The following is a 141,687-nucleotide window of genomic DNA, read 5'->3' as shown; positions in this document are numbered from 1 at the left end:
TTAACCTGTCTCTCCCCACTGCGGGGATAAATACGGGACAGATTCTGATATACTTGGATGATATGTTTTGCGTTGCATGTTCTTAGCCATTTGGCATTTCTGTAAGCCCGGCAGAGCGTAAATGTGCATGGGCTATCTGCTTCTGCCTGGCTCGCAAGGCGTGAAACCATGCCCTGGTGGCATCTCCTCTCCTGAGCCCACCAGCTGTTTTAGAATAGTCAGTGCCTGGTTTCCCACGGTGCGTGATGGAAATGTGTGTTTTGCAATACTTACCTCTTATGGACTATGGGGACGCAAATTGAGATGGATGATTGTTTTTGTTAAGTGGCCTTTTTTTAGGCAAAACTCGGCAGTGTAGACTGTCTATAAAGATTTCTGTGCAAAGGAAATTAATAGATCCTTCTGGCACGTGAGATGGATTTGGGCTGCCTGCACTGCAGGCAATGTAACGGTAGTCACAAATATACACGACAACTGTATTCCTAAAGAACAGAGCATTATTTTCAACATGGGGATTTTTTTTTTGTTTGCTTGATTTTTTTTTTCCAGAGTCTCTGGCATACAGGTGTCATAGTATTTTGATAGTTACCAGGAACCACTTTATTAGACAAGAATAAAAAGTGCAGAAGAGGTTAGCAAGAATTCAGCTTGACCAAAACTGGCTTTATGGTTTCTTCAGGGGGGAGGAAGATGGCAAAGCCCAAGGTTGGCCTGGTGAATGAGGGTGGATGTCTCACAACAACGTGGGAGCCTCAGGCAGGGCTTTGGCAACGCTGTAGTGCAATCTGAGCCTTGGTGTGTTGTGCTCACTCTGAGCCTTATAGCATGTCTTCTTCACAAAACAGAAAATCTTCCTGGAATGGTTGAGGTTGGAAAAGATCTCTGAAGATCATCTTGTCCAACCCCCAGCTCAAGGCAGAGTCAACTCAAGCAGGTTGCTGAGGATCTTGTCCAGTCAGATCTAGTACCTGACACTGTGCACTTGGCTTTGCTCTCGTGTGTGTTGACCGGTTGTTGATCCTGCTGATGTTGTTTTGTTGTGTTTGGTATTGCTTTCCATACAGCGTTATAATTTGTGATTTAACGTCTCATGTAAACAGGACAAAGGGTTTTTTTGAAGGCAAGAATGAGATTATACAACCTCTCAGCTTATTTTGGAGAGAGAAATTGTCTGTATGCAGGAAACACTGTCTACTGTACTAATTTATTGGTCCTTCAAGTTTCCGTGTGAGCATTTCATGTGATCTCGCTGTTGGCAGTAGTAAACCGTAAAAAACCCTAGCTGGCGTTAGAGCAGCCTTGAGGCTGCTCTAATTTTAACTTAAACTAGAAGCCACAAAATTCCATCGCCGGATGAGAACAAGGCTGGCTGTGGGACAGGGCAGGTGCTCACGTCGGTGCCGGTGCAGACGGCTGAATTCCCATTTGCAAGGGGTTGGATGGACCTAACGAAGCCGCCTCTACCCCAGCCGTCTACATGGGAGCTTTATTTACGTCCTTGCCGTGGTTGGGGGAAAGCATTCGACTGGAATCCAGTCCCGATGTTACGTGTTTGAGTGTGTTTGCGTGCAGCATTGCGTGGTGGGTGCCGAATCGCTGAGCTGTCCCCTCTCGAAAGCCAGAAATACTTCTCCTTTGCACAGGGGTGTGAAATCAGCCTGGAATGACTAATGCAAGAGGACTTTGCGTGTCCTGCACCCCCTTGAAAGGCTTTGTTCATGTTGATGGTGCTTGAATTGTAATCTTGGGCAATAATTTAAATATGAAGCAGTTCCGAAACAATATGGTTATCTATTAGTTTTTAATGATCTTGTGAAGCAGTGGATTTTGAATGCCTATCCCACCGTAAAGGTGATAATGACCTAATTATTGGGGGAAAAACAGGAAAAAATATGTCAGGAATAATAAATAGCGTGTGTACATATGCATAAAATGCTTTGTGTGAGTTTGTCCTTTTGAGATGTACGTGAGCATATTCTTTAAATTCATTTTTCTTCTATGTTTACAGTTTTGTTTTGTTTTTTGAGGCTTTAAACCAATACATCCTTGGCTGTTAATGCATGTTTGATAGCCTTCCATGGCACATTACTGCTGTTTGTCTCCTTTCAGGCTCCCACCAACTGGAACATATCCATGCATTTTTCTTAGGGATTTTTAGATGGCCACGGTGCTTATAACAGTTAATGACTATCTTTAGGCGCAGTCTCTGTTGGCTGAGTAAGGGAGGGTGTAGTTAGAGGATCATAGCGAAGCAGTTGATAAAATTCCTGGCCCCGACTCAACAGTTCCCACCTCCAGTGTTGTGGAGGTTGCTGTCAACTTGCCGAGTGCAATCGAGGTTCAGAGGAAGGAAAAAAAAAAAAAAAAAACCCTTTGCAAAGCCAAATCATTTTGATTATCAATTTGTGGTGCAGGTCCAGAGACAGGTACAGTGGCACCGCTATGGGGTGGTTAATTTTGATGTTGGAGTAGAAATGATTGTTTGACCTTTTTCACCTTTCCTTGCTGCCCAGGAAGATGGTCAGATGATTAGGTCTCGTTGTAGGGATAGAAATAACTTATTGGTAAAGATAGGCGGTGCGGGGATGGCAATGGTCTTTGCCTTGCTCCAGCCTATAGGGCAGGCTCATCCTGTATGTGCTGCTAGTATCGTGTTTTGAATATTACGTTTGCTCATTTTGTGTTTTTAATTTCAACAGTAGCGATTTTTCCCTTTGACTTGAGTTTTGTGTTTGAAAAACCCAAGGACAGGAATAGAATAGCTCCTGGATTCTAAATAGAGTGGTACTTTTCTCTCGGTTTGTTTAACCATGTTACTGATTATGCATTCCTTGCAGGATCAGCACAGAGAAAAGGACAAAAGGAATTTCATGGTGCTTAAATAAGTCTTATATAAAACAAAGTTTAAAATGAATTAGGACCTACCTTTTAAGCACTTGTCAAATGTTCCCAGTGTCAGGTTTTCTCCCCGCTTAGTGTTCATTCTCTATCAAATCTAATGTGAGGTGCAGGGTGATATTTTCCAAATCACCCAAGTCCCATTTAAAAAATAAATGCCTTGGCACCCTAAGGCTCACTGGACGCTGGGGGGCTCGGACGTGGAAATGCCTGTTGCTGTCGGAGGGGAGGACCCTTAGGGCCTGTAAAAATTTTCCTTCCTGGAGCGCCTAGCTGACCACCTTGCAGGACCAAAGCGTGGTATGAAAAGCACCAAGGGGGAGGCTCCGTCACGCGGACGAGAGCGAAGATGTAATCTTCATCTCTTCTGATGAGAACAAGTTGTTGTCTTGTTCCTCGCCTCTCTCCCCGTAACCCCGGGGGTTCGGGACTGTGCGTAGCTCTGTCTCCCCAGCACTGCTGCTTTTCGCTGCCGAGGGGGAAACTGAGGCACGCAGGGGGTCGGCGCCTCAACCGTCTCGCAAAGCAGGTCTGCAGCGGGACCTCCAGCCCTGCACCAGCCCCCTGGAACTGGCTCCTCTCAGCAGGAGAGAGGAAAGCCTTCCAGTCCGTGCTCGTATTAGCCACGTTAAATCCTTGTTGTCCAACTGCTGCCTTTTCTTTCTTTTTTTTCCCCCCCCATCTTCTATTCCTAGTTTTCGTAGGTTCATTCCTGGACATGTGGTCTGTTCCTCTTTGCTTATACCTTGAGAGAGAAATGTAGGTAGGGTTGAGACACAACCATTTGGGCTTCCAGTAGTGACAGGAGCCTTCCTGAGAGTCAGAAAGAAAGCAGCTAGGAGGGTACTTGTATGTCTGTGTGGTTTTACATATATAGATGTGTGTGTGTGTGTATTTATATATAATAGTTTGTGTAATATATACACACACATATGTGTGTGTATGTGCATATATGCACACGTGTGTGTGCATATATATATATATATGCATATACGTGTCGTTCCAAAGTCAGAGTGCTCTTGAAATGGAAATTCTCCCTGCTAGAAACGAGAGGTAGCTCCTGGTGACGAAGGAAAACACATGTTTTTTAGGGACTCTAATAGCCGCACTTCAGCATGGAGAGCGTTTCGCTTCCCAATATCCCTCGGATGACAGCTGCCGCGACGGAGCCTGGACGTGAGGAGCACGTTTCCAGGCGGCTCTGTGCCGGGCACGGCGACGCCGGAGACTCCCGGGACAATAGCAGACCGCCGAGCTGCCAGCAGGGCGTCTGCGTGGACAAGTATAATCATGCCCCGCTCAGCTTTCAAGGAAATTACAGTTCACGCGCCGACTTGCTCATAATAGTGATGCATTGTTTGGCTTAATAACTTATTGGCTCTCCAGGAACCGCCGAGCGATCACTGTCATCGTACCCTGCTAATCATCCTGCTCCCCTGTCGTCCCAAGATGAACTAAGCACCTGTCACGTCACCTACAAAACCGGCAAATTGAGTGCACTATAATTTTTTTTAAGCCAGCAGGAACAATATTGCCCACCTTTTTTGTTCTGTTCCTTTGTCATTATCTTTATTGTATGTGGTTGTGTCTGCGGTTTTTTTTTTTAATGTCAAGTAACAAGCAGAGTCTTGAAAGGACATTGTCAAATTGCTGCTTTTTTTTTTCTTTCTTTCTTTCTTTCTTTTTCCCATTTGTAGAATCTTTGTTAAATTGCTGCTCTTGGTGATGACGGCTGGGGAGTGGAAGCTGAAATCCGCTTTCTTTATGAGCATTTGTTTTCCATAAAACATTTGGGGGGGGGTGTGATTTCTCTGATGCTTTTCTATTGTACCTAGGCTCCTGCTAGTCACTAGTAAACATAGCCTGACCATGGCCCTCTGCAGTAGCGAAGAGTGATTATCCCTGTTATAGAAATGTGGGATTTAGGCATGGGAAAATCGCCTGATTTACCCATGGGCACGCAGGGAGCTGGAGGGAGGAGGAGGAGGGGGACCCGCAGGTGTCCACAGCCAAGGGTCCACAGATAGACAAATAGCTTTTACTAGATAATACAGCTAAATCTCTTCTTTAGATGTGTGGATGGAAAGTTAAAACTTCCTATCTCAAGACTAACCGTGCTGCCATAACGTATCTATAGCTGGAAGCGAGGTAGCTTGGATAAATCCAGTGCTGTAACCACAGAAGTCGGTGTGGATTGAATGACCACCTATTTACTCGGATGGATTTTTGTAGCCGGTGCTGGTCTGGGCTGCTGTGTAGATGGGAGCTGTTTCTTGCCACACCGTCACCGCAATGGTCAGCTCTCATGGGCCAAATAACACCCAGTTGCATGGAGTCCTGCAACATGGCTTCGTCCACTAATTTTAGATGGAAGATCCTTGGATGGTGCAAAATACCGAAGCTGCAGGGACACCTTCCCATGGTCAGCGGTGCATGAGTTGCCCAGGGGAGGCAGTGGACCTGCTCTGAGCCGCGCAGGCAGCCGAACCATAGTATCTCCTGGTCTCCAGGCTTGTGCAAACAGCAGGGTGAGCTATTTTTAGGAGACCAAAGGGGATATATGGGGATTTAAATGAAACCCAGAGCACCCCAGTGGTTTTTTTTTTAGTTTGGGGTGTTCGCTTTGGTTTCACCTTTCCTGTGTCTATCATGGCTTGGGAAAGATGATTGTATCTCCGAGTCGGTGACGGCTGGAGCTATAATAGGAGGGAGCCTTCTGCTGCAAGATTTATTGCCTGGCACGTCTACGTTGTCTGCTGAAGTGTCATCTTTCGTTGTGTTTTGGGGAGGAGCTGGTTGACTCTATCTTTGAATTGCATGAGAAAACATTTGGCCGTGTTTATCCTTGTTGATTAATGGATCATTCTTTTAGCTCAAATGACATAGGTCTTTGTATCTAGTGTTGAAAAATGTAGGTCTGGCTTCTGCTAATAAACAGAAGAGATCAGGTTATTGCAAAATAGTGGTCTGTGCAGAGGCTCAGCTTTGCATGCACTTCAAATGAATAAACTATTTCTGGCAACAAGAAGAGAGAAAAATGCTGAGTAGGTATGTCCTATCCCCAGGATTAAAATTCATAATAAGGAAATACTGAAGATTACAGGTGTGGCTTTTTCTTTTGCATGGGAATGCTTCCCAATTCTCCAGAGGCTTGCTGCCTTTCTTTCCAAACAACTGAACATTGTTCAGGTAGTTTCCTACTGCAAAAACCTCATGGCTTGGTGGCTCCACTTGCTCTAGGGCCAACAAATGGCATTAGGCCCCAAGTCGGAGGCTGTACCAGTTGACTGCATTGGGCTGAGTTGAAAAGCATTCCCAGGTAAAAAAGAGAAATCACCAGTTTGAATTGGAGAGCCTAAAACCTAATGTGAAATAATGCCAATGTGTACTTTAAAATAACATAACCACTGCATAACAAGTCACCTTCCTGCTTGCACTGAAATGTAGCTGACTTTATAGTTATACTTGACCAGAGCTTTTTCTTGCAAAAGGTATTTCTTCCTCTATCATGCCTGCATAAACAAGTGAGAAATTCACCTGAGAGGGAATGATTTTGCCAACTTATTCATGCAAATAAGATATCAGTAGACTTGAGGTTTCTGGGAGAATAATCCAAGGATCCCAATGCATGCTACGCCCAGCAAAAAGGTTTAATTCATGTTGTATTAAAGGTGGCTCTTGATTACTTTGAGGTGAATGATGTAGATGGTAAAGCTCCTGTACAAAGAGGGTAGGAACCCCGTTTGGATGCAGGTGAGGCAGACTGAGAGCAGTCTGTTTTACCGGGGCTCTCCCATCCCGTTGTTCTCCTGAGCAATTGGGGTTTGTGGTGCTCCCAGCTTTTTGCTCTGCAGCTCCAGCACGTTTTGAAACCATCAGGCGTTGTGGTGAGTGTGAAGGTGCTGATACTCGGTGTGAAGGTTGCCAAAGCTGTGCTCTTCGACCTCTTCCCCTTTTATCACTGCCCTTGTGCTGCAAGATTGTCTGTTCAATGGTAGTGTGCTGATGAAATAAACTCCGTGGTGGCTCTGTGCTGTAATTTCAGAGAACAGCCCTTCACCAGGCTCTTGACAGAAAGTGGTAAAAAGAAACAATTTTGTTCCCTGGGCTTGAAAATGCTGGTTAAGAGTTCAGCTGGCCCAGGACTACCTTTGACTTGGAGTCTGGCCAAACAGAGATTTTTAGCTCCTGTTTTAGACATGAGTTTGCACCTCAATAATTGTTCTCCTAGATGTTTAGTTTACAGCTGCCCTGACTGATCGGAAGCAGAAGGTGATGCCTCGCACTGAGAATAGTCCACGAGGCTGCTGGGCAATAGTTGCTGTCATGTTGGGAGAGGGAGGGTGCTGGGAAGGAATGGTGTTAGGCTTAACCAAGAGTCCAAGAAAACTTGTGTGCAAGTGTTTTGTTGAGCTTTGTTTCAAAATTTGAGGGGAACATCTCTACACATCTGTCGTTCAGGTTTAGGGAAGAAGTTTATCCATCTGCAGCTGGGTGCTGGTTGCAGTAGCGCTGACCTCCTTAGACCTCCTTTGCTTAGACCAGAAAAGACTTGAGTTTGTTAGTGCCGAAATAATTGCAGGTAAATCATGCTGCAATTATTTTTTCTCTTCACCAGATCTTCATCTTGTTTATAAATTAGGAGTTGCATTCAGTCCTTTCATCAGATACCTTGTGTGGGTCTATTACAGCTGGCGCTGAAACAGGCTGATTTCAATCAGGGTGATACTCTCATTCAAGGAAGAAGTTAATGGGAGCAAGCCTTGATATTGAATGGGTTTGGTGGACTACAAGTGAGCCCAGCCCATGTAACAGGAGAAATCTTTACTCCATTGAAAGCAGTAACCATCTTGGCATTAATGTAATGAAAAGGATGGACTTTGTCCCTATCTATTGATAGACTTGGGTGTTATTTTCTTGCTCCAGCACCTTTATGGGTTTTTGTGGTCCTGCCCGCTGTTTCACACAGCTTTAGGATAAAGCTTTATGCATCAACTAAAACTCCACAACCGTTGCAGCTTTGCTCTTTCCAACCTCAGATGAATCTGAAGCTTGTCTTACAGAAATGCAGTGAATTTTGACCCTTCTTAGGATGGGTTGGCAGTGATTGATTTGGAACCCCTGGTATGCTATTGGATTTCTGTTGTGGAGAAAGCTTGTCTGGGTTTTAACCTAAAAGATAGCCGGTGTTTTATTGTTTATTAATCTAAGCACAAAATTATTACTCTGACACTGTGTGACCTGATTCCCGTGAAAAATAACTGCCTTTCCTGAGGAGAGAGTGGCCTGGCACTGTAGCTTCCCCAGGAAACCTGTCAAAGCTGCTTCACCTTGGCCTCCCTCCTTCAGTATGTGCAACATGGCCATTAAACTAGTAGCTGACTCCAGTACTGAATTTACAGTCTAGATTTACTATGTCCCTAGGCTTGCACAACTGCCAGATTTGAAGCAACAGGTCTTTAAAGCCATTTTTAGTATTGTTACCTGTGGATTTGTATAACCAAATGGCACCTCCTGAAATGTTTGCATCTGCGGAGCAACCTTCCCGTTCTGCAAGTGACGGGCTAGGAACGTTTCCTTCATGATGCCATATAGAAAATTAATGTCATTTTCATTACATTTTTTTTCTTTCGGTTATGCTTCACCAAACCAGGAAATGTCATGTCTATGTCCAGGACTGGGATGTGCATTGTGGGAGATTGGCTTTAGTAAAAGGCATCTGATGTTCTGGTTACTTGCTGGCTTTCTCAAAACCCCATAATGTCCTCTGACTGTTTTCCTTCACGATTAACCTGTTTTTCTTGGTCTAAATTATTGATTGTTAAATAATGACATCCTTCATGAAAACAGTTTCTTCTGCATAGGAAAGATGCACCACAGCCTATTTTCTTCCATGGGCTCGTATCAGAATTTGTTCTTCTCATTTTAGATTGTGCTGGTGTCTTGATAAGAGTCCAGACTGCTTGGGGATTTAGGGATTGTATTTATTTATTTATTTTCAACAAAAGATTCAAGTCCCTCCGTTGACGGTTTGTCTTCAGCTCACCGCCTTTTGCAATCGTCTGCAAGTTCTGCACTGACAACCCATCAATCTGCCGTGTAGGACGAGCAATGAGTGACACGACTTGTTTCAACATACCATAAATGCTATACTTGCTCCCTCAAGCCCTGCAAAGTCTTGTTGTGTCACCGTGTGTGGGAGGGCGTTGTGTATATTTTCTTTGTTGGGCGTTCTCCTTTCGAATCCTTCTTCTTCTACGCCTCGGACCTTGGAGGGATTTGGTTCTTCCCAAAAAGTGCCATTTTAAAGAAGCACTGCTTAGGCTCAGCTTTGTTCCTGGAGCAGTGGGACTGGTCTGAGGCAGCTTAGTGAGCTCCTGGGTGCAGAGACCGTTCGTGCAAGAGGCTTGAATGCAGGATGGAAGATGTTGGGTTACAGACGGTGGGATAGCAGCGGGATGAATGCCGGAGCTTGGTCAGAAGTTACAGGCTTGATATGGGAATTACTAGATCATTTTTTTCAGCCTATGTTTTGCAGAAGGTCAACTGTAACTATGAAGTCTTTTTTTTTTTTTTTTGTCTCTCTTGCTAGAAATTGTCTTCTCCCTTGATCTCTTTCATTGTTCTTCCTTCTCTCTTTAGTCTGCACAAGTGGAATTCCCGCAGAATTCCCGGTGGAACGACTGATCCCGGTAACGGCAGCGCGTGACACTCGAGCAGGAGCCGAGCCACAGCTGTTTCATAGTTTCCAGCGCAGGCTTCTTGCACGGAGCTGGTGGGAGATTCCCGAGCTAAGTGTCGCAAGGGCAGCGCGTCCTCTTGCCCGATCAAAGTCCGGTGGTGTGCACAAGGGCCGAGTGCAGCAGAACACCGCGCGCGGTGGGAGAGGCCAAGCGTGGCGGTGCTGGGCCGGTGGCACTGTCCGTCCAGTGCGCACAGACCCGGGAACTCAGACTCCCAGCTCCTGTTCATAGCTCAGTAACCAGTTAATTGCAAAGCCTTTTGTAAATCGTTCAGGCCTAATCCTGCACAGGTAGAGGCCCCCAGCAGAGTCCTTCCAGTTTTTCACTGGGGACATAGGATCAGCTTCTTAAATGCCTTTTTTTCCCCTCCCTTGCCCTCAGTCTGTAAACCTGAGAACGAAAATCACCATCTTCGTGCAGAAAATGCGATAATTCGTAGATGTTTGTGAAGCAGTAGCATGGGCATCGCTGTGCGACATGTGTGTGACCTGGCATCCGTAAAGGGGACTGATTGATTGCAGTTATCAGCTGGCCCTTTGGAGCGTGCGATTGCTGGCCTGTCTCATCTGAATACAATTTTCTGTGATTATGGAGGATAATGCTGGAAATGCCTCTGCACTGGCCTTGCCGCGTGTCCAGATGGCAAGGTCAGCGTTGCGTGGACCTTGCTCAGTTGCTCTGAATGCCAGCATCCGTGCTGCTGTTTTCTTCTCTCTTCGCGTCCCTGGCTCAGCTAGAAATCACGGCGTTCTATGGCTGTCGATAAATTCAGAGAGCTGGAAGTGAATGCCTACAGTGAACTCTGCTTTCACTGGTCTTAAATTTATTTCCCACCCTTTTGCAAAAGTGAATGGGGACACTGGTTTTGTACGGTACTCTTGCTTTAAGATAATCTGAGCTGCAATCTTAAAATAAACCAAAGTGAGTTAAAAACCTGAGCTAGGAGTTAATTTCTTGCGTGTCTTGTAAGATAAAAGGGCACAACAAAAAGGGTGCAATAACATGCAAAAACCGTACCTTTAAATTTACTTGCACTATATCCTACAGCTTGTGCAGTTCTGATATCTGGCAAGTGTAGCATCTTGCTCTGCTTATTTCCTTGGTGCAGGGACAGAGGTGGATTAATCTACAGAGCAGTTGGCAAAAATTTGTTAGCGGGCTTCTTGGTGGAGTATCAGCCAGAAAAGGGGCAGGTCTGTCCTGGGGCTTATGTATATTTGACTAACAAGGCTTTAAAGTAGGCAGGCCTGGCTGGGTAAATGGTGTGGGTAAAGCGGAGTGAATGATTAGCTCGTGTGCCTCGCGGGCCGGAACGGCATCCTCCTTTCCTCTCTCCCAGCGACGGAAATTATTGTCCTGCTCTTTACGACAAGCTGCTTCTGGGGGCCAAGAGCACAAAGGACCCTGGCAGCCGGAGTCAGAAGCTCGAAGGTGGCTTTTAGTTTGCTGTGAGCTACGTGCCTATACATTTAAATCCGTACAGAAATCCGTCGGTTCCTCTCCAGCTTTATAGCTTTTGTAATTGCCCTTGGCTGCGTACGAGGCAATGGAGTAGAGCGACCGCCAGCGCTGGTGATTGCTGGTGCTCTTGGTGCATCACCGGCTGGAGCTGCTAAAGCCCCTGTAGCACCCCAGAGCTGGGACAGGCACGTCCCCAGGGACCCCCCGAACCCCCTGCACTAGCGTTGTGTCTGTCCCCCCCTAAATAATAACAAATGTCCCCCCAGATAACAACATATGTCACCCCATTGGGGACAGTCACCTTGCGGTCATGCTTTGGAGCCCTTGCGTGCGCAGCAGGCTCCTGCTCTTCAGTGAGGTCCCCCCATATCATTGCTTGGTGTTTTAATGCGTTTCTGGTGTGTTTTCTCATCCTCGAGGTCTCTTGCTTTGCTGCCTGCTCTCTCCCTGTGTCAAGCGCTAGATCCCTCCTCGAGAGAGGCGCTTGGAGCCTGGTTGCTGCTGCCGTGCCCGAGGGGACCGACAGCCCTTGGGGGCAAAGCATGGGACTTGGGACAAGTTGGCTGCCTTGTCTCAAGGGCTTGAGAGTAGATCTGAGCTTTCGGTTCTCGTCCCCCGTTGCTGTCAGAAAAACAGCCAGGAAAAACACTTTTGCCCCACCATTTTGGTACTGCACTAGAGGAGAACCTGAACATGTGCTTAATTGTAGCCCAGTGTTGACTAAGGTTTTGTGGACTTGATGCTTTTAGGATTTTGACTAGAGTTTGCCTAAAAACTAAAGGAGGCTCTTGGGCTCCTCTGTACACTTACAACTTTGTTTCCATGATTTTTACTGTGTTTTCAGCCATGAAGTAATATATAATTTTTTTTCATTTTACGTTCACTTCCTTCTGCTAACACTAGAGCATCATGAGATTTAGAACTTTGTTTTCAAGCTTGATTTGAAGGCTAATTACTTCCTCGCATCCTCTGTTTAAAAAGACATAGGACTTATCTTTTGCAAAGAGAAAACCAAGAAAAATCTTTTTAGTGCACAAAAGTTTTGAAGTCCCTAGGTGTGAGCTGACATTTCTCATAGAGCTAGCGACAAGGAAATGTTAGGATCCAAACTCCAGGCTCCATAGTTCTGTCTGTGCGAACACGGATTTCTGTTCAGTTGTTCATCCTCACTGCATCTAGTTATTTATCTTTAATTCATCTTGCAGCTGTGTGCTTCTAGTAATTAGGGGTACACTGGATATTTAGTTGTTTATAAAAAAGCCAGGATGTATCTGTCCTGTTCCAGCCCTGTGACTTGCTTTGATTATTCATAGTCCTCTAGGTAGTTAAGCTCTGTGTTTTCTACCTGCTCTCTTTCCTCATGTTCTTGCTTGTCTTAATTTGATAAGAGAGGGAGAAACTACAGCAGGAAATTTAGAAGTGTCAGTAAGTCGTTTCAGTACAAAAGCGTGTGACAGTGTTGTACAGAGATGCCAGCTGAAGGACATCCTAGTGTCTGGGCAGTTAGGCAAAAAAAAAAAAAAAGGGGGGGGTTTGTTTTTGTTTTTTTTGCTGTAGTGGTCCTCGTTGGGTGTTATTTAATATAACCAAGAGAGCATCGACCCTTGGGATCACTGATGCAATGCAAGACTGACATAGCTGACAGGAATCATTTCACTTCTGATCAAAGCAGTCGTCATTAAACTTTTATCTAAAATTTCTTGTAACGCTCCAGCCAGTTGCCATCTACATGTAATGATGGAAAGCATGTATTAGAAAATGCAGGACTCCCCAATACAGAATAAATACTGGATAGTTTGGGAACGCATCTGTGAAAGCCCTGGCTGAGTAGGAGGATGCTGCTTGCAAACGTGGGCTGTGCTGGAGGGGTGGTTGTGTCTGCAGAGGTTGGCGTGGGTGGCTCTCCATATCCCTGCTCCATCGGGATGCCTTGGGGCATGCCTGACTTCGAGCACGGGAGTCACTCCATTAAAATGTATAAGTGAGGTATGTGATTAAGTAACATGATAAATTGGGAATGCAAGTTGTCGGTAGGGAGCGGGGGGCTGTTCCCCCTCGTGCAGTGGCAGAGTCACAGGATTTGTTTGCATCCAGGTTCTGCTCAGGAGCTTTTCCAAAGCATGGACCAGAAGAGAAGTCTAGTGATTCCTTCTGCGAAGGCTTGTGGGATTAAAGGTGATTAAACCAGAAGGCTTGTTCTAAAACCAACTAAGTTTCAAAAACCGACTAAGTTCTGTAGAATATAATTAAGAATAACTTCTTGTGCATGGCTGTATCAACCATCTGCAGCATTTTATACAGGTGGATTACAATTCCTTAAATACTTTACAGAGATATTAACTTTGGGTAATTGCTTATGATATGAGACTTTTTTAGCAAGATACAGAAAGGATGTATTAAAAATAATAGCAGTTCTGTCTGTAGTAGTGACTTGTAAACTTTGTACCCAGGGAGTTTGTACAACCTAATCATGCCTGTGGCTATTTTCGTTGTAGGATTCTAGATTTTAAAAATGCAAGATAGATGGCTTTAAACATTTTCGCTTAGATCAACTATACGTAAGCAGGCAGTCCTCCAAAAACAGTGCAGTTGATTGTAGAATCTTAAGAGTTTTTATAAAAAAACAAAAAATTGAGTTATCTTTATTTATGTTCTAGTTTGAGCCTCTGTAGTTACACATGCATCACGTGTACTTTTTTATCTCCCTCCTGTTCAGACGCCTAAAATGTATATATCCTTGAGCTTCATGTGATTTATTTTTATAATCTGGAGTTTTAAGAAAAAGGCATATCACAAGATCAGCGAGAGTAAAACAAAAGTGGCAACGCTGAACTGTATTCCAAGTGGAAGCCCAAGTACAGTCATCTGTCCTTGACAAATGAAGGTTGGAAAGCGAAAGATAAGGAAACTACTTTTTTTTTTTCTTCTTTTTTTAGCATGTTTTATGTCTTAACTGTATCTTTAGCTAAAGAACAGGCTCAGATCTGACTCAGTGATTGAGAGCCTGTTTGGAGCCTGTGTAGGACTTGTCATATGACTCAGGCCGGGTTTGGGGTTTGGGGAAGGGCAGGTCTGTATGGATGTTCCCAGCACAGGGCTGCTTTGTTTGACCTCCCCTGCCAGCACCATTCTGACAAACGACAGCAGCTTTGCAAATTGTATGGTGTCGGCTGTGCTGGAGACAACATTTAAACATAGACGTGCGTGTAGGGTTTTGGATGGGAAACTGTTGTGGTTTAATGTTTAACCATCTTTTGCCATCAGGTGAACATTCAGGTTATAAAAGCCGGTTTGTCCTTCTAAGCAGGAGAAGGATGGAAGAAGTAGGAAAAAACAGCATGGTCCAACGTGGACAAGTGCTGGTGGCGTCTGTTCAAACAGGCCGAGATTTGCCAGAGGCCAAATGGAAAGACTGCACTGCAGCGGTCTTCCTGGGCTGCTGCTCCTCCACGTTGCGACGGCGGCAGCTCTTTTTTTGGTTGTTGCCGTGTGCAATACGAGGGTAGAAGATGTGCAGAAGGTTGGCCACCGGCTGGGCTCCCCGGCTCCTGCGGCCCGGGTGTGCAAGGCGCGAAGGCGCTGCTCGGGGGCAGCCAGGTATTTCGGGAGCAGCCTTCCCGCGAGCTCTCAATAGCGACAGCAGTGTTCGTAGACAGTGGGTAAGCCGCAGCACGCCTGCGCAAGGTAGGCGTGGACTAGGTGCTCCATTTCTTCAGTGACACATCCCGATAGCCAAAAAAAACAGGCCACCAGGCCCCATGAAATAGGAAGGCTGGCTTTAAAAGGTGAGCTCTACTTAAAAATACTGAGTATGCGTTTCTCTCTCTGATTAGCTCCTAGGCTTTCAGTTTTAGATTTGTCTGCAGACAAGCCTGGACCTGTTTGTTTCTCTATGTTCAGTCTTGCATAACCACCTTATTCTAGGTAGAGATTTGGGGAAAAGGTACCAGCTTCCTTAAGCAGGTTGCAAGGAATGATGGCCCAGTACCGTGCAGGAGGCTGGAAGAGGCAAGTTTGTTCCAGAGCTACGGTACCCCCACAACTTGCATCCTCTCTAGATGTATGAAGATCATTCACATGAATGTGATCCATTGCCTTTGGGAAAAAAAGTTCTCCCTTGTCTCCAGCTGTCCCCCCACACTCCAAAAAGACCTTCATGTAAACTCTGCACATGAATATGTTTCTAAATAAAACTGATAGGGAGGCTTTGGATCCCAGAGCAAGGTTGATTAATTGACTTTGAGATAGGAATAATGAACACGTGGCTCTCATGTGACTAAGGTTTAAACCAAATGCTCATGGCTGTATAAATGGTCCTGCTCAGAAGACTTAATGTGACATCTAACATGAAGAGCTTTTATTTCTTGTCTCAAGCCAAGTTTTTGCAAAGTCTGGAATTTCCTGTACAGGAGATTGCAGGCACTTGGCTTCTTGGTATGTGATCAACGTGTCAAGCAATAATTAGGCTCGTTAATGAAGCACACCTATTGGAAACTCTTCCTGGAAGAACGGTGCCAGACCCTGGTCAATGAGCAGAAGGAACTAAAGAAAGGAAACACAGGAGAAAGGCGACTTCTTTTTTTTGCCTTTGGATTAGCCATCCTTGCAGCTTCGGAGCCCACGCCGCTGAAGGGTGATACCGGTTCCTGCTGTACTGCCGGGTGCTTGAACGAATAAACGGCTGCACACCTTTGGAAGATGAAAGATCAACACTGCTCTCAGCACAGCAACTGCCATGAAATCCCGGTTTGTAAGAGCTCCCAAGCCTTGCAGATGAATTTCCAGGGCGGTGGAGAGGGCTAAGGGGCGCCTGGCATCTGCAGCTGCCGAGGGCAGGGCTGGCACCGGGCTCCCAGCCAGCCGCCAGGCAGATGCATGTGTGATACGCTTTTTTCGGGGGCCTTCCGAGCTGCTGGTGGGACCTTCTCCCTTCTGCAATAGTTGCTTTCTCCTTCGTGTCCTTGATCTGCACATGTCCTTCCTCCAGGAAGTTTCGTACTGCGGTCGCAAGCGGCTTGTCCTGCCTCGGCGTGGGGAGAGCCACAATTCGCGTCGCTGTAGCAGAGCGGCCGGTCTCTTCGCCGCGCGTTCCTCCTCGGAGAGAGCCGGCGGCTGTGCTGCAAGGACTACGCAGCCTGCGTCAGCTCCGCGTTTGGGGGGGAGCGAAGAATGAGCAAGAAGGGGGGAAAAATGGAACCGAAGAGCTGCAGAAGTCAGGGCGGCACTGGGACAAAACAGGCGGTGTTACCTCACTTAAAACCGGGGAGGCGCGAGCGTGGGCCGCCGTTGTGTGTCAGTAGTGTTTGAGCATTCATGAGGCTCTACTTCGCCGTCAAGGATTGCTTGAACGGACCTGCCGTGGCCCACGAAAGCGCAGAGCGCCTCGCGGTGTGAAGGCTGCTGTGATGGATGGCCACGCGGCCAGGCCAGCAGGATGGCTGGCTGATGAGGGCACCTTGTTTTGCACTTGTTTTCCTTGTGACCGTCATTTGTTTTAAAGTCACGGTCAAGCCGTCTGGCAGCTTCTGCGTCACGTCCCAGAGTGGTTGGCAGGGCGTTTGCTGAAGGTGGGCTTGGAGCGGTGCTGGCACACTGGTCCTCTCCCTGGTCTGTCTGGGGCTTGCGTGGTTCCCGTGCCGGGCTGGAAGCTCCAACCCAGTACAAGTGTGGGTCCCACCTTCTCCTTGTAAAGAGGCCTAACTGGAGCGTAATTCTGGTATCGGAACGGCTGCCTGCGCAAATCCACACCCTGTAGGCAAGATTTAAATTGCATTTGTGTTTCTAATGTGTTCTTTGGGAGCATATAACCCAAATCTCTCTCCTCTCATATCCTGCACTACCCAAACTTGCTGTTGGCCTGTCCGATGAGGCGGCTTTGGGGTGATGCCAGAGACCAAAAGTCTTTTTTTCTTTAATGTCAGACATTTAAAAAATTGTATATTTACACAGAGTAGTTTCCCTGTCTCAGAGATGGACTGCTTGGTACATGCCCTCTTAGCAGTCGAGCCCTGTACGATGAAACACTGGCCCGTAACTCAGCTGTTTACTGAATTGTTACAGTGGTGAATCAGCTTTCTATTTTGATGAGTGTCTCGCTGGCTTGTAAGATATCTTCTTTCCAGACACTTGCACTTTTGCATTTTTTGGTGTACCGCCCTCAAGCATGCTGAGGAGCTTTGCGGACCCGCATCAGGAGGGAAGTGGTCCTGGCCCTACAGAGCATGGAGATCGCCGGGACGTGTCTTAGCGTGCGGTTTGCAGGAGGAGATGCCTGTAGTTTGGAAAGGCATTTTCCCAGAAAGTCATGTTGAATGTGTTGGGAATATTTTTGTGACGTGGGCAGATCTTGAGGAAATACTGTTATTCCTCAGACCTGTTCTGAGTTTGCACTTGTTAGCTTCCATAAACAGGCCAGCTCAAACAGAGGAATAAAAACAGCGCTGCCCTTTAACTTGCTGACTTGAGCTAGGAAAAGGAGTTTAAAGAGCCTTTTCATGGGCAGTAATTCTGCTGTGCGTTCGGGGCTGCCCCTGCTTCTTCACAGCGCAAGTCTGCAGTTAAGGGACTGCAGATATAAATGCTCAATGGTGGTGAAATACAGCAAAACTGCAGGAAATATGAGCTTAAACAGAGCTTAACTTGCGTTTTATTCTTGCTGCTAAAGCTGTACGGACGGTTTCCTACCAAAGTGCTTCCCCAGGAGCGTTGCACAGGTGGATGCTTCAGGCAAATCCCATCAGTTTTCTGTGTTTCCAGGATCGTAGCAGTCTGAGCATTTGCAGCTTTCGGCAAACAGTCTCACGGCTCGAGGTGACCCCCTGCCTGGGACGAGAAGCGAGGTTAGCTCAGGAGCGCCCGTCCCCATCCTCCAGCCCCGCCGTAATTGCTTCGCATTTCCAGCGTAATCCTCTCCTCCGTCCTCCCAGTTACCGCCGCGATGCTGTGCAATGAGTTCATCGGGGCTGAGAAACGGGCTGTGTAGCTTGTTGGGCCTCAAGCAACGCCATCTCCATGGGCTCTGTTGCCACATGTGGTCCTTGGTGAACAGGAGGGCTCAATGCCCGGTGGGGCTGTTGTGTGTCACCTCCCGCAAGGTTGTGTTTGGGGACGGGGCAGATAAACCTGACCACTTCTCCTCTCCAAAATGCTCTTCGGGCAAGGATTTGCCTCTCTGCCGTGGTCCCGTTGGAAGGGCTTCAAAGGGCCTTGGGGGCCTGGTGTCAGCATGAGCCCTTACTCAGGGGGAGGTCTATGCTCAGCAGGTCTGCGGTCCATCAGCCCATCCGCCAAAACTAGAGAACCAGGGGAAAATCTCTCACTACTCGGTAGAGCTAATCAATTAATTAGCAGGGGACGAAGTGCACCAGTCAATCTGTTATGCCAGATGGATGCTTCAGTGTTAATTCATGTTCTCCAAATAACTGGACGTAAATACGCTCAGCACTGCGGCTTGATCCCGCTTTTGTTGCGCTCGGCAGTGAAAATTCTGTTGGCTTTAGTTAATCCAGTGCATAGTTCTTCAGGAAAAATGTGTTTTGGCATACAGCAGTAGCATTAAAAATGAAATGAATAAAAGCTGTCCAGAGCAATGGACTTTACCTTCCTAACAGGCGTATGTTAGTGCAAAAACTGAAGTTTTGCTATTATCTCCCTAGAGCATTCCTACTATCGGAGTGCCAAGGAATGAGTAATTTGTTTTTTTGCTTTTTGGATTCTTAAAAATAACTTTTGAAGTATTTAAGTAAGGAAGACTGAACTAAAGCATAGTGCTAGGAAGGTGAAGATGTACATTGCTTTCTATTTCAGGGCATCAGGAATAAGATTGAAAGAAAAAAGCAATTAAGTTGAAAAAGTCATGGTGGCAGCTTATTCTACCACACTTTTTTTTCTTTAATGGAGGCTAGCTGGAGACTTCTTCCCATATTTTTCTTCCATTCTTTCTAATTTTCCCCTCCAGCTTTTCATAGCCAAAGTTGGCACGCCCGGCAGATTGACTTCTTCTGAACTGCCAGTTGCCAAACCACAGAAATCACCGACAATCTGTAGTTAGATTTCGTTCGAAAACTGCAGCCTGTTACTGCTCGCTGGAGGGGAAATGTGGACTGCCGCCTTTCTGTGACATTGGGGCAGATTGCGAGTTAGACTTCAGAGGAGCTCAGTGTCATGCCAGGAGTTGATCCACACTTTGGCATGGATCCACATGAGTGGCAATGGGTTTGTTCTGTTCTGTTCTTGCAGGGAGCCAGGTATCTATTTAGGGTGTTATTTGTAAAGCTGGAAAAAAGACAGGCCCGGGAAGAGGGAAGAAACCTGAATTTTTCTGGGTTTGCATTTTCACTGAAATTGAAAATATTGATGATGTATCTTGAGTTTTGAACTCTAAAAAACCTGCCTACTTTCTATGTGAACCTTTACCTGTGCCCAGGTGCTTTTTGATTATTTGCAAGATACACTGTGCAATTACAAAGCTGATTCAAATCACTTTTCTTCTTGCTCCATTAGCATGCTTTAAAAATAAAACACTGTTTAGTATGCACACAGTGGTCCCACAGACTTCGGTTCTGTTCCCAGTGTTTAACCAAAACATTGAATTACTTTTACCTTTGTGATACTGTTAGGTTTATTTTTAATTAAGTGAAGTGTTTTAACATGCTCTAATTTGTTTTTCAGCAAATGCATCTAACACTTGATAGAGAGGGGCTGGTTCTGGGAACACGACGTGCTCTATCTTGCCTCGTAGCTCCGAGTTGGGTAAATACTCCCAGAGGAGCTGGAAAGAGAGGTTATTGATGGATTAGCTCCTGCATAGCCATGTGCAGACCCCCAAATACCTGTGTGTAATAGGGGGAAGAGACAACGTGTGCAGGTTAAATGCTCTGGTGTAGAGTCGTGTTGGAGGAGCAGCTTATCCCCTCGGTAAGCAGTGCAGAACGAGGCTGGATCTTAGCAAGCCGTTAGCTCATTTGTGCTCCCATATGTACTCTCAACCTAGTTTTAAGGTTATATCCAAGCCTGAGTATATATTTCCCTGAAAAAACATGCCATAAATAATAAACTGTTTCTTCAGCAAAGCAGTTCTGAGCTTTTTAAAACAAGGCCACCAAGGCACGCATGGGGTCAGTCCCCTGCCAAGCAGCCAATGCCCGGCTATTCCTGCCAGCCGGGACCTAAGGACAACCCTAATGCCCTGGAGGGACTGGTGGTCCCACATAGGGATGTCACACTTGAGAAATGAGGCTTAGACCTTCCATCACTGATGATTTTATGAAAAGGGTACGTGACCTCATAGCATAGGGGAAATCGTGAGTTTTCTTAGCAAAACCTGGCATTAGGGGGCTTTAAGTGGGTCTCTACACATGGTCTTGGCCTGAGTATAGTGTCGCTTAATCCAGAGGAGGTTTGAAGGTGCTGGAAGAAGAAGCTGCACAAGAATAGACAGAAGTGTGGCAAAATCTGGGAAACTAAGAGCGAATGTGTTAACCTCATCTGTGCTGTTGCAGTGTGATTCCCTCCCCTGTAGAGTGAAAGAATCAGATTTACAGAGAGCACCTAGGTCTTGGGCAGAGCTGGACCGTGGCAAGATGTTTCAGCACCTTTTGGTGCTGAGACCTTTCCTTGTTCTCCATGCCTCCTTCCAGAAAACAGAGTTGGGCTTAAGTTAAATCCTACCCCCACATCCCATGCTTTTTCTTCTGTCCTTGTTTCTGTCAGCTTCTGGTCCGTAAGTAAGTAAGGTCAGGGCTAAGGTATGTGCCTGCTGTGGTGGGACCCTGTGCTTTTGCTACAGTCCAAGTGAGGTTTGTGAAAATGCGAAAATCTGTCTTCATTTGTCTGTTCTATAATTGTCTAGAATTTTAGATATTTCTAGTCTATTGTCTAGTCTACAAGTAACATTTCAGTGGAGGAGGAAAGGGGATATAGGATGTGTCCAAGAATAAGATTTTGCCAAGTTGGTTTGTTCCCACTTTGGGTGCGAGTAGGAAACTTACGCTTATTTACTTAGGCTGTATTCAGGCGCCCCTGAATATGACTTTTTTTCCCTCTGTGCTAGCCAAAGGCATTTGAGCAGAATATGCAACCAGGTGGCATCTTAATTTTATGTTTGTAGCTTCCAAAAATTCAAAGGGACTGAAGAATATTTGTGTTTGCTGGGGTTTTTGTGGAGGGGAGGGTGAAAGGTAGATGAGAAGTGTTGACCTTGCAAATAATACTTAGAGAGGCAGGGTTAGAATTCGTGTTTATAGCTACCCAATGCCAACTTGCTCAATAAAACCCCTGTTAGGTTTCCAAGAGTATCAGGAAACCCAAGGCAGTGTTGGGAGAGGGAAGGAAAATCAGCTGCTTTTTATAGATCGGGTTGCAAGAAAACTTGAGTTACTGTGCAGTCGTATTTATTACCATCGCAGAGGGGGTGTTAAGTGCAAGCAGACAGATGCATTGCAAGTGATAGCTGGAGCTCTCTTCTAGCATGGGGACTAAGTGAATGAGTGGCACCTAGGTCATTTTAAGAAATGATGACTTCCCTTTGCTATGGGGTTACGTTCTCTGTCTTCCTGCCCAAGCCATCTATGGCAGCAACCACTCACTTGGTGCAAAAAGCTTCAAAACAGCACGTAGCTGTCTGATCTTCTGCAACGCAAAACCTGTGGGCTGTTCAGAAGGAACCGTTTGGCTGTGTCCGTAGGAGCACAGGATGGTTTATGGTGTCTGCCTCAGGGTATATTAGAGTGTAACTTTTGGAGCTACACCAATAAATGCAAGTGCCGTAGTTCAGCCCTAATCACTGTACTGTGGCAACGCGGCTTAAATGTATAACAACACATCTATGGGGGGGAGCCTGGAATTACACAGTTTATGCACTTCACAGGTGGGAAAAATTGCTCTCCTCGTGTGTCTCCTCTATGGCTCAGCTGGGATTTATTGTCATAACTAAATAATTTTGTACTAGCAAGTAGCCATTTTCTCCCACTGTAACTTTTAAATACTTATTTGGAGGTGGAAAGGCACCTCCGAGATCTCTGTGGCTGTGTCTTTCCTGCTTTTCCTCTCAGCATGGTGGGCCGAGTCCCCACGGCATAGCCAGGAGTGCCAATGTCCCCTCGCTGGGGGCCGTGGGCATGGTGGCCCCATCCACCAGCTGCTCTCCACGACCTGCGCCCTGGCGGAAAGTGCAGAACTTCTGGTTTCCTCTGAATGGGAACCTTATGTCCTGCTATCCCCCCTCTTATTCCTTCATTTCTGCTTCCAAAATAGCAGAATTAATGAGAACAAATCTGCAAGGGATCGGAGGGGTCTCCTCTGCAGCCTCCCTGCAGGGGAGCATGAGGAGAGTGTCCGGACTGAGCAGAGGTCTGCTCAGCGCCCGCAGAAGCTGGGCTCTGTCTTTGGGGTATCAAACAGGGACTCAAAAGTGCTCCTGTAGGCCCTGAAGGGAGGACTTAGGGTAGTCTTTGGGCTGCACTGTGTCGCTCAGTTTCAGGTTCTGCTGTTCAAGCTGCTTCACAGGTTTCAAGAGCGACAGCGCAGATCTGGGGAGCAAAACCTCCCTGGAAGCCAAGCCTGGGCATTTCCAGCCTTCATTTTTCTGTCTCCCTTCCCTGTCTGCAGAGCGGGATGGCTGTCCGTTCTTCTCCACGCTTTCCTGCCTTGCCTGTCTGTCTATACATATAGTTAGCGGTCGCATTTTTGTGCGTGGACCACGTAAGACGCATCTCCTAACCTTCCGGACTGTCGTCCTTCAGCCTGAGGGACATGGCCAGCAAGCCAAGAACAATGTCGACATCAGGGCTTGGTTCTCGCAGTGCTGCTGTTGTCACCCGGTCCGTTATATTTGTTTGTGTGTTTTCTCCTCCTTGCTAATTATGCTGATATTTACTACTCAACAGCTGTAGTCTGGGAAGGAGAGTGGTGAGCGGCAGGCTCCGCAGCTGACAAGTGCCTTGTGCCTTGGCTGCTTGTCAGCAAAGGGCCACAGCTGACTCCTTTTCCTCTGGAGATGGGCACAAATCCCAGGGATGACCAGCCACCCCCTTTGCCACGAGCTGTGTGGCCCATCCCGAGGAGTGGGACCTGCCATAATGTAAAACTCCCCACAAATGACCCCGTGGGTAGTTTCTGTGTAGATGAACTTGTCCCAGCTCCTGGCCCTGTATCGCCTCCTGTGTATCAGTCTGAGGTTCATTGGTTTTTCCACAGGTGTTTCTGAGGATTTCTGTACCTGCTGGTTTCACAGCAGCTTTTCTGCCACATTCTCAGTCTGGAAGACCATCAGGCATCTGTCCTGGAAATGCTTCTGCTTTGGAGTCCTGTATTCTCCACTCCTTTGAGCCCAGCTTCCAGTGTGATGCTGGCACTAGAAGGGGCCAGGGCTGAGTGACTGAACGGTGTTTTTTGGAGTTAAACCGTAAAACTCAGAGTTTTATAATGATTTGCCACTTTTCTGATTCTGCAGTAAAGCTTGTTTTATCTTTTAAAACACATCCATGCTCTCATGGCTCTGTTTCAGGGGTCACTGTCCTAATTCAGGAGCTCTTTAAGTTTTCTTGGTGGCTGTTCCCAGGTTCCATTTCCAATACCGGGAGCATGGAGGCGTAGCAGGAGAACCGCACTCCGTACGGACAGATATGGAAGAGAAAAGGGTGGGGTGTCCAAGCAGAGCAAGGGAACACCGTCAAGATTGACGTTAAACTTGGCTCTGACCTAGGCTCTGACGGTCTCGCCCATGCTTCCATGTGTGAGATGGAAGTAATGAAGTTAAGGGCAATTTACACCTGTTTGCTTCAGGGAGATGCAACGATCTGTTTGTAAAGTACGTTTGCAGATGATGCATGTCCTGAATTGGCGAGTACCAGGCAGTAGTGGGAACTGGTCTGTCGAAAAGCCAGTGAGCGATGCTGGAGGTTGCAGAGGCTTGAGGTGTTGGCCTCGGAGCCCCGTTGTCCCCTGGCGGCATCGGACGGTTGTTGTCCCCTGCTCTGGTGACTGCAGGCCACTCGCCAGCGCAGAGCTGTGTCCCGAGATCTCTGGGCTGGCATACAGTAATCGTTTGTTTTTAAATTTCTTCTCTTTCTTTAAACAGGGCTTCAAATGCTGCAGTTTTGCCACAGGGGTATAATTACGTAAACCATAGAAATGTACTTCAGTGACCAGTCAAATGACTTTGTTTTTGCCAGGAGTTTAAGCTTGCCGTTTATTAAGCTGTTGAAAGAATATAATTGAAATTCATTGGGGAGTTTAATTTTATCAAGCCTGCTATAACTGTGTGCTTTTGCTGTGTATCCGCGTGTGTTTGGGTTACCTATAAATGACTTGTTTGCTTTCATAAAGGAATTTGCACAGAGGGGCAGCTGTGTGAGGAGCAACCTCCAGTCCCAAACTGCACTCTTCAGAGTGCACAAGTGTTGGCATAAACAAGTGCAGAAGTGGCGTCTAAAAAATAGGTGATGGAAGAGTTTTCTATTTTTATTAACTTTGCTGTAATCCTTTGCCTTATTCTATTTCTGACCATGAAGACAGATGCTGGAGGTCCAGCATAATCAAGCTTTTCAAGGCAGCTCAAAGGATGTTACTGTAGCGCTGGCTAGTGCTGGGGGATGTTGCTGCCTTCAGATGTTGCTTGGCCTCCATTTAGGGCTCTCTCGCCTTCATTTTGCACATTTCCCAAACTGGGAGCTTGCCTGCTGGCCATGTAGATGGTCAGCTTGATCCATGGTCTGGTGCATGGGGTTGTTGAGCAAAAAAACAGTGCTTGGGCAATGCAGGGAGACCTCTGCAAACACTGCTTGGTCCCCTGTTGTAACCTCCTTTCCCACATGGTCCCTCATGCTTGTCCGTGGCTGCCACGTGACCCTGCACCTTGTGTCCCCCCCGTCAGGTGGCCTCTGCATTTGCCTCCTCTTCCTATGCGTAAGTTGTGAGGTCCAATGATGTTTTCTGGCACTCTGATATAGGAAGGGAGGAGGTGTGGGACTTACGTTTCTTTGGATGTAGCAGGCCTCCTCCGCTGGGATTTCTATAACAAGCAAATCTGGGGAGGAGTTAAGGCATCGCTTCACTGATCTCAAGACATGAATTAGCCGGAACCTTCTCCACCAGCTCCTGCTCTGCAGAAAACCCTGTCTTGACGTTAACGCCCGAGTGGAAATCTGCTGCCCATCATCTCGGGACTGTCCTGGCCCTTAGGTGTTGTGGCTGTGCTGCCGGCCAGGAAATCGGTGTGCTCATCATGCATGCTGACTTGTCTTCTGGCTGCTCAAAATGTGACCACCACTATCCCCATGGAAATGCAGGAACTTTTTTTCCACACGTGATACTGTCTGGCCCGGATTTTGATGCTTTGGCAGTGATATTCCTTAAACCTGTGACTTTGGCTGTGAAGGGTGAGCGAGTGGGCAAGTGCCTAGTTAAGGAGACCTGGGCAGCAGCTCTTGCTTTAGGTTCCTTCTCTAATAGGCTTCAGACACCAAGTTCTCTGTGAGGCTTCAATTTTCCGCTTTCGCTTGCAGGTGGGGAGGCAGTGGGAAGAGCACCATGAACAGGCTCAGTTCCGCTCCTTGGTGCCAGTAGTGGGCTGGGGGGGGGGGCTGTATTGTCATGCTGTGTTTTTGCTTTACTTGGACTTTGGGGCAATTATAAAGACTTTTCTTTGATCTGACTGGATTGTTTCTTGCTGCTCCCCTGGTTTGCCTGGCACCCTTGCAATTTGTCATGTTCTAAAACAAGCTGATAGGGGCTGTTAAAATGGTCTGAGCCCAGCAGTACAGACGTGCTTCTCTGGAGTGCAGTCGTCTTCCCTTCCTTCTCTTTTAATCAACCTTCACAGCCTCCTAATTGCTTTCTAGCAATTGTGCTCCAGTCTGCTGCATCCATCCTGAAAGGGCTCAGCCTACTCAGTTTGCACCGGAGCTGCTGGGCTTTTTGGCAAAGTGTCGTAATGCCAGTCTTTCTCAAATGGGTTTTTGGAGGTAGATGTGAAAGCGTAGCTCACAGAGCAAAGAGATGTCCGAAGACCTATGGTGGCAGCCTAGGCAACTTCAGATTCTCTATTTTGATCTGCAAAAATGTGGAAAATACCGTTCCCACACCTCAGTCTTCTAAGGGTGAATATCTCAAAGACGGTTTAGTAAGTGAAATGTTACAGTACCGATGACCATTTCAATACATTGTACTCCAGACTTTGGGTTGCTGCTGTAATGTGAACAGGCTCCCCAGATTTTTGTTGCGTCAGGGGATCCAAACGCAGCATGTGAACTGTCCCCGCAGCCCCATGTGGGGCAAGTGAGCCTTGGGTGAGTCTTCAGGAGCTCCTTTTTATTTGAGGGTACTGCTGTAAGCACTTAGCAAAGCTGTCCTCAGCATCTCTGTAGAGCAGAGAGGAAATCGGGGAGGTTATGCTATACCTAGAAATTTGCTGCTTAATCAGTAGGTATGGCTCGATTTCCACATCGGAGGTGTTAAAAGAGCAGATTGAAGTAGGAGGTAATAGGAAGGAATAGGAGGCAATGGGGAGGGTGGGGTCCTTGTTAAGCAGCTTTTTTCTCCATAGAATAACAGCATCAGTTATAGGAAAAATAGTGCCGTGTTTAGAGCAGTCCTACATCTAAATCATGCTTATAAGGGGCCTCGGAATAGCAGGAGCATGAACAGAGTTATGAATTTGAAAATCAGTCTGTTCTGCGCTGCGTGCATGGTTATTTGGGGACGTGGCCAAGCAAGAGGATCCCCAGCTCCTGATGGCTGTTCTTGCCATGGGCAGGTGCCGTTTTGCCTTCACGTGCTGGAATGCTTAAAACCAGGATCAAAATTTCCACATGGAAGTGTTTAAATTGCAGGAGTTTGCCCCGAAATGCTGAGCATGCCCTTCCCCATGGAGGTGTTGAGCAATTGCGCTTCCAGTTGCCGGCAATGGGAATTACTGGTAGCTCAGCACGTCTGGAGAGCCAAAGTGCTCCAGGTGCCTGCCCTGGGCAGCCAAGTTGGGACTGCTGGCCTGAGTTTGCTAAGCAGAGAAACACGAATAAATAGCAAGAAATGAAGCAGGGCAGAGAAAGAGAAAAAGGTTCATGGTAGTCTGTTGATAAGCAAAATTTTGTGGGAGATTGACTCATTCTCTCTAACTGCTTTTAGGAGAGTAGACAGTAGATGTGAACTCCAGTGATGATAAACCAGTGATGGTGATTTGGTGCTCAGGAGTTAGGAGCGGGGCTGCCTCGTAGCCGGTATTGCATCGATCTCATTCGATCGGCTTGTTCCAGCCCGGTGAATCGCCAGCTTTTACTTCCGACTTTCCCCCACCCTTCCGATGGCCTAGTCTTCCTCTCATTTAAACTAGTGGCAAAATCCTTGTTCTCTCTGTGCACGATAAAGTTCCTGCAAATGTCTCTTTTCCTGCTGTTGTGTTTTCCCATCAGGACCCTTCTGCCCAAGCTTGCAGAAGGGGACGGGGAGACCCCAACCTTTTGGTCTCCTGGGTGGTGGGACCATTTTAATCCAATGTCCCTGTTGAATCCATTTGGAGAGCAAGTCAGAGGAGAAACTCCTGTCGAGTTTTTCTTATCTAATAGCAGGGGGGAGCTCTAAGAGAGAAAACGTATAGGTGAGCACTTGATAATATAATAAGCTTTGTGCTGAAGCAGCAGTATCCTCAGAGATGCCCCAGTATATGCCTTGCTCTTAATTATTTTCCTCCTCCTCTGTAAGAGGTAAAGAGCAGGCACAGTGGGAAGTCAAGACGTTGCAGCTTAGCGGGGAGGCTGGGCCTGGTGCTACACTGAAGTGCAAGAGCATGTTGTTATTTCTATGCAAAAATATGCAGTGGTTATATTTTAAAGCCCTAACTGAATGTACCTGGAAATCCTTATTCTGTCTATCCCCTCTCCACACACCTCATGTTTATTTTTTGCCAGCTGCTCTTCTTTACGTGCACAACTGCTTAATTCTCTCTGCAGACTTTTCTCAGCACACACAGCTGCACATTGGTCTGGACAGCGGACTTTGTACCTGGGGAGATGTTTTGGCTCTCACAGATCTGTTGCTTCCATCAATATGTTCTCCCTCTTCAAATGATCTCCAGATCACTTAAAAGGAAGAGACATCTTAAAGCACTCTTCCAAATCTCAGCTGCTCAATAAACATTTGCCCAAGGAATTATTCACCGAAAGAAAACAAGGGCTCATTTGGTAGATGATGAACGTGGTGCTATGTCTGTGGCAGTGGTCACGGGTAGTCAGGCCCTGGAAACGCGTTAGTCGTTCTGCGGGGGCTTGTTAGTGTTTGCTGGTTTTCCCCCTTCTCGTTTTTAGGTGTGAGATGAGAATTAGGGCTGTTCAGCTGCAGACTTTATTGCCGTTGAATGTAAACGAGAAGCAATTTCTGTTGGAAGGAAAGTGAACGTTTCAGGGATACTGATGATGCTCTGCCACTGGAATCGGCATCTGGCTCTGGTTCGTGGGTTTGGATGCTCCCTGGATATTGGTCCAGTTATATGCATGCGTTTCGGAGGGCTGATTTCCTAATTTCTACCTGGGAATCTGGGATGAATGCAAATGTCAACCTGCAGCATTCACGATGCATCAGATCTCCACAGACGAATGCAATTTGGCATCCAGTTTTTGAATTGTGGGTTAATGCTTCAAGACCTTTCTCCACACCTGTGAGGGCTAGATTAGCTACTTCATCATTAAAAAGGGCCTTTTCTTTTTTTTCTTTTATTGGCATGTGATTTCATGAAGACTTCAGCAGTTTCAGTTTCCGGTTATATCAGCAGCAAGGCAGTCATGAGATTTGACAACCAAAAAACCATGCAAATTGGGCAGCTTGGAGCAGCAACAAATGACTGCAGTTGGGTGGAAACGTTACAGAGGGCATTGCTTTCTCTGGCTGAGACTTCCTCGCCTTTATGTCGGCGTGTGAGCGATTCCCGAGGTGTTGGTACAAGAGGGAGTCTGGACACACGGGGACAGTGCCAGATTAACCAGATTTCTTTGTATATGCTTCTGGTTTAATAATACACCAAAGCTTCGCTTCTTCCACCTACCTTACCTCCACGAAAGCATCTGACACCTTAAAACAAAAAGAGTTTAACTCGGTGACGCCGAGGGACAGTACTCAGCCCAAACTGTGGGCTTCTGACCTGTGTCCCTCCTCTTCTTTCTTTTCCTAGCTGCAAAAGCAGCTGCTGCTATTTAAGTGGGTAATAATATCGGAAGCATGCCTGGAAACATCTGATAAGTTGCTTCGCTCTTTTAATAAGAGGGCAAGGCAGAGAGAAACGGAGCTTGGTGTAAGGTTTATTAAATGGCAGAGCACGTTTAATCTTCCCACCCCGCACGCTCGAGCCCAAATTCAGCATTTGTCATCAGCAGTGTCCCCAGCAGCCGTACGAAAAACTGATTCGTCTCCGCCACGGCGGGGTGTTTTTCCCTCTCTCTGATGGCCCCAATGGGTCGTTTGTTCTTTCTCCTTGGGCAGCCGAGTAACGTGTGCGCGCAAGCCCACCGCCCGCCGCCTCCAAAATTCACGGAGGCTCGGCTGGTTGCACAGCTGCCCGCCTTGGCGGTGCGGTGGCACGCTGTCGCCGCTAATGTTCGTTCGCACACGGCGGCAGCTGCTGGCGTTTCAAAATGAGGTATTCTGCAGTTCCTCGTAAAATGACGGGCGAACGGGGAGACGCCGCATCTCGAGGGACAGGCAGGGGAGCGCTCGGAGCACGTGCGGAGGCACGAACGCTTCTCCCCATCTCTCCGCCCCGCGCCTTGGCAGCTCGGCGCACTTCATTTTGGTGAGTTTTAAGGATGATTGCAGACTTCAGGAGGAGCGAGGTGAAGTCCCGAATGGGTGGATTGTCATGAACCCCTGCCACAGTAGTAGTAATAGCAGAAGGCACGATGTGTCACCTCCGATTGCCTACGTTTTCCGCTTTCTGGCTTTTCGCCACGTTTTTAATGTTTTTCCACATCTACTGAACCATCGTATGAAAAATAAAATAAATCAGCTCCCTGATGCTGGGTCAAAAGATGTTCCCTGTGAATCACTAGCAAGCTCCGAGGAGGCTTGAGAGGTTGGTGTGCTCCCCCCCACCTCCGATTTACATGGGAATAAATGCGGGGAAGAGGAGGTTTGGCAGCCAGCCCACAACACAGCCGCGCACTGCCCTTCAGAGCCCTGCGTCCCGGTGCTGCCGCTTCCTTAGGTTTGTCCCCCGTTCCTGGCAGGCAGGGATTAAGGCATCCGGGCTGGTCCTGGCGGCGTGACCACCGCGCGTGCTCACCTACGCGGTGGTCCTCGCGCGGCCGTTTCAGCCTCCGCTCTAGCTTTCTCAGACGTGTTCCTTTTATCTCGGCAGAAATTGAAGTTAGCAATTTGCCTGCTGCGGTGCTCGAGTGAAAAAGCCTTTTCAATCCGCGGCGTAAAGGAAGCCGGGAGGAATGCGGGAGCGAGCGCTGCATTCTTATTTTGCAGGACCTTTTCCTAAAGCGGAGCAGCTGGCCCTTTCCCAAGGGAACTGGGCTGCCCTCAGCCTTCTGCTCTTGAGAACAAGAGCCCCCCCCCCCCCACACACACACACTACAGCATCTTAAAAAGAAGTAGTATCTTTTGAGGGCTTTCTTTTCTTCACTAAAACTGCAGGACCTTGTTCCCGAGGAGATGGCACCTGTGTATGCAGTTGCTTTCCCACACTTGGGATGTTGCGCTTCAGTCCGAGGTTTTGGATTTGCTGTCAAACTTTTGCGGTTTTTGTTGTAGCGACGGTCAGGAGGGTCTCTGCCTTTGGTCCTCAAAATCCAGCTTTGAGGGGAGGACGTTTATTTATGAAACCATTTGGCAGTTTTGTTTCTGGGGTACGTAGCTTGGAACATAAAGCCCATCTAAGTAAAACCGAAATAAATTTGCTTGGTTGCATCAAGTAACAGAAGTAGATGCTGGCCTGTGTTGACACAGCGGATTAGTCCTGCAGCTCCTCGGTGAGATAAGGGGCGAAGCGTGCGCCTTGCCACGTAAAAACATCTTCCGTTGGTCCTTTGAGCTTCCTCATCTTTACTGTGTTGGTTTTCCATGCAAACGGCTCTACCTGCCATAGCAAGGCATCTCTGTGCACAGCGCCGATTGCAATATCCGCCCAAAATCCAGCCCAGTAACAGGATAACCTAGCAGGCTGGATCTGGCGGATCCCCCACGATCAATCACACTAGCAATTCTTATTGCCCCTGGTTCACGATACTGCCCGGGAACAGTGCAGAGGACAGCATGCTTTCTGTGGGACCTGGATCATCTGGATTTTATTAAAGGTCTGATTTAGATACAAAGGATGTTAAAGAGGTTAGTAAAAACAGAGGGAGACTGTAAGTCACTTCTGTATGCATTAGTGTGACTGGTATGTTTAGGCATAGGGATGCAGCTGTGGGTTTATATAGGAGGATATGAAGGGTGTTTATCTAGGAGAAGCAATTTCTTTTCTTGGGAAAACAAGTGAAATTTCTGCTCCCTCTCTTACCTGAAATAATTCACCGCTACGGAGTGGAATTTCGCATGGTGAACATGGGTGCCGAGAGAAAACTAGCAATACTAGAGTCAGTCATGCTTTAAATAAAAGACAAAAATATAACTGTCAGTCACCTCCATAGCTTATATTTAGCATGTCCATTTAAAGATCTGCAGCTTGGGCATATCCGAAACCGATGCAGAGCAGCAAATAAGAAACCGTAGCACAATCGAGCGCAGGATGACATCCTGTTCCATGTGTAGCGTGAACGCTTTTGGCACCGTGAGCTCGGTTTGATCTCGCTTGTTGTGTCTTCTGCCTCCTACCAGCCTGGGAGAGAGCTGGAGCTGTGCCGTACCCAGATTAGCACAACATGAAAGATCTCCAATTGACTGAGGGTTTATCGAACTTCTTTAACTTTTGTGGCAGCAAGGAGTGCTTAGATGGGATTCCCCCAGCCTACGGCCAGTGCTTGGCGGTTCACCATGTCTCAGTGTCTGACACAGTCTCTAGTGAAGTCCGTTCTCTTCTTACTGGGAAAGAGATCTAGTGGTACAGCGTCAAGTTGGGTGGGAAAAGGAAGATACCCACACTCACGGGGTGAGAACTAGGCACCATGTATGCAAAACGATTTAGTTCACTTTGAGGTTATTCATATGGATTTTTCAAAGGTATCGCATGGCCTGACTCCTCCTCCACATCTCTTAAAAGGGTGGACACTCTGGAAGCTTCACAGCCTGTGCCTTTTAGCAACCTTGCCTACCTTTGAAAGTCTAGCCACTCGAGTTTAATTTGGAAGTTGACTGGCAAGCAACTGTGGCATAGTGCTTGCCATCGGTGGAGGCAGAAGCAGCTCTAGGTTGGTTTTCCCCCTTATATCCGTGGCTAACACACACCTTCCCCCAGTCTCGTTTCTGGGAGGTTCTCATCAAGCTGTGTGTGCTCGATGGCTTATAACTAATACGCAATGATGAAACCTGAAATTAAGTCAACCTTGTCAGAGTAAACAGATGGCCATTTCCAAGGAGAAGATACTAAGCACTCTGCGCAGGTTTTGCAGCGTGGTTAAAATCCAGGTAGCGGAAACAGCCATAAGTGAAGGCTGCATTATATTGGATTCCTGAGTCATCAGCTATTGATGCAGAAGATGCTGCTACCTACGCTTTTGTGGTGATGCTGCTAAGTAGCATTTCCAGCCCTCTGGGCAATGACATCAAAGGATAGTGAAGATAAAAACAGACCACTGTTGACTTTGAGAGAGCTGTTATATTTATACAGGCATATGTTGATGTAACTAAAAAAAATTTAGACAGCTTTAATGAAAGTTTGCCAGTCCTCAACCTTCAAAAATTGGTACTCAGGTGTTTCCTTTCTACCCCAAAATCACAGAAGTGGCTTTGCGTGCCAGTAGAAGAGAGCTCTTCTGAAATGAAGGCCCTGCCAGGAGGGGAAGTGGGACCTGCTGGGACCTGGCAGGGCAGGAGGGTTGGCTGAGCCCCTTCCTTTGCCCATCACAGCAGCCTCCCGGTGCGAGCACTGCCCGCTCCACCCTGGGGACAGACGCTGTCTCACACATGGACATCTGGGCACCAAGTCCATGTTGGCATAGCCTGCTGCCTTTGGGCCCAGTCTGGTTCTCCGCTAGCCCAGGCTGGCGGCTTTGGTGTGTTTGCATTGCCCGTTGGGGCGCTGGAACAGCTACTGGCTGTGGCTCACCAGCATGGTAGCTAATGGGCTCTTCCCTCCGCTGGAGACACCCGCCGCTGGGTTTTCCAGCCCCTTCAGGCAGCTGTAGTAAAGAAACACCCTAGGCTTTACACAGGGTTTCTGAAACACCTGGGACTCTTCCCTGTGCAGCACACCCAGGCTGCAGATGGGCTGAAAGAGCAGAGCTGGTTTCCTCTCGCTTTGTCTTCTAGCAGGATTCCCCGGAGTCGAACACAACGTGAGCCCTGAGCAAAACTTCCCGTGGTTAGGACATGCCCCTTATGGATCCTAATAAGGTTTGTGCTTGCATTACGGCCTGTTGCTCAGCAGTACTGCAGACGGGTTTTCCTCTGCCGTCTCGAACCCATTTGAATGAACCTCATATGAATTTAGTACATTTGAAATCTCCAGCTCTGTCACATTTAATTGAATAGGTCCAAAGCTTGCAGGGAAGGGACAGATAGACATAGCGTTATTGCATCAACCACCTTTCTCTGTAAAACTAGGCCCAAATCAGTGCTCCTTTCCCAAATCTGTGGGGCCCTGTGTACCTCCATGTGCCACCTGCGCTGTCTTTCTGCTGCTGTGCAAATTGGAGAGTGTGAAAATAAGGAGGGCTTCTCACCTTAGTAAAATTTTAGTTCCTCCAGTGAGTTGCCACTTCTCTTCCACTCCAGCAGCATCGGTGATTCATGACTTGGCCGCGTCTACCTGCACGGTAGCTCCCTGGCTTGCGGCCGGTTCATCACTATCGGTGGCTGCCATGCAACTGGAGTACTGTCTAGGTGGGTGACCCTGGCTAGCTCTTCATCTGCCAGTGCAGGCAGAACTTCTCCAGATGCCTCCTGGACATCTCAGCCCTGCGTTGAGGTTAAACAGTGCGAATGTGGTTATAAGGAAGGCAACGATTCTCAAAACTTTGGCATTTCTGTGCCAGACCTGCACATGACAGCTATGCCTGTGTGTGTGTGTATATATTCATATATAAATGTGCATGTATATATATGTGTGCGTATATATATATAAAAAAAATAAACACACACACACCTGCTAGCCTTCTCACTGCTCCACTGTGGACCAAATTCTTGATCCCTCACTTACAGTGAATGGCACCTAAATCCACAGGTGAAGTTGTTGCTTAGAGTGCGATATGCTGCTTGGACTCTTCGGTGCGATAGGAATTGAGGACTTTGTTTGTCAGTAGTATCATGTTGTGGTTCATGGAAGCAATCCTTAGCAAAGGAGCGAAAGAGAAAATGGCAAAGAACTCACTGGCCAGTAGATGAATGGTAACTTCTCTCTGTTGGATTTATTCAGTTCTTTGACGTATAAATACATTTTTGATGGCCAGAGAAATCAGTCATTCTACATTAGGAAACTTGATTGATGTTTTCAGCAGGCCTTTATGAAGGTCTGTGTAAGTGGATCTTGAAATAACCTACAGGGAAAAATACAATGTGGTCTAGTTCATTTAATACACGAGTATTCAATTTGTTAGCCTTGCTTTTGTTGATACTTAAGAAAATTTTCATCATACAGATTTATGAAAAATAACTTAACCTCATCCCTCCAAAACTCCCCTTGTGTGACATTCATCACCCCCAAACTAATATGTCTTGAGCCATGTCTGCATTTTAATCACCGTATCTTTTCAAGTTGATCTCTCCCTTACTGTGACAAGATCAGAGGGGTTTAATTATGGGACAGGATCCTGCTCTCGTTCAGTGCTGTGGCTTATGGATAGTGCTTCTCCCAAGGATGATGCATCTGAAGTGCAGGGCTGCTCCTCTTCCTCAGTGGTCTCCGTACAGTCTGCGCAGCTTTTGGTCCCTGCGGTGGCGGTGATGGGGCAGGGCTGAATCGCTGCTCAGCTGATCTCAAGCAGTGGGTAGAAGTTTCATCACGGTGGGGACAGAATAGACCAGCACTGTGTATTGAGATGTTCTGGATCGAGTCTGATAGCAAATGCCCTGGATTTGGACTAAGATGGACAGACTGGAGTCTGAGGACTTACGTGACGTGTAGGTGCATTAATGCATTACTGTGAACTGGAATAACAAAGAGGAATCTGGGGCTGGAAACTGGGCACGCTGTCATAGCTGTGGAGAAGGTTGTTTTGCTCGTAGCCTTCCAGTGGGATTTGAATGTTGGCACTGTGCGCAGAAAAGCTTGTGCAATAACCAGTGGGCTTCCTAGCACCTTCTCTGTTGTTCGCCCTCTTGATTTATAACAGCTCCGGAGACCAGAGGTTCCTTTATGAGTGTTTTCTGTTCCGTGAGCAGCTTCCACCCCCTCGCTCTTTGTCTGATCAAAAAAACCACGTTGTTTACTTACTGACATAGGTCAGCGATGGCAGAAAAAAACGGTGACTAAGCCAATTAATTGCTGCCAGAACAAAGCCTGCGGACCATGTCCCCAAGCGCGGGCTTTACAGTAAAACCTTTGGGCTCAGCAGAAGTGTAGAAGCCCGTACTGAAACGGGGATGTCCCTTTCCCGGACTGCCCTGCGCTCTGCTCTCCCCCAGCAGTGAAGTCCCCGTTCCAGACAGTTTTCGTATAAAAGCCGTGGTGCAACGGGCAGCCCAGGTTTGCAGGAGCCTCCAAGCAACAGAGCCGCATTCCTCGAGGCCAGATTCGGCCAGGGACCCCTGCACTGCATCACACCTAGCTAAGTGTCGCTCCCAAGTCACGCTTAAAAAAATCTAATTGATGCACATCCTCTATACAGGACTGAATTTTATTCTCTGGGTGGTTAGTTGCTTTTCCAGCTTTTATGCCGCTCCTGGGGCCGCTCTGTGAGCGGAGCTGTTGGGGTGCCGGTGGCTCGGTGTCCCGCGGGACCGTGCTGTTTCCTGACCTCCTCGCGCAGGAACAGCAATACCTGCTGCTCGTGTCCCTGGTTCGTTCTTCTGTGGAAAAACCAAAGTCTTGGCTCGAAAACAGAGTCCTGTATATTGCCAAGGGCTGCGCTCCCTGTATCCTCAGCATAGGTTAAGAGCGTTCCTTAACTGGGACAAGCTGTTTATCCTGCTAGTGGCCTTGCTGGAAGAGCACTAAATGTTCAGACCTGTCTGGGCTGTGTGAGGCTGGAGAGAATTACTGCTTTTGTGCTTTGTCCTGCAGAGCCCAGATGCAATAAAAGCAGATATCGATACCGACTTTCTTTAGAAAGTGCTTTGGGGTCTACTTGTGAAAAGCAGCAAATAGGAGCCAGGTGGAATTGCTCCTTTCTAAGAGGCTTTTCTTTTGTTCCTGGAAGATGGTAATTTAGCGATTCCTTATCAGGTCCTCTGGCGCGCTAGCAATAATCGCTAGTTTTTATTCCACTTGTGATTGTCTTAGTTCAGTATTGTATTTGGTTTTGTATCTTCTTGGAGGATGTTTTACTGTTTTCTGTGACCTAAATGCATTTTTAACAGAGGGCTTTCTGATGGTGCTAATCACAGATATTTGCTGGCTCTGGAGAAGGGAGAATTGTGTTATGTGGGTCAGGCTATGAGCTCTCATTGATATGTTTGCACCTTGTTTTATACTACCCTAAGTTCAGGATTGCATCTCACCCTAAGGTGTGTGGTGGGTTTTTTTTGTTTCTTTGCTTGGTGGGGTTTGGGGGGTTTTGTTTTTGTTTTTTTGGGGTCATTTACCTTAATTTTGGTTCCTTAGCAGAACAGGCTTTTCATTAGGCTTCTCAGGATGCCTAAAGCAAGATTTAGCACCCAGATGAACCAATAAGCCCCTGTCTCAGGATCATGCTTGGAAGCATTATGAAACACAATTGGCAAAAAGCATTTGCGCAGATGATGAGCGAGAATCCTCATCTGTATCCTTAAAGTGGGTTTTAAATCCTGACTTGGGTGGAAACGGATGGTTAATATACCTCAAATGCAACCCTCAGTTGACAGGACTGTGCAGATCTCAAGTTGTGAGATCTGTGGATTCGTCTGCTCTACACAGATTTGTTATCCTGGCATCTTATATTGCTGAAATATTTAACACTTTGCAGTTGCCTGAACGCGCTGTGGCTTGTTTGCTTTCAGAGTTAGGGGTTGTTAGGGTGTGAGCAGAGGGGCAGAGCAGTTAACCGTCCCGCTCTGGGCACTTGCACCGGTCACAGTCTCCCTTCGTGTCCTAGGTGCCTCCTTGCAGGCATCTGGAGGTGTCCCACCTTCCCTTTTTGAGTCATCTGATGGTTTAAACTTTTTGATGAAAGGTAAAAGCAACATCTGACCTTGTTTCTTCTGCTGTATCTACTTGATGACTTATGGTTGGAAGGAAGGAAGAAGTCAGGAGTATTCCCAGGTAGCTGCCAGGGATGGAGGAGATATTGCTCCTGCCCTGTCTTACCCTAGTTCGGTTTTGGTGGGCCTCAACGCAAACACATAGAAGAAGATCCCAGACTATTGCTCACTAATTTCTCATACTTCGGAGGTGTCTTGTAATGATCCTTGTATTGTTCTGAGCGTATTTATTCTTCTCCAGACTCTTAAAAGAGGGAGATTGTTTTTTTTTCCCCAGCTAGTCTGAGTGATTTCGCAATTTTCATTTTTTGTAAATCTTTGACAGCTGTTATTTTGTTGCTTTAATTTTTTAATCTATTTTAATACTTATCCTGTGCAGTACTTGGTGAGGACAGGACGCGGCTGATTACAGCCTGTTGAGTTTTCATAAGGCCCAGCCGTTTTGCAGTCTTTGGTCGGCTGTTCCCAGAGAACATGTTTATGGGCTCTGCCAGTTACTAAAGCAACTCCTCTTTCCTTTGCTCTTCCTCCCCTTCTCGGTGGGGAAGCAGGGCATGAACAATGCAGAAAAACGTCAGCTGAAACGGTGATTTGCATTTCATGCGAAGTGCTATTTAAAATGTTTCTGCACTCGATTCATCTATGTTTTAAAGCAAAGAGGATAGGGCAAAGGATAATCTGTTAGTTAAAGCATTAAGACCTGCCTGGGGCACAGCATTTCCTTTCGCTTCCAAAAGGCCTATCCAGGCTGAGACAGTTGGAAATGGAAAGCTGTTGTCTGTGCCCTCGGGCTGTTACTTAGAACTACCTTAACTTCTTCCTTAGGCTGCTTGTGGAAAGTTTTTCCCAGCACATTAAATGCCTCGTATTTGTTCCCATGGACTTCAAATGCCTATTTAAAACACACGCAGACTACTGCTGTTTAAATGCTTTTCAATCTGGCTAAGATAACAGCTAACATTGCTTGATGGTAGCTGAAATCTCTGAACTATTACTAAAATGCCAACTTTTTTCCTCTTGTCCTATCCCCCTTCCCCAGCACACATCCTTTTGTTTAAAAAAAGAAAATCTACAAAATTAGTAACTATGAGAGCTATGCAAGAAGAGGATATTTCTTAATAACAGACCTTACCTATTTTTTGGCCCCAGCTGCCCTTCTACCCATCCTGAAATGTATGAGCTTGGAAGTCTGGCTTTGCAATTCAGGATTTGAAATATGGATTTACATGGTTGTATCCATGGCACTGGGCCCTGATTTACATTAGGCAGAAACTCACTGCCGAAGAGTTTGACTAACTTGTTCTAGCGCTGCTAGTTCTCACCTCCCCACCCTGGGAAAGGGCTGACGGATTCCCCCAAGGTGGCATCTTGACAGGAAGAATCCCACTGGGATAGGGCCCAAATCCTGGACGGGTACGATAATAGGGGCAGGGCTTTGCTCTGTGCCCCCTTCTCCTTGGCGTAGCTCACCTGCACGCCAGTTACCTGAATGGCTGTAGATGTCCAACAAAATGAGCAGAGGTTGACAGAATTGCATGAGTGCTTCCTAAAGCAAAAAAAATAAGGACTGAGATGTGCAAATTCTCATTTCACACTTACTGTCATCTTTCTGTCTGGCTCATCCTTGCTTTGAACCATGCTAGCCCATGGAATACAAGAATCATTGCAGAACAAAGCCATCTCACCCGGCATCTTGTCTCCCATGGCGCTGATGGTGGATGCTCAGGGAAGTGAAACAGGGCCTCCATATGTACCCTGGTGCATCCTCCCGGCTCCTGGAAGCCAGAAGTGTAAGAGATTTCCTAAATGGAAGATTTCATCTGGTCCACTATGTTCACCAATGAACATTGAATCCTTGAATCCATCTCTTCCCTTTGTATTTTGGCTTCTGCGTTTTTGTCTGGCCATCCTTCTCGCACACACAATCACGTGTGGTTTTATATGGAGAACTGTGCTGTCGGGTCACTTCATTGCGTGCCCCCCTTAACACATCGTGAGACAGTGAATAACTCCTTAATCATCTTCTCCATAATAGACTTCTCCCATAATCTTGTACTGAGCCACCACTTCTTGAAGCTGGACAGTCCTGGGTCCACACCTTGGACCCACCTTGCTCCCCTTCTCTGTGTTTCTTCCTGTTCAATCCCAGCCTGTTTGGTAGCTGAGTGATGGTCAGAACTTGGTGAGATATTTGACGGCTGGGTGTAAGTTCAGTTTGCGCAGTGGGGTGACGAGGTGTTATGCCTGTTCTCGCCTCCCTGCCTGGTTGCTCCTGACGCCCTCTCGGCCTCTTTGGCAGCCCCTGACCGTTTCAGAGAACGGCCCACGATGACGCCAGAGCATCTTTCCTGTGTGGTAATGGCCCTTTTAAAGCCTGTCATTATTCATTCAGAATTAAGATAATTTCTCCCCCCAGTATGCATAATTTGCATTTATTGACTTTGAATTTCACCTGCCGCTTTACTACTCAATCACCAGGCATCATAAGATCTGGAGGTGGAAATGGAGCTTGCGGATCCTTGGCTGCACGCGGGTGGGCTGAAGAGCCTCACAGAACAGTTTTCCTGTGGCACGTTTTCATGTCAGTTGGGTTAATGCGCCCTAGAAACGTCTGAGCCCCGTTGCGCTGGGTGCTGTACGGAGGGTAAGAGAGAGAGTACTGGTGCGAAAATTTGAAAATATCAAAAGCCAAATGATACGAAGACCCTACAGGTACAGAAAGGTGGATTTCCCCAGAAATTGCGCTGCCTGCTAAAGTAGCTGGTGAACGTATCCAAAGGCCCCGAGTGCAGGGAGAGAATGAGCAATTCCGTGAATTTCCAGGGTGCCGAATCTGCTCCGATTTGTGTTTTGAGCTCAGTTTGAAACGCCTCGGGCTGCGGGGATCGGACACGGGCAGCAGGGAGGCCAAGCCTGCTGGAGTGCCTGTAACGTCCCTTCGGGAGCGACCCGTGCAAACGGCTCCGGGATTGTGGAAAATTAGCCAGAACCCCATTTCTGTCCGTTCCCCCCCCCTCCAGTGACCCACTCTGCAATGTCCGTGGGCTCCTCTTCCCCAGCAGCTCTGGCTTTTGCTTGGGGCGTTGGTCTGACGGCTGGATTTAAGTGGCGATATTCAACGACCACTTCAATCCGCGTCCGGGCTGGGCTCGCTCGTTGAATAATTTCTCGTGTTTGTTTTGGTGCTGGTAGGCTCTGAAAGAAATCTGATGCTACTTTCACCATTGGCTCTTCCTTCCCGGCCTGAAGAGACTGATTTAGAGGAAAAACATTTTGGAAGAGCATTTTTAAAAATAATGCTGGCTGACATTTGCAAGGCTGAAACGCTGCGGGTTGTCAGTATTGGCTTATTTCAAAAAAATAAAATTCTTGAAACGTGTTTTGCCCCTTTGCTTGTGTTTATAGGAATTGTCACGCGAAGACCAGAGTGAATCGGTACAAGAGCAGCTTCCTTTGGCTTCGTTTGCCGGGTGGCCTGTCCAGGCCCTCCGAGTGCTGCGGGTTTAGCAAAAACCCGAACTTCAGGTCATGGAAAGGTGGCTGCACACCACTATCTCGGACATGATGCCTCCCCTTTGGAGGAACGTGACCGTGTGTGTTGTAGCGCTCCTGGAGAAACGAAACCTGCCTCTGTGCTCAGGGGAAAGTTAACAGACCTGAATATATATATAAAGATATATTTTTTTCATTCAGGCTCGACAATGGCTCTTAAATTGTTAATGTACGCTAAATTTAGGTTCGACTCGCAGACCGCGCTCCCCCTTGGATGGAGCTAACGCGGGCTTTTGGCCGGGCTCGCGAATGGGAGCTGGTTGAGACTGATGAGGACTGAAATGTGCTTCTCCCGCCGCTGCGCCTGGGCGGCGGGTGGCTTTGCCTCTCCTCCTCCCCCTCAATCCCCCTGCCACACATGTTCTCAATTACTGCCTGCGCTGAAGCTGCAAACATTGCTTGTGCATCTAGCTTTCTATATTGAGCCCTGGAAATATATTTTAGTAATTTGTGGGAGAACTATTATGTCCCATGCTGGGAAAATTGTGTTTATGGTTCCTGCAGGGAAACAAGTTCATCAATTCCAGTCCACAGCAGTTTTGCTGTTTCTTCCTCCTTCCTTTGTATCTTGGAGCAATATCGCAAGAACCTCTCGCCCCTGTTGGGTTGAGCCTGCGTTTCTCCCGTCTTTGAAATAAGAAGCACATGCTCCGCAGTCTGTGTTTTTCAGTGTTGCCTGCACAATAATCGTGGGTTTGGGCTGAACGCAATAACAGCTCCTGTGTACCCCAAGTATTTGGGTTTGGATGTGCAGTAGCGCTCCGCTTATGAAAACTCAATTGCCTTTAATTGCTGGTAGGATTGCAAGGTCAAAATCCTGCAGCAGAGGGTATTAAAGGAGTAATAGAAGAGAGAATCAAACTTGCCAGGGCTGATGTACGTTGCCTGATTTGGAAAGGAAGAGGAAAGTGGGCTTACTTTTCTTTTCTCAGCATTTGCCTTGTCCTTAAAGGATAATCCTTCTGGATCTAGCCAGGAAGATGTATTCAGATGCCTTTGTACATTAAATCATGCATTGTTTTCAACTGTAAACCTTAGGTCCCACATCCACATCTGCAACATGTTTTTCAGTTCGGTTTCTGATTTGTAGAAGATAATTTTGTGGTTAAGGAAGATTCTGTCTTACTCCACCTCTCTTTTTCTTGTGCTGCAAGTAAGCTCAGCTCTGACGGTGAAGGCTCAATTGGGGATACTGTGGCTGGTATAAAGTTTTTAAAGCATAGTTACCTTCTGCTTAAATAAATGATGGATTATTTCAAGTGGAAAGAATTGCCAGTGCATCTCTTGCGTGGATAAGTTGGCTCTCAACAGACGGACTAAGAATTTTGGCTGGCTGGGAGAGCGAAGTGAGAAGAGGAAAAGGTGTGTCTGGATCAATTGGTTAATTGTTAGATAAAAATGAATCCTTTTCCAGTGCACGCAAACGAGGTTTCCTTTTCAGCTTCCCCTTCAGAGAGTTCATTACAGTATTCTTTCCCAAAGCAAAGAGATTTTGCCGTTTCGATGTAAACATTTGCTGACCCTCTATGGAGATTTGAAAAATGACTTCCCAGTCGTTAACAGCAATAAGGCTGTAAACAATATTGTTAAAGACCCTTTGGGGAGAATATTAAGCCAAAAGGAACAAATTAAAGGACTTGAATAAAAAGGTGATGTGCAATTTTAGTCATCCTTGGAGAAGGAAATGAGCAAAGGCAGCACTGAACGTTAGACAGTAGTTTTAGCTTTGCAAATAATTTTATGATTTTTGCAAGTTCTGGGATTCAAACATTCTGCTGTTGCTCTGTTGCTTTGTTTTGGATATGCTGGTTTAAAAAGTGAAGCTGGAGGAATAGCGGCAATAAAACATGAGCAGAGGGATGCCCAAGCTGCTTATTTAGTCCCCATTAACACAATAAATGAGAATACGACGAGGTTTGGTTTGGTTTTATATCCCCCTATTTTTCAGCAGGGATGGTTTTAGACCTGGTTTACAAATGGAAACTGAGCCATAAGCAGGCCTGCAGGAACAGTGCAGAGCTAGGTGTTAGATTGAGGGCTCTGGGGCTAATAACATAACTTTGGCTGTTGTGGGGTTTTGTTTTGTTTTTTATTGGACGAGTTTCTTGCCTCATTTTCCCATTTGTAAATCCAAAGACGTTGCGATCAAAATTAGTGGGCTGAACTGATTCCTGGTGTAATTCATGGTTTTGCCTAGAGGGAAGAGAGCTTCCCCTGCTCCCGTGGAGGCTTAGGGCAGCTGCAATGCCCACAGTCTCTCCTGAGATCTTCCTAGCCTGTGGTCTTCTGCAAGTTTATTACAGTGCTCTCGCGTAGGAGGCTACAAGGTGAGTGTTTCCGGGAGCATTAGGGGCTGAAGGTCTGGTTTCATCAGTGCCCGCAGGGTTTGGGGCTGGGTTCTGTAACCCAGAGGGTGCATTTCTGTCCTGCCTTCTCCGCGGAAAGTGCTGGTCCCACCTCACCTGGCCGGAGGGTGAAAGTGCAGTCTGCTCTGGGAACTTTCACTTCTAAGCCAGGATCTGGTTGTGTATTCGCAGCCTGCTCCGTGATTGTCCTCACGGATATTGGTGGCAATGACTGGAGGAGTGTGTTATCTAAGGCTACTTTATCTTCTGACCGTTTCTGTTACTGCTCTCACATCTTGCAGGTCTGAGGGTGGTGACACCTTTCTTAATGCTGCTGGTGTCTTAGTCCCTTCTCGCAGGTTTTCCTAATAAGTTTCTTTGGAGGGGAACGGGGCAAGGAGGATATGTTTGCATATAGGTATTAACAGAGGAGAATGTGCACAGAGGCCCTCTGGGCAGTTTTCTGTTATGCTTAAAGCTCTCTGGGCTGCTGCTGAGAGGTGTCGTCCTTGTTCCTCCTGCGCGTTCCCACCCTCTCCCATCCACTGGAGCTAGCGGTCGCATGTGCGTGCGGCACAGCTTGCCTCCACTCCTCGAATTAGCAGAAAATTTCTGTGGCATGGCAGAGAGGAGTGTTCTGGCGGATCACCAAGCTAATCCAACTATCCGCGATGGAAAAGAAGTTGGGGGCTGCGCAGCCGGGGGCACGGGATCCCACCTGGCCGCGGCGATGGCTGCAGCAGAGGAGCCTGGGGCAGACGGCACCGTGGTGGACACGGCGCTTGGCGAGGCCACGGCCCGGCTCCACGCAAGGCTCCTGGCATTGCAAACGTGGGCAATGCAACACCGCTCTGCAGTGGGCAGAGATGTTGGGCTGGCACCTTCACCCGTGCCGAGGCTCACCTTCTGCCTTAGCATCATTTGTAGTTCATTTTGTCTAGTGCCAGGCCTCCGGGTGTTGCGTTTTGATACAGAAGAGGTGGTGAGTAATTTTTAGCAGTCTCCAGGCTTTGTGGGCATGCCGGTCTCCCTGGTAGCCCTCAGCAGCCCAGCACCGCCTGCGGCAGGAGCTACACAACCCCGCGCGGTGCCCACGGTGAAAAGCTCGGCACAGACGGAGCGAGGGGGCCGTAATTGGAGTTTTGTGTGATACAGAGGTCTGCTACTGCTGCTCTTCCAGATAATAGTGTTAAAGGCAGATTTCTATAAAAGAAAAATAATCCTCTGCTTTTGCCCTTTGCCCGTTTTGTATTGAATGAAGCTGCTGTTGGGGCAGATGAAAGTCAGAAGAGTTGGGAAGTGAGTTGGAGCAAACTAACTGTGTGATGTTCAGTGAATTGCACAGACAAAAAAAAAAAAAAAAAAAACCGCATTGCTATGGCTTCTTTTTAAGTCAATCAGAAAACCGTGTTAATAATTCCTTGGGCTTTTTCGGTTAGATTTCTGTGAACGTTACAAGCTTTTTTTTTTCCTTCTGAATTCAAATTCGCAATAAATTGGCTTTCCCTGAAAGCTGACTTTTCTAGTTGACTTTCTGTGACATGATGCAGGCCAGTCAATGGTGATGACTGGGGGAAGAAGATTTATTCTTCTGTGTTTTGAGTGTTAAAATCTGTTTTCTTTGTACAGTTTGTCTTTTGGGGAATATAACTATAGAGTCTTTAGTGACCCAAAACCGACTCTGGGGCAAGCCGCTTCCGTTCCTGGGGCCTGCAGCTGGGTTTTGCTTCTATGTCCCAATAACTAGAAAGAGGTGAACTCATGAAGATGGGATGCACTAAGCTGTTTTGTCTTAAATTCACTTCATTTTCCCTTATATTGCACAAAGAACTCCTGAAGTCCCAAAGAGAGCTGTGGACAAGCCAAGGAAGGCTCCTTCTGGTGAAAGCTGAGTGATACCAACCATGGCTTGTGTTGGGGGGGAAAAAGCAGATCTGAGAGCGCAGATCCTGAGATCCAGGACTAGGAGAGCCACCAGCAAAAGATCTGTTTAATTCAGGTGTTTCAAAACAAAAAGTGCGACAGTGATACCCTAACTGCGCTTCCAAATCCCAACCAAAAGCCTGGCACGATGTTTCCCAGGTGAAAGCATGCGTCCTCCTAACGTGACCTAGTCCTGCGCGCGCCAAGGAAGGCCGTGTGCTTCCGTGGACACTTGTTTTAAAAGGACAGAGGCTGTGGGCATTTGGGCCTTGCAATGGAAACCGCGCTTGTTGATGCGCTTCCTCGCTTTTGGTGGTGAGCGGAGCTTGCAGTTGCCAAATGCATATTACGAGAAAAATCAGAAATCAGTTGGAGTAAGCAAGAGCACTTACTGCTCTCTGTCTCCCTGCAAGCAGTCACGCTGACGTTTCCCATCCGGATTTATCGAATATCTCGCAGGTGGTATTTAGCAAGAGCCCTCACAGTCTGTGAGGGCAGCAGAAGATGCATGCCCCCGTGGTTCTCCACCGTCCCCAGCGGTTCGAGCACAGAGAGGCAGCTGCTTTCGAACAGCCCGAGGAGGCAGCTACTCCCATCAGCTGCCTAAACTTTTGCCCCTAATGAATCTAGAAAGTTCAAATAGTAGCTGGGAAGGTGAAGCCTAACCAAATGCCTCTCTGCTCTCCCGTTTCTCTCCCCTCCAGCCCTCGGTCTCAAGTTACTGCAGTCCCTGTTCGCGTAAAAGTGAGTTTTCCTGGAGGGGGGAAAAGCCAGCACCGTGTGCGTGGCAGGTGACTGCACAAGAGGGACCTGGGTCAGCTGGGCAATTGCTGAACCTGCTCCAAGAGCAGAACTGATAGCACGTGGTGGAGCGGGCTTGCATGGCAGCCGTCCGTGCAGCAGCTGTGAAATGTGAGATGGTTTCAAAGACCCGAGAAAAAAAGTAGGAGAGGAACCCAACATGTGCATATACCTATCAAAATGAGATATTTTTATATATTATTTTTACTTTCATGATTAGTTGAAAGAACTTGTTCCTGTCTGCAGCTCTGAACCATGATGGCTGATTTCCTCCCGGCCCCTTGTCAGCCGCTTCGCCATGATAAATGAAGGTTTCCCAACAGTAAGGTGTTATGCAGTGAAGGTTTCTTATGGGATTTGAGGGAAACCGTTGTGCCAAAATGGGATAGTGTCTTCCATGAAACGTTTGTTGGTGGCATGTTTTTTTTTTTTTAATTTCAATTAAAACCAAAAGGAACTGTTTTGAAGTGATTTTCTAATTTTGATTTATCATGAATATAGTCACTCAACTTCTTTTGTCTCTTCTTGGGAAGCAAGGAGGAGAAGAGGGCAAAAAGAGATGAAAGAGAAGTAGAGTTGAAGTAACCCCATTTTTCCATTATTTTTTCCAGGTTATCTGAGTAAAATTGATATTGAGTTGTTATAACTTTTAAACCTTGCTATTTTTTTAGACCAAGAGGTTCTTCCTCTCTGAGCACTGGTCAGGTCCTTCAGATGCATTGTATCTGCCAAATTCTTATGTGCACCAGTAACCAGCACTGCTAAATATCCAGTAAGAAGCTCAAAGCTAAAGGCTGAAGTCCTGTGGTTGTGCAAAGTGGTTTGCAGCATGGGTGCAGAGCCAGCCCAGGCTCCCGTCCTTGTGCTTTGCACCCTCTCCCTTGAGGGCGATGATGTGGTACCTTCCAAACTTGAGTCCCAAAGAGCAAGTGAGCCATTCGGAGGTAGCTGGGTGACTTCTCCTGGAGCGGGGAAGGAAGGCTCCCTGCCAAGCGCCTGGCACGTGCGCCATCTGGATGCCGGCCAGCGCAGCAAAGTGCAGATCCAGGGTTTTGTTTCAGCCCCGTCCCCTAATATAGGTTGTGAGTGGTGACGTTCCCAGTAGAAATCACCCAGCAGAGCTCACTTGAAATAATTTATGACCCAGGAAGAAAAATGTGTGCTAAGAATAACTTTTAATTACATCAGGTCAGTAAATTATCCCGCAGATTCACACCCAGGGCGAGCCTTGGGTATAAGAGATGTGCTAACTTCAGCATGTCCACACCTCAAATCGTTTGCTTGTGAATCGTTCTCGTTGAATTTAGGAAAACATCTCTATATTTAGCTCCTTCAAATGGACAAACAACAGATGAGCACAGTAATACTTGTGTAGTCTTAAAGTGCATTTATGCTTGCTGCAGTGCATCTCTGTTCAGCACGGCAGGCGCCTTGCCTGTTGGCATCGTGCTGGGATGGGAGAGCAGCGCCTTTCGCGTTCGTTGGATGGGGTGGCTTCGCGAGAGAGCTGCGCTCAGGCGGACCTCAGATCCCCTCATTTCCCTTGCACAGTTTCCTTCGGTGAGACGAGCTTTCCGCTCAGTTCCAGCATATAACATGCCTTCGCTTCTTCACTTGGTGTATTCTTTTACTACTACTCCAGCGTAGTTTGGCTTCTCTCTTTGCATTTGGCAAGAGTATATTTCTATCCATCAGTAGGGATGAAACAGATTTTCTTACAGAATATTCTTAAACACGATGGTGGAAATCTGTTGAAGGAGGGGAAGAAAAGTCCCAGCCAAGTAGCAAGTTACTTTCTAATTGTTTTTGCAGGAAGTATTATAAAAAAATGCTGTCAGAGCAAATGAAGGAAAATTTCAGTTGAGTACCCCAAGGAACAGTTTTAGAAAGCAATACTGCAAACATTGGGCTTTGACTGGTGAAAGCATCCTGACTTGGGCTTTGCTAGTCATACAAAATAAACCCCAAGTGTGTGTTTATAGAACCAAAAACATTTTGCCTGTGGTTATGTTGCAAGATAGCTCTTGAATATTGTACCTTTGTTAAATCAGCAGCTTGGGAAGTCTGAACTGACCATGTCTGGCTCCAGAAAAATGGAAATCATATCAGAATCACTGGCTGGTATCGTTCCAAGCTACTGCTAATCTTCCCTTTGCAGCAGTGGTTGGATCTGCATGGGCTCTTGCAGTCCAGACCACAGGGAACGGTTTTGAAGAAGACTTGAATTGCAGTTTGATATTGGTTTAGTGAAAGCGAGGAGGGTGGACACCCAGCTGACATTTCAGAATAATCCTTGTGTGTATTGTTGCTGAGTGTCCCAGTTTTATTGGTAAGCTGTCCTTAATAAGATCATATCTTTGTGAGCGCATCCACATCTTCTGTTTATTTTTTTAAATTGTCTGTGTTGCAGATCGTCCCTTTTGCGCTTGGTTTTGATTTCCATTTCTTCACTAATGCAGATCGTTTTGCTGTTTTTCTCATCTCAGGCTTTTCAAAGCCTAAATAAAGGCTCTAGATAACTTCCCCAGCTATGCAAAAGAAGCAAGGAGAGAGGTGGACTGAAGTTCTCCCGTTTAACTGTCCACAATATAGTCTGTGGCTTAGGCTGTCATTATAGATTAGAGAAGACCATCAAGCTTATCATATTAGAAGTTCTGGCACAGCACAGGCTGCAGGACTTTCCCGAATTAATGTCTGTTCATGAATACTTGCTTTCCTTGGCCACAAATCTGTTAGTTTTGTCCTGCGTTGTTTTTGAAAATGATTAACCTTCTGTAATGAACTGAACTGTGCTATCGCAGTGACTCTTTAGGCGGTCCCGGACTGTGTTTGTTAACATCTCTGTCTCGGATCCGAGCCCGGCTAATGACTGGAAGGAATGTTCCCGCTGTCCTTTGACCGTTCCTAGCAGTGCCATGACATGTTCGGTGTTTCCCTTGGTAGGGCTGGAAGGGGGGAGTTGGTTTAAACAGCTCATCAGAACAACGCTCCTTTTAGCAGCGTCGCAGCCTGCTACCACCAAGCTGCAGAAGTAAGTTACGGCAAGAAAGATGGAGCCACCACCTCCAGAACTGAACGTCGAGTGGAAAGCCAACCGACGCCTATTGCGAGGGGCTTTGCTTTGTCTCCGGAGTTCAGCTAAGCTGCGTTTTCTTCCTCACTCTTGCCAAAAAGATGGCAAAGTGTTTTGGCTAACAAACAAATATGCTGTTTAGAAAACACCAGTCACTTCACTGTTTGCAATTTTCAGTGCCATTTGACTGCATAGTCTTGTAATTAGATGGTGTAAAGTACTTAACATGTTACACAAATATGTCAAAACGCATTAACAGCACAAGTGTTCTTTACTGCTTTCCTAAATACATTTCACAATATGTCGCACTAGAATCCACCTCTTGTCTTTATTTATAAAACTGCAAAGAAGTTAAGATCACCAGGAATGAGATGATTAGCATGAGACTGTCTTTCTTTACTAAGAACATATATTATCATGGTAATGTACAGAGTGAAGCATACAAATCCCTTCTCATCTAAAATGAGAAGACAGCCTAGAATAAAACCCAACAAATTATATTTTTCATCTTCACTCAGATCAGCTTGCTGCTGCTTAATTCCCATTCAGATCAACGGCTTCTTTGCAGACTTTTGGGTTACCTCCAGGCTTTGCATTTGAATGCCTTCTAGCCATTATGTTTCTTTGAATGGCGCTGGGCCGTGGTTGTGACGTGGGGAGAGGCCAGCCGCCCACCTGCTTCTGGGAAGGACCTTTTCCATGGGACAGACAGCTTTGCAACTCTTTACTCTGCCTAGGCAACAATTAACTAAGTCATTTCCTTATAAATGAGAAGACAGGAGTTGTGGTTTCCTTAAAGACCATCATCTTTGCTGAATTTTCAAATGACCCCTAGCAGTATTCCCGCACACATGTGCTTTGAGTGTGACCCAGAACCAGTGGAAGTCGCATTAATTCCAGTGTTATCGCCCCTGTGATCTAGGCAGGCCTGGGGAGCAAATGTCTCCAGGAGACATTTCTGGTGCAGACCTACGAGCGAGGCCAAGCAGGAGGCTTTTCTGCCTGCTTTCTTCTCCCGTGGAGACTTACGTGCTGTTTGCAAACTGAAATGATGCTGTTGCTGCATCCTACACATGCTTTCCTGCTCTGTGCAAGCTTCAGTCTTACTTCCATACACAGCGTAAGCTGTGCAGTTTCAAAGATCTAATCTAATAATAGATTGGTCTACATTTGCTGCGTTGCCAGAAAAAGACATATGTTGTCAGGCAGTCGAAGTCAGCAACAGTGCCGAAGTGGAAATGTGCTGAAACACGAAGAAGGCAGAAATCCAGAAGAATCTATCTGAGGTTTGGCTATTAGGGAACTAAAAATATTTTTTTCCTACATATATGCTTTCCACGTGTACTTAGAGAAATACCGTTTGCCTGATGTCTCAAACGTATTAAAGGGCAATTCCTTTCCTTTATTAGCTTCAGTGCAAGAACACAAGATGCTGTTGGCATGCACCTTTTCCAGAGCTGCTCTAAGGGGAAAGAGAAATGGTTGAAGCAACTTGAATGGAAGAGGCATGTATAGGTTAGTGCAGGAGAGCAAAACAATTTTGGAGTTCCTTCTGTTGCTGGTGGTTCAAGACACACAACTCGAGTTGCGCTCGCGGTGGCAGTAGATATGTGCGTATCCATGCTGAGGCACAAGTTTTAGGGCTTGGACTTGAGTTCTGTTAGTATGTGATGGTAAGAAAAATTTTTCCATGCAGTATTTTGTTGCATATGAACGCTTGCAATTCAGATTCTTGTTTTTTATCTTCTCCCTTGTGAAAAATGCATCGCAGGCTTGAACTGAGTGAATGTATTCCCCAAGAAGCACCAGTCTCTTCTGTGCTGGTGAAAAGACTTTGTGTTTAAATTCAGATGGCTGTATGCTGCTGACCTTTTCCAGAATGGCTGTGAGGAGGGGATTGGGCTTTGTGCTGGTATATGAAGATGTGAGGTTTTGACATGCTTTCTGAGCCAGCAATTACAGAATTTCGTCGGTACATATCCCTCAAATATCATCACTTTTAGATGTGTGCTAAGAAAATGGCATTTGTCACGTTCATACTCTTTCTGCTGGGTCAATGTGTGCATGCAGACGTGTATTACAGTTCTGGAAGAAAATTTCTCCATAAATGCCATTGCAGATCAGGAAAGCTGAATTTTTAATATTAATGTTTCCTCCTTTAAGACCACTAGTTTCTCTCCGGTCAGCATGTGTATGACTAGGATAGCTGGTGGTACCAAAGAATTTGATTTCAGTGACTTCTCCAGGGAATTCATCCACTGAATAATAGAAGAAATACCAGTATCTCCTGGGATGTACCTAGAGCAGCATCCCACTTTGTCCAGCGTAGCTCTCCTGCTTGGGTCACCAATCTCACGGGGACCATCCTTGTGCAGGTCAGAAGTGAGAATGAAAAATTTGGGCTGCTACTGTTTTCTGCTTCTCTTGGCACTGTTCCTGGAGAGAGTTGAGTTAGTAAATGTGGCTGTCACAGTAGCTATTACCGATGACGTAAAATAATTAAGTTGTGGTTTCTGTTGTGGTGGGGCCACTTCTGTGTTTTATGGTGATACATCTGTGCTAGGAGGGAGAGTGTCATGCTTGATCATCATGATGGATGCTCCTAGGGAAGGAGGACGAGTCACTTGCAGCAGGTCGTCTGATACTTTCTATTTATGTGAAATCCTTTTGGTTACATGGCAGAACGCTATTAGAACTGCATGTTATTTCTTCTGGCTTTCCTGATGAGGTGATGGGGAGAGCAGCAGCCATCTCATTTTTCTCTCTGTTGTTTTTGGAGGAAAGAGCTGCACTCCTCATTCTTTTCAGCATTTCAAAAGAAAGCGGGAGCCAGTTTTCGGTCCACTTCTCTAATCATGTGGATGCCTCCGTTTTTGATGCCTCAAGGCACCAACGTAGGTGTCCTGGCTTTCAGGAATCCTGAAAGGAAGTCTTAGATAGAGACCCTCCGCAGTGCTGCGAAGCAGTCTGGTAGGACCTACCCACGGAGTCCAGTAGGACGGTGCTCCGTGCAGGAAGTATGCTGTGAGCATGCTGGGAATTCAGAATATTTTCTGTAGCTGGCCTCAGATAAATATGTTGTTATTATAAATATAACAGCAAATTTCTGCTTTTTGGTCCATATAGAGAGAGGCTTTTCCATTTGCACCCAAAGTTGGAGGCTTTCCTTGTTCGTTTGTCTACAGTGGTAGCATCTCACATCGCATTTATTTTATATTTCGTGGTAGGGGTGACTTTGGGATCAGTGCCGAATGAAACGGAGGGGCTGTGCCTCACCTGGCTGATGGTGTCGAAAGATGAGCGTGGAGCAGATATGAAGCAATAGGAGATGAAGAGGAGGGCAGCTTGGCCTTGTGCTCCTACGCTTGGTGTTCGCAGCATCATCCAGAGAGCAGCGGAGGGATGGGCGAGGGGAACGGGGTTGCTCTCCTCCAGCGGGAGAAGGCTCTAATAACTAAATAATAAAAATAATAAGTGTTTCACCAGGTCTGTTCATGCCTCGGGCTCGTCCCGTGGACGGGGTGGGCTCCGCTCAGCACGGTGGCTAATCCTGCTCTCCTGCCATTTGCCTTCGCCAGGTGCAAGTTCTTCAGCCTCACAGAAACCCCGGAGGACTACACGATCATCGTGGATGAAGAGGGCTTCCTGGGTAAGTGTCGGCATGTGCCACCTCGCTATGCGGCCTCCGGGAGGAGGAGGAGGGAAATGTGTCATTTCTCGCCGAGATCATAAACCCAAGCGTTTGTAAAACAGGTCTGTTTGTAAATACTAGCAGTGCAGTTGTGAAAGGTGCTTTGATCACTTAAGCACGCTGTCTCTGCCGCTGTGCCGTACGAGGCGTTTCAAGCGCAGAACAGGGATGGATTTTGATGCTGGGAGAAGGGCGTACGCAAGTTTTAAAGAGCAGCTTAAGCATGTTTGAGAAAGCAAAGCCATCTGTGTGCTGTTGTACCGTCATTGCGTATCGTTCTGCTGGGCTTCGTCCTTGAACCTCCAGGAGCACCCACGTCTCATTCCTCCAGCTCCAAGGTCTCGCCAACCTCCCTCTTTAAAAGAAACCCTTAAAGATGAGTATTTTACATCATCCTCATCCCCAACAAAATGCAACGGAGTTGCAAATCAGCTCCTTTGCCTTGTCACCGAAAGCCTTGATTTATCTGCCTTTCTCCTGCCCCGCGCTAAGCGCACTCGTTGTCCACGCGTGGTGGCTGGACGTCCCTGCCCGTGCACGGCGCCGGGTCACATTGGTGCCGAGGAAGGTGCCTGGCTCGAGTTTGGGAGCTGGAGATGCTCGGTGTCGGGTGAGTGCTGACGGAGAGAATAGTTTGTCTTTGGCGATGGAAATAGCTTGTAATAACATTTATCGTGGGGGGCGGCTGTGTTTGTAGCAGTGTTATTTAGGTGGTGGAATGAGGAAGCGTTGTGCAGCTATTATTATTTCTGTGCTACTGCTGCTCTTTGTGGTCAGTTTCTGAAGTCTGCAAAAATTTACCGGTTTGGAGAAAATTCATTAAAGTTTGAAAAAGGCATATTTAATTCCCAAATTAGAATTAACTGTCAAGTAGCCGCTTTTGACACTGTAATACTCAACAGTTTTGTAATATCAAAACCCTAAGGAGAAAATCAGAAAGTATGCCATCTTTATTTAGTACACAGTAAAAGTTTTATAATCAGTTGCTTTGCTGAATTATTCCCCTTTCTGTTTCAGAAGTACTCATAAACATATAATAGAAAAAATCATTACATTTTAGAAAACTATAATGTTGGCATAAACATTTTCATAAAATAATCACTCGGTTGAGAATAGGTGAATGGATCTTTAAGATATTGCTGTTTGAAATTTGGGAGTTGTTGGTTGTGATAGGAACTATAAGTCACGTGTTCTGGTTTTTGTTTCCAAAAGAGCTCAAGTGACCTTTATGTTCCTGTTTCCCGAATGTGCATCCCTTGTTGCATTTGTTCACGTGGCGTGTGCGTGAAGACTTTATTACTGCTATTGGTAGCATCAGCTTTTCTATTATGGCTGGTAGCTACGGGCAATCAGTTCAGGTTTGGCTTCCCTATAGGAGCAGGATGCAAAGCCTGTCTCTAAAGAGCTTGGTCTAACAGAGAAGTCGGACATCAGGAGGAGAAAAGGGTTTTTTCCAAGGGTCACAGTGCATGACAGAGCAAGGAATGTGGAGATTCCCGACCTCAGAAGGAAGTCGGAGTCGCTGAGCCGTGTCGTCCCCATGTATTTGCCTTGACAGGGGCATGCTCATCTCCAGCACTACGTCTGTGGCTGTGATATCCATGGGGCTGACTTCTCTGCCCTGCTGGCACAAGCCAGGTTCTTCAGTTTGGGGCACTGTGGCAAGTCTGGATTGCAACCACCCCTGTACAGCCTCTAGCATGAGCACCCCAACCACTGTTTATCTCTCAGGAAATTATTCCACCTTGAAACAAAGGTAAGTTCAAATAGTTTTGCTCATCAGTAGTAGGGGGTTGCGTTGTTTTGGTTGCCCATGGTTGTACTTGGAGCAAATCCCAGGTCTAGGCAGACCTCTGCAGTGGCACGAGCTGCTGTTGCCCCAGGTTGTCTCTGTGAATTGGGCAGTGCTGCCAGCCTTCAAAGCAGCAGCATGCTCTGCTTGGACCCTTTTGACTTCATTACCTTGACTCTCGTATGCACGTGAATTTACTGCTGATAGTTATAGTACCAGTATAGCCTCCACTGGGCTACGGTTTTGGCAGCATGTAGCATCCCTTTAATCAAATACACAGTGCACAGGCTGAGCGTTAAAAGCAGAGCTTTGCAGGAAGGAGCGCTCTAAGATGATCCTTGCCTATGGCAGGGAGTGAAAGCCAGGTGCGAATCCCAACACGAGCAGTAGTGCTACAGAGCCAGCAGCTCGATGGCCTCTCCTCTGCTCTTCGCTAGTAAGCAATGATCTGCTGGCAAGACTTGAATGTTCTCCATCCTGCACGTTGTCCAACCCTTCCGACGCAGCCCGTGCTCCCTTTAGGTTTGTGTCCAGCACATGCCCTTCTTCTGAACAGTCACCACTACATCCAACACTTTCTCTCAGGTTTAGCCCTGCCTGGGATCCCCACTGGCTCTCCATCCTTGTTCCTAGTTTCTGTATACTGTAAGTTTTTCAGATTGAAGGAATTCAGCATCTGCCAGCCTAGGATGACTTGTAACTGTGGAAGTGCTCTGTTTCGCTCTCTTCCTCTCCTAGTCTGGCTCTAAGTGTCTGAGGAGGAGGAATCTCACTTGGTTGACATAAACATTGGCTTGGAAAAGAACAAAACCTATAAGAATTCCTGCATCCCACCTTCTTGCAAAACAGCACCCATCATCTCTACTCAAGGCAATCAGATACCTCTTGACCTCACTAGTAAGGTGCCAAGGTTCAGCTCACGGATTACAGGGTAAATCTTCACCCTTGGTGAGCAGTTTAGGTAGAAATTCCAGCAGCAGGAAGGGACTTTTTATTCTCTCCAGGTAACTTTTGTTCTTAACAAATTTGCTACAAGTCTGGGAAGGACAGGGTTTTCCATGTGCTGTGGCAGCAGTGAGAAGGCTGCCCTGTTTTAGCTGGTATCTCCCAAGTTAATCAGGTGCCTTCTGCAAAAGAGCAAACAGCACTTGGGGAAAGAATAGACTGGAGCAATACTGGCACTTTCAGCTGTCCTTTAGATTAATGCTTCAAACATACTGATGTGCAGTAATCATTCTTAACTGTTTTGTCAAAAAATAATAATCCTCAGGCTTGTTTCCTTGTGAGTAGCAAGTGAGACAGGCTAGTAAAGAAGTCATTATTTCTTCTCCCCAGAAAATGTCTGCAGTGCAAAGCTGTATCCTCTTTAGCATTCGTTGTGCTGGAAAGGAACGGCTGCAGCCTAATTCTTTGCTTTAATTCCGCAGCGGCGAGGTGGGAATTATAGCTGCACAGAACCTTGTTTGTTCCCGTGGCTGTTTCTTGGGCTTGGGCCTCTTAATGAGGAAGAATTTTGTTCAGCAAACAATGAACAGAAAACTCTTTTCCAGGCTGATATTGAGATGCATTAGCAGAAGGAGTTTGGCTATGGGCCCTCCTGTGTGAAGACAAGTGTATTAGCTACCAGGGTGCTTGGACAGCCATGTAAAATCCTCACATTTATCCCCTGCTGTGCAGTTGGCACAGGGCAGAAGAGTTGAGTGGCTGCTGCTCCCTGAAATACAGGAATTTTTTTTGGGGAGGGGGGGGGATTTTGCCTTTTCCCCAAGATTTGGCTGAAAGCAGGAGCTTCCTGAGTGTGATACAGATAGCGAAGTGCCTATGCTCTCTGCAAAGTCCATCCCTTTTTCAAAGGGCAGCAAGGCCAGCATCCCTATGTCTCCTGGGCAGCTGCACCAACCTGCACCAGCTGAGCTTTTGCCTGTGGTCTCATCGTTCCCAGTAGTTTCTTTTCCTCAAAGGTTTTAGCTTTCACGCTCGCTGAAAGGAAAGCAAACGACAGTACACCTGGAGGAAGCTATGCTCTCTGAAATCCTGAGAACGTGCACTGGAAAGCGGTTGCTGATGTTGCAATCCTGTCCTGGAGGTGTCATCTGAATAAAATAATGCTGTTTGGGGAGTGGATGGGGTAGTGATGTTCCTCCAGTGGTATTCCCAGTAGCTGTCGAGTCACGGCTTCCATACCACATATCTAGAGAGGCTTTTATTTGGAGGAAAGGGGTCAGTTTGGTTTGTTTTACTTCTCTTTTCTAGTCCCGATCTCTTCAGCTGGTTTGTCTGCAGTCCTATTCATCCTTTTGTCACTTGGAAGTCCACTACTAGGTTTAGCGATAGCTCTGCCTGCGTAGCTCTGCATGAAGTGCCATCCATCTCCCCTCCGGTTTTACGGTGCTTCTCTGTAATTGCACAGCACAGTGTGAAATGAAGAGCTAAAGCTCTCCCTCGACCACCTTCATTCTGTACAAGCCTAATGACAGATGAGCACGTCCAGTGTCACGTATATAAGCTGATCCGATTGCAAGGAGATGAGGGACTGTTATAGTACGCTCTCTTTTATATCTTTGTCTCAGTATCTCTTGTACCCACTTGAAATGAAGCTGGTCTGTTTGATGAGGGCCAACTTCTGCTCCATCTCTGAGTCACCACCGCTGGTATCACATGCTAAAGGGAGAAGGAGCACCTCTGTAACACCATCCTTGGGGCAAAGCAGTAGCTTTGCACCTAGAAGGCAACAAGTGGTTCTAGTTGAGTTGCTACCCCATTTGTGATGTCTCCATACTTGAGACCTCTTGCAGGGCAATGGATGGAGTTCGAAGGTGGTTTTCCCTGCTGGGGAGAGATCCCAGAGGCCTGTCCCTGACCTGGGCTCTTTCTGGGACCTTGGCAACTGTTGAGTTGCTCCATGAACATCTGCATCAATGGGGGCTGTGACAGTCTTTCACCCAGATGAAGCAGGCCTGAAGATGAAAGGTTGTAAAGCAACACACTGCTACCATTTCCAAGGTGAGAGCACTGCCTGTCCAGCCTTAGCCCTTGGTTGCTGGCCCTTGCATGTCATCTTTTCCTGCAGGCAGTGACCTTGAGAGAGATCAGAGAAGAGGGAAGAAGTGCTGGGCTCAAGGGAAGAGTGAATCCTTGTGCTTTCCAAGCTGGCAAACATGTTTATTCCAATTTCAGGGAAACTGGAGAGTTGGGGGGTGAGGAGGGGAACAAACCACCCTCATGTACTCCGGACTTCTGTCCCCTAGAACCAGCAAGCTCATTTCATGTAGGTAGCTACAGGTAACCGACCTTAGGTCATAACTGATCTCTTTGGGATTTGAACCAGAGAGGAAGGTCGCTTTGATTTCCTTATTGAAGCAGGAGTGGGAAACATCTGCTTTCATCTCCTTTCTTTGCTGCAGACCCCTGCATGAACCTAGAGCAAGACTCTCCGTCTTCCCACACTGAGGTTCATCTGCAGGAGGAAGGTGACAGTCCTTCATTTATCCTTCTTGAGTCTGCCTAGTCTAGATAGTAATTTCTCTAAGGCCAGAAATCCATGTATTTGCAGCTTCTAGAATAAAGAGGCTCCCAATCTCAGTTCAGACCTCACAGTAATTGCCCAATACATTAAAAATAGTGGAACTATTTAAAAAATAGTTTGAGTGGCAGAGAGATTTTCTCAAAATTTGTAAAATGTTGACCTCATCCTAATAAAAAAGGGGGGAAACATGGAAAAGAAAAAAGCCCTTCTACTGACAGTGCTCTGTTTTGATAACTATCATCCTCAGAAAACCTGTTCCCTTCCTGACCTTGGATTCAGGACCATCATACACTTTATTGCCACATCAAGTCGCTTTTTCAATAACATCAGAATGTTAAATTGCTTTCAGTGTCCTCTCTCTTACCCTGTATATAAAATAGACAAGAATTCAGGCTTGCAAATAAGTGCAAGCCCAGAGCCCAGCTAGCTGGGAGCAGTCTCTAACTCCATTTAAAATGTGGAGCGAAATAAGCTAATAGATGCATCCGTTTTTAGAAATATGTCTCCTCTAAACTATTTTCTCCTTTAAATTTTTATTACCCAGTGACGAGGCCTTTGTATCTCAAGGCTCGGTGTCTTAATTTGCTGCCTGACATTTATAGTGGTGAATTCCTTCCCCTGCTCGCCATGTCCTGACCGCTAGGAGAGCCTGCCGGTTGCTAGGCAGAAGATGTTTTCGCTATTAAACACGTGCACAATCTCTCCCTTTTGGATCTCTGTATTGGCCAGGCAAGACTCTTGTCTGTGGTTTTCAGGGTTTTTTTTAAATAATGTGGTCCTAATGACCTAAATGCAAATTAAAAACATGGGGAATTGAGTACTGAGTAATTAGAAATATGTGTTTGGTTGGGAAGGTCTTTCCCACATTGCATATATGCTTATATAGATCTAGGTGCGTGTTGAGGGGCTGTTACATATATGCAATTTCCGCTCTCTCCCGAGAGGCAGTATAGTTTGGTCGTTAAAGCTTTTGAGGGAAGGGAGGGGAAGGTTGAGAAATATGGAATATTCCCAGGTCTGGTTTGCGTCACCTAGAGAAGGGAGCACTTCAGCTTCTCGTTAGAGCTCACGTCTCAGTGGATTTGCTAATCTTGACAGCCCATATTATTCCTTATGTTTGTTACCTGCCACATGAAGTCTTTTTGGTCCAGTTTCTCTGCTCCTATTTAAAGAAATACTGCATAAATAACACCTATTTTTCACTGTTTCCTCCAGCAGACGGTTTTGTATCGCGATCTAATTTTGTTTCACAGCCCATGGTGAGAAAGCCCAGACATCTCTTCCTGAACCACTTGACTGGCCATGATTTCCTCCTTTAAATTGATTACGGCTTAGCTGTTTCCTAGCGCTTTCCGAAGTCTGAGACAGATGAGCAGATAGATACCATGGCTAGCTCTTATCAACCCACTCTGCTAAGTGCAGGACCTTAAAAATGTTTTTCTCGCTGAAATGAAGAAATGATTCACTGAAATTTTAGGTGGGTATCTAACAACAAAATACAGCTCAACTGTTAAGTAGCAGTCCTGCTTATTTGTTTCGAGAGAGAGCATTTGGCCGTTTGCATGCTGTTCCATTGGTGGATTTTTTTTAGGCAGGACTTAAGGGCAGTTGGTTGCTCTGGTGGTTTGCCGTGTGTTTGGAGCTAACCACAATCTGCCAGCTTGGTGGAGATGAGCCAGGCTAGCAGAACGGAGTGCTCCATGGCTAGGAGGGGACAAGCCTGAATACGTATTGTGAGATTCTTTGAAGCATCTGTCCATTGTAAGTAGTTGTGGGGCTGTAATTTGTAATTTTCCCTGTCTTTTAAGTGAATTTTGTATGGGACACCCTGTGCAAGTGCTGTTATCCCCCCTTCACAGCTAGGAAACCGAATTCGAGGGAGCGCTGAAGGACCTTCCCAAGAGGGACCAGCGATATAGCAGAGACATGAACCCCCTTTCCCAAGGCTGAAGGCATTCAACCCGCAGTTCCCAAACTTTGCTAGTTGTGACCCCACCTTAAGTTTCAAGTCCTACTTCTCTCAGGTTCATGACCTGGCTATTCATGTTAGCAACTGGATTTCCAGCCGCCTTGGCATCCTCCTTGTAAATGCTGTGACCCTAGACTAGAAAAGGTGAGCCTGGAATAACTTTCCACAAAACAGTCTGTCATCTTCTGCAAGCAGAGAAAACATTTCTTTACTGATTAGCCCTTGCAGTGCCAGCATGTGGCAGTCCCCAGAGTTAGGATCTGAGCAGATTTGCCAGATTTGGGTGGGTGGGTTGGTTGGTTGGTTGGTTTTGGGAGGGGAGGTTGGTGAAGGAGGACCTCAGGTTTCCCAAGGATCAGCAGTCACTTGTCAAGGTGAGACAATCTCTGTCTCTGGCCGGCTTGGAAGACCTTCCTGGTCATGACCTGATAGGAAGAGCCAGCCAAATCTCCATCCTATCTGCACCTGGGCGGAGGTGCTGAGTCTTGTGCCCAAGAAATTCACCAGTTTTATTTTCTCCTGGAGCAATAACTTGACTTTTTCAGCTTTTTGCCAACCTTGGTACAAGGCCTCCCAAGCTTATGAAGGCTCCAGGGCTGGTGTGGTAAACCCGGTGCAACATATCTAGTTTTTTGGCTTTCACTAGAATCGGTTGAATTGGTGAAGGGACAGGGAATCAGAGCCCTGCGGATGAAGTTTCCGTGTCTGCTGCAGGCTTTCCTGTTTGACCTTGGACTAGTCTCTCGTTGTGGCTCAGTTTCCTCATCTGAAAAATAGGGATAATCCTATTAAATCACCTCATAACAGGCATTATAAAGATTAATTAGTGAACATGTGGAAATACTTTGATAATGTAACAGGCAAGGGCCGTGATAAATAGTAATTGAGGTAGCTTCTGTCCCAAAGGATTCCCAAGGCCCCTTACAATGGGGACGCTTCCAGACCTACGGAATAAATCATCCCTGCAGTGGAGTAGATTGGAGATTATGGTGGAAAAAATAATACTGTTTTATGAAAAAAGAGAGTTGCATAATCTTTTACAATCTCATATCTTAGTATTTAATCTTGCGTAGGATTAAGTCACACAGCCTCAAGGTTACAGTTACACAAACTGTTAAGCATTTAGTGGCTTCATCTTTGAGGCCTGTTTGAAATGTAATTATTTGCACTGCTCTTTCCGTCCAGAGGAATATTGCCTGAAAGGCAGTTTATAAAAAAGAAAAAAAGGGTTGTGTTTTAGTTTGTTTGAAAATAGAAAAAGAATTGAAAACGTGAGTCAAACTGCATCCATTTCCTTATTTTGTCTTTTTTTTTTTTTTTTTTTAATCTCTGTGTTTTGGGTTTTTTGCTGCAACATGTTCTGCGCTTCTCCTTGCCAGCAGTAACCTGAGGCACCCGCGTCCCCTCCCAGCGCTCATCTGGGCCGGGTCCTCCCCAGCCCCAGGGGCACAGATCCTGCGAGCAAAGCCTTTGCCAAGAGGTTTCGAAATGCTGGGAAAGTTTTGCTGGGAAGCAGAAAACCCACTGATTTCTGCAATTTCTGCACCCTGATTACCAGAGACAAAATCCTTGGTTCTTCCGGACCAGGGAGCCCACTTGGTCATGGGGCAGGGAGAGGGTCGGGGGAGCCGGTGGTGCCGGGGGAGCAGTGCTCACTCTGGCTGAGCACAGAGCGCCGCGGGCAGCGGGTTGGGAAGGACCTGGCGCCCCATCATGGCACTGCACATCGGTGGTCGGAGAGGGCATCATGGAGGGGCAGATGCAGCTGAAGGCATCTCAAGGTGAGCTTTGACCCTTCCTCTGCTCATCCAAGCAAAGGCCGGTTCCTGCTCCTTCCTTGCCTCTCGGGAGCGAGCTCCAGCTTGCGGAGCTTGGATCTGGTTTTGATTTTCCAGGTTTGCTCATTATTAATGATGCGTTATCCCGTGAAGAGGAAGGAAGAGAGCAGCCTGACCTCCCGGCAGCACACTGTGGCATAACCTGGGTTTCCCTTGCTAACCCGCTTCTCCAGTGCGGGTGGACATAATGATTATTTTTGGAGTTTACCTTACCGTGTTCCACATTTTTAGCCAAACATAATAATGATGCTTTGTTTTTTGGAGTGCGTTCATGTTTCTTGTCATATGATACCCCAGTGAGGTAAGACTTAATTTCTTTCTCCCACATACAAGGAAACTGATACACGGAGACCAAGTGGCTTGTTTAAGGTCGCACATGCGTTTTGTGGTACGGCTCAGTTTCTGCCTTAACTACAGGCCCAGGTTTCCATCTACTTGCCCGCGCTTCAGAGCGGGACATTACTTACGACTGTATTCCCAAGAATCGAGTGTCTCTTCTAAAATGCCACTGCAAAAATACGATCTCCTAGCGACCCCCCCGCAGTAGCTAGTCGCTCTGCGTTCGTGGACGCTTGGGAAGTGTGCTTCCACGTTGTAGCAGCTTCTGCGTTACGCCTTGGCTTTTTTCGTGCAATGCCATTTATTGCTAAATCAGTGTCTGGTCTGGCAAGAACTCGCCTCTTTGCTCTTCTGCTGCTCTTAGGCTGAGCCGAAATCGCACAGCTGAAATCGCGAGCAGGAAGCTAAGGAAGGAGGCCGCCATAAACACCTTCTCCAAACGGACGTATTTTTGTGCATTTCACATGCTTGCACTGGTCCCATTGGAAATGCACGCCTCTCCTTTTGCTGAATTTTTAAAAAGTCACTGGAAAAGTATAACCGGCTTAGTTTCTAGCTTGCCATCAAAGTTTAAAGTTACAGGGTTTGCAAGAGGAGCAGTGAATCGATTGAAAACGAGATCAAAGCAGGGGTTCTGTGTAAGCGTTTCCTTTTATCAGTCTGCGGCTGCTCTCGTCCTGGGCGCTTGTACTCAAGTCCTTTGCTCAGGAGGTGCTGATAGCTTCGGTGGTGCGAAGGCAATGCCTGTGCTTAACGTATGGATTCACAAGTTCCCAGGCTTTTACAGACTAGCGCGTGAACCGCTCAAGGAGGACAGGAGCATGTTGTCCTATGGCTCCATAGGAAAGGATGTCCGGTTGTGCTGCAGGCCCTTGGAAAGCCACGGAGCTAGCTATCGGAGTCGGGATTTCAGAATCGGGCTCTGTGTTTGTACAGCTTCATTTAATTCCAAGTTACCCTGGAGTTATTTAATTTCCTGACAGCTGCAAAAACAGCGTTCGCAGATAACAATGGCCTCTAATTAGGCAGCGTGCCTAAAATGGCCGAATGTTTTATTTGACCGTGGCGCTCATATTTTGCAGAGTGGAGCGGGCTGGATTTCCAGCCCCCCTTGGCAGAGATGTGTCTGCCTTGTGATGCGTGGTGCCTAATGCTAGAGGCATCTCCGCGCTGCTCCTGCCCCCGTGGTCAAAACGCTGCTTATCCTTTTGGACTGTGTCGGCGATAAGCCTGTCTTTCAGCTGCAACCGCCTTCCAGGAATGTGTTTTCTCCGGCTGAGGCTGCAGAGCGTTTTGGAGACAAGCAGGCAACAAGGCAGCATAGGAGATTTACCTGCGGTTGGGAGTCGTAGCTTCCCAGGGGTCGGAGCACTCTGCGGAGTTGTCCGTGTGCCGCCTTTACGGCGGATGCGCTTAGTACACAATCAGGCGGTGACGGAAATAAACCTGCAAGTCGACTGTTCTTCCAAATCATTTGTTCGATTTGGGAAGGGTGTTAGCGTCAGGTTGTGTTAATTAGATCCTGACTCATGATTTGCGCTTATGAGAGCGGCACGCGTTGAACCGTGCAGACTGATGGCTTCTGAATTCCCTCCCGTGACAGCAGCAGGTGCTTGTTTGGGGCTCCTTCCCCTCCTCTAATTCTTAGACTTCCCTTGAATCCAAGAAGGGAACAGATTTTTTTTCCACTGTTTTACTCCCTATTTTCACTCCTTTCTAGAGCTCACAATTCTGACAGCAGTTCCCATACCAAGTCCTTACCGCTGCAGTTCTTAAAGCTCTTTCTTTAAGCTCCCGTCTAAACAACGACTATGCAAAATCACAATTCCTGGTGTGTTGGATACCTATTTAGAAGTCTTGACACCTGAATTGGATGTTTGCTAATCTGTAGTCGGAGCTTATAACGGCTGTTTAACTGAGCAGTCTTTGTATGCGCATCCTGTACCACGGAGCAGAGAGCTCCTTTGAAGAAGGGTTTTGGTATGGATTCTGTATGTCCGTTTGCTTTTAGGTGACTGATATCCTGCTCAGACACAGGAACGTGATGAAAGAGATACTGCTGCATCAATTGCATTGTATAATAACAGTGAAAACGTCTTGTCTGCATTAATCTGGACCTGGGGAGACGCTGATCTGTCCAAGAAAACTGGGGATGTCAGCTCACATTGGCTTGTGGCTACATGAGCAATGCCCATGGGAAGTACTCTGCGTAAGATCTGCAAGGACAGGAGACAAGCAAGAAAGTTCATTTTGTTCCTTCCCCTGTACAGTTACCCACCAACCAACAATCTAGGGTTTCCTAAATTACAGGTTGAATCCACATTACCATATTTAATAGTCATGAATGTACCAATCCACAGCAAATTTGTCTAAACCCCTTTTGAAGCTGTTTCTTTCTTTCGATCTCCGTGACATCTGTGGCAGCACCTTCAGCGGTGTCTGTATGCGCTGTATGAATTCTTACTTCACTTTTTCCTCTAAACCTACTCTCTGATCATTTAATTGGGCTTCAGGTCATGTTTGTTACCACTGCGGAATAATAGTGCTTGTAGGCTTACTCCCAATTCTCTCCCTCACACTTCTTAAAGATCTGTTTGTCTCTCTGAACGGTGAGTTGGTGCGTCAAAGAACTGTCCAAGTGTCTCTAAGGCTCCTAGGAAAGGGGATGAACAGAGCCCCTATAAAATAACGCAGGTCCTGCCAGAGGCCCTTGTTGGTTCCTCCTGTGAATTTCCCTCCATTGAGAAGCTGGCTGTTTATTGCTGTTTTTCTTAACATGCAAGAGCAAGAGGATCCTTGCTTTTATCCCATGGTTGCCTGGTTGGTGACCTCCCATGCTGATCAGATGTTTCTTCTCTGAGTTTGTTGCCTCACTCCAGGAGTCTAACAGACTTGGGAAACCCAATTTCCATCTGCAAAAATTCTGCTGACTTTCCCCTTCCCTGGGATACCATGTTTGTTCCTATGTCTTCTAATCTGTTTTTTTCTTATACTTCCTTTGATTTATCTGAAGTTCCCAGGATCAGTGGTGGAGGTGGAAGCTCATGGTTTGAGGGTGTAGTGCAAGGGTACAAGCCCTGTGTAAGAGCTGGATTCATACCTCTGCTGGAAGCTGGCACTTGAAATGGTCTTTAAAGACAAATTCTGCTCAGCCTATGACACTAGCCAACTATGAAGGTCAACGAGAAGGCAGTCTTAGTTTAGAGGTGGTTGGGTTGGCAGAGGTCACTCTTGAGTCCCTGAGGAGTCAAGTTGGTGTGGCTGAATAGTTCCTCCATCTCCTGGGCCTTCCTGGGCTGCGGTGTGACCATACAGGAAGGCCAGGATGTGTCAGTGTAGGTTGAGCCCCGAGGAACGTGCATCAACATCTGTGAGATGCAGGAGTTCAGACACCTGTTTGGGGATATCACATCTCCAGAGGACCATCAGTCTGAACCTGGGAGAGTGTTTTATTGTTTCAGAGCTAGGAACATCAGAGAGGTGGCCAGGATCTGAGTCCTATCCTTCCTGTGCTGTCTTCCTCTAAAGACTGTGCATACAGCAGTTTGACGATGATACTAGGTAGATATTGAGAAAGTTTGCAAGACGTATCCTGCCTTTTGAAAAGCAGTATCACATTATGTCTTCCCTTAAAATCCCAACATTGAGAACTGTTATTGATACAGTACTCTTTTTTTTGTATTGTTATTATTTTACTGGAAAAAATGCAACCGTTTTTCTCATAGAGAAATAAAACTTGAAAATAAGAACACTTAATGCATCAACCTCAAAAGAAAAATGAAGAGAACCCACAATATATTTGGGTTCATTCATATACATATGTACATATGTGCATATCAGTCTAAATTGCATCATTTTTTTACTTGATCTCTTCACTCAAGGAACCTAATGTAAGTGAAAGTTTTTGGTTGGCAGTAGCCAGCTTCCTTCACAGTTGCATGTAAAACAAGTTCCTTTCCCTTCTCTTCCACATTTCCTCTCCTAGCTCTTTGCATATTATCTGGGCAAAGAGGCGGTAGACATGTCCCCAATTTTGCATTGCATGTGTTCTGTTCATTCTTTTTTGGGTTTACTCTCACTGGGATTTCCCTCTCCATGTCCTACTGAAACATTTTCATCCTTATTTTGTAAGACTTACTCATCCCTCTTCAGTTCCGGTTTCCCTGCTTCCACATTTATTGAATTTCTGAAGTTGGAACAAACCGTTTCTCCGCAATCGCAGGCTGCATTTATTTTGAGTTGCTTCTGGAGTATGTGAAATCCAAGAGTTTTGCAACACATGCGAGAGGCTGCTTCTCCAAGGGCTGGAGGTGTCGGGAGCACCAGGCGCGTGGCTGGCGTGCCCTTGAAGGGTCCCCGACAACTCGATTTCTTTATCTTCATATCTTGTATGATGCTGAGCAGATTGTAAGGACTAAATAAATGGTAATCTCTGCAGTCGTGCTAAAATAACTGTGTCTGCAAGGTATTTATTGCACAGTTGTTTTTCTCTTCTGCTTCTCTGGGCTTGGGTTAGATGTTTATTTACTGAAACACTTGGAGCTGAACTTGTGTAATTAAGAGTTCCCAGTTTTTTTATATAGATATATATGTGTGTGGGTATACATATATTTGTGTGTGTATATATATTTAATCTATATTTATTCAGAGATACAGAAGGGGATTAAGCAAAAGCATTTTTCAGCTGTTCTTTTTCAGAAATCTGTCCTTAAACTCTGGCTTAAGACTGCAAATTATATTGGTTTTTCAAGCTTTAACATATCCAATGAGAGCATCTGGCAGGAGTCACCGGTCCGGGATCAAACCAAGTTTTTTTCTGGTTGGTGAATGAAATGGGCAGCTCGCACATAGATTCCCAATATCTGTGACGGAGGAGAGTTCAGCAGAGGAGGGGATCCCCGGGAGCTGCACGGCGGGTTGTGTGCTGGCCTCGGTGATCTGCCGTGGTGCAGCTGAAGTCCTCGGTGATGCCGGGTTCCTAGGGTTGGTGAGTTAGTTTAAAAAAAAGAAAGAAATTTTTTTAAAAAAAGGTGTGTGTAGGGGGGAAAGGTTGTTGTAATTTTGTACTCGATTTCTCCTAGTGCTTGGATGTTCACGAGAGAAAGGGAGTGCAAACCCCCGTGAACTCGCTGAGCTCCCCTCCCGTGGAGCAGCCAGCCCGGCGACCGGGCTCCTCTACAAACCAGCCAGCAGCACCCACCAATCCACCCGGGGGAAAAAAAAACCTTGCTTCCCCTCGAACAGTTCGAAAGAGGCCGGGGCATCCTGGTGCTGGCTTATTTGCGCAGATTTTTCCGCAGGGCCAAGGCCTGAGGCGGATCAAAGGGCTCCAGGCTGCGCGCGGGAGCAGGGAGCCGGCGCACGCAGCAGTAGGTAGCGGGGAGGAAAGGGGGGCAGGAAAATTCCCGGCACGTTTCTGCCGGATAGAAAGCCAGCTGCGGAGGTGTGGGAGGAGACGAGAGCAGCAAAGCGTGGCGTGATACGTGGTTGGCGCCGAGGAGAAAAGCCGGGCTCCGAGGAGCACCCCCGAGAGGGTTTGCCGGGGCAGGACGGTGGGGTGGGTGCTGGTTGCAGATGCAGGACAGGGAGCTACGTGGGACATCGTGTGGCCCGGCCTCTGCTCAAGGGCTGTTTGGGCATTTCAACCGGCAGGCAGAAAATAAACCAGCTTCTTGAACAACCTCTCTGCTGGTTGCAGCAGCCAGCAGCGCCTGCTCCCATGGATGTTTACCAGGTCTCCTCCTGCTCCCAGCCGGAGAAGAGATCCTTTTCCCTGCCGACAAAGTCATTTTTAGAATTTGTGTAAACAAATTCCTGACCTAGATGAGTACTCCGGCGGGCCGCAGCACGCCTGCTTCTAGCGGCGCGTCTGCACCTTTACAAGGAGCTGGGTTTGTGCGTCCAAGGATCGGGGATGGTCCACGCCGGCTTCTCAGATTGCCTCCCAGTTGGATGAAAGGAAACCCCAACGAGAAACCGGTCCGCTTCTCAAAGCCCAGCCTGCGTCTCGGAAAGGCGAAGTCCAAAGGCGCTGCGGAGCGCACCAGCCCCAAAGGAAAACACGCTCGGGAGCAGGGGCATTAATAGCAAGGCTTTGGGGAGCACTGGCTGCACCTTCAAGCCCTACACACCTGCTTTATTTTAAGCGTATGTATTCTGCCGCTTGATGCTGGAGCTGAACATGGCCCAAATCCCCATAAGGCCCCATAAAAGCATACGGCTTTGGGGGAAGAGAAGGCAGCTGGAGGGAGCCCAGCTCTCCACAGGGCAAGGGAGAGTCTCAAGGGGGCCGGAGCAGCCCTATGGGGCCATGCGTGATGAGGGCCACCTCGGCACGCGCCCTGCTCCCGTCGAGCCTCGTCGCGTGAAGGCACCTGGCGAGGGGAGGCGACGGTCTGGCGGCAGGGCCGAGCGCGGGGTTTGGAGCGGGACCCGGCATCTCCGCAGCCGTATTTCAACTCATGCTCATCACCGATTCTCAGGGCTTCCCTGGCTGTTTAGGAAGTTGTCTCCGTGTAAAAAGTTTCTGTAGGGATATTTCATATGGAAAGAAAAAAAAAAAAGGCACCTATTCTCCGGAGACTCCTGTGGTTCGGGGCGGGGTGTGCGCGGTGGAGCTCTCTAGGTGGGGACACTTTGGTTGCCAGCGTTGATGAGTTGCTACTGATGGGGGGCGCGGGCTGCTTCCTCCTTGGAAAACGGGAAGGCAATGCTTAGAAAGCACTTGGGGGGAAAATTGGGGAAAGGGAAAGAATTAGACGCTCCTTTTCATCTGTTGCCTTTGAATTTCTAGGGGTTTTTTATTTTCCAGTGAGCTCAGGGCATCTGGGCCCTGGTCTCCTAGCCTTCGCTGCGGTACAAATAACCATAGTCGTTGGTTTGGGAAGCAAAAAGCTGAGAGGCGCTTGTGTGCTTGGCGGGTGCTTTTTTCCAAAGCAGCCGTTGCAGCTAGGATGTTCTCGGTGGCAAGGAAGGGTTTAAATAAAGCATGCTACAAGGCCTCTTATTTCCAAGGTGAGCACGAGGCAAAGAGGCTTAATATGAAGAATTTCCTATAGAGAAATGTGCTGGCTTAATGGGCTGTTTACTAATGAGCAGATCGGGTCCCTGTTGCTGGATAGCAACAAGACATGTGATTTCTATTCTATCATTTTTGGTGGGTAGATGCGCAATAATCTATCATTGTTTTTCTGCCAGCTCCTTTCTGCAATTCTTAAACAGTTTGGCTACCAGGAGAAAATCACAGGATTAGAGAGTAAAACCGGTCTGGCCTTCTTCCACGGAGGCGAGTGGAACAAGGCAGCCCCTTGTCCATGCAAGTCCGATTTGGTCTTCTCGGGGTTGGCGAAGCAGCGGGATAAGAGCTGGCGTCACCGATGTGCGTTGAATAGATGGCTAACACGACCGCCAAAAATGCGTAGTGCTTAGCGGGGTGGGGAGCACTTCGTAAGGAGAAGGCCCTTGTACTCAGAAATGCCGGGGAGAAATTGCGTGGAAAATTCTTTCAACTAATGGTCTGAAAAATATTCTGCAAAGGCTATTTTCTGCCCTTACTTCTAATTACATCTTAAACATTAATAGCCTGAGCAACTGGAGGATCGCACACACTGGTGTTGCAGTTCACTTGGAGCAATTTGTTTTGTGAGATAATGAACTGTGTCAGCAAAAGTTTAAAACTTCTTGTAGGTGGGGCTGACAGCGCTGCCTCGTATCGACTTTGCCCAGTGTTTCCCATAAAAAGACCCTGAACCCTTCCCTGATTCTTTGCTGGGTTTTAGTAACCTGGGAGGAAATTTTTGATGCAAGGGGACCTGACTTTTTCAGTTTTTTTTCAGTACAACAAAATGCATTTGAGCCAGTCTCAGGAGCGGCCTGGAGGGAATTACTACCAAATATTGATAACGTTGCCTTTGGTGAGCTCTAGCCCTCTCGTGCTTTGACAGGGGAGGTATCTTTGCATCAGGAGGAACCTTTGCCTTCCTCGTTGAAGCCAGTCAGCCCAGGTAGAACGGGTTGGTTGAAGCAGGCTAAAGAGCTGCAGACCCTAGGATGCTGTCTTGGAAGGAGTCCTCTGCAAGGACCCCCTCTTTCCAGCTCCAGGTGCTAACAGGGTCCTTAAACTCCACTGAAGGGAGTGGGGTCTGGACATGTGTCTTAATTCTTTACTGGTTGTCAGCGTAGGCACGTCTGCAGGACAGGCTGTCCCACCAAGGATTCACCTGAGCATCAGTGAATGTATCACGTTCCTAGCATAGATGAATCCCTCCAAATTCCAGGCCACCACTGCATGCTTGACCTTGTGGAGAAGCTCTGCAGATAATGCCCAGCTATACTGAGAAGAGGTATCACCCTTTTCATTAAGGGCACATTTATAAATAAATATAAATTTGTAAATAAGGCAAGTTATAAAAGGTTAATAAATGATATATAAGTCGTTAATCAATGATTAAAGTCCAGCAGGTCAAGAGGTTGCTTTTACCTGTCTAAAGTGCATATTGCTCACCATGGTAATGAATTTACAGTGTCCGTTAATAGTTTAGGAGCTGTTTACAGAAGCTTGACAAATGTAACCCTAAAAATGGGTGAAAATGGCTGAGTCTCATTCACTGTATGAAGCGGCTGGAACGTGTAGAGCATAACTCCTGGAAGTACTTGTGAAATATCATCACTGGGGTCATTTGCTGGATCTCAGTGTATTCTCCATGCCGCCAGGCTGGGACCAGGCTCTCTCTCTCACCCCAGGCTGCTTCTGCTCCCCGCAGTCTCCTGCCCTGGGCCATGCCTACTACGCACAGGAGAGATGGTGGTGGGACCATCCTTCCTTCGGCTTTTTCGCAAGGGCCCTTGCTCTCTCCCATCTTCAGGATGGGTGTCCTGGGAGCAGAGAGTCGTCGCCGCCCGTGTCTGGTTCAGAAGAAGTCCCGATTTGTTTACCCTCGGAGCGAGGTCATGCGAGTCCAGCGGCGGACACAACGCCTTTGTTGGGCAGCACGCTTGGCTTCTATGGCGTCTTTCATGCCGCCTCGTCCCGTGGCGCTTCGCAACAACAACGAGGCACAGTGGGGCTGAAGAAGTCCGCTGTCCTTTCATTTGGATTTTTAGGAGCCCAGATTGGTGTTGCTCCGTACAAATTAGAGTTTAGCTGCATCAGAGGAGCCCTTTAGGAAGAGGGTAGGGGAGGATAGCTCAGAGAAAAGGCAGGTGTCTAAATTGTCTAAGCCAAGAGGCATGAGAGCATCTGGCCCATCTCCCCGCAGCTCAGCCTGGCAAGGGGGATGGTGGCGCTGCGGAGCAAGCTGCTGTGACCTGCTCGGGTCTGCACTGCCAGGAAGCCCCTGGGTCTGGGGCATCAGTCATCTCCTTCCATCAGTTCTTTCAGAACCGGCATTTAGGTAAAGGCACCCATTTTACTTCTTGACTCAAGAGCTTGCACTGAACTTCTGCTGTGTCCTGCCACGGGATTTCCTTTTGCTTGTGATTCCCTGAAATGCCCAGAGATGGTCCACTTTCCTCTTCTCTGGTTATGTCTTCAGGAATTGATTTCAAATATCCCATCTCTGCTCAACTCTGTTGCTGTCCTACCATGTCTTGTGCCGTGAAAGCGACCAGGAGGCATTTCTGCTGTGCTGCTGTGTCCTGCTGCGTCAGGCTACCACGTAAACTCTTGGGGGGCAAGAACCGTCTTTTGGGAACAAGTGCACGGCCTTTCAGAGTCCAGGTCTTTCCGATCAGTCGGTTGCAAGTAAGTGATCGGTAAGAACTTAGATTAGGTAGGTGGTACAAGCATTTAACACAAAACCGCAGGATAAATCAACTCGCAGGCAGCCGAGGCGGCAAGCTGAACACACTGATGCCCTGCCTTTCTGCCAGCTCTGTTCTTTTTTTGTTAATTAGCACCTCACCTTCCTACGCAGCGTATCTGTTGCATCCAGCTGTTGTGTCCCATAGGTTGCAAATCCTTTGGAAAGGACGGGACGACTGACTGCCCTCTTCCTTGACTTCTAATTTTGCTATTAGCCCCTTCAGGGGCCGAATTCTTCAGCGGCACTTCGGTAATACCAGTGGAGGGAGGAAGGTGTTGGCTCTGGCCATAAGGGAAGGCTGCGCTCGCTAATGGCGTGTACCAAAGCAGTGGGTCACGGCAGCATGCCTGAATCCGGGAGCCAAGGTGGGACCGGCGCTGGGCAGCCAGGTCCCTTGTTCTGCCCACCAGTCTGCAGGTCTTTAGCCCCCTCGAAACGGTTGGTGCTTTGGTAGAGTTTAGATGAGCGCTACTTGCCCACTTGCTGTTGCGCAGACCGATCTGCAAACCTTTTAACGGGCACCACTTGCTGCAACGTTACGTTTTTCTCCCTCTTTTTAAACATTTGCTCTTCTCTTGGTGATGTTCTGCAGCAAGGCAAATATCTCTCCCCGCATCTCAGGAGAGAGTAAACACTTCTGTAGGGGAAGTTCTTTTGTTTTATAAGTAACCCTTTTTATTTCAATTTGAATAGAGGGCAACATTTTGCTAATCTTTGAAAACTGTCAGCTTAATTCGCTGTTACCTTTGTCGCCAGGGTAACCTCTCGTCTCTGCAGCTTTCAGGGCGATTTGCAGACGGCAAGGCGTTAATGGAGATTTTGCTCCGTACTGGTTGGCAGGGGTCGCTAGCTTGGCGGAGCCTTTCCAGCCCAGGAGGGTTCAGCACCGCTGGAATTGCAGTGGAAAACGCAGGCAGAGCGGTCACTCCCGGCAGCTTGTGTCAGGGGCTGCTCGATGCGTTTAATCAATGGACTATTAAAGAGCAGTTCTCCATCGCTGGGCGGTTGCGAAGAGCGCGTTAAATAGGGACGGTTGAGGGTGATCTCGGGGTAACTGGTTCTGTCGTGGGCAGGGAGGCTGCGTTTGGCCTCGAGAGCTCGTTCAACCCCCTTTTCTCCAATTGTCTCTGTCGGTCGCCTGTGTTATGGACGGATGCAATTCTCATCCCCAAATGGGGATAGAGTTGTTACGTGTTCCATAAACGTAGGAAGAGGTGGACCTTGCTCTGAAGCTTTAGTTTAATAAGCCAGGCCAGCATTAAGAGAAGGGTGTATCATTCCAGTCTTACAGGTGGAGAACTGAGATGCAGAGATGCTCTGCAGGATAACCGGTGGCGGGTACTGATCCCAGCTCCCCGGGGTTGTTCTCCATGCCCCAAATGGCCTCCTCGTCGCCGGAGCTAGTTTAAAAATACATATCACTGCAATGAAGCTTCCAGGCCGCGTGGCTGGGTGCCAGCGGCTAATCGCTGGAGGTTTCACAGCAAAGTCTTTCAGCGTGCTGGTTTGATTAATGGTTTGTATTTTGCAGATCTTTGCCTCTTTATTTTATTCTCTTGAATGTATTACATGTCACTTATACGAGTTAAATACATTTTAATTCCATCTCAAATACCGTGGAGCAATCTTTGTGGAGAAGTTGGGGTTCTTGCCCCAGAGCTGCGTGTTTGCAGAGGCTCGCGCCGGGTTGCTGGGATTCATCGCCCTCCTGTTGCATGCGTCTTGTAAAAGCGTAAACCCAAGGAGGTCCCAAAAATGCATCAAGCTGAGCCGTGCTGCGTTATGCCTCAAGGGATTGAGGGATGGCCGTGCTGCTTTCACCGGAGAGGGGGCTGCGGCGTCGGGCTGGTGCAAAGGCGCGTGCAAAGAGAGCCCGGGGGGACGATGGCCCGTTGGGGTCTGCTGGACCGTGGAGAAGGCAGGGGCTGCTTGCCCTGATCCTGAAAGGGTGCTCAACGGCAGAAACAACTGTGCATCCAAACCTGTATCAAATGCCATCATCCCCAACACCTGGGGCTGTGGGATCTGCAGGGCCCTGCAGGTTTGAAGTGAATCGGGAGCGTTTCTCCCGAGATCCATGAGCGTCTGTCTCAGTTCAGGTTGCTTTTACCATTTCCCAGGGCTGCAAGCGATCAGTTATTGCAAAAGCCCTTCATGGCTTTTACAGGGGAGAAGAAAGCCTTGACAAATGCAAGAAAACTTCCTGCTTTTGCTTGTTTCGACACTTGGTTCTCTAATATTTCCAGTCCTGAATGACAAACCGCTGGATTCAGCGTGGTCAGCGCGGACCCCTTGCAAATCACTGCTGCGCGGCCGCCTCCTGCAGCCCTGCTGCAGCCAGCTACGACCCGAGCAGCTCTTGAGGCGGCTTTTCCATCAAGTTGCTTTCTTCTCAGCTTAATTATCCAACATCAAAACAGGTGGCAAAAGCCCGGGAACTAAAAAACTGAAAAAAACACACACACAAAAAAACCCCCTAAAACTAAAAGCGAGGCACTATTCCATGTAGAGCAATGCACCTCCATGTATTTGGTTAGTTTTCCTAGCTATTCCTTCCCCCCCACATGCACCCCAATAATTTAGCCCGAGCCTGGCACTGTCATGCTAACGTGACTCCTTTTGATTCCTTCCCCTCTGTCCTGATTTCTGGGTTTTTTTGCCCTTTGCTGGGAGGTTCAGCTGAACCCTCTGAATTCCCATAGCACTCGCTGAGCAGCTGCATTCGTGTTTTCCCTTCTCTGCTCTCTCTTAAGGCTGTTTTTTCTCTTTCCCCGCCCAGTGCCTCCCCATGTAGGTAGCCCAGGGTTTGGTTTATTGATAAATCCAGCACCGCTCAGGAGAGCATCGGAGGCGCGGGGAGGTTCGGGCAGGTGCGAGAGCAGGCAGCGGTTGCAAGCCGAGAAGCGGTTATTGGGTATACGCTTGCTTTTGGTCTTTCCGGAGTCGGTCGAGGAGGACCGGCCCCAAAAAAGCAGAGTTACCGAGGCTGTTCATCGGAGAGGCTCCGTGCCGGGGTAGCGGAAGCTGAGCGAGCCGTCACCCGCGCCGGCAGGGTGGCGTGATGTGGGAGCTCGCGTTGTGCCGCCGGACTGATGTTTATTTTTGCTTTTGGCGGCAGAGCACTTGCTTCTGCTCCGTTTAGGCACAGAGGTAGGAACTAAGGCAAAGAAGGTATTTCTGGCTTCGGAAAACTTTCCTCTTTTTCCAAGCAGCACCTAATCGGGAAGCAGAAGCCTTTGTTGTTCTGCCAGTACGGCTCTTCAGAAGAAAACATAAAAAAATATATATATGCCAAGGGAAGATTTTTAAGGGGCACTGACTGGAGCCGATCTTGCCAGCAGACAAAGAAAAGCTCCTTCGTTTTTGGCTCCTCGTCTTTTACTTAGTGCTCCCCCCCGCCCGCGCTTTATTTTTGTCTTCTGAGCTATCATCAGCAAGAGATAAAAAACCCTCCGGTATTGAGAAATTTGGTGTCTGCGCAAAATCACAGCCTGTCCCTTTAAACCGCAGATAAGCCTTAGTGGAATTTCTATTCTGGGAATAGTTAATTCGGTTTGAGGTTGGGCAAGAGAGAAGCGCTCGCAGGCTCAGTAGCAGCATTTTTACTCCGTTTGATTTTTCGCCTGAGGATTTGCCTCCCTCGTTTGATGGAAAGCACAATTATTGATCAGTTCCCCACTAAGGAGACGATCGGAAAAAAAAAGAAAAAAAGGAAAAGAAAACCAAAACAAAGCCCCAAAGAGAGTATTTGTAGCTGTAGTGCTGTTATATAATAGCTATTATGTAATGCCTGTTGGTGCCAACTAAAAATACACTGGAAGATAACTTCCAATTCATTGAAGTGTTTAACTAGCGTCGTCCCAGGGCTTCTCCCTCCGGAGGCAAACCTGTCTGCAGACGTTGTGGAGAGCTTCCCCGGTGTCGGCGGTGGTGGGCCACGAGAAGGTCCTGGTTGTGCCGCGCTCACGAGCAAAAGCCCTACTCCGTATATTCAGGATTTCGCTCTGCATGGAGGTTTATAACATTGTAAATAACACTTTATACAGCAAATTATTGTGTGTGCTTGAATGAAAGCCTCACAGCATGACCAGAAGGGGGTCACTAGACCTGTTCGTGCTGATAGGGAAACTGAGGCATGGTTGAAGCAACTTCTGCCGGGTCGCACGGGGTTCAGAAAACGGAGCCTGGGCTCCCAACGTTTTGCTGTAATCAAAGTATCACACTGCTGTTCCTGTTCCCGATCACTGGAAACAGAGTCCCTGCGCTGTTTAATACCCAGGCACTAAAAGCAGAATATAAATTTGATGGCATTAATCTGCATGCAGGTTTTACCGTAGCAGATGCACCCTCTTTATGAACCGCGGCGTCTCTGTGGTCGGGGAGATCAGTTTTTCCAGGGGAGGAGTCAGAGGTGCTGTTTCAAGCGTCTCGAGATCACGTCTAACTTAACGAAACCCTCCGGAAACGCTAGCTCAGCCTCCAGCAGGATCAGCAAGTAGCTTCATTTCCAAAAGGGCAGAGGTTGGCTCTACCGTCAAGGTTTTCAGAGCCTCCGTTTTGCACAAATTCACCCAAGAAGCTTCTCGATTGCATCCGAGGAAGTGTCACATATATTGTGCGGCGCGTTCTGCTCTTGAAGGTGCAGAAGAAGTCATTAGTTCCCGGAGTAATTATTGTTGCTGCTATTGCTTTATTACAGCAATATAATGAAGTATGAGTGGAGATAACTCCTGGTTAAACTCAATTTCCTCGGCAGGAACAGAAACATTGACAAACTAATGAAGGGAACCGACAGCGCTTCGCGCTCCAGTTGGCTCTGTGTCAGCTGCAGTGGCAAGTGCAATTATGCTGCATCCAGTTTTAGGGAGGGGAAAATCTGGATAAGCAAGCTAGGATTTTGCCCAACGCGTACTTTTTGCGTGCTTGCTTTTAACTAAAGCTGCCTGCTTTCTGCCACACCAAGGTGCTCGGTGCCCCAGCTCCTGGACAGATGAACGGAGGAGGCTTTCTGGAAGGTGCACGTGGAGGAAGGGTTACGGCGGTGGGCTGGGACTTGCAGGTCGTAGGTCCAGGTCCTGCCCCACCAGGCGATACCGCGTGACCAAACCACTTACCCTGTCTGGGCATTGATACTTGTCTCCGGCAGCCGCTGGGTCGAAAGATGTGAATGCATGTTCAAAACCACAAGAAATTAGGTGAACGATAATTGTTTTGCGCTACAGAAAAAAGGTTTAGGAGTCCACAGCCTCGGGCCAGTGTAATTTGCTTTATGCTGGGTAAGATATTGTCTACGGTGTGCTTCTTTATTGCTTTATTTGTATAAAGAGAGGGAGTCTATGCCAAGTGCAGGCAGCTGATGTGTGTGTGAGCGGCCGCTAAGCGTTTCCTCGAGCCTGCGCGTGTGAAAGGCCGGGCGGCAGATGCTTGGAGAAGAGAAACGCAAAAGCCGGGGAGAAAAAGAGCCAGGGGCTTTGGCAAAGCCTCGCCGGCGCAGCCCGGCCGAGTCGGAGCGATGCTCTTGCTTCGGCTCCCTTCCCTCGGGGACCTCAGCAGCACGTTCACCGAAGACGTGGCCGTGAATTTTTAACGCCGTCCCAGCAAAGGGGGCGACCCTTGCAACGGGAGGTCCTCAGTCTCCATCCTCCATGTCCTTGCGATGGGGCCGGCCAGGGACCCGGCGGTGCTGCATCAGCAGGATCCTTGGGTGGAACTGTTATTCCAGCAGCGTTTCATCTGGGAGCTTTGGCCAGCTCTTGGGTTGGAAATGAGCTGGGTTTGTTAATTGTGGCTGTGTTTAAATTGCGTTTTTTCTTCTTGTCTCTCCAGTCTGCATCTTGCATTAAAAAACCACTTAATTTTATGACCGGAAGATGCCCTGGCTGCTCCTCCTGCAGCAACTGCTTCACCGACAGCTATGCCCCGGCCATTAAATCGACCCCTGCAGTGACCCGCATATCTTTAAGTATTCAGATGAGTTCTGCAAATTAGGCTTTTAGGATTAGTCATCATAGATTTGCAGCATCATTGGTGTGTTGCCAAGGCCCCCGGTTTTGTCGCCATGACTACTAACGCGGGGTTACTGAGAAACACAAACTGCCGGAAAGTTTATTAAACAGCAGATTCACATGCCGGAGCGCGAGCGGGTGGACGGTGCGAACGCAGCCTCTGCGCCCGGGGAGGAGCTTGGCTGCTGGTACCACAGCGGCAGCCTTGAGCTGGGCCTTTGGAGGAAAGAAGATGCTGTTTTCCTCCCTGGGAAGATCACCAGTGTATTTATTTCTTGTACCCTCACCCTGCCCCTTCAATAAATAGTGCATTTGGAGAAGCTGGGAGATGCTGGGAGGTAGTGAGAGCACATGCTTAGTCCACAAAGAGCTTATTCACATGAAATCACAGAACAGTTGAAGTTGGAAGGGACAGCTGGACATCATCTAGTCCAACAGGCAAGGTCACCTAGAACGAGCTGCCCAGGATCTTGTCCAGACAGCTTGGGCAGTGACAAGACTCCCGTGAGTCTTGTTGATTCCCAGGGACGGCTGTCCGCCCACAGACTGGGTCGCTGCAGGAACAGCGATTCTTTGGTCAAGTGTCTGCAACAATAAAACCCGTGATACTGTGTTGTGAGACCAATGGGTGTGAGCTGTCAGTCCTTTGAGTCCTTTCTGGTTGGTTGGTTGGCTGGTTGGCTTTTTTTGTTCCCGAAGAACAGGATACTGTGGTTTGTCTCCAGGAAGAAATACACCACAAGTTGTGTCTGCTGTCATCTCTTTGGGTACGTGACTGCCTAGTGCAAGGGGAAGCGTCTGGCCCCTCTGTCCATCTTCTCTTCTAGCCCTTCTTCAAACACGGGGGAATTCGGGCTTTAGGAATAGGAGTTCTAAAAACTCCGTAGTACCATTCCTTCAATATTTGTGCTCCTATGTCATTTGAGAATCCAGCTCCATATCTCCTCTTTGAAAGTGCAGCCCCATAGCCCTCCTTTTTTCTCTCTCTCTCCCTTCAGATGTCTTCTCCTAGGACATCTAACATATATATGCAAGTTTGCTTGGGAACTCATGAAGAGACTATGTGCATTTGGTAGGTTCAACCTGGCATATTTTTCCCCTTGCTACTGATGCACATGGATCTTTCTCATGTACTTGTCTCCTGTTCCTCAGCTTTTCTCGACTATCGCAGGGGCTCAGGACCGAAGTCCTCCTGGCTGACCTGTCCTCTTTGGCATACGCCTTGGGCTCTGTTATCATATGCCTCAACAAGACTATGCTAGAAATCATTAGGGGATTTTTGCTGCACCTGGTGGGTATCTAAGTTATTAAACATCATCTATAGTCCTTGGAGGGAGAAGAAAATCCAGAAAACAGTTCTCCATTGGCTCTGAGGGTGCTTTTCTCCTGCCATGGGAACCATTGATAAAGTGGCCTTCTAACATCATGCTTAGTGCCGGGCAGTAATAATGTCTCCTCTCAGAGTGTTTCTCCTTCTGGAAGAATTTGGCTTTTTCCATCTCGCTCCATCCCTCCCATCTCTCCAGAGCATTGCCAGCACTTGTCTTAGGGCACTTTTCCAAAGCCTCTCATCTGTGCCGTGCTGGATTCCCATATGGAGAATGGTCCGAGGGGGGGATGGCAAGGCTGCTCTCCTGCTGCAGGGAGCAGACCGTGCATCACCTCCCGTTTCATGCCCCGTGCTTGCTCCCCGTGCCTTCTCGCAGCTCCCGTCAGCGAGCCTCGCGCTGGGAGGTTGGCTGCCCTCTTCTCTTACCACTAGTTCTGAGCCACCAACTTACCATCTCGGTTTGGGTGGGTTTTTTGTTTTCGAAAGAGGCTCTTTTAATTCAAAACACAACAAATTCCTGGCGGAGGCCACCGACAGATCATTCTCGGCAAGGGCTCCGTGCCTGGGACTTGCTTTTCTGTGCTCCTTCTCTGACCTTCCAGCGACGACGCCAAAAACCTCTGTCGTGGGTTACAGATCAAAACTTCATCAACAGAACGAACCAGCACCCTGGGGTCAAAAAGCAGACCGGTGTTGCTGGTGCCAGCTTGTGTGTGTGGCCTAAAGACAAGTCTCCCGTCCCGCACAAAGCTGGCCTGACCTGGAGGGGAGAGCGTGGCTGAAGCCCTGGAAGCTGGCACATGCCTGTGTTATACAGAGGAGCGCGTAGACGCACACACACGCTATATGTTTACATGCTTGCAGGCCACCGCAGCCCCACTGCTTCCTCAGTTTGGAGGTTTCCCACTTAAACCATTTTGGTTTCCCTCGGATGTGTTGTTTTTACCTCTAATTTCCCACAAATGGGCGGTCAGGGAGTTCGCCCTGCCGCTCTCCTGAAGGTTTGCTTCCCCTGAGCTAAACGGCTTTTGCACGGGGGGGTTAGGCAGTGAAGCGCTCGTTAGAGGTCCGCGCGGGTGACTAACTGCTGTTTGCTTTCCCGCGTCCGTCCTGTTCTGCGTTTGGATTTGTCTCGAACGTTCTGGGGAAACAGAGGAAAAATGGGGGTTTGCGTAAGTGAATTTTGTGCTTCTTTCTTCCAAAGCCGGCTGCCTTGGTCTCACGGTTAAGGCAGCGGAAATAAAGAAGCAAAATCCTGAGCTATCGTAATCTGCTTGGGTGAACTGGCTGCCTCCGAATTATACAGCCAGGCATAGCAAGAATCTCATTTTTAATTACTGCAAAAGCGGCCGTTTCTGTGGCACTTGGTGGTGGATCACCGGAGCGCCCGACTTTGGCGAGCGTGCCGACACGAGCGGGATTTACGCCCACGCGAGGCGTGAGCATGTGCCCCTCTGCCTGGCTAGCTTCACCCAAATTTGGGTGAAACGGAGGGTGGGGAAGAGCTCTCGAGGATCGCGGCTGTGCAAATCGATGCGCGGGGAAGGGGAGAGCGACTCCTTGGTGCGTCATGGCCCCGTGGGCGCCTTCCTCCCCCAGGAAAGGGTCCCGCGGCCTCTCCGCCATTGGATTCAGAGAAGACAGCGATGAGACTTCCCAGAAAGCACCCGCTGCTCTGGGCTGGCTCTTGGCGCATGTGTTGTCGAGGTCCCTAAATTAGGAAGTCGAGTTAGGAGCAGCTTTCCTCGAACCAGGGGGCTTGTTTGGCCGGAGGGCTCGCGGCCGGGAGGCAGCAGGCCCGTTCCCGCGGAGGCGGCGTGGCAGAGGAAGGGCAGCAGCCTGCAGCTTCCCGCATCCTTTGCACAAAGCGCTGAGCTACAGCGTCGCCAGCAACCTGCGGCGCGGAGGTGGCTCGGGTTTTGCTGAACGCCCGCCAACCGTACAGAGGTCAGAAAGAAAACCGCTGTCTCCTGTCCGAGCTTTGCACCTAACCCTTATGTTTTGGCCTTTTTTCCTTCTAGCTGCTGGTCTGCCGCCTGCCCTCTCCCTCCCTCCGCGTCTCTCTCTATCCTGGCGGAGGAAGTGCCACGATCGAATGGTAACGCTCAGGAAAACCTAGCCGTGAGCCGCAGCGCTCGCATCCCACCGTCTCGCCTTCCTTGTCGCGGGCTGCGGTGGACCACAGTCCAGACAGGCGGGCTTTCGTGCCGGCGGCGGAAACCGTGATTGCCTCTCCCTCCCGCTGAGCGCTAAATACGGGCGAGGGCCTATCTCGAATGCTCCTTATCGGGCACCGGCTTTGTTTACTTGCATGATTCCCTCGGCGCCTTATCAGATTAGCATGATTTCAAAGTGTCGAGAGCGTCAGCGCCTGCGAGATTTTTGCACTCGGCTTGCCTTGGTCTCGCCGCGTTCGGCTTCGATGTAAGCGCGGTCTCGATAACAGAAAACCGTTCGGACAGAGGCGGTTTGCCTTTCATCAGAGATTAATGATAGAAGCGTGGAGACCGGTTAGCAAGGAGCGGGGCTTTCTCGCGTAGTTGCTTCGGTCCTTGTTACGTCTTTGGTGCCTGGCGTTTTGTGGGCTGCTGTTTGGGTGGTGGAGAAAGTGCCCACGTGGGAAAGTGCCTCCATGGGGCAGAGCGGGGATCGATTCCCAGTGGTGGGATCAGGCCCCATCTGATCCGGGCGAGTTTGGGGATGTGATGCGTGAACGTGCGCGGAGGAGGTCACGCGGCAGCTAGCCACCAGGTCATCCCTCCGTCCTCCCTCCTTGTTCTCCAACAGTAATGGCAGTGCACATTTTATATACGCGCATGCCGTGTTATCACGTGGGAAATGAGATTTTCCTGTTCTTAACAGTGGCGACAATAATCAGACCGATATCCTTATAACATCCGGAACGATGAACATTTGTGCCTGAGGAGCACGGTTTGGAAGAGAGACTCAGACCCTGCAAAGATGCTGGCTCTTCCGAAAGGGGACGTTTGCCTGGGCCTGGGCAAAGCCCTGGCCAGGGTGATACCTGCTTGGTTTCGGTCTGCCTTGATGCCACTTTGCACCCCGTGCCCATCCATGCATCCGGCACCACCGGGATCCAACTACAGAGGAGTTTCGCCTTGCTTGGAGAGCTGCGTGGAGCAGAAAACAGGCTAAGGCTTGCCTCGCTGTGTAGCTGGGGGTGTCCTTAGCCACAGCTAGCCAACTCGGTGAAATCAGCTCTGCCTTCCCCGTCCGCACCGTGCTCCCGCGCGCTCAGAGCCAGTCACAGCAGCCCCCTCCCTCCTGTGCATCTCTCCTGTCCCCCTTTCGCCAGGCTGCAAAAGCATCGGACGGCAGCGTCTGCATCCTAGTTTGGATTCAGCCGGAGCTGAGGATTGCCTTTCCTAACGGGAAGGGTCTGTGGTTATTCCTGCTCGCCAGCCCTCCCCTAAAATTCCCCCCCTCTGCTTGCCGGATCGTTGCAAGGCACTAATTGCCCCACGCCGCCATCGACCCGTTGGTCTGCAACGCAAACGCTCTGGAGGTGATTTTCTGCCTGAGCCAGCCTGCGGCTGACGCAAGTGCTGGCGTTTGTTTCCGTGTTTTTAATTTCCTGCAAAGAAAGGCTTTTGTGTTGCTCTGGACGAGATGCCTGTGCCTCTCTCTCTCTCTCTCAGGCCACGAGGGTTTCAAGGAAAATTGGCACTAACGATACCCACTTCTTGTGTAATTGAAGTACGTGGGTGGGAATTGAAGGTCCTGCTCAGTCATGTCTCCTGTCAAAACTGTTACCCCGGGTCTGTTCCTTGAAGCATCGAGTGGCTTCTCACGCTCCTCTTTAGTCTTGCGTTTGGGACAGATCGGGAGCAATTCAGGCTTGTTTTGCTGGTAGCTAAATACTTGGAGACAGAGGGTGTTGATTTTGCTCATCTCGTAGGATTCAGACATCCCTTCTGTAACAGCTGCCCGCAAAAAAATGATGCCAGGTAACAGTCCGAGCCCCTGGCGAGTGCAGCGTGCGTCACGCGCAGCAAAGAGTTAATTTTCCTCTGGCTATTGCTTCCAGCAGCCGTCAGCAGAAGTGCTGGGCTTTGCTGCGGCCGGCTCCGGCGAGGGGGCGGGTGCGCGGATGAGGTAATGTCAGCAGCTCCCCGTGCGCCGCTGCTAGGAGGCTATGCAAAAATAACCCGACCTGCCGTCTTTGCCCTCCTCGCCTTGCACGCGCGGTTTCAGCTTACCTGGAAGGACGGAGAGCTAGTGCACGCGCGCGGCCGGGCGCCGGGGGGCTGCGAGCGGGGAGGTGCAGCCCATGGGACGGGAGGGTTTGGGCGTAAAGAGCGGAATGAACTTTGCGTCCAACTCCTGGGAGCAGCCTTGTCTCCAGGAGGGCGTTTGCAAGTAGAAATGGGTCACAGTTGTCCGCCCCTGAATCCTAACCAAATTTTGGAAAAGCAAAGTGTAACGTAGCACCTAGCTCCCTCCGGAAGACTTTCGTTGATGATCTGCTTGACTCACTCGGACCCCTTTAGATGAAGGGCTGCAGCCGGGCTACATCAGTGATGGAGAGCAGCTCTGCGGGGTGCATGTAACCACACGGGCAGGAGTGGAGATGTTCGTGCCGTTTGCAGTCCTGGCGCCTTTCCAGGCTGGGTGGTAAATCCCTGCCCTGGGGCAGATGTGTTGCTTAGGCAGGAGGGATGGTTTGCGCTCGGCCGGCGCCTCACGCCATGCTCTTGGAGGGATGCTGGCTTGCAGGCAGTAAGTCGTGGCCTTAAGGACTTCATCCATAAAAATGATAGTGTCGCTTGTGCTGCTGTTTGAAAAGGATCTGCCCGAGTTCGTGTGTGCAATCCTGGCACCTGCGTACTTGGCTTCCAGGAATGGTGAAGATTTGTAACAGCTCCAGGATAACTCAGCACCTCCCGGCCAAGGAAAGACTTGCCCAGTTGAAGCAAAGTACTGAAATACCCCCTCTGCCTATCTCCAAGCTTGCAGATAAAGTAGGAAAGGGGGAGGTGGAAAGAAAGAAGCGTCTCATAGACATGACCTGGACAGGGTGCCCTTCAAGCACGAAGCTCGTGGGCTACCAACCACCAGCCCAGCTAAGGCAGAGGGACGTGCATGAGCCCACGCGAGTCTTGGGAGGTTTGTGCCGGGCACCTCTGGAGAAGCGGCTCGTAGGCTCTGCGCTGCAGTGGGTCCCGTAGATCAGCACACTGGGGCACCGCTGAGACTTTGCGGGGGTTAGTGTGGGACACGCAGGTGCCCCACGCTGTGTTTCTGGCCCCTGCCCGCAGCCCCTGCAAGGTGCCACACGGCCCTTAGCAGCTGCGCGGTTCAGCTCTCCGGCATTTTGACACAGAGGCTCAAATTCTCCACTGGAGCTTGAAAATGGGGAGGCTGAGAATGGGATGAAAATTTGCAGGTTTGAGAGCAAATATAGCTTGCTTCACCTGCCTAAACACCTCTCTCCTGCAAAGGGAACTTGCATGGCAAACAGGTCCTTTCCCCAGGGAAATCCTGGCCTTTCATTAGCGAAAGGGGATCCAGCTGCACTCCAGCTGCAGACCAAAGGAGTCCCTGGTTTTGGTTGCAGGTTGGAGCCTAACGGAGGGAGAAAAAAGCAAGTGATTGGGTTTCTGCGGCTGTTTTTCCTGCCTTCAGAGCCAAAGGGAGGCATGGAAACCCCTCATGGTAGTGGCATGGGTGCTGCCGGCGATGGCTCCATGGGTGCTACAGCCATGAGGGCACAGACGGCTTCGGGAAAACGGGACAGCATTAGAAAACCAGGAGAAAAATAAAGGCGAACTGCTTCGTGGAAGGCATGGCGTGTCGTGCTACTTGCACAGGCACCAGGCTGTCCACTTGCTCTTCCAGTGTGTGGTCTCTATGTGGGCAACCCTTAGGCCAGCAAACAGCTAAAAGAGGAGCATACACAACGTCTGGAAGAAAGAGAGATGCTCTTGCTGCAGCTGGAAAGAAAATTCGTCTTGAGGACTGGCTGCACCAGGAAACAGCAGTACTTCAGTGCTGTAGGAATTAAGCTGTTTCATCTGTCTCAATATATAGTTGGCATACAGTCTAAATCCCCTGTATTTAAAAGAGAAAGGAGTGGAAACGAGGAGCAGTGCATTTCATGTATTGCTCTGAACATTGATAAAAGTCAGCATTTTGTGGGCTCCAGCACCCTATCAGCACACGCTTCCAGATACAAAAATCTTCCTACCCGAAGCATATTCATCCTTTAAATGTCATTCCTCCCTTCTCCCCTAAGAAGCTTCCGTGAACTCGTGCAAATATTTGCTCACCGTTCAGTGGCTATTTGGATAGTCCCCAAATCCCGGCACTCGGCGGTACAACGGCGCCGCGCACCACCAGAGAACTCCCGGCCGGAGGCAGCGCCGGCAATAACCTGCCACAACCCCGTCATCTGCAGGCCATTGCCCAGGGCTCTGCAGAGCCCTTGAGCGTTTTTCTCCGTTGAATTAAGAAATGGTGCCGGATTGGGTTCTGCTGGTGTGGTTTGCAGGCAGCGGAGGCATCCTGAGCGCTCACGGTGGGTGAAAGTCCCTGGTTTGGCTCCTCCATCCCGGCGGCGTGCCAGGCATCTTTGACTGCTGGAACTGGCCCAAATGCATGGCTGCGCCCTTAATTGGGATCAGGGGCCGGGATGCGCCGGGGACTCCAGAGGTGTAAATAAATCAGTCAGCCACATGGCGTCATCTCTGCTCTGTGCAAACGCAGCCGAGGACGTGCTGAGCCGAAAGAGTAATTTTAATTAGCCCGTACTCCTTCCCTAGCTGCATAACTAGTGTAGAGACGTTGCCATTCCTGCTGCTCCTCAGGGAGCAGCGCCTGCCCTTCTCCTGCCTCGGCGTCCGTGCCGGCGGTGCCCCTTTGGGCCAGCCGGCGCCTGGTGAGCATCTCCATCAGCTTTGCTGAGAAAGGGTGGCACCAGCTCCTGGAGACACAAAGAGAAGCGGTCATGAGCCGGGCTCCCCTGGGTGTCCTGGAGCACGGGCTTTGAGACCGGCACGTCTTTTTGAAGAAAGATTTTTGGCCCCAGACGTGGGGGCAGATGGAGAAGAATGGAGAAGCTACGCAACACTGTGCCGCTCTCCCTTCCCAACAAACTTTTTGTTGAGGTCTTTCTAGCAAGCTAGTTGCTAGTAGCTCCTGCAGAAATTATCGTTATGCATGATAGCACCTGGGACTGTTAGAAAAGCTAAATTCTTTGCACGAGGAGGGAGCTAAAAATTTTCCTTTTAAAACCGGGCAACGGAAAGTTTGCAGTTGTTTTGAAGATCGAGTACGCTCACAAGGTCCTGCAAATTGTTTATGGGGCCACAGTGACGCTTCGTTGAGTCCCGCTGAGCTGACACGATCCCTCTCCAGCGGTTCCCGCGGTGCCTGCAAATGTTCTTAAATCGCTCGATGTCTCTGGTTGGGAGCTATTTCTCTCTCTTTGATGCCGTGGTCTGAAGAAATGGCCCCGGTGACCTAGGTGCTCTTTGAAACAGCTTTTTGAGTCTCCCAATTTTTATGAAATAAAGGTGGGATGAATGTGTTCATCATTTCCCTGCAGTGACGGGCACCGGCTATAATATACTCCCTTGCCCGTGAGTAATAACAGCGGTTTCTGTCAGACGGCCGCGATAACCGGGGTCATCGTGAGTAATTCCCTGCGTGGGTAATTTCGACTATTCACACGAACGGTGTGAAATTCAGACTGGTCATTACACAGGGTGGAGTCTGAATGGAACTGTCAATAAAACATGAGAAAATTGCACTGGGTACGTTCACGCGTTTTGATGTAAACCCATAGATAGTCTTTTAGTTAATCCTTAACCGAATGAAAATCTGTAACAGCACAAAAGGACTGGGATGAGATAAATCTCCCTTGAGAAATGGGTCGAGATCGCTGCGGGCCCTGCCGCCAAGAGACCTTGCCAGGCTCCAGGTGCTTGTTTTTTCTTCAAGAATGCTTCCCTGCTTGCTCCTTTCCTTGTTTTTCTTTCTTTTTGTCCGTCTGTCTTTCCCTTGCAGCCTTGACGTGGTGGGAAGTGCAAGGCCTCTGCCTTTCAATCCTGCCTTAAAGTCCCCGGAGCAGTGGCAGCCCCGACCGCGTCCCGCCGGGGTGCTGGAAACGCACATCCCCCGGGAAAGCGCTCCGGGAAGCCGCAGCAATGGCTGTTCTCACCCTGTTTTCTGACGCTTAAATCCTTGCCAAACTCCCTCTTGGGCAAAACTTTTCCTGCTGCTTGTCTGTCTTATGCTGATTTTTTTTGCATTTTGTATTGTGAAATGGGTATAAAGCTCAGCTAAACAGGTCAGCTGTTTTTTGAGAGCAAGATTTAGGAGGGGGGAGGATTTTGTGCCCATTTTAGAGACAGGAAACTGAGGCACATAAACATTGAGGTTAAACATATGAAATGTCAGGCTGTCATTTCCTCGCTGCGGGGTGTTTGCGTTTATATGAACCCAACAATGTTCTTTTGACAGTTTTGTGAGTGGGATAATACCTAAATAGGAAAATGAGATGACAGGTTTCACAGCTTCATTATTGAGGGAGTTTAGAAGAAAAAAAAACCCTCAGTTCTGCGTGCTCTGTTAAGAGAACGTGTCAGAAACACAGGCGCATGGTTAGCGATGGCCGAGTTCCCCGGCTGCGGATACAGCCCCGCAGGGATGCCCAGGCACCCCGTCAGGAGCACATTTGGGGGGCAAAAAGGAGGCCAAGGAAGTGATTAAAAACAAAAAAAAGCTCGAGGTTGACGTTCAGCTGTGGCCCTGGAGAAACCCGCTGCCCCATCGGCCGGGCGCTCGGGACCCTGCAGGGCTGCTGCATGCCGAGGCGCCGTGCCGCGGGGTTCGAGCTGACCCCACGGCCAGCCGAAACGGAGATCGCCTCTGGGTCCAGCCTTAACGGGGAAAAAACAGCAAAAGCAGCCTGGCTGCAACAGCAGCAACCTGTTTGCAGAAGAGGCTGGAGCTGCTGAGCCGGGGGTTAGCTCAGCCCCGGTTCGGGACGGGAGGTGATTTTGGCCGAATCAGAGCCGTGGCGTTTCTGTCTTCCTTCTCTCGTGCACAAAGGCATTAGCTTTTTGGACCTAATCATCTTGTTTCCCAACGCTCAGCCGAGCGGCGTGCTTTCATCTCGCCGAGCTGTTGCGTTCGGACAGGTCGCCCAGCGTGGGAGCTATGTCGGGCGCTCGACTCGCGCCGGAGCCCGGGGCTTTCTGCCGAGCAGCCACCTCGCGCCGCGCTGCAAAGCGCCTGCTGTGCTTGTCTGCCGTCCGTGCGGCAACGAAACAGGCCTCCACTCCCGGGTATGAAGCGAGAAGCTGGCAGGTTTTGTGTTTTGAGGCGAAAAGAAAAACGGTACTTGCAGCCTCGCAAAGGTCAGGGTTTGCACGGTGAAATCCCCGAGGCGCTCGCTTGTCCCGCTGCCGTGGGGCAGCTCCAAAGCTCTTTCTGGGGTTTTGCACTCTGTGCAAAGCGGTAAATCTCTTTACCAAAATTTAACCCCTTTTGCATTGCTTTCCGGGAGCGAAGAAAACAAAACTTTCCATGCCCTAGCATCACAGCGGGGTTTTCTTAGCCTAATTTCTCAAAAGGAAGGAGGTTTATGTGGCTGTCCTCCTCCCACTCCCGCCCCATGGTTTTAAGCGTGCGTGGCCGGTTTCCCTCAGGTTTTTCCTCCTCAGAAATACAACGTTCCTCAAAAGTTTCTCCCCATGGACCAGTGGCCGTTGTGTGCTTCTGGGTCGTACCACGCTGTGGCACCCACAGGCATTGGGGTGGGGGGGGAGGTTGCACTTTTTGCAAAATTTTCCACTTGGCAGAGCTGTTATTTTTACTGCCTGGCCATTCCTGCTATTGCAGGAGCGCTCTGCCTGTCGTTTTAATACAAGTCAGATTCTAGCTGTCACTTTTGCAGGAGGAGGCTATAAAAGGTGAAATAAGTACAGCGCAAGGGATCTAAAGCCAGAAGGCTAATAAAAAAAACACAGCATTTTTTAACTTCGTTATTCTTTAACATTCGGAGTTAACGGTGGCTGCAAACATAAACCCTCTAATGATAAACTGAATGAGCAATTGGTTCATTCTGCGTACCAGAACCAAAATAAATCAATGAATAACACATCACACAGAGTACTCTGCTGTAATGCAAAAATTTCCATACTGACTCAAAATAAGCACTTATGAGACGAGCCAACTTACCACATCAAAGAACCGAACAAGCTCACCACCTTCATTTCCCTCTGAGCTCCACAATAAATCCATCATATATCTACATTTTCGCTGGAAAGGTAATAGATGGCCGCAGGTGGGTATCTGATTGCAGTTAAGTGGGAACTAGCTGCATGTAAAAGAGCTCAGCGTATCCCTTCGGAGGAAGGGGATCGTTCCCTCTTTGGCAGTCCTTAACACAGTGCTGATCCGATTCTGTGTGGGCAGGTGATGTGCCTTTCCACCGTGGAACTGCTCGTTCTCCAGTTGCTGTTGTGGACCCTTCGTTGTAGCCCTTTTAGAAGAAGTCTAAACCCATTGAAATTAGGTGCGGAGAAGAAAAAAAGTTCCAGTGGTGTTCTGCTTTCACATAGGTTTTGGGGTGTTTTACAGCACTCTTTAGTGGTCAGGCTTTTTCCTAGTGTTTCTCCTTCTGCCGTGTTGGCTGCATGAGGCTGGCAGACCTTTAGGGAGTCTGTCTCCAAAATATGGGAAATAAAGACACAAAATACTGATATTTTCCCATGGTCACGCAGGGGAGTTGCAGAACCAACTCGTAGGTCTGGGCTGGAAACCACGGGACCTTCCTTCCCTCCTTCTGGTCCCCTTAGCTGCTGATGGAGACTGTTGTGGTGGAAGCGTCATCATCTGGCCGGCATTTTGTACAAAACGGGTTTTGTAAAAGCGCCGTGTAGAGCATTGGCTTGCAGGGTTTGCAACGTTTCCTAGCACTCTAGAGGCACGAGTTCAATCCATAGTTGGGTCTCGGCCAATGTTTGTTGTCCTACCTGGAACCGGGATCGATTGTTTGAGCTTAGGAGCCAATTATGGCCGATGTGATACTCCCCACCCCTTGTCCCAGGGTGTCGTCTGCCGTGGAGGCAGGTCTGCTTCGACCGCACGTGCCAAGTGGGCCAGTGAGGCTCAGGATGGACCTCAGGCGTTTTAAGTCACCCGCGGTGTGAATAAGCAGTTTAACGCATGCCTCGCAACCTGATTTGACACGCGTTTGTCAGGTTTGGGTTGACCAGCGCTTGGCGTCCCTATAACATCTCCCTTGGAGGAACCGTGTCCCGTATGACGTCTGTCTGTCTGCTTGGGGACACCGCAGGTTTCATGCACCGCGGGGAATTTTGGATAAGAGCAGCTGCTGTGTCGAGCAAAATCATGCTGGAGACAGACACGGCGCCCTGGCGGCAGGGATGATCACGCCTTGCGCAAGTTTGTGGGTTTTGACGCCGGCCAATGTGGGTGCAGTGACAGCAGGAGCCTGCAGCCCCTCTCTGCTTGCCAGGGGTGGTCGTGATGGTGGGCAGCAAGTTGCGGCTGTGGAGCGGGCGGGCGGCTGAGCTGGTCCTCGGCGCCTGCCCTGCAGTATTACACAGCAAAAAGCTTCAAAACGGATTAAAAACAAAGAGCCCAGTTAGAGTAAGCAGAACCCAAGTCTCCAGCTTGTTACAGGTCGTCCTCAGCCGGGATGGGATGTCCCCGTGATGAGAAGCAGGGAGCGACCCGCGGGCTGCCGAAGCAGCTGCGCACGGGTCTCGAGAGCCTGCTGGAGCCGTTTCCGCGCCGGCCCTGCGGCGGAGGACGGGGGATGTGTCCGTGGGGTGCTCGGGGCTCAGCCCCCCGGGAAGCGCTTGCTCACCGGTCCTGTGTTTGTGTTCCCCATCCTTCACCCCGTTACTGGAGGGCAACGGCCGTCCCGTCACCCACCCATGGGTGGGTTGGTGCCCAAACACAGGCGCTTCCTTATTTTGCTCTTTATTTATTACCTTACTGTGCCCCAGTGGGCCTGCGTTCACGTTACGCCTGGTGTCTTCGGCGCTCCTCGTGCTCGCGTTTAGCAGCTTCCTGGGCCAAGCGTCTCCCCCCGTGGCTTGTTTGACGCTATTTAAATGAATTTGCGGAGCCTCTAATCTGCATTTGTTTCACTAAAATTCGGGCTGTGCTTCTCCGTCCGGCTGCCTAGCGGAAGCAGCGTCCAGAAGCGGCGTCTCAGGCGCTTGCTGTGCATTTGTTGTAACGCTAATTGAATTATGAGAAGCAGGTTACTTAAGCAAACAAAATGGCCCTTGTCACACTTGGTCGGGCGTGTTAAACCCATTTAAACCAACGCAAGCAACGCTGCCCGGCAATTACAGGCCTAAGTGGCAAATCAGCCTTTCCGCCCCGTGCGGAAGAGGTCACCGAGGGCTTGGCGGGGCGGCGCTGCTGCCGGCGGAGCGAGACGGGATAACGCGTCCAGCCCCCAGGAAGCGTCGCCCCTTCCGCCACGTCCCTGACCCGAAAGAGCTTCCTAGTATTTAATGAACTGCAGCCGGACCCGCGTCGCCCGCGGAGAGCAGGGCTTTGGGGATGGGTTTGCAGCGAGGCAAGGTGTCGCTCGAGCTTTCCCTGATTTCATAGCCGGGCTGTTTCCATGGCCTGGGGGATGCGGGAACTGGAACTGGCCTGGCCTTGCTGCTCCGGGCTGCCAGGGAGCGAATGCACGGCCAAAGAAGAAACGCATCATTTTTTTCTTTTCCTTTATTTATTTCGCAGGCAGGAGCAGAGGTGGGAATAGAGGAAAAAAAGCATCAGCTGCTTATTAGATCAGCACAAGTTGTTTTGAGCCCTAGCTTCTCCACGCCGGTTGATGTAGCAAGCTGTGTTTCGGGGGTGTTTTTCTGGTGCAGGCGGCCATCCGATCGGCAAATGATATTTTGCTGCAATAATTGTCTGCAAGCAACTTTTGCTGGTCTCTCCGAGGTAACGTGCTGTTGACGAATGCCCAAACTTACCCCCTCTCCCTGGTGTCTAGTTTTCCTTCCGTGCAAACTCTGATTATTCGGTGAAAGAGAAACATTGGCCTACGAAGCTAAACAGCAGAATGCAAAAGCCAAACCCTCTGCGTCCCAACTGTTTGCCCTGTGTTTGCTCAGGGTTGTTTTCATGCCACACACAACTGAGGTTTTTGAGGAGAGCAAAACAAACAATACTTGTTGCTCAGTTCATTTAGGATTTTCAGCACTGTCGTCATCTTGCAGCAGCGGCGCCTGGGGGCTTTGGGGGAGTGAGGTTATGAATTTATTCTGGAGTCTGGAGCTGTACAGAAACAGCTCCCAAAGGCTGTATGAAAGAAGATGACGGAGGAGCCAGGAGTGGGTGGACAGAGTCGGAAACTGGTATGGAGACAATATCAAAATAATAATACCGTTCAGGCTGAGGATATGAGAAATGGATGAGGTTTCGACAAGCCTGGTTCGCCCTGCTAGAAAAGGGAATTGAGTTTTTAGGCAGCGTCGGCGCCCTTGGAAGTTCTGTGCAGTGTTTGGCATAGCTCTGATCTCCGTGGGCACATCCGCGGTGGCTGGGTCTGCATCTGAGGTTGAGTTCCTTAAGCCAAGCGGATCTAAGTGTGTTTGCAAGAGCTGGGTCTGAACTGTTGGCTTCTGTAATTTGCCAACCCAAAATCCAAAGTCCAGAAAATCTTAGCAAAGTTTAGGCCTTCGTTCCAGAGTCTGTGTCTGGTTTTATGGGCTGTTAATACATTAAGATTTCTTTAAAATGGTTAAGAATTTTTATTGAATGGTTTAACTACAGGTTTTGAACTACTTAAAAGCAAGAGATGAGAAGCAAATGGAATGGAACTGGGTTGTTTTTAAGATTTTCATTACCTTCATGTTTGATCACCTTGCAATCTCTAGTGTATGTGTCCATCCCTTGCAGAGCCATGGGGCTCTTATTGGCTGCGTTAGAGATGGGGGCAGCAGCCTCCAGATGTGCAGGAAGCCATTGGTGGAGCAGAGTATCTGCTCTGCATCTCCAAAGTCTTGGGCCAGTGCCCAGACTGCTCTGTCAACCTGCATTTCCAGTCCAGGAGAAGAAAATTTAAATTGAGAGCAGTAAAACTAAATAAAACAAAAGAGAATAGAAAAGCCTGAGTAAAGCAGTTGGAGAAATTAGGTGAAGGAGGAGAGAGATTCGAGTTAAGTCAAGGCCCTCAGGCTGCCTCCATGGGGAGATATCAACAGTGCTGGTCACCAGCATCCTAGCAAATGGCTGAGGCTGATGTAATTCCTTGCATCATCCTTGAAAATCTTTGTCAATCCTGCAATGGAAGTTGATGCAATGGGCACATCTTAAAAGGAGCATGGTACCAAGCTGCGAAGCAGTATGGAAAGCCAGGGAGGTGGGCTGGATAAATGGGCTCATTTTGTTCCTTGCACTGAGGTCTGTGGAAGCCACATACGGACCAGACAGTAGACCTGGCTCTCTTTAGCTCTAAAACAAGCTTCTGTCCTTTCTCTCCATCTCTTTGCAGAGCTCCCTTCCTCAGAACACTTGAGCGTGGCAGATGCTACGTGGCTTGCCCTCAACGTGGTGTCCGGCGGAGGTGGCTTCTCCAGCTCCCAGCCCATCGGCGTGACCAAAATTGCCAAGTCAGTAATAGCACCGCTAGCTGACCAAAACATCTCAGTGTTTATGCTCTCCACCTATCAGACGGACTTCATCCTGGTAAGCAGACATGAGAGGACCAGGCAGCTTGCAATGCTGCACGCTACACCAGATGAAAGTTCAGCTGGGCAGAGTTTTAGTGACTCTTCAGGGAACAAGTTGTTTGAGGAGCAGCAGAAATACCAAAGTCTGCTCTCCCCAGAGCTCTGCCTCTTGCAGTTAGGCTCTCTGACATCTCAGAAGCTTTTCAGATGGGATGAAGTATTTGTTGTGCCACTGTTGGGTGGATTATCTGGTATCTAATTAAAGCACTGAGCCCACACTGCAGTCTCTCCCTTACTGGAGGCACTGGTGGGATTTCTCACCTTCACTCAGACATCAGTTTTCTAAGAGTTGTAGGAAAGTAGTGTCTGCTGTCAGATTGGTTGATGATGGCCAAGAGGCTCCAAAGTTGTTTTGGGGATGGGCACACTGGCTGTCTCTCACATATGCGCACGCATACATAGGGCACAATCTTTATTTCCTTAGGAAACATGGCTTAGGAACAGGCAGTGCTAAGTTCTTGATGGGATGCTGGAAGAGGAGAGGTGAAACACATTCATCTTAGTAACTGCAAGCTGATTCAAGCTTGTGCAAGTCCTCTGAAGTCTCTCCATAGATCTGAAAGTGTTGTGTTTAATCCTACTGATATTTGCAGTAACATCACTAAATATGCTTCTCCAAACGCACATCAGGATGATAATTATCCTTATGCACCTGCTGGCTCAAGGAGGAGTGATATGTCTACTTTTCTGTACCCTAAGAGTACATAACCTCCACTGCAGCATATTATTGTATCTGGCACGCATCGTCACAAGCAAATCCTGTTGTCATCTTCAGGTACGTGAGCGAGACCTGCCCTTCGTGATGCATACACTGGCTGCTGAGTTCACCATCCTCAGAGTAGTGAACGGGGAGACGGTGGCTGCAGATGACCTTGGGATAACGAACGGATTTGTCAAACCAAAATTGGGTAAGGACCAGGATGGTTTCAGCTTTCTGGGAAGGTGGTCTCCATGTTAGATGGGGGTGAGGAATCTGCCTAGTACATAGCTGCAACATTTTGGTGAATATTTATCTTTTTGTAGGATAATAAACCATCTTAGCCCATGCCTGAGTGTGTCCCAGTTCAACCGAGGATTTGAGTAGGTCCTTAACCTACACAACCTACCAGGAGCAATGTTGATGAGCTTTGCTGTATTTGAGTCTTATAATTCTATTTTCATGTCTCTGGACATCATGAATTCTATCTCGCCTTTTGTAGAACAGAAAGTTAAAATACAATTCATTTTCAGTAGCAAAAATAACGTTGTCTGTAGCCCACAGTTCCATGTTTCAGCATTTCAAAGGTAAATAGCTTATATAAAATCTCGTTTAAGCATTGCAGGCACAGAGAATATTGTTGTTCAACTTTCACGCTTCAGTATCAGTCAGGATCAAGGCCACCGTGAGCTCCGTGCCATACAAAAACTGAGGATGTTTGCAGTTTGCAGAAACAAGCATCGAACAAAAGGCACAATCAGGAAAAGGAAATGCTTAAATACGTAGGTTTACCCACGCACCTGAGTGTAATTTTGTGCCCATAGCCAAACAAAGCGGGGATCAGTTATTATGAAGCGCCGCTCAGCCTAGTCACTCGATAGCTATAGATCATCTTGTTTAAAAAAACGAACGTTATACAAAAAGTGTGGAGGAAGAGCACAGTGAGAGGGGTGTTGATGGTGCACAGGTATGCAATTTGTTCTGTTGCCGTGTTTAATAATTGCATGCATGAATACCAGCTGCCCCTTGGCCACCAGCTGCAAGCATGTATTTGCCAAGCCACTGCACGAGGGGTGGTTTTAGTTTTTTTAGATGTTGTGGCAAGATAGGCCTTGAGGAAGGAGGGAAAAGGGGGTACCCTTGCCCAGTGAGTGGGCATGGCTGGCAGCAGGAAAGGGGATACAGCTGAGTCCCCCAACCTTAGGTGAGGAATTCCTTTCAGGGTTATGCAAACTGTCAGTTTTCCACAAAAATGCCGCGTTTTGTTTCCCTCTTGCCAGTGTTTTGAGATGGACACCTGCTTTTTTTGCATTTTTTCTGAGGTCTAGGCTGCCAACAACCCAGCAGGGAAATGCCTTCCATACCCCTGCCTTTAAACAGCAGAAGCCTGAATTTATTTCTGCTTTTCCATTTATCCTGCCACCTCCTGTAGATACCCCTTGTGTCGTGTGGATGCACCTGATGGCTTGAAAGCCCCTGCAAGCAAAGAGCCGACCATTCCCCGTGCGGGGTTGGGTGCTGCGGGTGGTTTCTCCTTGTACACCCATGAGCCCAGGTTGGCCACCAGGCTCCTCGATCCCCATGTGAGAACTTGCAGAGGGCCAGGCTGGGGCTACACCATCCTTTGGCCATGGTAAATGGCAGCAGTTGCATGCCTTGACCAGCGAGGGAACCCGTCCCTCTGCGTTAAAAGCCATCCTCCAGACTTACAGTTCAAATTGCTCTTAAAAGTCATGCACAGGCCATGCACGGTGTTCAGGGACCTGAAGCTTACCCTTTCCTCCATGCTCTCCCCAGCACCTGAGGGCTTTCCAGTGCTGTCTTGCAAGGGTTGTGCCGCAAGACCCCCAGGCTGTGCTCTTGCCTTCCCGAGGAGGGAGAGGGATGGTCCCTAGGCATCAAAGGTTCAAAGCTGGTTCCTAGCAGGAAGTTTCTCCTTCCATCTCTTGTGCAGTTGCACTTACAAACACTGTCAGCTTTCTGTGCAGCTGGTGCTGGTGCGTGGCTAATAAATGTCTGGTGGGACGTGAACCCAGCGCAGGTTTAGCTTCATAGCTGTGTGTGTCTGTGTGTCTCTTGCAGTTCAGAGGCCTGTCATTCATCCCCTTTCCAGCCCAAGTAATATGTTCTGCGTCACCAGCCTGGATCCAGATACCCTTCCCACTGTTGCTACACTCCTAATGGATGTCATGTTTTACTCCAATGGGTACGTCACGCCAGGGAGCGAGGCTCCTGGGGGAGGTGCGGGCAGTGTCTCAGGACACAGATTTCCACTGCTGCTTCAAGATATCTAGGCATCAGCTGTGGCCTTGGGTGTCCTCTGCTTAGGAAGGGTGTATTCACCCGTCCAAGAGGGGTGTCCTGCCAGGTGGACACCAAGTAAGACATGAGGGTGCTCAAAGGTGTCTGCTGGCTTTGTAAAGCTGAGCGTCTGCAGGTTTAAGCCAAGAGTAGCAATGCAACCCGTGTGCTGCAAATGCATATGTGCCTCACGAATGGAGTGCAGGCTGGGCTGCTGTTGCATATGCACGGGCCATGCTGGGCCAGCGTGGAGAAAGCTGGGGACCCACACTCGCCAAAGCCCTCCTGCTGGAGGAGCATGCTTAGGGCAGGGACCGGAGAGTTTTATCAGTAGTGGGGACAGGTATTTTTTTCCCCTGCAAAACCAAAACATGAAAAGCAGTATAATATGACAGGACTCAGTGTCTCTTCCCTAAGTCAGTGTATGAACATCTTTGATTTCAGTGCCTATATCTGTTTTAAAAGCCTTCTTTTACCCTTCTAGCTGCAGTTAACGCTGTTCTCTACTGTCTCTTCAGAGTAAAAGACTCAGTGGTGGGCAACGAAGACTCGGGACATATTCGCTTTTTCTCCTTTTCTCTCATTGAGGGTTACATCTCCTTGGTCATGGATGTCCAGACACAGCAGAGGTGAGCCTTGGTCTCTTGGGCCACAAAAAAGCACTTGGAAAGTTCTCAGAGGAGCAGGAAGTTATTCAGGCTCATACATGTTAATTCTGGGGACCATTTCTGGGACAGTTTTATGTGCCTGTACACCCTGTCAGTTTTCCGAGTGAAGTCCAGCATGGAGAAAGTGAATTCTGAGTTTGTCTGTCCAAGCCCTCAGTCTAATCAAAAGCCAGTGAAATGTAGAATCCCAAGGGTTTTCTCACTTTTGAAAGAGGGACACTGAAGCAACGTGCTTTTGACGTTTTTACTCGGTTGTTCATGGTTGAACTCTTAACAGCAAAGAACAAAAAATCTGGTATACATGGTCGAGGTTTTACTGCCAAAGCCCGAAAGTAGGGTGGGGACTTCAGTGACGTTGTCCTCCAGCTTCGCTTTCACACATGGCTGGGCTTGGTGCGGAGTCTGCTTGTGATGGTAATGTACTGAGTCATCCCTGTGCAGCGGGAGCTCATGACTCGTTTGTCTGGCAAGACGAAAAGTCAGCTAGGGAACAAATATCAGCCTGTGTGTATATATGAACTTCTTCAGCTTCGCATCACTCGCTGAGCTCTGGAGGCTAGGCAGGATGCTGTACCGAGATGCAATTCATAGATTTGCTTTTGACATGCAGCACTGTGTTTGGTTTTGATACTTGCCTGCCCTAAGGACTTGTTTCTCAAACTATTAATTGCTCTCTAAAGTCCCTTCAACCTTAATTGGAATAAACCTCTGTCTGCCTTCAAGAGAGGCTTGAGGGTTAGAGCAGTAGCCTGATGCTTGGGGAGCCGGGGGAGCTGATTCCTTCTGTCACAGACTGCTGGCTTGACCTTGGGCAAGTCACTTCGCTTCTGCTGTTCTTTCCCCTGCTAAGAGATGGGGATGTCTGCAGGACCTCCCAGGGATGATGTGTAAATAAAGCACTGAAGATGCTCAGACACAAACACAGTGGTCACCATTCACACTCCTCAGAAAGTCGGGGGGAAGCATCTTCTGTCCCCAGGTGTTCCTACAACGCAGCTGAAATCAGGCCTTCAAATTAACAGTCTTGGGGTTTGTAAAGCTGGGGCATAGCCTGTGTTTTGACAAGTTTCTTCTGCACCTCTCTGAGTGCTTATGCAGACTTTCAGTGTCACATGTGTATTTACCATAGGACAACTGGAGGGGCAGGCAGGTGCATCTGTGCCACTTGCCTTGACTTCTTTCATGTTCACTGAGCTGCTGCTGCTGCTTTTGTTTGCTTCAAGCAGCGTGGGGAATATAGGAACAGCGGCATCCCCACCGGCAGAATTTGACACACTGCTGTGTTTTAATTGCCACATTTGGTGTTCCCTTTTCTTTTGCAGATTTCCTAATAATTTGTTGTTTACAAGTGCATCTGGCGAACTCTGGAAGATGGTGCGGATTGGTGGGCAGCCGCTTGGCTTCGGTAGGTAACATTTGGGGGATCAGTTGGTGCGCAGGTAGTCAGTCGCCTTGGGGCTTTCTAAAATGATGATAAAACATGCAGCAGCCAGTCTGATGCCTTTTAAGAGCCAGCAGCTTAACCTGACTTTGAGAGCTGAGATTTTTGAAAAGGTGGAGTCCGACTCCTGCCTAATAGATCAGACTTTTAAATAGACTTTTGAAAGTGCTACGTATTCGACAGCTCCACCTCAATTGCATTCATCTGCTGGACTTGGGAAGTAGCTACAGCTAGGTCTCTATTTAAAGAGAAAAATTGGCCTAAAAGATGGCATGGGAATGCTCTTTAGATTACTAAAATCAGGAGTCAGAAAGGGCTGTCATACTCCGGTGCAAACCCTGGATGACTCTGTGGCTTTTGCAGATTTAGTACTGATTTATAGCAGTCCAAGTGGGAGCCTTGTTCATGGACCTCAGTTTCAAATCCAATGCTGCAAACATTTTCTCTAATCAAAAGAATATTGGATCGAAATAGCACAGAACAAATACTTCACATCTGCAGAAGTGACTTGTTGTTTTTGTAATTTTAAGGAGTCCAGTCGAGATAATGCAACAAAGCTCTGGTTTTCAGAAAATATTGGGGCTCCTTCCCATGAAAAAATTAGGTCTCTGAAACTCTTCCAAAATACAAGCTTCAAGAAGCCTGTAATTATCCCTGAAAAATGTTTGGCCAATTTTTATATTTAATCCCTATTTCGTTGTTCATCAAACATCTACACCAGACGAACTAATTTCAGTAGCTAATTTCTGGGTCTATAAAAAGAAGGAAATCTTCATGCACCTTGTTTTTTTGCATCTTTGAGGCAAAATCTGCAGAAATGGCATGCCATATTTCATTGATGGGACATCAGGACATCTGCCACACTCCTAAATGTGCAACGTTTAAATATGTTAGGTTAGAATTGAGAGAGAATGGTAAATTTGGATCAGTGAAACTCCGATTTCACCTGGAAACAATGTACGATTGGTCTCAAATGAACAGGACAGATGAACCGTTTAAATCAGCATGAAATCCAGTCTCAGTGGTGGTGGCAGTCTGTGGCCCGGGAACCATGTGGCCAGGCCAAACAGCTGTTCAGCATCTCCTCTCTCAGCAATGCGTGGCAGATAGTTTAATAGCAACAACTAAAGAGAAAAACGAAGGTTTGGCTGTTTGAGCTAGTTTTTGATGCTTTCATCCTGAATCTCATTAGTTGCCTTTCTTTGGACTTTTGAAAATCATTCCAGTTCTAATGTTTTGTGCCTTTGGGAGATTTACATTTCCCTGGAAGAAAAAGGAGGTGATAAAATCAATTGTGCAATGCACTGTGATTGCCCAAAGAGCCCGATTCTGCCGCTGTTGCGTAAACATCACCAACCAAATACACACAAGAAGGCGTTTCATCCAGTGGGCTCGGTACTGCAGCCCTTCCCCTGATCCCCCAGGGAAGTCAAACCCTGGGACTGTACTCCTGGAGCCCGTGGCGTGAGGTCTGCAGGGTCTGGCGGTGCCCCCGCTTGCTCCCCGCATCGGCGAGGCGCTGGCGAGCCCCGGGGTGACCGACGGGTGCCATTCGGACGATCACGGTTGTTCTTTGTCTCCCTCCAGATGAATGTGGAATTGTCGCTCAGATTTCTGAGCCTTTGGCCGCAGCCGACATCCCAGCCTATTACATCAGTACTTTTAAGTTTGATCACGCATTGGTGAGTATCAGGGTAGCTTGTCTGGGGGTGGGGGGGGGTGTTTTCCTGGGAAAAGAGTGATGGTGGCAGCATCATTTCCTCTCAGGAGAGCTTGCCAAGGTGACTTTGCTCTGACGTGGCCCAGCACAGATGCCTCTCCCCAATGTTTCTGGTGCGTTAAAGCTTGGGTGAGGGTGAGACCATGCCTGCGCCTCTCTGCCGTGCCTTGCTGCATCCTCACGTTTAAGCCTGGGTTAGAGCAGCAGGTCAGGCTGGGACAGGAGCAGCCTGTTTGTAAGGGCTGGGCTGGGCTGGCAGGAGCCTGGGGCCAAGGCCACGGAGGCCGCGCTGCCCCGTTCCCTCTGCAATGCTGGCGCTCCCAAATGAACAGCCTTTTGGCGGTTACTGCCCGTGCCAGAGGCTCCTGAAACGAGTCCAGCCCTACCTCAAGGCAAACCCAGGTCAGCGAGCGTCATTCTTGCAAAGGGCTGGTCTCGTTCCTTAGACACCAGCAGCGATGGAGACTTCACAACCTGCCCTCAGCAGCCTCTTCCAGGGTATCGCTGTCTGTTATTTTAATAGAAGTAGCCACAAATCCTCTCCGTTTCCCTGCAAGCGTGGTCGGGGGCTCTCAGGAGGGTGGCTTTGTGCAGGGAGGGGGACCATTTTGGAGAGTTTCCCAAGAGCAGACCTCTGCCTTCATCTCTCGGTCCCTGTGTGGCCCCAGTCTTCTGCGTTTTGAGATCTGCCTGGGAGGCCCCGGTTAGCTCTGCTGTTTCTGAAGGATCCTCATCGTGGTTTGCAGGAACCGCAGAGATGTGGATTTGGTTGTTTTGCTGAGGCAGTTAGCATACCTGCATTCTTTGCCCATTTTTAGAAACTTTTTCAAAGGCTCTGGAGTGTTTGAACATGCCACTAAGCCCATCTGTGGTTGTTCTCTTTGTGCATTTTTGTGGTTGCAAACCCGAGTCAGCACTGGATCCTGCTGGAGCTGCGCTCCCACCCCAGCCTTGCTGAGCACATCTGGTTTTTGTGAGGGTTTGAACTGGCTTATCCCTGGCAAAAACCCAGCCTGGCTGAGCACAGCCGGATCTCAAACCCTTGCAGGTTTTGAGGCTCCACCATTACTCGCCCAGGTGGCCACTCTCTTTGGCCTCAGTCCACCGAATCACTAGTCAGAGGACTACCATGGAGCACCTAAATAGTCATTTTTACCATACCATACGATGGAGGCGTAGAGGAGTAGATCTGACGAGCCACGTAGCTGCAGCGGTCCCCATGCCGGGAGGGCCACGCTCCTGCGGCCGTGCCAGCCCACATGCATCGCAGTGGTCTCACCTCGGGTTTTACCCCTCACTCATGAGGACTGCATCCAAAGTTGTATTTTTCCAGTTTCCGTTAGGGCATGGCAGCACAGCAAGGGAAGGTGTTTTTGAGGCAGAACTGGGCTTTTTGTTTTGTTTTGCTTAAGTGCAGCCTTTCTTGTTTGTGTTATACTTCTCCTTTCATCCCTGCAAACTCACTGCCCAGGCCTTACTTTTGACCTGTAAATGCTCCGATGAGTTCAAGGGGCTTTTTGCACTGGGTTTTTTTTCAGCTAATTACTTTGGTTTTTCACAGTTGGCATAAACCATTTGCAGCACATAGGTCATATGTGAAAAGAGTAAAAGTAAATATTATGCCAGATAGCAAAGGTCAAAGTGTTATATATGTTTATCTTATTTTCTTGAATATTAACTGTGCTGATAAGATAAGCCAATAAAACACCATTTTAAAATCAATACTGTTAGCTTTGCCTCGCATTCCTACCTGTTCCTGTGGCCCCAGGTGCATGTTCCGTGCAGGGCAGAGGGTGCAGAGTGCTTCTAATTGTCAAGCAATATCTGGAGAGCTAAGCTCTGCTGATTAAAATAGATATTTCACTTAAAACTTGCGCCATTCAAGTGTGATGACTCTGCAGGCAGCTCCACCTTTTAAATGTGTCTCAGCCTGCTCCATCCGAGACGGGCAGTTCTCAGCTTCCCAGCAGATGTTCAGTGTGGTATTGGGGCCATGCATCAAGGTCTGCAGACCTTCCGTGCTCAAATCATTATTTTATCATTTTCCTTGCGACTTGTTGTTTTCTTTCCTTGCAGTTGTAAATGCCTTTTCCTCTGAGCAGGACTATTCTAGCTGTCAAAGCTTCCTACCAAAATGCATTAAATGCTGGTGCATTTCAAGCACTCCCATGATTGACTTTGCTCCAGAAGCTGTGGCTGGGCTGTATTCTTGGTTGCTCTAGATGGGGTTTGTTGGCCAAGACGCTCTCTGTAGATTCTCACACAATTTCCCTAACTTCACGCTTCCTCTCTGCTCCCCAGACACCTTGACTTCTAGTGAAATTTCTCAAGGTTTAAGTGCTTCCTGAATCCATTCTCTACATGCTGCCTTTCTTTCTTCAAGGTTGTTCAGTACCTGCTGTCAACCAGTGAGAGTATTTTGCAAAAACTTTTTGTTCCCCTCTGACCTGATCTTTTTTCTCCCATGTGTCTTAAGGTATTTTTTTGTTGTTGATTTTTTTTATGTGCCCTGGGTGTTAATAGAGACTCTTCCTGGGTTGCTGTAGCTGCAGGAGTGTGCCGTGGCTCTGGAAATCCAGAGCTGCGCTGGAGAGGAAATCCCTTTGCGAGACAGTGCCAAGCCAGGACCCTCCAGGTCTCTGGTGCGTCCCCTGGGTGACGTAGGGTCGGGCTGGAGGGAGCTGCGGTTTCAGCTCCCTCTAGGGTACGTCTGGAGAGAGCTAGTGAGAAGATCCCTCTTCCTCTTTCCAGCTGGCGTTCTGCTCTCACTGTCTCATGCTCAGAGGTGTTGCTCTTCTTCACAACGATTTTTGCATCTAATAAGGCTGAAGCCAAAGAAGTGTCTGCGATGTAGTTTGGAGTTTTACTTTGCCTTTCGTAGTAGATGCTTTGATCTACCCTCTGGCTGACAAGTGAACACGTAGCACCAGTTGCACTAGTATAGAGATCTTCTCAGAGGGGCAGAGGAGAGGTAGGACTTCTCTGCTGGTGGCAAACTAGGACGTGTTGTACCAGTCAGAACTGTTTGCACCCCTGTCCCAGAGAAAATCCAGCCCAGACCTTCACCGTGTGATTGATTTCATTGCTTTGACTTTAAGGGGGTCATGCGTTTTGCAGTGAGCGAAGGTTCAGCCCATTCTGGGTAAGCAAGGAGGTGGATCCATGCACATCAAAGCCAGTGGGCCAGAACTGGCCTGTTCTGCCTTCACATGCTTCTGTATTGCACTGACGGAGTATATGCAGAGACACGCTCGATGTCTGCTGGGGATGGCTGCGAAAATTTGTTTTGCAAAATCGATTCCCATGTCTTTTCCCATTATCTTCAGCAGAAACAAACAGTCATACAGCTGCTTCTACTCTAGTCTTCAAGATACTGGGAAAAATGATGGAGGAGAAGCAGCAGAGACTCCTGTCTCATAGTCCTATTTCGTACGATGGAGGTTTGCTTCTTAATCGGGAAGAGTTGGCTATACGGTTGTCTCAAGATTATTTTCTTCCTTTCTCAGCTGACCTTTGTTCACATATTATCAGAGCTAGTGGCTCCATTGTTCCACTGGAAAATTGAAAGTTCTTCTTGCTATTCCTCATGTATTTTTTCCTCAGTTTTGTTAAAAGCCTTGTAGAAAATCACAGTCCAATTGTATTTCCACTGTGCGAACTCAGAAGGGTGTCTGATGAATCCAGGCATTGTGCTTCTGGCAAAGGACTCTCATACCTTGCATAGGAGGCAGTCCCTTCTTCAACTTCACATGAATTATTTTGGCTTCTTGCGGCAGCTCACAGATCATTTATTTTTCCCTCAGTCTCCTTTCCACTTTCCTCTCCTTCAAGAGCTGTTAGCTGCCTGTCCCTTGAGTGTTTTGCTTGACTTTATATAATGGTCGGACGCATCTTTTCTGTCCAGTATAACTTTACTTGTGATACTCTTTTCTATGGATGACAGTCACTCTGAGAAGGAGGTACGTGCATCTTCTGTTACAAGGCATTTTTTCTTGCAGTAAGTGTGAAAGAAAGAGACACAGTAATAATTTTGTGTGTAGACCTTTCTATGTGATTAAGTGTTGTCAGCAAGGTAGGATAACAAAATGTGGGTGCTACGCTATGTTGTCTGGGTATTCCCACCACCAGCAGATGGGCAGTCCTCTTCTACTGACAGACTCTTCCCCTTGTCACCCCATGTGGTCTCACCAGCCAGACTCATGGGTCCCAGGCTTGTAAGAAGCCCCGACAGCCTCATGGGACCTCATGTAGCTGCATTAATCCATCAGCCCAGGGCACCTTGCGCTAGTGAGCTCCTGGTGTACAAGTGCTTTGAGGCAGAAATCAAGTCTCTTGCATGTTTGCGGTGGTGCGTGAGCTACCAGGACTCTTGGAGCTTTACCCGGGCGTCACCTTTCTGTGAAAGCCGGATTGGTAATTGCAAGAAATAAAGTGCTCACTTGGGCAGGCTGTGGCGCCCTTCAGCCCAATCCAGTGCTGGAGCAGCGAAGCGTCTCCGGGGCTGTCGTGTTTCTCTCTTGCCCAACCGCACGGTCTCAGGTGAGGTGTATCTGCTCCTCCGTCTGCCAACCAGGATGCAGCGGGAGAGAAGGGAACCGACAGGCTGGCAGCAGGCTCAGTGTCGCTCACCCAGAGGAGATGCTTTAAAAAGAAAGGAAGGGAAAGGAGAGCAGAGGAAAAGGAGAAGAAGGACAGGGGAAGGGAAGGAGTAAGCCCGAGCAGTTGGTCTCCCTACCAGCAGACACCATGAAGATGGCAGAACTGCCAGAACTTGCTTATGCAGTTTGCTCATACGGGGCATCAGCAAACCCTTGTCATCACTTCTGAACTGGAAGGTAGCTCTGTCTCTCAGACAAGCGTTGTTGGAGGAGTTGAGGTGTCCAACAATACCTGGGTCCTCGGGAACTGTTTTAGCTTCATCTCTGTTGTCGTCCTTCCCTGGCTTTTGCTAAAGACGTGACCTTTCTTTTTTTGTTTTCTTGCAGGTACCTGAAGAAAATATAAACGGTGTGGTCAATGCACTCCAAGTCAGTCAAGCTGAAAAGCATTAGAAATCTTCTGAGCTGGTTCCAGATGCTTTTTATTATTATAATTATAATTATTATTATTATTATTATTCTTTTTTTCTCACAGTATTTCTTGAAAAATCTGATTCCAGAGAGTGACATGAAAAGAGACTGTGGAAAGATGAGCGGAAACAGCTCCAATAAGCCTTTGTTTTAATTATTATTATTATTATTATTATTATTATTGTTATTTTATTAAATTTCCTTATGAATGAGGGGCAGGAGGCAAGGCCGTTGGGATGGTTTCCTGATGTTACAACTCTGACGCGCAACGTAACCTGCCTGCTTTGTCGGTGTGCGAGGAGCCGTGCGGGACGTCCGGCGCTCCCCGAAGGGGGGCGGCGTGGCCGGGCTGCGAGCGCGGACGCTCCAGCGAGAGCTCGCGGCACGGCCAGCACGCACGGGCCCGGTCCTCCAAGAGAGCCCCAAAAACCAGCCCCCAAGCGAAACGTGGAGTTAAACAGAAGAGATGTTGCGTGGCGCTGGCTTGCCCGCTCCCACGGGACTTTCCGAAGACCGTCCTTCGTTGCGCGCATTCAAATAGGATGGGAGCTGGGTTCGGATTCCCCTGGCGAACCTGTTTGTCGTTGGAATAGGGAATATCCTTTTGTTTGCATTTTCCCCCTTTTTTCCTTTCTCCCTGCAGCCCGAGCCGGGCTGCCCGGAGAAAGCCCGGCCGACGCTCCGCTCTGTGCCATCTCCCGGCGGGTGGCGCTCCGGGGACTCCTGTCTGCTTTGAAACGCAGCTGTTTCAGCTCAGTTTTCTGCAGCCGCCCTCCCGCTGCCCCCTGGCCAGAGGGAGCCTGACTGCTCTGGGCATCCGGTTCCCCCTCCGGCAGAGCCGTCCTCGGCCCTCGTGGAGCCGGGTCGGTGAAGGAGGGGGGCATCCCATCTCCATCCTCCTCGGGCCTCTTCCCATCCCGCTTTTACTGCTTTCACAGCGGGGCGAAGCGCTGCCTCGCTCAGGGCAGCCCTGGTGCTTGCTGCCATCCTGCGCTGCGCCGGCGGTGTCACAGCCCGGGGTCCCGGCGGTGGCCGAAGGGAACGAGGCGTCGCAGCCTGCCGTGGCGTCCGCCCTCCGTAGTGCCCTGCAGCCCCTCTCCGCACGCTGGGAGCACGGAGGAGATGCAGGCAGGGAGGGCAAGCCTTGCCCAAAGTGGGAGCGCCCTGGCGTAGGAGCTTGCGGGAGCAAGGAGAAGCCGTACTCAGAGGAGCGTCTTTTGCAGTTAAGCAGCCGAGGATTTCTTGCGTTTCGAGACTTCTTTCCTCCCCGTTTTTGTCATTAAGAAATTCCAGGTCTTACAGTTTTGATAAGGACTTTCCGGCCTTAGTTAAGAGACAACTTCTAACATGGTTTTCTTGAGCCTGCACATGGCAGGTTTTAGCCAGGGTTTTGCATTAATCCAGAGCAATGAGCAAGCATCCGAGATCAGTCATGACGTCCCCGTGGTTTATACTGGGACACGCAAACGCATCCGCCAGGCCGCGGCTCGCTGCTTAGTTCTCCTTTCACGCCGATGGTGGCCGAGCAGGAAGGGCTTAACAAGTCCTGGTTTCTGGTGCTGCTGGACCCAGACGCTGAGCTGCAAATCCTTCTGGTTTTTAATCGGGGATGTCGTGTGGCAGCTGGACAGGGCATCAGAGCATCCATAGGCAAACGCGTGGGTAGCTTCCCTTTGTAGGCCCTAACGGAGTTAAAGCATCGCTGCCCGGGAGCGCGTAGGCACACACCGACGTACTTTCCTGAGCAGGATTTCTGCCGTTCCTTTCCAGGGGTTGTCAAAATTGCCCCATGGTGTATTGTATCCGCTCCAAATTTCTGGAGTAAAGGTTTATCCCAGGTGCGGCACGGTGCATCTCCAGATGTTTGCTCGCAGCGATGCTTCGGTCCGCCGCTGCCTGCCGTCGGTCCGCGGGCGCCAGCTGGGCAGTGCAATAATCCGGAACGCACCCAGAGCGCGGCACCACGGCGGCGGCTTGGCACGGCGCGAATCGCTGAAGGGTTTCTCCTCGGCACTGCAGCCTGCGGGTTTGTTTTGCGCCGATTTTTTGGAGGCAAAAACCAGTTTGCTCGTCAGCGTACGGCTGTGTCGCAGCCACCCAAGGTTTCAGATCAGCCGCGTTGAGTGCGCGCTGGCCCCGCGCGTGTGTGTGCGCGCACGGTCTCGTTGGGACGGGGTCCGGCTGGTGCCTGTGGGTTTTAGCAGCTGCTGGGAAAGGATTATCAGCCACTGCTTGTGTCGGAGCGATGTTCGGTGCCCTCCCCACGTGCTGTTGCTGCTTTCTAAGGATCATGACATTTATGGTAAGGGATTACTTGAAACGAGCAACAACTTTACTGAGCCTTAAGAGAAAGAGAAAAACAATAATCTTTAAATTTTTTTCTTTTTGAACTTTGCACTCAGGCTGTTTTAGATGGTGATTCTTTGATTTAAATTTTCCTTTTATTTTTTATTTTTTTTCTCCCTGAGGGAGTCGGCCTTAAATTTGTGAAGTCTGTGGATGGCTCTGGGGTGCTTTAAAACTCTTCGCAAAGCCGGTTGATGCGCTGTCACTGAAAAGTTAGCCCCAAGAATTCACATGGGTGAAACACTGTTGAGGGCCTCCACATCCCTGCCATCTTCATCGGATTCACCTTTCTCTTTCCTCTCTCTTTTTGTCTCGATAACCAAGAAGGTTGTTTCAGACGACCGTGGAAGTGCAGCGCGCGGTTGGGGTCGTTGCAGCCTTGCGCAGTGGTGTCGCTTGGGGAGACCTTCGCTTGGTAAGAGGTCAAGGCAGGATGGGGCCTTTGGTGGCTTTGTAAAAATAAAAAATAAATAAATAAAGCACCGCAGCGCTTAACTGTGAGCCCAAACGAGCGTGCTCGGAGCTGGGCGAGGACGTGCGGATTCGGAGGAGGAGAGAGGCGAGCTCCCGTGCTCGCTCTGCGGCTTCCCCCGGCTTAGAGCTGCCCCCGCTCTCCCGGCACCTGGCTTTCGGGGTGGGGGAGAATTGAAGGATCCTTTTCTTTTTTTTCTTTTTTTTTTAATGCCTTACTATGATAATGTCTGTCTCCAAGCATCGGTGGCATCGCGCCCTTTCTGCAACACTGTGTAGATAAAAGGAGGAAAGTGTCTTACGGGGACTCTCCGCCCGCTGGGCGCTTGCACCCCTGCAAACGCGGTTTGCCTGCAGCCCGCCGGCACGGTCCTGAGCCGCGCGCGAGTCTCCTGGCGCGGCTCGTCGGAGAGTTGGGTTTGGCCGCGGTTGCTGAGCTAATCAGGGATCACCTTCCCTCCGCAGGACCCTCTCCGTGCCCCCCCCCTTGCTTCCTGTCTCTCGTTGCACAAAAATTCACCAAACACCGAAACGCGGCTCCATCCCTGCGAGGAGGGGTGGCCGGGGAAGGAGAAAACAGCTCTCAGTCTCCTTCCTTGTTTCTCCGAGGCCTTTGTTTTCTTAGAAATCTAAACCTTTGTCATGTTGTGTGTGTGTTACTATGTAGTTTCTCGTCCTTTTTTTTTCCTTTTTTTTCTGATTAGATTTCGGCTGCAAATTCCTTTCTACTGTGCAAGTGTGTGTGTGTGTGTGTGTGTGTTCATATACTTGTATAGTGTTTACATAGAAATACTTAGTATGTATCTATTGTACACATATAAATACCTGTGTTTTATGTTCGTATGGCTATATACTGTACATAGCATATATACTTGAGCAATATAGGTTAATATATACTGTGTGAGTACATGTGTGTATACTCTAGGCACACGCTCTGTGTGTGTGTATATATGTAGTAAGTGCTGTATGCACACATGTACTCACCATATATTTTTAATTCAAGTATATAGGCAATATGAATACTGAGATACGCTGTCTGGATTTCTCTACGCATTTTTAAGAGAGCAGCAGCAAAGCCAACTTGAAGCAAAGCTGTGGCTCTCCCACTCGCTGCAAGCAGGCAGACACCTAGCATGATTTGCGGAGTAATGCATCTGCAACATCGTTTTTTCTTGTCTGCTTCAGAAGCACCCTGTTCCTCCTCAGTTTGGTGCACCGAGCACAGAGACTTTAGAAAAGTTGCGCCTTTTTCTCTGTTTTAGTTGCTGCCCTGAATTGCTTCAGCCTATATGCAGCGGTGGGTCGTTTGCAAGTGCCTGTTCGAACCCCAGGGACCAACTGGTTTGCAGCGGGGCTCCCCCTTCCCGTGAGCACAGAAGCGGTACGTGCGCGGGCCGGATTTCCCTGGCGTCCTTCGGCAGCGATTGCAATGCCGGGCGCTCGCCTGCCCGGGAGCACCACAGGGAAGCACCGCACAAAACCTTCCCCACGGCGACGTCTTTGGAGATGACGGGGCGCGTCTTCGTGGGTCCGAGGGTGCCGGGTCGGGGTGGACCTCCCCAGGCACGCTGGGTGCTGGCGTGCACTTGTCTTTTTGCTCGTGAGGGTGTGATTTACTGGCTGCCTTTTACCAGCGTAGGTTTTCGCTTTTCCAGAGAGGTCTTTTTTTGGTGGCTGTTGGTGGTTTCATGGCCAGAAGACTAACCAGTGCTAATGCAGATGTTTGGTATTTACTGGAAGCCTAGCATTTGTCGGCCTGTTAGGAAGTTTAAATCAGTGGGTTATTTTTAAATAGATGAAAGTGCAGGAGGGGCTTTTTTCCGTTAAAAGTAACAGAGGCTATTTGAACTCAATAATTGGAAATGTGTGGTCTTTGCATCTTGTTGTTGGAGTTTCCTGCTGAGCAGGAGTGCTGTTTGCTAGATTCCAGATGGGAAAAGGTTTCTACCCAAAATGTCACCTAGTCTGATATTTCAGTTACGCTTTATCATATGCAACAAGCGTGTTTGCTGGGGGTTGTTCCTTGCAGCTCATATTTCAACATTAAGTTGCTAATTTTCTGCCTGTCCCATAAACGCATCCTTTAATAGGTTTGTGCATCTTTCTTTTTCTTTCAGAAACTGAAGTCAGTTTGGTTTGCAGTTGATTGATAGCATTTCTGAAATATTCTGCTCTAAGTGATATGTGATGATCTTTCTGGCAGAGGGAGGTTTTAATGGACGTGTTCTGCTTTGACTGGAATGCAGAGATTGCGGAACCCACAGTGGATGACATTAGTATTAAGACTGACTTAATGGCAAACCCATTTATAAAGAACATTCACCTTATAAACAACATGCTGCTGGTTCCAAATTTATTTTTAACGCCAAGTTTAGTGTTACCATTCCCACAGGCACAGGTAGAGATTGCTTTTGGGCAGAGATGAATCAATCCGTGTCTGTAACAAAAAGCATGTTGATGTCAGACCCTGCTTATGAGATTGCAAATGGAATTTAGCAGTAATTTAGTCTTTTAAGATGTGCCATGTGGAGCTGACGTGGATTTTCAGGGCTGACACTTAAAGAAAAACATTACTGGAAGGTCGTGATTGCTTTGTCCAAGAAAAGCATCCAACAAAAATTAATCGGGTTTAATTTTTCTGAAGCATTACGTTTTGTTCTGCCAACTCTGGAAGGAAAATAAGGCTGTGCAATGCAGGGGGCTTTTAGCGGAGGAGCTTACTCAAGCCCTAGCAGTAACTGATAGCACGTGGTTGTTTTCCTGACGCTCTTAATGCAAGCAGGGTGTAAACACCTGAGAGAGAGGCCAGGCAGAAAGCATCTCCGTTCAGAGGCTGCATGTGCAATGAATCTGCTGGCATCATCTGCACAGGGTGTGCGACACTCGCGTGTCCCTGCACCAGCCGGCCCAGGTCTTCAGCCCTTTGCCTATCCCTGTGTCCATCTCGGCTGTTTCCGCCGCGGGAGCAGCTGCTGGTACCGGTACCAAGCCAGGGCAGAGCTGCGGTGTGCAGGTGTTGCAGTTGGCATCGAGGGTTGCCACCGTCTGTCATCCGAAGGACGTCCCCAAGCACAGGGTGAGAGGTGCAGCAGCGAGGAAAGGCCAGGAGAAAGGAAAGGCTAGCAGGCATACTGAATGATGCAAAGGAAAAATGTCAAGTTCCTTTTTTTAGTTTTGCAAAAATGAATGCATATGCTCAGTCACTGTGACTACAAAAGAATTTTCATTCCTCTTTTTCTTTTTTTTTAGTTAAACAGCCATCCCCTCCCTGCCCAGCCTCCCTGCTCGCTCCAGCGAAACCCCCTGGGATGCATTTGTCCGCCAGTGCCATCCTAGCAAAGGTGGCATGAGCCCTCGCAAACCCCAAGCAGTCAGAAGATCTCCTGCTGCTGCGATGTCTCCGGCAGGGAAAGCCTCGGGGTGGCTCCTTGTGTCGAGGTAACGGCTGTGACCTGAGGGGGTTGGTCGCATCCTCACATCCGTGTGGTTTCTCTGCCCATGAACCCCCATGAGCTTTAAGAAAGCACCAGGGCATTCGAACTTCTTACCTTAAAGATCAATGACCTGAGTAAAAGGGAGGTGCAGGAGAACACGGGTTCCCTCTCGGCGACAGCCTGCGGTGCGTTCGTCAGTGTTTCTGCCTCGCCACGGGAGCAATGGTATTTTCTGATAGTGATTAAGGGAGAAATTCATTGTTCAGCCCAAGCCTGAACATCAGCTGCTAGCTCCCAAGTGCGACTGCCTCACAGCAGCACGCGGCAGCGGACAAGAGATCATTTTTTGATGAGCATTTCTTTTTCCATGTTATTTTCATTATTTTTGTGGACCTCTCCAGGAAGCAGCTTAAGGCATCTCGCTTACCTGGTGCAGTCCTGCCTGCAAATGTTGGAATGGATTAAACTTCCATTACCTGCTGGAGAGTACAATCCAGTAATCCTTTTGCCAAATAGTATTTACATTTTACAGCATGCGCTGGGGAGTGTTTACATTGGCCGAGATGTGCAGATCTGCCCGACGGACTTGGACACCTCCTCACCCCGAGTGCAGGTGTGTCTGTCTGTCCGACATCCCTTGGGCATCTCTGCAGCCCTGGGCCGGTACAGAAACGCTCCGCGTGCATACGCCGACAGGGATTGTAGGAGCCTCCCGGTGCACCTGGGAGGGAGGCGCTAAACTGTGAATCTTGTGTTTTTCCTGCTGTTTCCAGCCCCCTCTTTTCCATTCCTCTGCCTCCTTCCTTACCTGATGCCCCAGAAGCACAGCCCGTGCAGCTGTGCTGGCGAGTGGTGTCTGTCCTCGGCCGCAAGCCGGCCGTCTAGCCGTCGCGCTGCTTGTCCGCAGCAGCCGGAGGAGGCGGCCGGAGGCAGCGGCAGACCCAGAGCCCGGCCAGGCTGTTGCAACACCAGCTGCCAAGGCAAAGGTGCGAATGCGTGATGGGCAGCGCAGCGCTGCTCGTGCTTCCCACACGCCGCTGCAGGGCTCCAGGGGGACCGAACTCCTGCTGAGGAAGCACAAATTTAGGTGGTAGCGTCCCAGTTGGCACAGGGAAAGAAAAGAACTGTGTTCTGCAATACAGCACAAACTAATGTGCGCTTGAATTTAATCAGCAAATCCTTCTTGCTGCAGCGGGTGGTTTAACCCCTGCAGAAGCTATGGGGAACTTGGAGCAATGCACAGGCTCGGTTTTATACAGGGGAAATAAATGAAGCATGTCTCAAGCAAAGTACGTTACTCTTTTAGAGTGTGAATGTGCAAAGAAACATACCTCTTTGGAACGTGTATAGCCACAGCGTCCCTCACTTGGTCTCTCTAGACAGCACCAGCCATTGCTCCTTCTGCTTGAGTAGATAATTTATACATTGAGGGCTAGAACTGAAACACTACCTTGCAGATTACCCGTAATAGCTTTTCCCCACTCTGTAATTCCTTCTCGGAGATTACGGCTGCCCAGGGTGCAGTCGGGGCCGGGCTGCGAGGCAGCGGTAGCCCCGGGTATTCGTCTCCGTTTAGAAACCACCCTTTCAACAGCAGAAGTGTCAGGGAGCAGCGGGAGAGACGTCAGTCGCGTCGGCCCTGACTCCCCCGTCCCAGGGCGCCCAGCTGGAGGTGCGAACGCACGGTGCTGCGCTCCGCTCACCTCCGGTGCTATCCCAGGCAGGACGAATGTTGTTCTAGTTGCAAACCAGCTGTTTAATTCCCTAGTCTCTGTTGTTTTTATTTTCATCCTTTTTCAGCTTTCTGCAGAATTTTGTGCGTGAAACGTGGGTGGGTTTTGGATCTGGGAAGGCTGGAGTTGCCCAGCAGGAATCCAGTGGCACTTGAAGTTTTGAAATATCTGCGAGAGGGGAGAGGAAGCACTTTGCTTCCCTCTGTCCCCTCTATATTAGGTCTGTCCTCTGCATATACCATAGGAGAGCTGATCTATATGTCCCTTTCTAGCCAGGCCTGGTGGTTTTAGCTGTGTCCCCCCCAACCCTGAAAAATGATGCCAAAAAGTGGCTCCTTCCATTTTTCATTTTTGGGGGGTGGTTTGTTTTTCTCCTCCCGGGATGCGACGCTGTGCTGATGTGGGAGAGGCAGTGTCTCTTTGCACTGCGCATTTGGAAAGACGCTTTCGGAGGGTGGTTGTAGTTCAGGGTGCCCCCTGCTCCCCCCAGCTTTCTGGCAGTATCTCAGGTCGTTGAGGATTGGAAACCAGCCTTCTGCATTTATAAGAATAAGCCTTTCTCCCAAAGGCTTCCTACCAGCTCTTTTGTAACCTGACAAATGTAATTTTGCAAGTACCTAGTTTCCTGCCACCGCCTTCGAAATAGAAACGTTGCTACCATTTTCCAGGGCCTGGTGTGCAAGGAGCTGTCTCACTGTTGTGGCCACTCTGAGTATCCTTAAGGCCCTGAAAGAGGAATTCATTTGTTCAGTCCTGTTCGTGTGCTTAAGCTTACGCTCATCCTGGCGGGAGGCTGGTTTGACTTGAGTTGATGGCTTGGAGGCTGGATGCCTCCCTGGGCGTGCTTCTCTTTTTGGGCAATTCAAATTTCTTTTTAACGGGCATTTAATTGCTTAGAGCACAAGGGTTGTTGGAAAACTCTTTAATTCAGGAATTCAGGCTCCTGTCTGAAAGTTGACGTCAGCTTTTGTTTCTCCGCTGTGCCTGTTGCCGCGGCTGGCGGCGCTCGCTGGGTCCTGCCGGGCTGCAAAAGCCCCCGGAGCCGCGGGAGAAAGGGGCCGCGGGAAGCACCGGCTGCCTTCAGGTGCTGTGGGATGCCGGCTCGCACGCGGCAGGCGCTGGAGATGGCAGCGGTCTGGGCTCAGCCATGGGGTGTCTGTGCAGTGATGGGGCCAGGCAGGAGGCTCTCGGGACCAGGCTCGAGTCCACCGTGCGCCGAGTGTCCGCAGACCCTCTTGCGCCGAGCAGGGCTTGGATGGGCTTGCTGCCTTCCCACTTGCGGCAGCCTGGGCTTGGACAGGCACGGGAGGCATCAGCAAAGCCCTTGCGTGGGCACAGTTTGGGTATCAACAGGGCCGAGCCTCGGACACAAAACCCCTTTTCCCAGGAGCTCGGGACATGCAGTTTAGTTCCCTGGGTGCCTTCATTGATGCGAGGTTCCCCTTTGCTGAAAAGACCAGTGTCCTTCTGAGCCTCGATCTATCACGGCTGCTGGGAAAAGCTAAGGAGCGTTAGCCACGTGTGAAGCTGACGGGAAGGGAAGAGGGGATTGCATTCATAAGGAAAAAAACAACAATTTCTTGTCCTTGCTTCTCGTAATTATTTTTGAATTACTGAGATCAGCAAAATTGAGACCATTGCCCAAAGAGTTGGCTCTCCTGGTACGCTTCAGGAAGTGCAAACCTTTCCGCAGAGAGCTTTACCTCCCGGCAGCGCTGGCCCATCCGCTGCAAGAGAGACCCTAAAAACAGCAGCGCGTCGTCTCGGGGACACGGGGGCGTCGCAGGGCCGCTCCGTCGAGCCCCTCAGCTAACCTGCAGCAATATGCCTGGCTAGTCCGTTCACCTGGTCTCGTTACTGAAGAAGGAATTGAATTTTGGCCGTCTCCTTCGTGGGAGCGGCTCTCAGTGTTTTCTGTTCGCTGTTCGTGCATGTGCGGTGCCGTTTTACCTGCGCTGCGGTCCGTCCTGAGGAGCCTCCGCGGTGGCTGCTCGGGCTCGGAGGCTCCCGGAGCGAGGAGCGAGGGGGTGAACGGGGCGCTTTGAGGGCTCCTCCGGAGGGGCCGGGGAGCCAGCTGGTTTTCCGGCAGATCCGAAAACCTTGCTGCTGCCGCTGCTGGAAATAATCACGCTGATGTAACGGCCGTGGGCAGCAGGAAGGCGCCCGCTGTGTGGAAGTGCTGTTGGCTGCGGGGCTGGAGGCGTGGGGCGCCGCCATGTCAGCCCGGCCTCCCGCCCACGAGGTGCTGCCGCCGCCGCCGCTGAGGCGTGCCCAGCCGGGCTCCCGGCATCCGATGGCGTGGCAGGCTCCTCCGCCCCGCTTGTACCTCGCCTCCAGAGCGTGCGCTTTCCTTCAAGGTTCGTTAAGCGCTAGAAGCAGGCCGGTGTCTGGGCCACTGCCCAGCAGCATTTCCCCCTCGCCGCGGCGGCGGCCATTTCCCGCCCTGACGCATCGCCACGTCGTTAGCGCTTCGGCTCGCCCCAACCGCACAGTGGGCTTCTTCTCCCTCCCCCTTCTTGTGGACTGAAGAAGCCCGAATTTTCCCCAAACGCCCCGGGAGGTGGTCGTGTCACCCCGAATTTCTAGCGAGCTGCAGGCAGAGTGGCGGCTGCTGCAGTGCTCCTGCCCTGCCGCTCGCCCCTGGCTTCGGGCGGCCTGGCAGGGCGGCCGGTGTGTGGGGGGGGGGGGGGTGCATATCTTCAGGACCTTCTTAAAAACCCCGTGTTTATCCGTCATTTTCTCTCTGAGCAAAGTACCGCTTACGGCCCCGAACAGGCTGGCCAGGGGGAGACGAGGGCAGAGAGCCAGGGGTGCCCCGGCAGCCATCCTCCTCCTGCTCAGAGACACAGCGGCAGCCTCACCTGTGGCGGGAAGAGGGACGCTAGGGCAAAAAGCGATTTTTTTTTTTTCCCTCCCCACCTTTAATCACCATACTAATGAAAATGAGGAGGGGGGCGTGGAGGAGGAGGCCGTGGGTCGCCCCGCCGGGAGCCTTCGCGGCGGCCTCCGCACAGGGGGAGCAGCGGCGGCAGCCGGGAGTCACGCGCGGCACCGCAGGGTGGAGGCTTTGCTTTCCCGGCGAGCGCGCACGCTTCTTTTCTTTGCTGGTCTTATGCTGAAATCTGAGATTTATGTACTGTATGGGAAAAACAAAAAAACAACAAAAAAAAACAAACAAAAAAAAACACAAAAAATCCTAATGTTCCAAAACAAATGACAGTATATTTTGTACTTTGTAAAGTGTTAATTAAAATGAAAAATGAGAAAAAAAAAAAAAAAAAAAAGTGACACACGCTGTCTGCTTTTGTACTGATCAAACTGATGAAAATAAAGCAGAGCTTGGCATTGTCTTTACAAGATGTGGCTCCTTTGCTCGCCCTCTCCGGGGCTGTGGGCCCGGGGCCGTGGCCCGCGCGGCCGGCAGGGGCCGGGGGCGGCAGGCTCGAGGCCGCCGGGTTCAGCCCCGATGGCCGCAAAAGCCATTTTTGAGCGGAGCGGTGATGTGCCGTTGCCGCACGCTCGGCTCTGCAAGGGAGAAGCATTGAGGAGTCAAGAACTGGGCCCAAATTTGCAAGAAACAACGGTGGAGTTAAACGGATCGGCCACTATCGCAGCCTGCGCGTGCTTGGCAGCCGGCTGTGCGAGTTAATAAACAGAAGTTGTTTTCTGCACATAAATATGAACAATTTATAATGGAAGCTTAAAGCAAAGCAGCCAGTCTGTATAAACTCTACGTGTATATTCAGGAAAAGTGTCCTTTCTTTAGGTTAACATAACCCAGTTTAGCCTCGTCTGTTGTAGTATAAGAGCATTCCCATAAGCTAACGTGGGATAGTTAATGTGGAAAATTTCCATCTGGAAACAAGCACTAAACATTTGTAAAATGCATCCTTAATGCAGAGCTTTGGGTTGATAGTTTAATTCATTGGAAGAAAAATACCCACATGAGCTGCCATGCCGCCTTCGCACTGCCTTTCACCAGCCTGCTTCCACCCTCGAAAGCAACCGCAAATAAGACTCGAGCCTTAGGGTAAATATGTGGGATTTCAGTTGTTTTATTGGAGCTTAGACTCCGAAGCCAGTGGATACACTGACATTTTTATCGGGAGGCTTTTTCCTACATTTGCCGGAGCAGGCTCGCACGTGAGGCCAGCTGGGTGTGCAGTGATGCAAACCAGGCAGACACCTCTCCGCCTGCGCTTGCACGCTCCAGCAGCGTCGGCCCGCGGCTCGCTCGTGACGGTGCCTTCCTCCCCGTGCAGGAGGCCGAGCGTTTTGCAGTCATCCTCACTGCAAGCGATGCAAATTGCCGTCCAGGCCGCAACCCGCCGTCTCCTTGCCTGGGCTCAGGAGCCGCTTTGGCCATATCATGTTGTTGGCACAGCGCTACAATTTCTGGGGTCTCATCCCAGCTGCAGCTTCAAGCAAACAGCCCCACACCACATTTTTTTTTTTTTTTTTTTCCCTCCTACACTAAAAGGCCGTGGGGTTGGGAAACTGCATTTAAGCTTCAGTGACTGAGGTCATGTTCCCCACCTCTTCCCCTCACCCCAATCCCCCCCACACCCCCCGGCCAAATGCTGGGGCTCGGGATAGCGGTTGAATCCCTTTGCAATGCTATGAAAATAGATTCTGATGAGTCACGACGAAGTAATATTATTTCAGGAGTATTTTGAATGCTTCAGGCTAATTATTAGTTCTCTGAGTCATTTGTTTTTGAAGGATTCCTCAGGGAAAAGAGCCTTAATGTAGCAGGTGCCTAACATCATTGTTGTTTTAGAGCCGCTTACGCCCAGGTATGCAGTTTATGGCCATGCGAGAAGCGCCTTGCATTGCTGCACCCATCCTGCTCGCCCCGGGACGGGAACACCGGCCTCTCTGGCGCGGTTATTGCCTGCACCGAAGCTTTGCGTTAGCCAGTTCTCTGCAGCAGCCCTGCTCTGCCGCTGCGGGCTCAGAGCTGCACGGCTGCATGGCGCTACCTGTGTTTCTTGGCCTGAAGAGCTTTCAGGCTATTTTAAGCCAAAACTGAAAGTGCAATAGTGGTTGGAGGGCAAATTACTCTTGCTAATCAATGCAAAAATCAAGTAAGTTATTTTAGTTCTAATTTAAGCTGCTTTCCTGGCCTGTTTCTGCCCTCCCCACAACTGCAGGTATATTTATGGCTAATTTGCTACTTTGAAGGACAAGATGGTGCAAAGGTGCTTTCCACTGTATCGCGCTTGGGTTCCCTGCACTGGGGCTGCTTTGTTAATGGTGCTACCAGCAGTGCCCCTAAACAGCCCTAATCCATCAGCCAGCAGGCAGGGAAATAGAAACCTTTTAGTAGGTGGGCTGCTTAGGTTAAGGGGGAAAAAGTGTATCTATTATTTTTCTATTTTCCATGCCCTTTTTTTTTTTTTTAAGGCTTTTACGATGTGGAATTGCACAGGTGTTTAGCAGGGTCTTGAAAAAACATTTGTCTCAGTGATTTCCTAGCTAGAAAACCAGCATGGGGGAGGGCTCTGCCATTTTTTTTGGGGGGGGGGGGGGGCACTGCTAGGCAGGGCCAGGAGCTGCCCTGCCACAGCTGCACGCACGCTGCTACGAGCTGGCACATTACTTTCTTGCACTGCTCAGCCTTTCACTGCTAATCCGTCCTTTCATAAATGCTCTGGCTCCTCACTGCTCGCCCGGCTTTATCAGCAGAATCCCTAAAAATGGGCTGGGAACCTGGGCTGGTGATGGGGAGGAGGGAGAAAAAGCTGAAGGCAGGTTTTTTTCCTGCTCTACTCCCAGCCATCGGGACTTTTCAGACCAGGTCCCCTCGCTGTGCTGCCCTCTCCTCTCCCAGCAGCGACGTGATTCATTCCTGCCTGCACAGGACTTAGAGGCTTTCCCTTAAGAGGAGCTGTGAAAGCAAGATCTCTCGCGCTGCTTTGTTTCTGTACAACACGCTGATACTCAGCGGAGAGGCAGTTTCGGTGCGCGCGCTGCCCTAGCGGCACGGTCCCCATGGGACGCCGCTTGCCAGCCCCCGGAGGAGATGGTGGCACCCGTCAGTCTGCAGCGAGGGCTGGACCGCCGCTGCTGTCCGGGCCAGCTCTTGCAGCTTGGCCATTTACAGCGCTGGCACGAGCCCCCGAGACAGCACTTCAAGAGGCTCAAGTTATACTTTGGTTTAACCAGACTCACTCTCCTCAGCCAAGGGAAATTTTTTTTTGAAGCTATTTTTATGTAGCTGCACTTAAAAAAAAAAAAAAAAAGAAAGAAAAAAGAAAAAGCTCCCCCCCACACACACACACCATAAAAGAAACTTGCTTCTAATGGCATTTTACCATTTCTTTTTGAAGTACCACTGCCCAGATTTTATAGCAAGAGCCTGAGCGCATTGCCATGCCTTCCTTTGATCCCTGCATTAAAGCATTTGCCTTGGAGCCTGTGGGCTGCGAGCTTGGTGCACACTGCTAACGGTGCTGGGAAGCAAGCGCTCGGCTGGGCAATAGCAACGCGATGCTGTGCCCATAGCAGCACTACCAGCAATGCCTTATTGGCTTCCTTACTGGTAGAAAAGCCCTTAGCTTATGGCCCCAGTGCCAAGAGGTGAAATTAGAGGCAATCCATCTCTCAGGCACTTCATGGCGCAGGTAGGCAGCCCTGTGCCGTGCTGCACCTCACCTCTTGCAGGAGAAGACCTGGGGTGCAGCGAGCCGGGGCTGCCCCGGGCTGGGGGCCGTCACCAAGCCCTTGGCAGGGCACATGCTGGCTGGCGTCAGGACACTCACATGGGACAGGCGTGAGCTCAGCCAGCGCGGGAGCGGGCAGTGGGTGCCTACCTGCTACTCAGAGCTGTAAACCCCTTGCTAGCCATGCCCACCGTTGCCTTTCCCTGCCTGCATGAGTAGCTCTCCTTCAGCTGCTCGTTGGTAGGAACGAGCTGTTTTTACAGATATCTAAGCTGCTCAAAAGGCGGGCTGGGATTTGTCAATCCCGTGTCTTTTGGCATCAACTAATGTGAACTAGCAGCTGCTCTTCCCCATTTCGACGCCTGGTCTTTAGCTAGAGTACCAACAGGGCATCACATGCCTGTTTTGTCCTCCTCCCCCCAATGTGACATCTCTGACAGTGACAGACAGCAAGTGGCCAGAGGCCCCTTGGCAGGCTCAGCCAACAAACCCTGGCCAAGGAGGAGCCGGGCAAAAGGCTTGCTCCATCCCGAACACCTCAGGCACAAAGGCAGCAATGGCCCGTGCTGGGGGGGCCTGAGCCGTGGGAGAGGAGTTGTTGCTTTGAGTTGCATATGATCTGGCTGCACCTGCAGAAAACGCTGCGCTCCTGCACTGAGCAGGCAAGGGAAAGCCTGGTGGCCTCCCTGGAGACTATTTTAGTGGGGTTGAGGTCTGCTTGTACTGGCTTTATAAACAGCACAAAATGAAGCATATAACTGTCATCACTCTTGGGGGTTTTGTTTTGTTTTGTTTTGTTTGCATTCCAGCAGTTCTGGGGCCCTCCAGTGCAGGACCTGGATGCTGGTGCTCTAGCTATAGCCAAATATGGATGGAAAAAAACAGGCCAGGCACAACATCAGGGGCTTCTCCAGGAACCTTTTATGAAACTGTTTTGCTCCAGAAGGGGAAAAAAAAAAAAAAAAAAAAAAAAAAAAATCTCCCTGCTCTAGCTTTCAAGACCACCCTTGATCTTTTTTTTTTTTTGCCCGATTCAGAGCGAAGAGCCAGGAGGAACGCGTTCTCCCATCTAGTACGCATCCCACAGAGCCAGCTGCCTGAGCAATGCACACAAGACCGGGTGCCTTGTGCTCAGGACTGCTTTTGTTGGCTTTAGCAGAATAGTCTGTAGCCAAAAACCACAGCACACAAAATTCCTGCAGGCAGGCACAAGATAGATAGAGGCGCGATAGCAGCGCTGGGCCCCCTGCCCCAGAGTCGCAGCTCCACGGCTGAGCGTTGGCCACGCAGCTCTTCCTGCACTGGCTTAACCAAGGCCTTCAGTTCCAAGCACCTGGAAGAAAAGTCTTTTCCTCTTAGCATGGATGTTTTTTTAGCTGGCTGAAGGGTTCTGCCTCCTAACATGCTTCTGGTTGGGGGGGCTGCAAGCACCCAGAGAAGCCTCTGGTCCAGAGGACCTGAGCACCATGTACACCAGTGGGTGCTTTCTGCGAGCGCCTGGTGCACATGGCATGCAGCGTGCCCCTAGTGACCAGAGAAATTAAAAAAAAAAAAAGGTTGTTCTTCTTCAAGTGACCAGATTTAGTCATAAAGTTCCCTTCCTTTAATAAGAAATGAAAGCATTTTACTAATGGCAAGAAAGTCTGGTTTAGAAAGCTGGCAATAAAGGCAGCTTGACTGTGCCGTGGGAATGACCGTTTAATCCTACGGAATATCGGGTTTCTGGCCGTAATGCTCACGCTCTTCACAAGTCTGTAGCAAGCAGTTTCTCTAGGAGGAGCTTAACCAGAGTGGGAAGGAGCTGGTTAGCCGAGACAGTGGCTCAAAGGAGGTGGATGGCCGGAGATCTATAGCCTGACCCTGCTGTTAGCCCGTTCCCACTGCTTACTTTGAAGCTGGAAGCGGAGCTGAGCTAGCGAACTGGGAAGGCTAAACGGCTCCGTCTGCGTCCCGGCCTCTTCTGAACGAAGGAGGCCTGCGATCCCAGCCCCTCTGTAAGACGGAGCTCCTCGCTGTGCCTAGCATGTCAGCAAGGCGCTGTCAAGTCTCGCGCGCGCTTTCCCGAGCAGCTGGTCCTCTTGTGCTTTTGGAGCGGCTCCAGAAGAGGCGCTTCTGCTCTCCTGCCCCGAGCAGGCGCTGGGCCACGCGGTGCGGGCGGCAAGTTCTCTGGCTGAGATCTCGCAGCCTGCCTGGAGGGCGAGATCAGAAAAGAGGGCAGGTTGTCAGAGAGGCTCAAAAGAAAGACGTGAAAAATTGGGAGTTGGAAGCTGCCCCTCTTGCTCCCCCCTCACCCCGCTGCCTGCTCTTCCTCGTGCTCGATTTCAGCGAGACAGGGACTGACTGCAATGCCCATAAGGGCAACAGCATGCAGGCAGCCCACTGAAAAGGCTCCCTTTAACCCAGCGCATTCCTGCTGCCCCCAAATGAAACCCCTCCTTCTGTAAACATCTTGTTTTGTGGCAGCTCCTTGGAGCGGGCAGCCTGGAGCCCAGGCGTGGAGCCTGGTCTGCTGAGCCTCAGTTTCCTCTGCCGTAGGAGCTGGTGCTATGGGGCTGCTCGCGAGGTTGCGGACACGCACGCTGTGATGCCATGGGAGTACTGATTCTTGGCCACCGCCTGGACTCCCTGGTCCTTGCGCTATGGCAATTATTTTCTGTCCCCGCACACCTGACTGTGCAGGTGCCCAACCCCACAGAGAAGCTGATGTGGGCACTGCTTAGCTCCAGGTTCCTCATACACTGGTTTAGCGTGCACGTGCAGCTTGAATCTCTTCCTGCCTGGTTTCAAGAAAGGATTTTTCTCTAGCTTACACAGAGGAGCTGTTCTGGGCTCTCTCCTGTCCTTCTTCCCACTCCCGTTCTCAAACTTGCCTTGTGAAACAGTCAGGTCAGATGCATCAGGGTCAGCTAGCTACAAGCTGCTCTGCTCCGACAGCCAAGTAAGGTTTTGTCATTATCCCTCTTGCTGGCAGTCTTTTTTTTTGCTGGCCCAGGCCTGTGCGTATGGCAAGCCTCAGTGAGACAACAGTCCTTTGGCAAAGGGCAGCTCCCGACTGTGGAGCATCTCAGCGGCAGATCCCTGGTAGCCAGCTGAGCTTGGACACCGAAAACCTGTCCTCGTCAGCATGGCGTCAGTGGAACTGGTTGCACAACGCTGTATTTGCTCTGCGGGCAGAGGAGATCCCAATGCGAAAGTATTTATTTAAAAAAAAAAATCTAAATTTGTTGAAGTGATAGAGTGGGAACCATATGATATGGAACAGGTTGCATATATTAGAGGTGATGCTAGTAAACTTAAGAATATACCCTAAAAAAAAATCAGGACAGAAGCGTGAATGAAATTCACCCTCACTGACGTGGAAGGCACTGATGCTAGTGAAGCAGCTTCCTGGCACCACTGTCCCTGGCAGAGACATTTTTTGGACAATGCTTCCATTTAACAAACCTGTGGTTTCTGAAGGAAAGGCCTCCAGCTAAACCAACTCTCATTGGCTGCATGAGGTTGAGGCAAGCCAGTGCCACGGAGCATGCCAGAGGGCTGTCAGAAGCCATGAAACGCGCTGGCTAAGACACTAGCACACTTGTGTATCTTCTGCCTCTGCACCGTTGCTTCTCCATGGCTTGCAGGCCAAAAGATTGAGCAGAGCAGAAAGCCTGGAGCATCCCACAGCGAGTCCTGTATGCTGCAGTGGTGCGGGGTTAAGGTGCACAAACTCTGCAATCACCATTCTGACTTCCTGAACTTTAAATCCTGGTAACAGCTCCTCCAATCTGCCTACTTGGAAGAACATCTCCCTGCATGCATGCTGGCAGAAGGCTTAGAGGAGCCCTTTCAATTGAAACGCCTGTCAGTTGTCCAACATGGACTGGGACATATGGTTTCCATTCATTCTTTCTTTGTTCTTAGACAAATACCCTGCTGGCAGTGCAGCGAGTCTCCTCAGCTGAGCAGGATGCAAAGATGTTGGCCGAGCCCTCCCCTCCCTCTGACTGCTGTTTGCAAGGGCCTTCTGGTCTGTATGTTGACTTACTGCTTCACACCGAAGGCTTGCGGGGAACAGAGGCTTTCTTGACATGCCTTTGGATCGTACGGTTGTAGGAGACAAAGCTTTCAAGCTCCTGGGACCTCTACCCAAGCTATCAGTGTAGAAGTCAGCACTCCCTCTACCCCTGCAATGGGCTCTGTAGGGAGGGCAGCTGGGCCGATGAATGCCAGCCTTTTTCCACCTGCATTTCAACATTCTCAGTATGATGCTGCTAATTAGAAAACATGGTGTTGCAGACAAGAACCCCATTCTTCTTTCCATTATCAGTCAGAGTAACCTTCTGTCACTTAGATTTATTTCCCCAGCAACCAGAGGAAAAGGGCTCAGCTTTAGCCCAGCACAGCTGTCACTGCCGTTTCAAGCTCCCGTCAGTACAAGACAACAGCGCAATGAGCAAGCAACCCGGGACCTGCAGATCCCAGGTAATCACAAGGTCATCAGTTTCCCCTAACAATTCTGGTTTTGACATGAGACTTGCCAAAGTACCTGAAAGCAGGTCAGGAAAGTAACAAATACACAGTTTAGTGTTACTTCAGCCACAGACTACTGCAGCATGAGCATTATTGTATGAACTATGTATATGTAGTCCTTGCTTGCTGTCATGGCTATAGTCTAGTAGGATGATGTGGTTTGTTTGAGCTGGGTAGGAAAAGAAAGTATAGCTTATTTCTTAACTGAAGAGAGTACAACCTGCTGATAGATGGAGAGCATGAAAGCTGGGCTTTGAAGTTACAGGCAGTAAGCGCAGAGAGTGAGTGTTACAGAAGATGTTTTTCGCTAGCTAAGGTCCGCTGTACGGGTTTCTGCGCATTCTGCCCCTAACTGCACCCCTTGCATGGATGGAGGGCCCAGAAACAGTTCCAGAAAGGAGAAGTTCAGCTTTTGCTAGCCCCATCCTACCTGCACAGCCACCACAAACAGGACACTCTGTGCTGCCAACACACTTGCTGCAGAGGGAAAACCCCGTTCCCCTTCCTACAGCCTCCAACACGTTTCTGCACAGCCAAGGCCACTCAAGGCAGCATCTTACACTTGCCACCAAGCTGGCAGCTATCACCTTCCACTTCAGTCACTGGCCTTGTAGCAAACTGCTGGGCAAACAGTATTACACTGACAACTACAACAGGAGCTTGGTGTTAGGCCTGGGTCTCCCAGGCCGTATCTAACTTAGCAAGCAGTGCAACACACTAGGAATAACCAAACAGCTGGCGTCACGTCCACACGAATGGCTCACAGGGTTAGTTCTGGACGAGCTCTAGTCCGGTCTTGTGGACCTCATGCGATGCCCACTCTAATCAAACCAAGGGCCAGTACAGATGTTTGGCAGACAGTAGGCTCTTTGCCACTACCCCTGTTCCCACTCAAAGAGTATGTTAGAGCCTGCCCAGCCCCTGTAATGAAAGTGCAAGCACTTCAAGTTCGTTAAGCCGTATAACACTTCTGTTTAGGGCTAAAGGCCTTGCTGGCACCTAATTAACACACAGACTTTGCAATTCATTGCACAGCAAGACTGCAACACAACCAGGTATGACATGGCATTAGTTGTCCTCACCCCAGCTCTCCAAAAGGCCCTACTCCAAGTGGCATCAGGAATCACTGTGGTGAAAGACAGCAGCTAGAAGCCTGCAGTGGTCCCAAGCACTAGCCAGCAATTTTGTACAGCCCTTGTCAAGCAGCAACATGCAGGAAAGGGTTTGTCAGAAACACCTTCTTACCATACTTTCTTACATTTGTTGTCCATGTTTTAATAAGCTTCCTCATTCTACTCCCCATGGGGCCAACAAGACATGTTTGGGCAGCTTAGGTTAACCAAGTCACATATAAAAGAAGGTATAAATTTAAGCTAATTTAATGGAAATTCACAACAGTAAAGGTCTGTCACAATTTAACACTAGCTTTCTGCTTTGGTCTACGTCTCAACCCACAACTAAAATACCAGTTACATAGTAATGTTAAAAGCAACTCATATATATAACTATTTCTGTAGACTTTGTTTAACCTTTCCTATACATTTTGCAAAGCCCTCCAAGAGATATTTCATCCAGGTAAAGCTTAGCCCTGAGTTTTGTCAGTTATGTAAGAACAGAATTGATACAGAGATTCAGCTGAAGGAGCCAAAAAAGGGAGAGTATGTGGTGTCCTCAGGGACCATGGATATATACCATGCCTACCACAGTATCAGTCCTGCAGGCACGGAGGCGTCTTAGTTGACAGAAGAGGTTTCCTGTCACATCACTTTGTACTGAAATGTTTAAATTTAAATGCAGAGTGCAAGACAGAGCAGCTTGTGTGTGAAGTCAAGCTCAAGAATATTTCCATTACTACTGATATAAAGGCTTTATAATCACTTTATTTGAAACATATTAGCTTGGATTTTGTCAAAGTAATTTACACAGTGCAAGTATCCAGTACAGAGAGGGAGAAGATACAACTCTGAGTGAGGTACGCAGTACATCACAGGAAACAATCAGTTTCCCACACTCCAGCGTGAGATTTGCTAAGCGGCTGCTACACCAAGAGTATGTACGGCTGCTGGATCCCATCTCCTTTAGATACTATGTCCTAAATGCACTTACCACAACTTCTCTCCTAGGAAGATACCAAGAAACAAGGCTTTGCTGTAATTCTGCTTTTTGCCCATTAAGTCCCCTTCCCCACTTAGGCACTACAGAAAAGGCTGACTAATTTAAAAGGGCTCTTTGTGACCGAGAGTCACTATACTGCCAAAGAGAGGAAAGAGTGCAGGGACTCCCAGAAATCAAAGGCAGTGGTTTGTGATCAGCATACAAAGACAAAGGCAGTTGATGAGAAAAAAGCTCTGCTCATTTCCACTGCCCGATCACCAGCCGCGCATGTAGTTAAGAGGGAGCTTTGTTCCTGACCTCCGTCCACAAATAGGTTAGATTCGCTGCTGTCACTATCTATCAGTCTGTGCACACAGCAACAGCAGTGTGGACAGTATATGATTTACCCTTCCATGCTGTCTTATTTAACAGTAGCTTCCCCCTGCAGACAAGCCCTTCCTCTTCCAGTTTCAGGAATGCATTCCTTTGGTGTTCAGCCTTTAGAGTCCACGTGGAGAGCCTGCAAATGCCCATGATGAGAGCACACTATCTGCCTCCAGGCCACTAGCTGTGCGGCCAACATCCACACAGAACAACAGCCTGGGCAGAGCGCAGCTGGTGGCAGACGTCGAGGACAGCTCGGCTGGATTCCAGAAGCCAGTGCAACTTCCCTTCCACAATGAAAAATGGTAATTAAAAAGCTTTCCCTTGAGAAATAGTTTGTCTCAGTCCAACACTGACAGCAGAGAGCTGGTGACAGGGAGAGCCAGTCCATAAATGAACATTCTGTGCTATAGATTTCATCTCATTCCAGTCTTCCCTGAGAGATATGTTTGTCATCCTTTTGCACAGACTCACCTCTGAGTCTGGGCCTCACATTCTTCAGGAGCTCGTCATGAACCAGCCAGAGCACTCCCTGCATTCCCTCTCTCCTTGGGGGAAAGCACTTCCTCCTGCAGCCAGCCAGCCTGGAGCATTTCAACGACGCAGAGGTGACAACACATCCACGCTGCCTCTGCTCAGTCACTTCTTGCCCGGTTCCATGGAAAAAGTCTTCCTTTCCAAGAAGCTCATCACCAAGTTCCCACATCTTCTAAGCACAGTGCTGAGCAATATTACTAGGTAAAAGACTTGACCAGGCTTACCATATGATCAACTCCGCATGCAACGTCCACCACCTCACCGGGTACAGTCACCTGTATCAGACACACAAGAGTGGATTATTTCTCAAGCTGGCACTCTGCACCTAACATTTGTTATTTCTCATCCTTCCTCTACTTAACATACATGCCAGTTCCTTTCGCAGAGATTTGCACCTAACAAAGTGCCATCTTGAACACCCAGAGAAAGCAAGATTCAGCACCAGGCATGCTTGTGCGTTGAGCTGTGAAATGCCATGAGCATACTAGTAGAATATTCCCTTTCTCCCCTCACAGAAGGGCATAAAGCTTTTTGAAGGACAGAATGAGAGGTCTAACCAGCAGACAGCGAGGAGACTGTAGCTTCAACCCATCTGTTCAGCAGTAGAAACCGCATGACTGAACAGAGCATAATCCAGACACGAAGAGGATCTGCCCAAGCACCACAAGGATTAGCCTCTTCTCTCACAGCAAGGACAGGCAGAGCATAGTTGAGGTTTTTGTCTCTGTCCAAAGGCAGTTTTTGCTTCGATGATAAGCAGACCCAGCACACTCACTAGTGTAATTATAGCTCTTTCACTTAAAGTTGACTTCAAACTAAAGGGAAACAGAGGCTACAAGCAGCAAGAGGCCAGTTCTTCCTTAAGCATAAGGAAGTGCAGAGATGGCTCATTCCAGAGTGGAAGGTTAAAGACAAGGAGCCTGGTGACCGCTCTTGTTTTGATACACTGCTGTAGTTATGCCAGAGAGGAGTTGGCCATTTGGGGGAACATACTCCTCACTGTCCACTCTTAGGAAAACCCAGGTGTGCCATGCATGGCGAGTCCAAAGAGAATCTACTCAGCCACAGCAGTGCAATTTTAGGCAAATGCTCCAGAATTGGTCTTTTTCGTTCCTTTTTAAAGGAAGGAGAGAGCATGCCAAAGAAACATCCACTGAAAGTTCAGACACGCAGAAGGGGACTCCAGGGTGGTCCAACTGATTGCCTGCCTCCTTTCCTACTTGGCCTTGGAGGAGACTGGGAACATCTGCTAGGCTGAGTGCTGAAACCTAAGAGTCAAACACTCTTCTACACCCACAGAGTCTGGCTCTCAAAGCCATCTGAGAGAAGGGAGTGGAACCGGAAGCACTGCAAAACAGCTAAGAAAACAGCTCAGGGGCTAAGTATCTCCTACTGAAATGACACGCGGTCAGCCCAGTGACCCACCACCATAGCCACTTGATTTGCAAAAGGAGCAGGAGAAGGGAGCCCACTGCTATATGGACCCACTTCCACAGTGGTCTGACCACCACAACTGAAATGTTCACCTAATTTAAACGTGTAACTCAATTCTTATGGGTCACAGATGACCAATACTGGCTGTTTTCTTAGCAACACATACAAGAGCGAAATGCAGGCTAGAGGGAGAGGAAAGAAGCAGTAAAGAGTAGCAGGCAGGAGACTGGGGACAGCAGGCAAACGAGAACTGTTCAGGAATGATGACATGGCACCAGCTTTGGCTTTTGGATCTGAAATTGTACTGAACAAGCAAAACCAGAAGATGCAGGAATTTACAGAACACCTCCATCCCTGAATAGGCTAGGCCAGGATCTCTGGTGAGGAAAGCATTTATATAGTCATTTTACTTCCACTTTCAAAGTTACTCACCAGAACTAGGCAGCAAATGAGGTTTCTTGCCCTTGTGATAACAAAGGCTAGCTAAAGAATATACTCTTGCCTTAATGCCACTGTCCTTACCCTCCATGGGAAGTACTGGTCTTCCATTCTTCCAATTCCCAGGCATCCTCTTAGATTCTTGCCCCACACAAAGAGTTCTCCTCTGTCTGTAGGGAAAAGGAAAAAAAAAAAAAAGAGAGAACCAGGGCAGAGTCATTAAAAAGGAAGTATTTCGGTATTTCTATTTGCAATGCTGGCAAGTGTGGCTACAGGGCTTCTGGGGAGTATAAAAGGTTACATAATGCAGCATGGAAAGCCACCAAGTTCAGTTCCAAGTACAATAAATGAATTTGTGCATGGGGAAAATGATGCCTAACGAGCAGGAAAGCAAACTGTGGGCACAAGTCTTTGCTTCCCACTTTTACAACTTTTGCTTTGGAATTTGATTTGAAGGAAGAAGTGAAGTGAGTCATTTGTGTTGGAAGTTAGACAATTATAGTTAACCCATATCAGCTATCAGTACAGCAAACAGAGTAAGCAAGGTTTATTCTAATGATAACTGAGGAAAACAAAAGAAAAAAAAAAACTTGTGTTCTACAGAGCTGGAGAGAAACCATTTCTTTTAAGACCCTCAGTAAAATATGGAGATCTCAGAAGTGTTCAAATGAGCCCCATAGCAGAGAGACAACCAAAACAATCCAATAGCATAAGTACAATTTAAATGGAATACAGTTTGCAATGCTTCCTGAATAACAACAGGAGACCAGTTACAAGCACCCTCTAACCAAACTGACAGCGTCACGTATACTGCCTTCTCAACAAGGACCAAGGACACTGGTAAATTATTATTTTTGCTATCAGGTACATGGTTTTTCTGCGCTGCTGCCCTCTGCTGCCCGTTTTTAATGACCTTCAGATTCAAAACCTCCTTTAAAGGCTGGTATCAAATACACAGCGTACATACCGGAGTATCATGTCCTCTGCATGTTAAATGTGTATGTTTTCCCACCTCACATCACTTCTGAGTTGGCCAGAAGGACCAAGAAACCCTGACAATCTACCTCTGATTTAGACTCTCAGTTAAGTTTGTCCATTTACCACAAGAATTCCTAATGTTTCTAAAGTGCAACTAACTTAATTATTCTGTACAAGTAAGTGCAAAAACCTTCCTGAGTTTCCTGTTTGAGATCGTTGTCTTGTTATAGAAGTGCCACACCTTCTTAAACAAACCTGTGATTTTTAGAAGGTAAACTATGCAACAGAGCCATATATTCACATCGTAACAGGTTTTATCACAGCAGTACCTAGGTTTAGAGATCACCTAAATTCTTGCTGACACCTGTAAGTATCCCTTCCTGTTGCACTCCATCCGTGTGGTCTAAGTTTAAAAAATGAAAGATGGACTTTTAAGACTGCCCAATTAATGTGGCAATATGACTTCTCCATGACCTCAGGACTAGAAACTTACTTGTAAGTGCCGCAAACTGGCTGAGTCCACAGCGAACGTGAGCAACACGGACGTCCGGATTGAAGTCTGACCAGCCAAAGAGGCTGGGTGGGATCATCTCTGGCACTGCTGTTTCCATTAGGTTTGGTCCTTTCCCAAGGATTCCATATCCCCAGACAAAAACATTTCCTTCTTCTGCATTACAATAAGAACACATTCTGTAAGAAAGGCTGTGCTTGTGAAATTCATACCATGACCAAGAGTTAAGCAGACCTAAACAGATATTTTCCCTTCTCCTAAAGCAGTCTAGCACCTTTTGATTATTTAGAAGTAGCAAACAATACACTCCCATCCAAATTCCTTACTTTTTTCCCTAATCCATTTAAGCAGATCAAGCTTCACAGGCAAAGCTATCCTGGGGCAGAGGGGAAAGCAAACACTGTGGGCTGCACAAAATACTTCAACCTACTGTCTGATGGACAGAGGTTGAATGTTTTATCATCATTACTTTTCCCTTTGATGTATGGCCAAACCAGTGGTAGGCTAGTTGCTCTGTCTGGCACTCCGCCTGAAGTCGGGTGCCTGGGAGAAGCAGCAGTTGGACAGCATAAAACAGAAAAAATTGCTATGATTGCTAGCTCCCTTCATGCTAAAAGCTCAAGTGTCTTGTCATCACAGCAACTGCATCATATATATGGACCTCTTCTTCGAGAGGATCCTTCCTCACAGTAGTTACAATTCTACCCCTCACTCCTTTATTCGGTGACTTTCAAGCTGTGCTCCTCTGACCACTGGCAATCCAACAAAGGATTCAACAAGAAGCCCATTGCAGAGTTTCACTGTTCTCAGAACTCTCTACTTTCCTGTCCATTTAATCAAATTTATTTACATGTCAGATTTATATCAAGTCTGAAGGGCTCTTCAAGTGTTTCCTTTACTTCCTCCACACGTCCATCTTCATTATAGGCCACACATGCATTGTGTGATCAGAAAACAAGGGAACAGAACAGCAAGCAGCAAGCCTGCTCTTGTTTGCGTTAGACTCTCATGAGCACAAGTGATCACAATGGAACATACACAGCTTCCCAAAAACATATGCTGGGGAAAATACCTCTCCCAGTACATTCTTAAATCACAGCTTTTTCAGTCTCCTGACCGTCATACAGACGGTACTCCTTTGTTTCCAGTAAACAAGATGCTTGATCAAATACATTACGATCCACGTACTGCATGGCCTTGCACCGAAGAAGATTGTAAAAGTGAACTCACCAGTTAAAACAATATTGCCAGTCCCGCCACATGCAGCCTCCTTTATCTTCCCAATCTTGAATGGCAAGTGTCTGGGAACATTCACCTGTACAAGGTCGAAAGCGAGTCTTTAGAGACAAACTAATAAACTGGAACCAGACATACATTTTTAACTTGTTCTCAAGTTCTGTTTATACTTTACATGCACTGAACTTCTAACACGGATATCCTGCACTGCATGAACAACTCAAATAACACAAGATTGGGGGGAAAAAAAAACTGCGAGAAATTAATTAAGGTTGAGAGTGCCAACAAAGTTTAAAAAGTTACCAGGTAGGAAGCATACATGTAGGGCAACAAAGCTGGAAGTGCTTAAGACCTGCTTATATCCCAGGCGCTGTAAGCCAGACAGAACAGGTAAGTCAGTAAGACAACACATTTGCAAGTATTCGCAACAGACAAGATCACTAAAATTTGCTCTGTGTTGGCATTACTTGAACATTCCAGGGGAAAACGGAAGAAAATCTCTTCTTAATTGGTACGGTTCAATACAACATAAACCTACAGAGCATGACATATATAAATGCTGATCTCAGATTTCACAGCTAACATCCAGCTCTGCCATTCCGCAGTTTGGACATTATCTATATGGCACCTGAAACTCCAGCTTTGGCAAACATGCCAGTAACTTGTTTCAGGTCCCTCCAACCCCAAAAATACCCAGTCAGGAAGCTACTACACTACTTAACCTAATTGCTGTCTTCAGGCCTTGCTAGTCTAATCAGTAATTAGCCCTACATTAAGGATACATCAAAAGTAGCATGGAAAACAAAGTTACCTATTTTACCAAAACTGTACTAATGCAATGGTCTGTTCTTAGCTTTCTGCCAAGAACAGCTGAGTATTAATTAACTTTCTGACTCCATTTTCCACGCTAATTCCAAGAGGAGACCATCTGCCTAATTACCTCAGTACTACAATGCTTAGTGTCTCTCTTCCTTTCTGAGAATCTTCGGAGTGCCCTATAAAAGAGCTCTCTGTTCTTATTTTACAAGTGGCAAAATTGTAGTCCCCCAGTCTACTAGCAAACAACAGTCCAATACTCTATCCTGTAGGTCACACTGACTGAAAAATCACAAGGTGATTCCCCTTGCATGCCTTGAATAGAAATTGTAAGTGTCCAAGAAGCTATAACAAACAGTTGCTATTCCTAGCAAGTGTGCATTAAACTTCAGAAGAGCCAGAAGTGAGATCCTTTCTCAGAGATTCTTGGAACATTCAGACTTTCTCCTACAGTATTTTCATTCAGTTTTCCTCCACACTGAAGCCTAACACTTAGAAAAGGGATATAATATATTACAGTACTACAAGAAACAGTATTACCTTTTACCAGTGCACCTGTCCACAGTATGAGCAATCTCTACTTATATAGAGTTTTAAAAAGCATACAACAAAGTTCTTTGGGGACTGCTCCAACAGGGGAAGAGCAGACAAGCCACTGAGAGCTTCTGTCATGCCACAGAATCAGTTTATAAACTGTCAAAGGAGGATTTTCCACTAAATGTTGCACATAAAGTGTCAACCAACCCACTTTCTGTGGGATTTTCACAAGGAACCTTGGGGAAAAAAACAAAACATCAAGCTATGAAATTGTTGGAGTTGGCTATTTTGAAAGCTAGCTTTGTAACCAGTCAGAAGTTGATCAGTACAGTTATCTTCTGCCTTAAAATAATGAGACATTGGAACTGAATGGCAATATCAAACAGAGATTCAAAAATTCTCACTCTATTGTTTTGGCATCTTTTTATCATCAGCTACCTTCTGGGATGGGCGAGAGGGTAAGGTGCTCTCACTGTCAGACTCTAAATAGAACCACAGATTCACACAACTGTTGGTTGGAAGGGAGTGCCAAAGATCATCTGACCAACATCCTCCTCAGAGCAGGACCACCTGAAATTCTCGATTAGCCAGATGAAGAGACTGATTCCTGTCGCAAAACCAGCACACTCAGGCACTCAAGCTGGACTCCGCTTTGTTCAAAATCCCTGGGCTGAGGGAAAGAGGACAGAGGGGTGCACCTCCTTTATAACAAACTAAAACCAGGAGAAGTGGCCCAACCCTTTGCCTATCAACAGCTGGGAATATATTATACTACAGCTATACAACTGTTTCAGACAGGCTGGCTTTGTAAGTATAGGGAAAAAACAGTCTGCTAGGGGTTTATATTGATCCATACCGTTGTTAAAGAACTCAGAGCAGGAAGGAGTGAGTAATTTTTAACTCAGTGCACTGCAGCTGAACTGAAACATGTAAAAACTCATTCCCGGGCCAGCTGACCTGTGTGGTCTCTGTGACAGATGCCAACTGCAGGTATTCCGAGTTTCCCCAGCCAAAGAGGTCTCCCTCATCCGAAACAGCCAGACAACAGTCCCCATAGGAAGTGACCTGGATAATGTTTACTCCGGCAATGTCGCCATGCAGCTTAGTAGGAACACTGGTGATATTGTAGTGTCCAAGACCTGAAAGGAAAAAAGGAGAGATGTGATCAAGACATTTTTTCCAGCGATACCATGAACTACTGCCTACACAGGACCATTTTTTGTGTAATAAACCGCTCACACTTTCACTCCAAGAGAACTATCTTTCTGTTCACATCTGACCGGCTTCAGTGGACAAACAGCCACAGACACCAGTTCTGCTAGCCAAAGTAGGCAAGATACCCCTCCGCAGTCTCAGTACCAACCTTACACAATCACACCGGGGAAACAGTCTAGGCCTATATCTCTCCTTTCCTGCATGGACAAAAGTGTTTGAGAGAGGAGTAACCCAAGCCAGGCAGACACCCTGACGGGGGGAACTTTCACAAACTAGCTGTATCCTGTCTTCTGCAAGGAGAGCCATAAGTCACAGCACACTTCACAAGCTATTTAGACAACAGCAGGTGAAGCGGCAAGAGATGCTGGGAAGCAAACGCATTACATGACAAACAGCTCCCTGAACAAGAGGCCAGAACGAAGATGACAAAAAACAAGAGAACCACTAGTCTACAGTACATCTGCACAAGAGAACCAGAGGAAGAACCGAGCTTCAGGGGCAGCAGAAGGAATAAACAGTAGGAAGGGCTTAGAGGAAGTCCTCTGACAGCAGAACAGGGGCCTGGCCAAAGATCCAATGCTAACACAGCATTAGTAGTCAAAGGCCTCTGTAAGTTCAAAAGAAGGAAGCAAAAGGGACCCTGAAACAAGAGAACCAGAAAGCAAAGTCTGTACAGAACAGAGGAATTTACTTTCACATGCCATCCCCACATGCCCTCACAAGCCTCACACAGTAAAACAAGGTCACATTCTCCTCAGATTGCATGCTTGGATTGCCAGCATGGCATCTTAAAGCTCCTCTAAAAAAGGAACTAGTTTGTCTCAGTTCAGCTACACAAGGGCATTGAGAACATCTGCACATAGCTGGAAACATAGTAGCCCCTTTCTGTCCACATGTGCAAGACAAGTCTCATCACCGGCTCCGAGTTAGGACAGCTTGCTATAGTTATCAATTCACTGAAAGGGAAGTTTAGCTGAGCGCCTACCTGTTTGTCCATCAGCTCCCCATCCACACGCATACACTGCACCTTTCTTTGTTCTAAACAGACTGTGGTCCTGCCCACACACAACCTGCACACAAACGAAAAGCCAGAGCTGGTCAAGAAACATGACATGTTCAGAACCGATTTAATGAAACGTTACTGGCAGACAAATTGAACCATGACCCTCTACTACGCCTATCAACTCAGGTTTTGACCCTTCCCTCCAGATCAAATGGCTCTATGCACCATGGGGAAGGCTAACAACAGCATGATGCAACACAAGAAACAGCAGAGTTTTCTTTCTGAAAAGCAATGCTGCACCTGATTTGTTCCGAGATCCAGAACAAGGCCTGGTTAACAAAAAACTCAATTTGGCAGCCCAACATAACAAAACAGCAGAGGGTAAATAAGATCTCCCTTGGCAGAGTGCTACCACATGGCTCTCAACTCCAGCTACAAACTGCGATTGATTCCTTGCCATGCAAGCGCTCTAGGAACACATCTGTTCTCAAATTGACGTTTGTGCTGAACTTCCAACCATGTCTGCCACAGGCTTGGCAGAAATTAAAGCCAAGATTTTCAAAAGCAGAGCCTAAAAATTAGCCAGAGATTAAAGGGATTTAACACACAAGATATTGATGATCCAAGAGTACTAAGCACTAAACTGCTTTCATCAGGGAAAGAACAGGTCTCAATTATTCAACCCCCTGGAAAAAACAGCCATGAAAAGTCTAAATAGAAGTTTAGGAGCCTACTTTCAAACACAGTTAGGATGGATCATGGCTCTCTCTCATCCCACTGGCCTAGCTCAGTGACCCTTGCTTTCTAGGATACCGCATGGAACAGGAACAATGTTTCCACACACACAGTACTGCTATAGGGGTATAGAGACACCAGCCGACTGCTCCTGCGCATGGGAATACTGCAGCTGTGGGCAGAACCACTGGCATTTATGCTGCTCTGGAGTCCCTTGCTCTCCCAGAAGCTTAGCTTAGGGAAGTGCTAGGTAGTCTAGGTGGGCGCTCTCAATAGCTCACTTTTGAAATGAGACAGACAAAATTCAAAATAAAACAGTTCCAAAGTGACAGAAAAGTACCCAAGGGGAACAAGAGCAAGAGAGAAGTACAGGAAAAGATGACATGTCAGAACAACCTCCCTGTCGTGCAGGTGTTAGCTAAGTAATCAAGCAAGTAAGTGCTGCACTGGCATTCCCATCAAATTCTTCAGTAAATTCGGACCCTGCGTTGCCATTTGCAACTACTCTGCAAAGCCACGGAACAAAAAGCCATCTTGTGCTTTATATAAGCAACCATAGAGTAGCTCACTCCTCACTTCAAAAGGCTTCAGCTAAGTGATCTGTATCCTGATTTTCTTTTTAATTAGATTCAGAAGATTCTCTTACCTGGACAACTCTGCTGTCAAACTCCTTCAGCTGATGAATTACAAGGCTTTCACTGGACACCATCAATAATGACCAGAAAGAGAAAAGGCAACACAAAGGATTTCAGAGGATTGCAACTGAAAAATGTGAAGGTAGATCTGCCTTTACTGAAAGCCACTTTGCCACTACAAGGAGAGGGAATTCTCTCATATATTCAGAGAACACAGTTTCACTGTACAAATACCACAGAAAGGAGGAAAGTAGTTTTTCATTATCTCATTTAAGAAATTGAAAACTCATTTTTTAAATATAACATTTCATGGGAATGGGGTGGGGGGGGGTGGTGGTCCTCAAACACATTCCCTAGTCTGGAATGAGCACAGACATTAGATAATACTGCTTCACCTATCTAAAACACCACGCTTTACTAAAAATCTTTCTGCTTGTTGTTTCACAAAGGAAAAAAACATATGGTGAGGCAGAGTAAAGCAGCACCATGAATATCCACTGGGGAAAGCAGTAATGCACAACAGAAAACTGAACAGTCCTGAAAAGACTGAGGAGCCAGCTGACCGGACAGATTTCAATCCCAAAGAACAAACAGAATAATGTTAGTATCCATTTCATTCATTCATAAAAATATGAATTCTGAACAATCCAATGACTAACTTCAGCGTAAAGATGAAAATGAACTAGCTAAATTACAGATATTTTCTTGCACTTTACAGGCTCCAAGTCTTGTGGATCACACATAGTATATTCACACAGCAATCAAGTTCTGTTTAGGCCCTATTCAGGGAATCAGTAACTTTCAACATATTATTCCCATTCTCCACTTATATCACTACTGTGTTACTGAGCATTTTAAAACCTTGCTTTGGTGTGGCCCATGAAACCCTGTAAAGGAAAAGCATTGTTATAAATGTTTTCTCTCACTTACAGATTCAAAGGTATTAAAACTGATTCAGCACAAGGACACCTCTTTCACGATTAAATGGCATTTCTAACCCACCCTCATAAATAGCACTCGCACACCCCCTCTGAAAGGCTAAGGGGAGAAAGAGTGACTACTAATGCTAATTATCTCAGGCTATTTAGGAAGGTTGGGTTTGCTTACTATGCTCTATGAAAACAGTCATGTGCTGATGTCTTTTTGTATTTTGCGAGCACGGCCAGAAGAGTGCTTGTGCCTTGCTTAGGTTTAAAGCCAGACCAACACCTTACAGGATGCCTGCATCATATTACCATCATATTTTTCCCTCTTCCAGGCTTTTCTGAAGGATTGTTTTAGCAACAATATTTTTCTTAAGAAGGTTTGGATTCTTTGGAGTCTCACCTGTAAATTTCATCTTCAACAACTTTCCTGCCACACTGTCCATACGAGTTGTTCCCCATGCTGAAGACTGAAAAACAACGATAAAATGCTCGTCTGATTAATGTTGAACCTCATAAGAGTCCCTGCACAGGTACACAAAATATTTTCATGAGGTCCTTGGTACAAAAGGTTGAACACAGTCCTGTAAAATAGACTTAAGCTTTCTTCAATCAAGTCCACTTAAATCCAAGAGACCGAATCCATTTTAGGCAACAATAACGAGGCGACATTGTTGCAGGCACTGCAGCAGTACCTGGAGCCCACTGGCCATTTCTGGGTAATTGCCTAGTTCATCCTGCCGTTGCCAAGGAGACTCACAAATAGATCAGCATTCCCACAGGAGCATTAAATCAACCAGCCAACCAGCTCTCCCAGTGATAAGCAACACCGGATCGCTCAGGACAGCGCTGAAACCACTGCACCAGAGAATTCCCAGCAAAGTCACAAGCCAATTCACAAAGAGGATCTTCTGTATAAAGGCCTATTAATTCACTGCTTTTATAAATGCTGCACTCTAGGGCTTCATGAGGGAAATAACACAGAAGTATTGGCATAGCCATCCAAAACGGAATTCAAAAACACATCTGACTGAACAGGACAAATAGCCCACACTTAAACAAGGCCTGGGGCTAGATAAACAAACCATATTTTTCAATATTAGCAGTGAAAAAGCTTCCAAAACATTTGCAGCTTGAGCCAAACAGAACATAGAGCTCAATGCAGAGTTATCAGCTCAGGGCTCTCCCTCTTGGAGCAATCCCACAAGGATTAACAGTTACCTGCGTCACATTTACAGTACAGACAGCCAATCTGGCATCCAGTTTTAAAGGACAGAAGACAATCTTCTTCAGAGTTTTTATGAAAGCATAGATTCAGGTGTCCCTTGTCACCAGCAAAAGGGATACTATACCTCCTTCACCATCTGTCAGGATCAGGGAATGGGCTCTCCCACAGGACACCTGCAAGACCCGAGTCTGCTGCGGCTTCTCCAGTGGTAATGCAATTGGAGATGGTTCCAAGACATATTCGTAGCCTTTAGCTTAAAAAAAAAGAGAGAGAAGTTAAAAAGTCAGTACCTTCCACAATGCAGAGTAATCATATGTTGCAGGTTATTTTGTAGACATTGATTCCTATTTTGTTACAGAAGCAGACATATTTTAGAAAGCAGGGACACTAGTCCAAGTAAAAGGGTGGCCGGGATTCATCATGGGGAGGAATAGACTAAAAACAACAGTGATGCTTGAAACCAGCAATCACTGCATAGACAAAAATCCACTATACCCAGGAGCTGCATGGTATTAAGGCTTCAGGTGGCTGGAAGCAAGAAATCTAGGCTTTCAGCATATGTTTGACTACTTGGGTGAATTAGGCTCTATTACTAGGGAGCTTAATGCTAAGCACAAACTTAACTACTCTGTGGAACTGGGGATTTTGCGAACAAGGTACAATAGCAAACAATCACAAAAGGACAGCATGAAAGGTGAACAAAAAGTCTTAGAGCTTCATCTTTAAAGAACAGCAGAGTAAAGGCCCTCTCTGAAAAGGGAATGCAAAAAGCAGAAGCTAGCATGGCTCCACCAGAGATCAGAGATCTAAGATTTGGGATAGAAAGTGAAAGGCTGTACTAGAAAAAGCAGATTTAGTAACACAAAAAGAATATGCAATCAGTTACGGTCAACAGGGTTAGGGTTAGGGTTAGGGTTAGGGTTAGGGTTAGGGTTAGGGTTAGGGTTAGGGTTAGGGTTAGGGTTAGGCATAGGGGGGGGGGGGGGGGGGAAGAACAGCAAAACGCAATTAGCACTAGGTAAAAGGTTAAGGAGAGATGAAGAGCTTTTATATGTATATCAAAGCAAGCCACTATAGCAAGTGCAAGCAAATCCCAGAGGATTCTGCTCACACGTAGTAGTACTTTAACTAGCTCTCACTGTCTTCAGTTGAAAACAAACAGAAACCCTGCACATTCCCTTTTGCAGTAAGACACTAGTTGATGTGAGGACACACATCACAACTGGCTGTCTGAAAACGGTGGGAGCCTGCAATGCAGTACAGCAGGAACTGAAAGGCAGCAAAGTTTGGATCTGCCTGAAGAGACGTAGAAGTCACAACACAAAAACCTCTTTCCTCTCTCTCTTTTCCTTAGAGTACAGCCACACAAGTTACTGAAGTCTGTGGTACTGAACTCAACCATATCATCGCAGATTGTATCAGCAGGATTTTAAAGTAAAAAAAAAAAAAAAAGACAACAGTGTGACTAAGGCAGGGAAATATATGAGAACTAGTAGTAGTTTAGCTTAGAAACAGCTGAGTTTGGAGCATGAAACACAATCATCTACAAGTCAGAAGGCTGTAAATGCACCTGAAAATAAATCATCTGGCAGGGACACACTGTTAGAACTAGCAGGTAACAAAACGAGGCTGCAAAGCTGAGTAACAAGCA

At 48.3% G+C, this 141,687-nt stretch overlaps 2 protein-coding genes across 2 annotated transcripts in view; one reads left to right on the top strand and one right to left on the bottom strand.

The window, feature by feature from the left end:
• Positions 1–52,075: 52,075 nt before the first annotated feature.
• On the top strand, positions 52,076–117,506 carry CASTOR2 (cytosolic arginine sensor for mTORC1 subunit 2). The gene is made up of 9 exons (XM_026063638.1): positions 52,076–52,114; positions 52,707–52,869; positions 94,035–94,228; positions 95,048–95,180; positions 97,052–97,175; positions 97,789–97,899; positions 99,261–99,343; positions 100,967–101,061; positions 106,085–117,506. Exons 1-9 carry the CDS (start codon positions 52,076–52,078, stop codon positions 106,148–106,150), a joined length of 1,008 nt encoding a protein of 335 aa, XP_025919423.1. The 3' UTR covers positions 106,151–117,506.
• Positions 117,507–127,192: 9,686 nt separating this feature from the next.
• Positions 127,193–141,687, bottom strand: part of RCC1L (RCC1 like) — a 17,596-nt gene continuing 3,101 nt past the window's right edge. The window contains exons 4-12 of the mRNA XM_026063637.1: positions 140,161–140,289; positions 139,212–139,278; positions 137,897–137,948; positions 136,498–136,582; positions 135,255–135,436; positions 132,939–133,023; positions 131,691–131,864; positions 130,304–130,389; positions 127,193–128,622 (exon numbers count right to left, since the gene is read on the bottom strand). Of these exons, the coding sequence (XP_025919422.1) occupies positions 128,545–128,622; positions 130,304–130,389; positions 131,691–131,864; positions 132,939–133,023; positions 135,255–135,436; positions 136,498–136,582; positions 137,897–137,948; positions 139,212–139,278; positions 140,161–140,289 (938 nt within the window). The 3' untranslated portion in view covers positions 127,193–128,544. The remainder of the gene's footprint in view (positions 128,623–130,303; positions 130,390–131,690; positions 131,865–132,938; positions 133,024–135,254; positions 135,437–136,497; positions 136,583–137,896; positions 137,949–139,211; positions 139,279–140,160; positions 140,290–141,687) is intronic.

The sequence above is a fragment of the Apteryx rowi genome, unplaced genomic scaffold (assembly GCF_003343035.1).
Source record: "Apteryx rowi isolate R43461 unplaced genomic scaffold, aptRow1 scaffold_20, whole genome shotgun sequence".
NCBI classification, from domain to species: domain Eukaryota; kingdom Metazoa; phylum Chordata; class Aves; order Apterygiformes; family Apterygidae; genus Apteryx; species Apteryx rowi.
This window is presented reverse-complemented; position numbering and strand designations above follow the sequence as displayed.

Bases quoted from the DNA above. Each gene is read 5' to 3' on its own strand.
- CASTOR2 (XM_026063638.1), top strand. From the start codon at position 52,076: ATGTGGATGCCTCCGTTTTTGATGCCTCAAGGCACCAAC. The intron at 97,176-97,788 runs GTACGTCACGCC...CTGTCTCTTCAG, and splicing joins GTCATGTTTTACTCCAATGG to AGTAAAAGACTCAGTGGTGG. The intron at 99,344-100,966 runs GTAGGTAACATT...GTCTCCCTCCAG, and splicing joins TGGGCAGCCGCTTGGCTTCG to ATGAATGTGGAATTGTCGCT.